The sequence below is a fragment of the Grus americana genome, chromosome 1 (genome assembly GCF_028858705.1).
Source record: "Grus americana isolate bGruAme1 chromosome 1, bGruAme1.mat, whole genome shotgun sequence".
NCBI lineage: Eukaryota > Metazoa > Chordata > Aves > Gruiformes > Gruidae > Grus > Grus americana.
This window is the reverse complement of record NC_072852.1, coordinates 89,363,915-89,493,006: the sequence shown is the minus strand read 5'-3', so window position 1 is coordinate 89,493,006 and position 129,092 is coordinate 89,363,915. Positions and strand designations below refer to the sequence as shown.

At 49.0% G+C, this 129,092-nt stretch overlaps 3 protein-coding genes across 3 annotated transcripts in view; all 3 read right to left on the bottom strand.

Moving 5' to 3' along the window:
- GPR156 (G protein-coupled receptor 156) overlaps nt 1-11,662 on the bottom strand; it is a 25,143-nt gene extending 13,481 nt beyond the window's left edge. Inside the window, exons 1-3 of the mRNA XM_054842452.1 lie at nt 11,499-11,662; nt 2,426-2,572; nt 2,166-2,308 (exon numbers count right to left, since the gene is read on the bottom strand). Coding sequence (XP_054698427.1) covers nt 2,166-2,270 — 105 coding nt within the window. The 5' untranslated portion in view covers nt 2,271-2,308; nt 2,426-2,572; nt 11,499-11,662. The remainder of the gene's footprint in view (nt 1-2,165; nt 2,309-2,425; nt 2,573-11,498) is intronic.
- A 14,745-nt stretch (nt 11,663-26,407) lies between these two features.
- Nucleotides 26,408-43,480, bottom strand: LRRC58 (leucine rich repeat containing 58). The gene is made up of 4 exons (XM_054850068.1): nt 42,901-43,480; nt 33,773-33,901; nt 32,207-32,484; nt 26,408-30,751 (listed from the first exon to the last, which is right to left on the bottom strand). The coding sequence occupies exons 1-4, from the start codon at nt 43,428-43,430 to the stop codon at nt 30,543-30,545; spliced, it is 1,146 nt and encodes a 381-aa protein (XP_054706043.1). The 5' UTR covers nt 43,431-43,480; the 3' UTR covers nt 26,408-30,542.
- Nucleotides 43,481-48,007: 4,527 nt separating this feature from the next.
- FSTL1 (follistatin like 1) lies at nt 48,008-103,829 on the bottom strand. Its single transcript, XM_054805541.1, has 11 exons — nt 103,697-103,829; nt 103,518-103,577; nt 62,859-62,963; nt 61,474-61,603; nt 60,274-60,306; nt 58,458-58,588; nt 55,556-55,674; nt 54,652-54,764; nt 53,328-53,438; nt 51,516-51,613; nt 48,008-51,253 (listed from the first exon to the last, which is right to left on the bottom strand). The coding sequence occupies exons 1-11, from the start codon at nt 103,697-103,699 to the stop codon at nt 51,209-51,211; spliced, it is 948 nt and encodes a 315-aa protein (XP_054661516.1). The 5' UTR covers nt 103,700-103,829; the 3' UTR covers nt 48,008-51,208.
- Nucleotides 103,830-129,092: the final 25,263 nt, after the last annotated feature.

Here is a 129,092-nt window from a genome sequence, read left to right as displayed (position 1 = left end):
CTGGCTGACGTGACTGGGAGCCAGCAGCAGAGCTGCCAGTCGGTGCAGAAAACACAGAAAAGGGAGTGGGACAGCGTTTTTCAGATGTGTTACGCAGTGACGCACCGAGCTGGGCTCCACCCGTCTCCCAGCTGGCTGGAAACTAACTTGGTCCTGGGTAGATGTCAGCTGAGAACTGGCTTTTGAGGGACACTCCCAAAGCGAGCATGATGGAGGCACCTCTCTCCTTGCACACAAGTGACCTTATGGTTTTAAATCTCCCTTTAAAAATATTCTCTGCTATCTCCCTATTAACATAGGATGGATAAAATGATCCTATGTGAAACAAGAAACCTATTTCCGCTGCAGATCTAGAATACTCCAGCATTTTTACCAGGGTGTGCATGCGTGGGTTCGTTCACACATACTATGTGTGCATATTACTGACAAAAAATTACTTTTATTTAACTGCTGGCACATCCCCTTTAAGGGGAAGGAGAAAGGCAGGGACTGAGCTGGGATCCCACACCTCCTCGCTAACTTCTCTGGTGCTAAGTACTTTCTCAGGTATTCCAGTTCACCTGCACTCAATTTCTACGGTAGAACACTATTTTCCCAACAGCTGCCACTGCCTCAAACTCCCAATTCTTCCTTCAAGATCTGAGCTGTTTCTGCTTCCAGCATTGCTAGAAATAAATCTGCAGGGAGAAGTAAGGCAGCATTTTTGAGCTGGTGCCTCATCTCCCTCTTGCCCAGCTGGGCTCCATCTCCTCTGGACGAACAAAAACAAGGCACAGCTTAGAGAATTAAAGCCAACGTGTAATTCTCAAAAATGTGTCACCGCCACGTGAGCACGGCTGATCTGCAGGCTCCTGGCAGCTCACACGCTGGTGCCACGCTGGTCGCAGGGCTGCTGGGAAAGGCAAACCCTGGCTGGGAGAGACAGCCAAGCCGAGAGCCGATGCTGCCGCGTTACGCTGGGATACAGCTACATGCACAGCTCAGCCCCGCTCTGCAGCAGCGTGGAAGGATCCCTGGGGGGATATTCATTTCCCTCCTGCAAATTGCTCCCCACCTCCTCTTGCCTCTCCCCATCCCCTGGGCTGGGTGGAAGGGCTCTTGAGGCTCTCTGGGAAATGAAGACCGCAGCAGACAGTCACGCAGGTTGGTCCCCCTCCTCTTACACCAGGACTTGCTGTGCAAAAACCCCATCAGAGGGGCTGACAGTGCTGCTTGGGGCCGGTACGAGGCTGGAATGCCATCCCATTTCTGCAGCCTGCCTGGTCGAGCCCAAGGGTAACACCTGGCTTTTGCCAGTAAGGAAGTGTGGGAGCCCCAGGACGCTGAATCCACCCTGCTTTCACTTCCAGCAGCACCCACCAACAATATCTTTCCACCTCTGGCTGTTGCTGACAGCATTACTGTACCCTCTTCCCAGCAACCACCCAGGGATGAGAAAGACCCCTATGTTCTCCACCTTTCTTTTCCCAACACACACCCCTCCACCCTGACTGCTGCTTCCCTGGATGTTGATGATACTTGAAGTTGATGGAGCGCTTCATTTGCCGCTGAGTGGAGTAAATCCTGGCCCTAGCAGGGGGAATATTAATTGTAAGGCAGCTGCCAGAGCCAGAGGAGCCAAGCAGCTTACGGTCTTCTAATTAAAGGCCCGTGGTCGTGCAGGACACGGTGGAGAACCGAGCGGGCCAAGCCTCACTGGTCCATCCAGCGGCCTCATGCAGAGCCAACTGCAACTCAGTGCATCCCAGTGTCATTTCTACTGGCTTAGTGGTGGGGGGCAGGTACCATTTATTACAGATGATGACTTTTAATTAAATCCTGCTCTATTCATATTTGAGAACCACTTTGAAGTTCCAGGGGATGGGAAAGGTCAAGGGCAGAGGAAGCCATTCCAGGCCACTCCTAAGCGGCTGTCACACCAGCCGACACGTGGGAGGGCTGCTTGACACGACTTGGCTGTCGTGGCTGCTTCCTCACCTTCTGCCTAACTACTGGGTGTCATCTAGACAGGGCTTGTCTTGGAGGCCGTCCCCGGAGGTGACAGCGTGCAGCCTCCTGCTAGACAGGACTGTGTGGCAGCTATGCCCCTGTGCCCCCCTCTCCATCCCTCCACCCAAATCCACCTCTGCGGAGCAAACCTCGCGCTCCCCCGCCTCCATACGTACCACCGTGACGGTGCAGAGCTCCTCCAGCGCCCGCTGCTGCTGCTCCTGGCTGCCAAAACTGGAGCTGCCATCGCAGAGCTCAGAGCAGTTGAATCCCGGCTCCATAGCACATCCTCAGCCGTCATCCAGCCGTACCTTCGCCCCTGCCAGAAGGACGAGGGTCGGCTTTCTCCAGCGAGAAGCAGCCCTTGGCGTACACCGTATCTCCCCCCATCAGCAGGGCGTAGGGAAGGGGTCCGGCAGCCCGGGGCTGAGCTTACCCAAAGCGATGCAGTGCACATCCAGAGCCAGGATGGGGAGCGCCCACCTCCCGGCGTCCCTTGGGGTGTCCTCTGCGGCGAGGTGAGTCAGCGCGGGGTGTGGGTCCCTGTGGAGCCCTGTGGCATCCCGAGCCCTGCTATGCCACCCTGCAAACCAACACATACCATGGTCACAGTGGCCCCCGGCTCCTACACCCCAGTTACGGAGCCAAAACCAGGTGCCGTGCTGGTCCAAGGTGGGTCACGGCACCCCAGCACCCCGAGCTTGCCACAGCTTTCCTCTGCCAATGCATTTTCCCACACCAGTGCAATTTCAGGGCCTATCTTTGCAGGGCCCCCTCACTCCGGCAGCCGCTGCTGGTTTCCTGGCACGGTCCCTTCTTCCAGCGAAGAACCAGCAAGCGAAGACAACAACAAACAGCAACAAGTGTTGCCATCGCTTAATGGAACCTAAACCCAGGCCTGGGCGAGCAGGGGAGGAACAGGCTTGAATGGCACACGTACCAAAGCATTTTGGCTGGCTTGGCCCAAGCGGCAGCCTGGCTAGCTGAGGAGCAGCTTGTTCATTAAGGAGATTTAAGAAGCCCAGCACCTCCGTGCTCCCCATCCCTCCTGGCGCTCTGGCTGCCAGGTATTGTGCCCGCCTGCACCCACTCCCTTTGCACCACCTTTGCCTCTGTTCCCTCTTTCATTTCTCTTTTTGGTGGAGATTTTAATAGGCCTCATTACCATTTTAGACATGAGGTCATACTTAACCTCCAGCATCCTTACTCAATTACCATTGTCACAGGTTTTAATTAGCTTCCAGTGCACGACTGTAAGCAAGTCTCCCGTCGTTAGCAGCTGGGGAGGAAGCGCAATAGCTCACTCCCTATTTGCTTCATACAACAGGTGGAAGGAAAAAAAATTATCCACATCGTGCTCCTCGGGGCTGGTCCCCAGCCGAGCATCCCCTGTGCTCGTACCCTGCGCCAGGCTGGTGCTCCGTCCTTCCCCACCACTGCTCCCGACACTTTGATCCCCTGTCCTCAGAAGTCCTTCCTTAGGAAAGACTCCTGTAATTATGTGAACAAAGAAAGAGTAAACTAAAACAAAGCGTGGGCGCCAGGACCTGGCCTGAAACTTACTGTTCTTCATGGGGGATAACCAGGGTTCAAATGCCAGAAAAGCTATGGGCATCATTCTCAGCTCATGTAAACCAATTTTCAACTTTAGCAAAGTCACTTACAAGTCCCAGCCCAAAACCATCTGGGCCAGCAGGCCACTCATCCAAAATTAGCAGAGCCACCTCTGAAGCAACAATAGCAACTCTCCTGCTGGCAGAAGCCCCGACATACCGCCAGGACTGTCCCCAGCACGAGATCAGCTCGCCACGTCCTACAAACACAGTATCACGCGTTAGCTAGACTTACGATTTTGCACGTGCGATAGATGCTTTTTTCAAGAGCGCTGGTGCAAGCCGGCTCCATCAAGCCTCTGTCTCTCTCTAGCTTGTAGCAAACCGTGGTGGCATTTCCTCCACAGCAGGACCACGCTCTGGAGGTTTCCATGCCCTTCGTTGCTCAGGCTGAGCAATCGGACAAGGGGTACGGCTGCAGGAGATACCCAGCTGCTGCAGCCAACGCCGGGTATTGCGACAACGGTAAAAGGGCAGCAGAGAGGACGAGACAGGCTGAGACAGGAGACAGCGGTTCAGGGATAACGCTGGTAAATGCGAGAGCACGTGGAGGGGCCGCACGCACTGCCCAGGCATGGGGGGTAGGAAAGGGGCACTGAAGCTTTGACGCTGAGACCACCTGCGAGGCAAGCGCTGCCCAGCCTCCCAAAGCGCTCGGCTCCTCCCCAGCTGTGTTTATGGACAAGGGGTCTCCCTGTAACTCCCCACAACCTCCTGCCATGTCCGAGGGGGAGCCCACCTGCCAGGTGGACCACTACCAAGGCTGGCACGAGGCCAGCAGGCACAACCCTCCCGTGGCTTACAAACGGAGATGTTTCCACAAGGAGCATCAGTTCAGCCCCTCTCCCCACCCCGGGAAGCCACCCCTCGGCAGAGGGCAGGAGCCCCTTGGGGTCTCCCCAGCCCCCAACCCACTATTCAGCAAATGGCTCCTGCGCAAGTTTGGTAACAAGCCGAGGCCAATTAGCGCTCATTAGTATGCAACAAAGCAAGCACCAGTGTGGTTGTTGCCGAAAGGCAACAGGCATTTCCAGCCCAGATCCTGCTTCTCGTGAGGGCTGGCAGGAATGGTGCTCCATGGCCTGGAGAGCATCCAAGGGGGATCAGTGCTGTGGGGGGGGTGTCACTGCCCCTCAGGGTGAGGTTGGGCGACGGTCAGGGAGACAGACAGCAACACGGGTAAGAAAGCATGTCCTTAAAATGCAAGGGTCTCTTGAGGGCAGAGACTTGAGGGGTTTTTTAGGGTTGTTATGGTTTTGGGTTTTTTTTAACACTTTCTTGTACTCCTGTTCACCTGAACATCATTGAGGGAAAAGAGAAGCCAGGAAGAGTGATGCCAGCTGTAACTGGAATTGACTGTCATTTGACTATTAAACAAGAGATGTGAGGGAACATCACCAGAGCAGTTTCCGACAGCCCGCACACACCATGGAAGCAGTCACAGCATCGGGTGAAGTAAAGCCCTTGCTCAGCATGCCGGCTGTGCTTGCCTTGTTCTCCTTGGTCCCCCTTGCTGCCCTCAGTCTCTGCAGTATTACATCCACCACTGGTTGGGTCATAGCGCCTAGTATTTGGCCATGGCTGAGCATCGGCGTGCATGTGGACATGATCCAACACACCTGAAGGTGATAGGAAATGAGTGACTGGAACACATGAAAAAAATTAGCACCATCATCTTCTAATGTAAAAAGGAAGCACTGACTGCTAAAAATAATATTCGGATAAAAGCAATTTGTGGTCATCTCAAAGGTTGATCTTCAGGTCTGGAAAACCTGTTTCTCTAGATCCTTCAAGACCCAAGATTACTTATCTACCAATGCTGAGCAACTGTAGACTAATGCATAAATATCCTGCAAAAAAAGATGCAGTTGATGACATCTAAATGCACATCTTGACTCTGTCAAAGTTCCTTCCTGCCTTCAAAACCTTTTTTTTTTTTTTTTTTGGAAAAGCAGAGGGGAGGAAAAAAAAAAACCCTGAAAGAAGCTGAAAAATTGATGCAGCATATATGGGCCCAGAGTAGGCAGAATGAACGTTTCACCCCAAACAGTTCCTTTTGATCTAGCATTGAAAGAGAGACTTCTTCCCGAAGAACAAGGCGATGTCATGGCTCGGTGAATCAAAAGGTAGAAAACTGAAGACATCAAATCGCAGACAACAGAACAATTGCATTCAGAAATGTGCCAGTTTTCATGAGCCCTGCAAGCCTGTCTGGTCATATCATCCTCAACAGAGAAATCATAGAATCATAGAATGGTTTGGGTTGGAAGGGACCTCAAAGCCCATCTAGTTCCAACCCCCCTGCCATGGGCAGGGACACCCTCCACTAGACCAGGTTGCCCAAAGCCCCAGCCAACCTGGCCTTGAACACTTCCAGGGAGGGTGCATCCACAGCTTCTCTGGGCAACCTGTTCCAGTGCCTCACCACCCTCACAGTGAAGAATTTCTTCCTAACATCTAATCTAAATCTACCCTCCTTCAGCTTAAACCCGTTACCCCTTGTCCTGTCACTACACTCCCTGATAAACAGTCCCTCTCCAGCTTTCTTGTAGGCCCCTTTAGGTACTGGAAGGCTGCTACAAGGTCTCCCTGGAGCCTTCTCTTCTCCAGGCCGAACAATCCCAACTCTCTCAGCTTGTCCTCATAGGAGAGGTGCTCCAGCCCTCTGATCAGCTTCATGGCCTCCTCTGGACTCGCTCCAACAGCTCCATGTCTCTCCTGTACTGGGGCCCCCAGAGCTGGACGCAGTACTCCAGGTGGGGTCTCACCAGAGTGGAGTAGAGGGGCAGGATCCCCTCCCTTGCCCTGCTGGTCACAGGTCGCAGGTCCATCTCTGCAAGGGAAGAGCAGAGCACATTTGGAGAAGCACATCTGTTGGAAGAACCATTGGGAAGATGGCTGTGTCGCCAGCTCCGACCCGCGGCTTTGCTGCATGCCAGGGAGACAGAGAAGAGCAACGGGGGGGAAGGAGCGATGTGCAGGGAGCAGAGCCACTCCTGTCGCCTCGGGAGGGGAGCAGGAGGACCTCAGCTCACCCGTTGCTAGTCTGTGCTGCTACCACCACTGCTGATGGGAGGTGGAGGTTTGCTGGTGGGGACCAGCCCCAGCTAGACAGGACTCCAGGCCACACAATTAAAACGGCAAGTTGTCTGGATAACTGTTCCGGTGAGATGAATGACATGGGAAGGGGTTTTGCAATTCAGAAAACATTGGTGCTTCTGAGACAGGCTCCTGCTTTCCCCTTCTGCTCTTCTTGTCCAACAAGATCACTTCTTGTTTGACCTGAGAAACCTGCAATATTGCCAACCCCAAGGCGATCAAAAAAAAAAAAAAAAAAAAAATCACAAGTTGACTTACTGTAACCCCCCCCCCCAGTGTAGCTATTTAAAAATTGTGAGTTAAAATGCACGGCATATCTGAAGCTTATATTTCATTTATATTTAAAAATTCAGCACCTAAGTTTTCACACTTTCCTCTGTAAACACAAAAGGAAAAAGAAAGAAAACCAAGAAACTCTGCTTATCATGTAACCTTAAAACCCGGGTTACAAAGCCCCAGTCCCCAGGAACACCGGGGAGCAGCAAAGCTGTCACCCTGCTTCTCAGGGACCATGCCGCATCCACTCTGCTCTTGTCCCTGGGATTTCCAAAGCCACCGCCAGGCCTTTTGGATATCTTCACCCCTGGCAGACAGACAGCTGGCTCACCACACAGCCAGACGATGGATCACGTCGCAGGGCCCAAATAGTGTCATCTTCCCACCCCACAGGCAGTGTCCCTGGCTATGCTCCCACTCTGTGACCCACGCTCAGGGTACGGGTGATAACCACCAGGAGCTGCGGGACCTTGCTGCATGCAAAGGTAGCAGATGCAGGACAAGGTGCTTCTGTCTCCTAACCATTTCTGATAGCATCTTCCAAGATCATGAAGGCAATACTTTCTGAATGCCGATCTTACCCTTCACCCCAGCGCTGCGCGTCTGTCCACTGTAGGTCCCTCAGCTCGGGAGGATGGCACCAGGCTGGCACATTTAGCTCTGTGTCTCGTGTTTTAAGCTGTTTAAATGCAAGTTAAACATCTGCCCAGCTCTTCTCAGTTCTGTGGTTTATATGTTTTGAATTTGAAGAAAACTCCATGCAAAAAAAGCCATGACTTTTTTGAACCACCACGCGGTCCTGCCGGGAGCTGACTCACCAATCTCCCACTAAGGAGCTGATAAGGCTTTCAACTCTCTAACCTTAATTGCTGTACAATGATAGGCGTGCAAGAAATAGAGACGGACTAGACTGGAGATGCTCGAAGGAAGGAAAACTAGGAGGAAATATTACGAGCCCAGGGGAAGTGTGCCGCAGATGAGACCAACACGACCAGAGCCGATGGGGAGGTGAGCTGAATCCCTGGAGCTGCCGCTGAGCAACTCTGTGTCACCCAAAGACCAGAGCCCTCCCACCTGCCCAGCTGCAGCGGCAACCCAGCAGCACACGGATGAAAGGAGTGTAAACCTCCAGGTTTCTGCCTCCCCAAAGTGGCTAGGAGCCCAGGGGTTGGGACCCCACCGCTCATCGTGCTGAGCTGGTCCCCGCTGGCACTGGGCGGCTCGGCAGGGCTCCCCGCTGCAGTGCCCGGCCGCAGCGGGAAACAGCCAGAAACTCCACAGAAAGCTCCTTCCTGCTCAATTTGACACCGTTGGTACCCCCAGGTGGAAGCCTTTCTGCAGTGAATGAGAGTGCCGGCGGGATCTCTGCTGCAAGACAGCACTTGGGGCGAAGGCGGGATGCAGGTCCTCCACCAGAAACAGGGCAGGGGATGTGCCCCAAGCATAGCTCTGAGAAGATGCGGTGCTGCTCCTCAGCCCTTTCCCATGCCCAAGCCTCTGCCCCCCGGCTGGAGGTTGCAATGCGTAACGCTCCAGCAGCCGCACTGCATAAACAATGAGGCCAAGCAGAGTTTTTTTCACCACTTTGGGCAAAATCTTGGGTTTTCATTATTCCATAACGACTTCATCAATCATTTCATTCATTAGTGGGAGACCACACCCATAGGTGCTGTTCTGCCTCCATGGAGCAACCTCCCTGTTTGTCCCCAAGCCCCAGGCCAGGCGGGTCCCCATCCCAAGTGCCAGGCGCATGGTGGATGACCCAGAAGTGGGGTGGCAGGGGCTGCCTCTCCAGCAACACATGGCCATTTCCCCGCTGAACCGCAATTTAATCACAAAGAGATGGAAACAGCCCCGGCTGGTGGCAGGGCCAGACTGTGCGGCCACCGTGCCGGGTGCCCACAGAAACACGGCTCCTGCCCGCCAGGCTGCCTGGCGCACACAAGGAGAGGAAACGTTGGAGGTCTGCAAAAATCCCCAAGCATCTGTTTCGACTTTTGCTGTCCCGGCATCCTGGGTAGACACTGTGGGGCAAGCAGTGAGCCCCCGACTGCAGGGCTGGTCAATCCTGGGTCCCTGTCAGGGGTCACTCCCTCATGGCTGTCCCAGGGAGGCTGGCGCCTTGTCACAGGACAAGGATGCTGCAGGACACCCCGCTGACTGTGGGACGCTCGCACTTGCTGACTGGGACACTGATCCAAGGCACCGCGACAGCGTCCCAGCGCCTCAGCGACAGGTCTCAGTGCTCAGAGCCTGGGGTCTCTGCCCATCCACGTCGCCTGTTTTGCCTACACGGTCCTCTCCCGCTTCTGTCCACCCACAGACGCAACCTCCTTCAAAACCCTGCCTTTTCCCAGGCCATTCCCATCAAATGCTGCTACTTCCTGCTTTGTCCGCGTGCCCCGATACGCTGCTCTGAGGCAGGGCTTGGCCCCGAGCACCGCTGCTGGCAGCTCCAGCATCCCTCGCACGGCAGCTCCCTCTGCCTTCGGGGCGTTTGCACCAGCCTGACGAACTGCAACGGGCTAAATAGCTTTACGGGAAGGTGCAGCCTGCAATTTTTTCTTCTCTTAACTGTACCATCTTTAGAGAGCCACCATGAATAAGAGGTAAAAAAGCCTGATGATTTAGTACCTTGATTTACAAGAGAGATCTACCTTGTGGTTGAGGTGTGTATGACTTAATTAAAAAGCAGAGGCTCACCCCCTGCTGAAGCTGTTCCTCCTCTGCGTGTGATAGCTCAGCAGCCAAGAGGCCACAGAAGGGATATTTTCATAAAGTTACATTTCAGATTGAGCCTGTGCCCTCAAGAGCTCTCCCTTTCCAAAGCTGGCAGAAAGCTACAGCTGCTCCTTCATGCAATCAGACACCAGCCCCTCGCAGCCTTCGCAGCACCAGCACACCTGTGTTTTCACAAGCAGGGCTGGGATGGCCAGGCTGCAAAGCCGGACAGCCGCAAGCATGGGGACAGCTGCTAACCGTAACTAACATCTTATTTTTTTCTTTTAAATCAGGCAGGATTTTGGAAATCAAGATACATATTGCATCCCAAAAAGAGGAGGTAGAACAGAGCGTTGCAGCTCTTTCACCTTGCCTCTGCTGACCAAGCAGCAGGGAATATTCCCCCCTAGGAGTCAGATTTAATTCAAGGCTCTGAAAGCCGGAGATGTCCACGGCTTGTCTATCTCACCTCCCAGGTACGACAGGGTACCAAACTGCACCCAGTGGTTCCCCACTCTGACTTCTCATCGCTTTGCTGGGCAAAGCGGCGACCGCATCAAGGGACAGGGCCACTTCAAAGTTTCCACGAGGTCTGCCAGCTGGGGCTCCCTGCAGATGGTGGCGAGGCTCACTCAGGGGTTGAGAGGTACGGCTCCAGAACTGGAGGTGAGACCGAATCTGGGTGGGAAACACTAATTGTAAACTGTGCAAGCACAGGGGTCTGCAACAAGAGATGTGTACGCAATGCCCCAGCACCAGGCGGGTGAGGCAACATGGCAGGTACATCAAGGATGCATAAGAAACGCCAACTGCAACTCAACACTGACAGCTCCCGGTTACCAGGGATCTGGTTTCCTCAGCCTCCTCCCTGCCCCTCTCAGGCTGCAGAGCACCTGTGGGGCAGCGGAAAATCCAGGTCTGGGTGAGGGCTCCATGTGCTGCCCTACCTGAGCCCCAGGGTGCTGTGTGATGCTCAACTCTGGCAGCCAAGGTCCCGGACTGCTCCCAGGGGGACTCTCACCCCTAGCAAGTCGGGGCAGCACTGCGGACCCAGCACCGAAGGGGCGCACAGGTCCCTCTCTCCCTCTCCCCCAAGGGGGTAGGTTGTAACCTTTCTTCCCCCCAAACTAAACTCGGCAATGCATGCAGCTTGCTCAAGTAGCAGCAGTTTCGTTGGAACAAACTAACCAGCACTGCAACTTCAGATCTTTGCATCCTGCAAGACGGCCCTTGTCTATCGCAAAGTGCTGGCAGGCTCCCGCTCCCACAGCCGCCTTCTGTGGTGCCACTTAGACTGTTTGGGACGGTGTTTTCTAGACAACTACCAACACCAGCATTAGCCCACCACCATTTCCAGCTCGGGGGTGTACTCTGGGCACCGCCAAGCCAGCAAACAGCAAGCAAGGAGTGCTCCATCCCCAAAATGTGACCCCAAACCTGGCCCACCAGCCACCACCGACCCCCTGCCACAGAGCTGGGAGCGCTCAGGGTGCTGCCACGTTTTCCCTCCAGCAACTGCCAACCCAGCCCCACGGCCTCGCAGCTTGGGGGACTCGCAGGGCTGCACCCACGGCACCCCACTTACCGCGGGGAAGGGGGCACGGGGAGCAAAAACACTCCAAAGCAAAGCGCAGAAAAGCAACTCGGGAGATAAACGGCACCGTTCGTCTCAGCCACCCCGCTCTGCTACCGGCGCGGCAGGGCACCGCAGGACCGGCTGGAGCGGGGCAGCCCCATCCACCGCTGCCGGCCTCCCTCTCCCCAACCCGCCCCCCCCCGGCCCCGGAGCTCCCGACCCACCTGCGGGGAAGGCACCCGGGCCCGGGGTGCAAACCTGCGGCTGGCTGGCTGGCTGGCTGGCTGGCAGCGGCGCGGGCGGCTGGGTGCGCCCTCACCGGCCGGGCTGGGGCGGGACGGGGCGGGATGGGGAGCAGCCCCCGCCGCCGGGGGACCGGGAGCTCCGCGCCGGCTGCCGCCCCGCAGCGCCCCGGCCCGGCGGAGGCGGGCGGCGGGGAGGGGCCGGGGAGGCCGCGCTCCTCCCGCCCGGGCGGTGGCTCCGGCGGGGCTCCCCCTTTCCTTTCGAGCCGGGACAAAACTTTTCAGCAGCGGGGAAAAAAAAACCAAACCCGGGGGCCGGGGCTGTCCCGGCGGGGTTGAACCCCGCTTCAGCGTTGCCCCTTCCCCGAAGAAACCCCCATGCCCGGAGCCGGGGCAAGTGGTGACCCCACCAGCACAGCCCACCACCCCTCTGGCCCCGTCTGACCTGACCCCAAGGCTGCTGCGTCCCGTTAGCCCCACGGCCCGTCCGGCTGCCCCAGGGCAATGCCCATCTCCTGTCCCTGCACCGCTGCTGCAGGTGGGGACGCGGCCCGGCCGGTAAGAAAGCGTCTCGCTCAGGCGCTGCCTACAGCTGAGGCAGCACAAAAACCCCACGTCTGTGGCAAAACCGGCCAGAGAAGGTGAGTAAACGCGAGGGCGGCCAGCCCTGCGCTCCATGACCTGCTTGTGCAGCCCCATGGCTAGTGGTAGCCAAGGTGACTACTGCAATAGGTATGTCTGCGTGAGCAACAGTCGGTGTCGTGTGGACAGACCCACCACTTCTCTCAGCATCCCCGTGCGCTTGTTTTCCTCTCCTGCCTCCCATAGCCCTGACACCCTCATTAACTTCTTTCTCTCTCCCTGCAAGGCATCCATTCAATTTTACTGGATTTTCTTCCCCAGCTCCAAAAGCCAAAAGCTTTTCTCTCCTGCAAGCACCAAAGTTTCTCTCCCAGCCTGCAGCAAAGTGCCAGGCCCTACTGGAAAGAGTTGTTTGGAGAAAGGTGTACGGCCGTGCATGTTTTCTCTCTTTATACGCTTCTGTTTACCTCATTATCTGACTCTGCCAGGCCTCGGCATGAGCCGTGCTCATTTTTCACTCCTACCCATTCCCAAACCTGCAGTGCCGTGGACCAGATGCAGCCTTGGTCTGAACAGGGACAGAAAGGTTTGCGCAGCCCCGTTAGGCGTGCTGTGCCACGCAGAGCTGTTGTGAATACACGGACCCATTAGTTCCCCAGCCCAGTAAAAGCTGTGTCTGATCCCCAACATCCAGTTTGGGGCCATCTGTTCTGGCAGCAGCTCCCAACCCCCTTACCCTAGATCTGACTGACATCCCAAGTAATAAAGTGGGGAAGCCACTCCACCCCCTTTTCCCATCTTCTTTAGAAGGAAAACAGAGGGATGCGCCCTTCCCCAGGGAGTCTAACGCACCACCCTCCAGAAAGCATTTTCCAGCCTGGGCACCAAAAGCAGATGTATTGGGGGGTCAGTCCTGGACCTGGACCTGCTGGTGGGGTGGAGGGTCATGTCTGGAGCAGGTGAAGGAGCTAGGAGCCTTCAAAGGAGAATGAACCCCCCCCTTTGGAAAGCCTTGAGAGCCCTGGTGGCTGGTGGTCTGAAAGCTGGACGCCCTAACATGGATTAATTCTGTATTTTGGCATTAAAAACAGCACCCTGATTTGCAGAGGCACAGAGCATCTGCAACTCACAGTGGCTGTGATGAAGGTCTTCCATATCTAAATATCCCTGGAAATCTAATCTCTTTTAGAACATGCAGGTTTACCGATCTGGTCTCTGCCTCTGTAAAACCAGGATCATAAACTGAAACATCTCGAAGGGGGGAAGAAGGGGAGAGGAGTGGGAACCTCACTGTTCACACAGAAATAGGAGCTAGGTGCCTTATTTCTGGTTCCTCCCAATGCTAACAGAAAGCGCTTGTGTTGCCCCACTGACTCATGCTTATTACTAAGCTCCTCGTAAACAGCGATAACAAGAAATCACCGCTTTGTGTGTGCTTCGGTTTTGCTCCTGGCTTTAGCTCTCAAAAAGAAAAAAAAAAAAAATCAAAGCTCTGGGAGTATTGACATTTCTGCAGCAACTGCTGCAGATGCGTGCACGTGCGTCACCTCTTACTCCTCACCCAGCAGAAGCAGGACTGCGACCTCGTCCCAGCAAGCTCTGCAGCCCTCCGAGGGCTGGGGTGTCTGTCCGGTTGTCACTTGATGTTGTCAAACAGCACGCAGCTGCAGCCAGGATGTTAGGGACACCGGGAAAACACCCGGGTGTTTTGGCTGGAGGAAGGAAAGCGTGTGCTGTGCTACGGGTACTCACCAAGGAAGGATTTGTGCTGCCAGGCAGGCAGGAACCGGGGTCCAGAGAGGCGCAGGTGAGGGCAGAAAGCCCATAGTTAAGGTAAGTTGTGTTACTTTCTCTGCAGCAACAAAAGGCCCCTTTCACTCCAAAGGACCCCGCTGTGCCTAGAGAGCAGTCAGTAACCCCGTGTTGGGAACCCGTCACCCCACGCCAGGTGTAACTGGAGCCCAGCAGCGGCGTGGCTCCAGCCTGAGGATGGGTCCTACGAAGGGAAAGCAGAAGTTGAACTTGGCTGGAATTGCTGGGGGAGGCAGGATGCAGTTTTCTCCAGCTGTTTTCCACGGCTCAGCTTGGCTCAGTCCACGCTCTTTTGAAACATCTTGTTGAAAAGCTAGACTGCAGAGCTACCTGGGGGGGGTGAGGTCCGTTTCCATCCCAACACTGCCCAACGTGAAGGATAAACCACCTGCTCACAGCCCTTCACCGCTCCTCTGGCTCTTCATCCCCAGCACTGGGTGCATCCTATATAGACCTATTTATGCGTTACACCCGCTGGACCCTTCTTGGGAGTCGTGGCCACCCGAGACACAGCACCGCCATTTGGAGGTATGACCCACGTCATTTGCTGCATTCCACAGTTTTACATTTACTTCAAGTTTACTGTTGAAAATAGTGGGCCTCGAGCTGATTTTTGTGGAACAAGATTCCCTGCTTGCTGACTGTTAGTGGTAACACCTCTCTTCCAGGGTCGGGCGAGTAGCAGGATTTCGGCCCATTTAACAAATCTGCGTTGTCCATCCTCAAGAGTTCACATTCAACCAGAGTGTCGTGCAAAGCAACATCAAAACCAGCCTCTATTTTACCTGTGGGTTTCAGTCATCTGCTAAACTCTTCTTAAGCAACTCACTTTTCAGTCAAATTTCACTGCCTAAGGTTTCTTCAAGACAAACTGCTATTTTTATTTTTTTCAGTTTGGGGAAAATTAGTGTCTTTGAAAATCCAAATTCATATATGACTACCTAAAATCATCCTGGCTTTGCTCACGTTGATTGTAATGAGGCAACTAACTGCTGGTAGCTCAGCAATGAATTCTTCTTTACCCATCACCGTGAAATCTGAAAGGGAGACAGCACGTGCTGGCTGGATGCATCCTCTGCTGGGAAATTATCATCCAGCACACTTAGAAACTCTTATGAGACTTGGCTGTGTCCTGCAGGCAATCTCCACAGATGTGTCCTAGAATTAAATTCTCTATGCAAATACAGTTTTCTTTTCACACGTTGCAAATAAGCCTGTAAAGAGACATCCATCCTGGGCCTCGTTTGATGAGGCTGTCAGTTATACACACAGGCATGCACAGAGTACTCCCTCCTGGGCTTTACTAATTAGCGTGTTGATCTACATACAGTCTGCTCCCAGTTACCCCTCGTTCTAAAACAGGTAATGTTGCCGTTAGCATAAAGCACCACCCTTATCTCTTTCACTCGCTATGTCCTTTCTCTGCATGCGGTAGCCAGTGGTTGTAACTTCTCTGTTGAAGAAAGCATTTGGCCAGACTTAGACAACACCAGTTCTGTCCAATTCATTCTTAGAAGTGAAACTTTTTCACTTTTTCCTTTTATTGATGAAGTTTCTTACTCTGGAATACAACTGATCATTTTCCTCTTTTCACATACTCGCTTAGTCCATGGCCCCTTGAGTTTAAATTGTTGAAGCTTTTGCCCATTTGAAGATTCTCTTTGCAGGGTTTGTTGAAAACATCTTGCCTTTTCCAGCCCGATTCCAGGCCATGAGGCTGGGCACTGGACAGGCAGGCCATCCCGTAGCACCAGTCCGTCCCCACGGACCAGGGCTTGGTGCCCCACACAACGCAGCCTCTTAGCAAACACCAGCCACTGCTTTGACCTCCAGGAGCTTCTATCCTCTCCTCCAGCTTGCAGGAACAGGACCTTTGAGATGACCACTTGAACTTCTGCTTTTCCAAGGTTCCTGAAGTCTTGAATAATCTCTTGCTATTCCCACACCATCCTGTTGGCTTTGTGACCCTTCCTAAGTGGTTTCTTCTTAACTCCTCTTCATTCTCCCTAACGGAAGCTGCCCATTATAATTGCGTGCCTTGTTAAGGCAAGTGAGGACATGTGTGGGCTACTCGTGCAAACTGAGCCAGAGAGCTGCGCTCAGGGAGGTTCCCACTGCTTGCTCCGTTCCTCCCAATACATCCTGGAAGACTGTCCATTCAGATGGTGAAACCTCTGCCAGAAGTTAGGTGCAGCTGAGGACAGCAGTATGGACCAGGTCACATTCCCTTTTAAGCCTGTTTTCTCTGCTTCCATGAACTGCTTTAGGATGACTTTGTAACTCACAAATTATTAGGCCAGCTGGTGCCACTCCATCCAGAGCAAGGAAAAAAAACCCGCTTTCTTTGTAACACATGGCCCTGCATCTTCCCAGATTTGAAATAATCTCTCAGAAAGATGATCTTACAATTTTTGCATGGTTGATGTGGACCCCACTATTGCTAGGTGGACAAGCCAAGATCTTAGGAGTGACCCAGGTGAGGACAGGAATAGAAAAAAGTGGGGAGAACCAGAGGAATCCAAGGAAATGGATTTAATTTAAAAAAATTTAATTTAAAGAAATTTAATTTTAAGCATACAGTGGAAGAAAAGCACCTACTAGCAGCATGAGACCCACATCCCCTTGTAAGCAAAAGCTATGGCACTTAGAACACATCTAGGGCAGGAACATCAGCTCCAGTGTGGTTTCCACCATGCTTAGAACTGAAGCTCACTCCCACCGATGAAAACAGGTTTGCTAGCAACGCCCTACTCATCCTGCCTGTCTCTTATGCAAAATAAGGCTAATCCGAGATTCACCTGACGGGGGGTCAGGTCAGAAAGGCACAGCAGGCTTGGGCCTGAGACATGACCCCCTTCCAGCCACTCTTTGGCTAGTTCCCTCTAAGAAAGGGGCTGGTGCTTGCTGCAGGTGGAAAGGTTGGTCTGCTTCAACTCTGCCTGATCCTTTCTGCTCCACACGTTAAGCAGATCCACAGGGTGTTAAAAACTCTCCGTGAAGACTTTCTGCACCCCACCAGTGGCAACGCTGGATGGGGATCAGCCCACCCACAGATGGGCTGGATCTGCCGTGAGAGCAGGGCAGCTGGATGGAGCAAATCCGCTGTCGGATGTGGGAGAGAGGTGGCCAACCTTCTGTAAGTTGGTTTCCCACACGCTTTCTAATTATTATTTTTTTGGGATGCCATCAAGAGGAAAACATGAGGTTATGAATTAGGTACTGCGTCAAAGAAAAGGGAGCCGGAGCAGGGTTTCTGAGAGAGCAGCAGACTGACCCTACACCGTGATGTATAGCCAGCGCGTAAGGGAATCGAGGGAGGCTGCGACCAAGCTTTCTGGCAGAGGCTGCACCAAGCACCTATCTGGCTCTGGCAAACAAGGATGTTCATATAGATTTGGTCCCAGCACTGAAACGATTGCCTCATCTTTGATGACATCCTCTCCAACCAGTTAGGACCATTCCCATTTTTAGAGTGATATCCTAAGGGAATCTCTTAGGCTTATCAGTGCAGATGTCTGTCTGGCCAGCATCCCCTCTTCACCAACAATTTTTAAACCACCTGACAAATTGCAACAAATTTAACAGTGGGCTGGGAGTCTCAAAGCTATTAAGTTTCTACAAGTTCCAGTGGCTGGTCGGGCGAGAGAGAAACCTGGTGAATCATTCCCTCTCCCACTCCCACGCGGGGAAGGAGCATGTGCACAGCTTTTATTAGACATCAGCGAATCCCTCTCGCAGGGATGGGATCAGGCAGAATCACACCTTATGGAAAACCAGAGGGTCTGCTGATGGGAAGACAGGGCATCCTCAGTTGAGCTCCCCACAGAATGATGTGTTTACCGTAATATAGAAAATGGGGAGAAAACAAAGAATCACTGTTTTCTGCTCATTCCTTTTTCTACTTGTTTTTTCCGTTGGAAACTTAGTTTTCATTGGTCCCCATTTTTGATGAATGAATGACTAATGTCATTCAAGGTTATTAGATAGTTATTCTGGGCTTACTAGGAGGAAGAAGAGGAGGCAAGAAGAAGTAAGGACAGAAGGAAGAAAGGCCACCAACCACTTGCATAGTGAAAGACCATGCCTGGGTGCCACACCAACACTTCGGAGTGACTGCAGAGACGGGGTTTGCCCAAGCCCAAATGCATGCTGACACAGGATACCAGGAGTTTAGCTAATTTTAGGTAAGTGACTGGTCATGCCCAACGCAGCCAATAAGCCTGCCCGCTCTTTCCTTTCATACCAAGTCTCAGTGGAGGATTTTTATTAAAGGCTTAGCATGACCTGGAACCCAGGGGAAGCATTCAGCCTCTTTGATGCTAATCTGAACCACCAAACCTTTCAAGGTTCACTTAGTGCTGCCAGCAACACCCAACCCCAGCAGTGATTAGTGGTCTCCTGGGAGGTATCTCAGCCTCATAGGATTTGACAGGGAAACAATAAAGTCTCCAGTAGAGCTGAGTTTCAGCTGTGCCCGTCTGCTAAATAACAGGTGGTAAATGATAGTTTCCTTCAATTGTAGCAGTTCGTGACTACTCATGAAGTCATATAATGATCTCACCTCAGTTATTCACCATGTTCTTTCTTCTACCTGGCACTGGGAAGATGTTTTTCTTTCTAACAATAGGGAATAAAAACAAAAACAAACCCCTTTCTATTAATGCAGATCTAATGCACAAGAAAAGCATCCCTGGTTTCTGGCTCTAGCTGCCACATCTGAAGCATTCTCCTTATAAGAGTTGGAAAGACCAGCCATCCCCTTCCTTTTAAGATGGTCTATTGTCACGGGTGGGGTCTGGGACTTCTCTCCCTGGCTGCTAAGCACTCTGCTGTCAGGCAAGGACTGCACATCCCTTTTCCCAGATCCTACAGTCAAGGAAAACCCTTGCTCATGGCAGTCCTTAGAGACAAAGGCCAAGACTACGGTCTGAACCTGAAGCTGGCAACCATGTGGAGCAGAGCGTGTTGGTGGGAGATGTTCACTGCTCAATGTCTGCTCCTGAGGCTGGTGGGAGAGTGTCAAGCAAGAAGGTTCCCGCATCCATCAGAGCTGGCTCTTGGGTGAATGGGACATCCTGGAGCAGAGACCAGCAGGCTGTGTCCTTACCCATCCCCGTGGGGACGTGCTGGGGGTCAATGGTGGAAGAAGGTGTTTCTGGGCTTAGCAGGAGGAACAAGAGGAGGCAAGAAGAAGTAAGGACAGAAGGAAGAAAGGCCACCAGCCACTTGCACAAGCACTGTGGAAAAGCAGGTCCATGCGAGTGGGGATCCATTCTGGCAGAATGGACGTATGTGCTGGCTGCCAGAGAAGGGACTGCAACATGAGGAATGGAAGGGAAATGGAGTACGATGGGGTCATGGAAAAATCCTCATGCAAAAGAGAGAATGAGAGAAGAAAGGGGTGTTGTGTGGAGGCAAATGGGTGTAAAGATAGGCTGAAAAGCTGAATCAATCTGCTCAATCAGTGCAAAGGCTCGACTTCCACAAGGACAGTGTTGTTGACTTCAGAGACAAAGGCAGAATGGGTTATGAGTGACAGGGTCAGGAAATGGAAATTCCCACCATCCATGGTTTGATATCTGTAATATCAAGAATAATTTAGTAAACTTGAGTTCAAGGAAGGAACCGGGGCAGGTGGGAAGGTAAAAAGGGGACTAGTATCTCTGAAGGAACTGACACATGTGCCTGGCAGCAAATACCTCTAAGAAATCCACCAAAAGTCAGGAGAAGACCAGTATGTCCAAAGAGCAGCAAATGCAGAGGTGATGAGTAGCATGGAGAGGGAGAGGCAGCTGAAGGGAGGGTTGCTGTGGAGTTCCTCCATGCCCAGCCATGTTCATTTATGGCATCCACACAAGATATTGGACGATGAACTTACATGGTGGAGGGGACAAGCATTTCCTGCATATCCTGCAGAAAGAATAGGTTGAGCTTCTTACTCTTTGTAAAAGCTGGCACAAATAAATTTTAAAATTTTAAATTTTCAAAGAAGCAGAACTATTGTTTCAAACATGGCTTTGCAGCAACTTTCTGTGGATGCACAACACCCAATTTAACAACTGCTGAAGTACATCTTATCCTTGATGTGGACATATTTAGATCAGTGCCTATCTTACACCTAAAATACAAGTCATATGATAGATTTTTCCATGGTCTTTAAAGTTATTTTGAGTCAAGGATGTGCACCTCCAAAATCACAGATCTCTAGAACAGAAATTTTAACTAAGCTTTGAAGCACTTTGTAAAATAAGTTCACCACTGTTGCCACTGAGAAATTCAAAGCAGCAACTGCACATTGCTTTACCCCAACATTTAGAAACTGAGATGGGAAAATATTTTACAAATAACCCACAACAGTTTTTGCTTGCTGTCATTTAAAAGCATCATAATCACAGACTTCATAGAGCAACATGCACCAGCCCTGACGTTGTGAACTCCTCAGTCTTTCTGAAGATTTCTGAAAGCCATTTATCATAGGCTGCTTTAAAAATAAACACACCTTTCTTTTCTTAAAAAAAAAAAAAAAAGAAAAAAGGATGCCTTTGAAAAAGTTTATGACTAGATGTTTACCAATGACATTTGCATAGAGAAGATACTTATTACTGAATAAAAGATCATGAAGACATTTGTCAGCTTTTTTCACCCTGGAGAATTATGAAAAAAGTTCACGACAAAAGCAACAGGACTTTCAAGTTTGAAAAGGTTGTTCCTGTAAAAGGAAAGGGGAGAGGAGAAGAGAAAGTCATTGCTGAAATGGTTGGGCTGCCACGTGAAATTCAACAATCAGGTGGAAACCTCTCAGATCTGGGATGTTCAGGCATGTTACGACGAGGAGAAAACATAGGCAACAGAGGATTTTTTTTTTTTTTTATCACTCTAACCAGGAGTGCCAGCATCGCTGTCTTCTTGTAAAACACCAACTCGGCTTCTGCAATGGTTAGTTAAACCCAAGGGAGCATCAGGTTTCTGGGAAGTACACTTGGGAAAATACATTATCCTGGCACCTGGAGCAGTAGCAAAAGATGACTGGAACAGTCGTTTCAAATGCCATTTCAGCCTTTCTGTTGCCAGGCTATTACTTTGGACTTCAGGAATTAATGCGCTGTATGAACAAAGTTACCATGGACCCAGGCCCACCTCGTGTGGTTGCCTGGACCAGGACTACAAGCGTTACAGTTGTCTGGAGAGCCTTTGGAAGGATGAAAAGGTTTTCCATTGGTGAGGAACCAGCCGTCATCTTAAGGATTTGCTGGGACATGATAGCCATGAATATCCTCATTAACCCAGATATTACCGGAGGATTAATCTGTCAGTGCATTAGTATGATCAATGTGAAATAACTATTTGTGAGGCATGTTTCCATATTTCTAACTTGCTACATCCCCATACATGGAAAAAGCAACATCTGTCACCTTTACATGTGATGAAGTATGTTCTGCCTCTATCCACAGGCCCTCTGTCATGCTGCCATTGGTATTTAAGTAACGTCAGACCAGAGCAGATATGCCTCATTTTGTCCTGTCAAAATATCATTAGGCTTCACCTCTGTCCCCAGAAAGCTGGGGACAACACTACAATGGTTTAAAAAAAAGCATCAGGTGAGACTTACCCTTGCTAGACACTTGTGATGTATGGGATGGTATAGAAGGCATATTCCATAGATTTGTTGAAAAGCTACAGCTTGTCTGAAGAGGGACTGGACTTCAGAAAAATCCCACTAAAGAGGATGTTGCCTCCTCACTCACCTGTTACAGAAGCCACCTTCAAACCCCATGACGAATGGCACAGATCACCACCTTGCATTGTACTTTTGCCAGGAGGCCACAAAGGATGTTGGAAGGTGTCCTCTGGTGGAAGACCTTTGGTTCGGAAGCTGGTATTGGGTTTGAGGAATTATCCTGGGGTCTATGTTCCTACAACCGTAAGAGGAACCCCCACAAAACTTGGGTAACTTGTAGCACGACACAGCAGTGACACTTTTGCCACACATTTTCAATACACTTATTCAAGGCACTCAGTGACCTTGGAGGGGCAGCTCTGTGAGTGTGTGACAACCCAGGGCAGAGGGATCCAGCCACCAGTGAACCTCTTTCTTCAAGAGAAATGACCTTTTGGATGCCAGAGCTCAACTGCATAAAGGCAAAGACACCGGCCATTTCCTAAGCCTAGGAGGCACCTCACATAGGCCCCTCTTCTTCTCACGTGCCCCGCTCAGCCAGGGCCGTGCTTCCCCTGGACTGCTATAGGGATGTGTGCTTTTAACATCCTCGCTAGCCGCCCAGCCAGCTCTCGGGAGAGTTTGTTTTTGGGACAACCACCCACACCATCAGCAGTAATTACAGTAACTCCCCCTCCCCTTGCACATTGCACATGCATTTTTCCACGCTTTTGATGGAAGACAAATGCCGCTAATCCCCTACTGTGCAAACGGCATTGCATAGGGCATTTACGTGCAACTGGGACGGGTAAACAAGCACAAGTTCAGGCTCCTCCTTGCCACGGGAACAAGCTGGCCCTGGGAGACGCCCTGCATGCCTTTGCCCTCTTTCCTGGGGGGAATTCTCTAGCCACAATCCCCTGCTTGAAGTGGGGAACACAGGAGCATACACCCCATCAGCGCTTTGCCAGCCACTATTAATGCAGGCCAAATTTATAGCAATAAACCAGAGCAGACACATACTTTTAAGCTCCACATGAATAGGGTAAGATGCCTACAGCCCTTTATCAAGGGATGGAAAAGTGAACGAGATGCTCCTGGACATAGTCCACAGCAGTTTTCTTCCTCGTGGCCTACAGCTGTAGAGAGCTCAGAGCGCAGGGATGAAAATACCCGCCACCGTGACAAGCCTGGACTATGCCAGCATTCGGTCAAGCAAAGTTTTTGCCTCCTAAGGCCATACTTCTCCCCTCCACATATGCACCAAAGAAAATTTGCTTTCCTAAAAGCACTACGAAGTGTTTCTAGGCAGGATGCTTGGAGGGCTGTGCTCGGGACCAGGGACGAGCTGTGGCCTGGTGCCCAGGCTTTTCGGGGTGGGCTTTTCCTACAAACCATGGCAAAGGGTCATCTCTGAACAGGTTTTCAGAGTGCAAGTCTGCCAGATGGGGTTGCAAGTTGTGAAAGACCAACATAAAGTTTCAGACATTCTTGGACCGTTTCAAAACGTGTTTCGACGAGCCCAGTCACATGGGGGTTTTTTTGCAAGGCCTTTTATGATTATATCTCTCAGTAGAAGACTCAAAACTGCTTTAAAGAAAGAAAGAAAAACAAACAAAAAGATGCAATTTAACTCCAAATATCTGAAGAGAGTAACTAGGGAAGCCAACTTTGGAAAACACGCTGCAGTTTATTTGAAGATAAAAACCACTGCTGCAAACCACTCAGGTCTGATTTAGATTATAAAGGGTGTTTGGTTATATAAATGCAAGTGATGTTTTAAAATCTTCCAGCAAGTCCATTTCAGCAGTGCTACGCACAACAGAAATGAAGCGCCGGGTTCAGCCAGTGCTTTCACCAGCCCCCTCCACGTGTGGGGAGGTTTTAGGAGCAAGGGGTTGAGTTCAGGGAGCCCCGCGGGCCCTCCGACCGAGAGCAGGGCAATACATGGGGAAACAAAGCACTGCCCTGAGTGGCTCAGAGGGATCCTCTGCCAAGGTACGAGACTTGCAGTGACCCGTTTACCTGATGCAAAGGACGTTCTCCCAAGGTCAGGCTTCTCCCACCTCCAAAAAAAATACCTAGCATGTTTGAAGCAGAGGGCTATTGTTAAGGGAAATAAAAGGTCCCTTACTTCTAGTGTCCAGCTCTGCATCCACACTCCTCTCATTCCCATGGTCTGCCTCCTTGGTGAAGATTTGTTCAGTGTCATCCAGCTCACAAGCAGAATCCATTAAGTCATCTACACCAACCATGTGGCTGTTGCTCCTGAAGAACAACGGGGCTGCCCTCCCCGAGTTGATAAAACAGCATTTGCAAAGCAAGACTGTGGAGAGCAACCACATAACATCGTCTGGCACAAAGGACAACATTTGCTCAGTATTACTCACGTTTGTTATAAAGTCACTTTTACTACCCCCAGGAATTATGAAAAAACATTTTTCCACAATGGCATTTTCCTTTCCTATCCATTTTCAAAGCCCTAAGGCTGAAATTTACTCTTTCGGGGACAACTCCCAAAAAAATCAATCCCATGCCTTTCATACAGGTCCTTTCACCAGCAGTAGATGTTTGTGGCCTTGCTGATGTAAAGGGTGACATGCTGACCTGCTGGGCTTCAGCTTGTGGCCCCCTGCCCCCACCCAAACTGTCATCCAGATGAAGGGTTTAATTTGCCCTCCCAACTTACCAGTTCATCAGTGTCCATGTCACAGCACAGGCAAGGACCTTGTAATACTCCTGGTCTGTCACGTTCCCTCACACAAGCAACGATGCAGCTTGGTGAAATCATTCATTTACCAACACACCAGCAATGATCTTTGGAGATGTGTAAATGGCAAGCAGCCTTGCAGGGCTTTGACAGTCTGATTAAAGCGTAATATTTAGGATAAATATACAACTTGTTAGTCAGCGCTGACTTCAGGTCCTGCTTTTTCCACAGAGTCAAGAAGCGGACAACACTCTGAATCCTTTGCCAGTCTGACAGCAAGCTTTGAGCTGCCACCAGTTAAGTCCCAGGCCAGGACCAACAGAAGAGTCCTGGGTGTTCCCTGGTGACCAGTTCTTGAACTGGCACCAGATAAGCTGTACCCTCACCTCGCCTCACCAAAGACCAGTTAGAAGCAGGACTTGGGCTCTGCTATGCGTTACCTTCCCTTCCATCCTAAAAAGACCTTGGCTGCTGTTAAACCTCCTTGTCAGAACTCTCCACTTTGCTGACTGGTGAGACAGAAGACCGCAGCAAGCTGTAGTACAAGAACACAAGATCTCAACCCTTCTCTGATAAGTCACCATAGAACAGCAGCTATTGGAAAGGGAAGAGACACTCAGACATGGCATGCCATCTCCAGACTGTGACTAAGGGTGCAGATGGCCCTCGTCGTCTTCAGTGAAGCACTAGGACAAACTTTCTTCCAATATTTTTTTTTAAATGGTTGGCAACTGCAATTCACAACCTTAGTGCAGAGGAAAAGGTGCATACATTCAGCTCTAGCTGTCTTGATCAGCTAAGGCAGCCCATCAGTGTAGGAAACATACAGCTCTACTTCATGAAGACCACTTCCAAAGGATCAACGTAACGCTACCTTTTAGATCTGTGCAACTCCGCGTGAGCCTGGAATGTCAATGTGACATTCTGAGCATCGGCTTCAGGCATCTACGTAACTCGTGTTTCATTTACACTCTTCTCATTGCATTAATGCTAAAAGCAGAGAAGAAAGTTTGAGAGTCAAAAAATTTGCTCCTTGAGATTAGAAGACGGGCAACTAATGTCAGGAAGACATTGGATATTTGGAGAGACTTCTGCCCTTGGAGGAGATTATACCACCAGAGGCAGAGAGGTTGTGGACTCTTCATCCTTGGAGGTTTCTAAGACTCAGCTAGACAAACCCACAGCAACCTAACCTAGTGCTGGCAGTAGTCCTGCTTAGATTAAGAGGCTAGACTAGAGACCACCAGAGGTTCCTTTGAACCAGCACTTCTATGATTTTGTGTATGAATATAAGAAAGGTATTAAGAAGGCACAGAAAAGGGTATCTTTAAATTAGATAATGAAAAGAGGCAAGAATATTCTCAGGCCAGTTATTACAGGCATGGTCACTGCATTCCTCGGTATTTTATGTTATTTGAAATGGGGCTGCTGCATAATTTGAGGGTGTTTTTCATTACATATGAAGTTGAACCATCTCTGAAATAGTTCCTGCTGACGTTAATATCAAGTAATTCTTGTTTCCCACTGTCCCATTTTCCAATACACCACATTTCTGCACTGACAACTGGTAATTGCACTGCAGGATCTGAAACATTTTGGCAATAGATCACAAAAACTCTTCAGGATGTAAGAGGAAACATGGAATTATACAAGAAATGGGAACACATTAGGCAGTTAACATGATCAGAAAATTAACATTCAAAAAGTCATTTACAGTTTTCAGTGTTAGCATATTAAGAGGGAAACAATTCAAGAAGTTTAGAACTATTGTTTCATATTGCTGGAAAACACCACCACAACACCGCTTTCTCTTGTTCATGTATTTATCTTGCCCATGAGTTACTTCTACCTTTAAACTGTGAAGCAAATTTCTGCAACAGTATATCAGAAGTAAAACAGGGTCTGGTCTGTAACACACGCTAGTCTGTCACAAGTGGGCCCCAAAAGCCAAGAGTTTCAGCAGTCCCTTTGGAAGTCTCACCTACTCTTGGTTTTACACAGCACAGGTCGAATCTCATCTGTTCCCCAACCATGTATAGCTCCATTTTTAATGTTTACAATTCTGCAAGGGTTCTGCCTGCAGCAAAACCAGAATCGAGATGCCAGCAAATAATGGACAGACAACTGTAGAAATAACATTTTTGGTTTAGTGTTTGCAATTTGTTTTACAGCTCATAATGAAATACTGTTATTCTACACTCATACATTTGTAGCAAAATACACTTAAAAACATAAGGCACTTCAAGATTTCCTAAAACAAATGCTCATGATAAAAACTCAACAAGAGGGCTGGATGAGAAACCTTTCTACCCTTAATGTTCAGGTCAGTAAAAGATCAATCCTCTAGTCAGGCAGGCAAATGAAATAATCAATGGAAAGGTTTCCAAGATAGAGTTACTGCTGTATTAGTGTGCATTCTGAAGTAGTCTATTTGAAGTATCTTCAGCTGGGGAGGGAGTGCATGGTGTGAATAAGATGCATGAAAATAGTTCTTTGAACTGGGTAACAAAGACACATTGCAGGGATTAAGTTTCATTACTTTCATTGGATTAAATTCCTTCCATTCATTATTGCCAACAAGAGCAAGGAACAAAAAGAAGCTGGTTCTCCCCTCCCTCCCCCCCAACTCCCATTACAATTCAACACAAGATTTCAAAGACTGAAAATGACCAGGACAGAAGCCCATGAAAAACTGCATCTGGCCACTTCAGAGTATGTTTAAATATTCATTACTGACTTCCTCAAGTCTCACCTCTTATTAAAGAAGGAGAAACATAAAAGAATTGGCAACTGTCTAAGTTGCTTCCAGTCAAATTGGTATTTTGCTTCTTTTTAACACGACCCCACTGTTCACGCGAAGTACCTGCATTCAGAAATGCGCCAGCATCTCCCGTTGGCAGAGAGATGGCGGGGCAGAAGATGAATGCGGGCAGGGCCCCAGGCCCCGCGGGGAAGGGGGAATGAGCAACTTCGCTTCACAACGCTTGTGTCTCGGCTTAGGAACAGTTTCAAAAGCCGGACGTGCTGGGCTGCTGTAGCAACAAGGGGACTGATACCAAAACACTGACTGAAGACTTCACTCGGAGACGCATCTGTAGGAACCGAAATCCACTATTTAAAACTGACAAAAAGAGCTATAGTGCTGGCAAAAACACTGCCTGCTTCTCAGGGCCCCTGAGGAGGGGACAGTACGAGCTAGTCCCTACCATCCATCAGTATATTTTCAAGTTGTCTCTTACCTATTTTATTTTATTGCCCAGTACATTTTCTGGTCTTGAGGGGCTAAAAATTGCTGAAAAACTTGACTCCCGGGGGCTCAGTACGTTAGGCACTACAGTACAAACCTGCATCCCTAGTCCTCTCAAATCCACCTCCAAGGGGAAAAAAACCCCACCAACCAACAAACCATTTGTTTTTCTTGTCCTTGATTGTTTTAAATTCTGACTTACTTGAATTGCACTTTAAAGCCCAGCAGCAAAAAGAAAACTTGGTAGCTATATTCAGGAATATGTATTTTTAAGAGACGAGACATTTTATCAAGTCTAAAAATGCACAGATATCAACTGCATAAGCTGTCAAGTTTTGACCTGGCTACAGTGAAGAAGCTGTAAAAAAAATTAGCCTATTAGCCCTAATGGAATCGAGGCAGAAATGGGATGCCTGTTCAGTTAGGAAAGAAAATGCAGTTAAGGATGGAGCTAAATCAGAACCAGCCACCGCTGGTCTTAGCCCGTCACACACAGAGGTGCTACCGTGCAAACAGGAACCATGGTGAAATCTAACTTTGTGAAGTGAAAAAATGCATGACTTCAAGACAACTGCTGCTAAAGAGAAGAAAGGAAGGTAAGTACCTCATGGCCCTGAGCTCAAAAGATCTTGAGATCTCAACTGCTGTGGCTCACTTTCACTGGCAGAAGAGCGAAGCTCTAGATCACTCAGTTGCTCACTACTGTTATACTAGCCACCAATTTAAAATTGTGGCTCTTCAATCAGTTTACTGTCCTTTAGCACTAGTACAACGATATTCACTTGGGACAGGAAGAAGCGTCTGAAAGAGAAGATGAAGAACAAAACACAGGCCGCTCACTGATCCCAATTTAAGTAACAGCATACAGTTGGTTTCTCTCAAGATCTGCAGGTTCTTCTTCCCAAGCAAACCTCACAGAATTTCCTAAAGTGACATTCAGTTACTTTGCACATCTGCCTTATTGTTTCTTAAAAATATACTTTAAAAAATTATTTGAAAAGGCACAGAGCACGTGCAATTTAGTTCCTTGTCAATCTGTGCGTGTGGGGAATCTTCAGATTAAGTTGCAATGATTGATAATGGACGGGGTGCTATTTTAAAACCAGATCATTTCTTTCAAATTCCAGTTCTCTCCAAAGGAAACCAGGGAAATGAGCAGTGCTGTCAAGGAGATGCAAGGAAAGAAGTTCAAGCTGCACACCGAGACAGACTGGAATGCACAAAGTTTCACAGACCTTATTCTTCAGGTCACATTAAAAGAAAAATTGTAGTCCAATAACAAAAAAAAAAAATCACTAAAGCTAGTTACAAAGAGTAGAATTATCAAAGTGCTTTAATATATAAAGTGTCAAATATAATTAAACAGGACCATTAACACAGAACTGCCATAAGATATTCAAATAGGTACATGTGTTTTCTGAATGCAGGAGAGGAGCACAGGGTTTTAATTTCCCCCTTAGGACCAAAGTGGGTTAAGAAAAGTTTTTCTTGTTCATTTAGCTTCTTAACACAATGTATTTGTTCTGCTCATGCATTCGAAGGCACAGTTGGATTTGCTCTGAAACTGCATCAAAAGGACTGACTGCCATTAAATATTAATAAAGGGGCAGTTATCACTGAGCAAAACACACAACAGCCCCATAAAGCAGATTTATAGATACCTGTCAATTCATAAAATTAATTTTTATAAGCTATTTCTTGATACTTAAAAATTCTGAGCTATTTTCTGCAGCTTTCCTTTAAACATAGTTTAAGATAACCGAATGTGTTGTTTGAACAATCCAACAGGCTGCCAAAGCTGTTATAAGAAAAGCAAATGCAAACAAATAAATAAGGAAGAGGTTCCAAAACCAGCTCATGCAAGATGCTCAGACAACGCACCTTCACCTTGCTACCAGCTTTTCCTCTCATGTTATTCATAAGAAAAAAAAAACCACAAAACCAACATTCTCCACGGCACTTCTCTCAGTACTTCCAATTCAGTAAGCTGCTGCCTACTTTAAGCAAATGACCTTAAAGATGGAAGGTAACTCTGTACGAAGCATAGCAGAGCTAGCTGCAGCAGGGGGACGTGGTTGTTTAGAAACAAGAAATGTCAATCAAGACCTTTCCTGCAATTCACAGATATAAAGGCAGATTTGCTCCAGTAAGCTGAGACTCAAAAACATGATACAGAGCATCACATCTGGTCCCTTGCGCAGGCACATACGGCCACAAGTCTGAAGTAATACCAAGTCTCAAAAGAACAACTCGTCTGTTTTCTGAAGGCACCATAAAGACAGCAACACTCCAGGTGGAATGGGAAGAGGCAGAGGGAGGAAAAATAACAAATACAGTTAGGAGGAAACACTAAGAGCAGCTTGGTATAACAAGGGAGAAAAAAAGGTGACTCAGTTCTATGACGGCTGCAATGTCTGTAACAGCACAGAGAACCTACACCTCTAGGTAAAGGAAGAATAACCAGAGTTTGGAAGAACCTACTCCCGAACAAAAAAACCCCACCTCCCATTTTTTGTGGACGGGTGTAAGATCTGCAACTGAAATCAAAGGAGAGAGCAAAGAATCAAAATGCTATATAAAACATTGGGGTCCAGACATACTCACACGGCATCATTAGCCTGTTTCTGATTTACCACAGTGTTAAAAGATCTGGACAGTCTCCTTTGCTCTGCAGGAAGACTGAAATCCAGTGAAGTGTCATATATTAAAACCCTTCTCAATCCGCCAGTGAGAACAGATCCCCCTCCCCAGCCCGTATGAGGGAGGGGAGGTGTCTCCCAGACAGCAGAGGTTTCTAACAACCCCAGGCCCCCCTACAGGCAGTACGCCACTGAGTTAGTTTGCCTAAGTAGCAGTAGCACTGCACCAAGCAAGTCTAGGCTTGCTAAGATGTTCTGCCCCTTACGTGGACTTGAGGACAGTTTCTCATGAGCCCTTCAGGCCAGAGGCTCATGCTTTGCTGTTCCATTATTGCTTTTCAAATACGTTTTCCTTCCAGTCTTCCCCTCTTGCTCCCTGTTATCCCAGAAGGACTTTCTGCATCCTGCGCGCGGCGACACTGGCTTCGTCCTCAGAGTCAGACTCGCTCTGGGAAGTAGAGCTCTGGGAGGCAGAGCTGCAGGGAGAGGAGCACTCTGGGGAGCACAGGTAGTGCATCAGCGGGAGGCGATACTTCCCACAGAAGTCAACGAACTTGATTTGTCTGACGCAGCTGTCAAAGTAGACACCTGTAAGGGCAGAGGGGACAGTAACAACATGTGAGACCCCTGCGCAGAGAAATCTGTAAGCTCTGCAAGGTTGTTGCAGCTGGTGCAAATGCCTCAAATTAGGATTAAATTGACACAGCATCGGACACAGAAGGACAAGGGATACTGGAGGAAGAGCAGGGACCAGGGCACCCATGGAAACATGAAATTTCTTTTCTTAGTAAAAAAACCCTGATAATCTTGTAAAACTGTATTTGGTAGGTGATTCAGAATGGCACACTCTACATGAAAAGACACAGGGCAGCTGCTTCTAAAGAATTTGGCAATTTCTTCTAACCATTAGGGAGAAATCTCAGGCTGGGAATTTGCAAACTTCTTAAATGTCAAATTAATTCATCCACTCTATTTTCAAACTTGTAAAACCTCTTCTACCAGCTAGCAAAAATGCGTTCACAAATAGACCTTCATAGCTCTACTTTTCTTCTGCTTGAGCAAAGTCACCATGCTGGGTTTGGATGCTACTTTCCATGGTAACAGCATTGCTGTAACACACAATTAGGTTCTCTTCCTGTCACAGCAAGTGATTTCAGACACTGACATTTTCAGAAGTTTCCAGCAGTGCTTTAAGTCTTAGCTGGTCTGGAGTAAGCTTTTCTCCTGCAGTGCTAGAGCAACGCTGCAGTACTGTGCTAGTTCATAAGGCAAAGTGAAAAAGAGCAAAACCCATCCACTGTTATCCAAGCTGTGCAAGAGTCTAAACCAGGAAACGTTTCTTTCCCTCCAACACAAGTTCCAGCCCTTCCTTCTTTACTTTCAGAGCATGCTTTGATATTGTCCTGTAAGGAGATAAGATAACAGCCTGCATTATGACTGCAGGGTAGATACTAATTAATGATTTTTTTTCCTTAATCTTCTAAAGGCTAAATGCACAGATCATTTACTCTGGATAAAGATTAAGCATTAAGCCAAATTAAGCCCAAGCATTCCAGGCTTTTCTATGAAGTCCTCTCCTTCCAGGAACTACATGCTAGTAGTCCCTTGTTTAGCTCTTGCTTACTCCCTTACTCTTTAGCTCTTACCTCCTCTTTTCCATCCAGAAATGAAGCTTGCTGTTCAGCACGAATGCTTGCAAAAGTTCTCCTGTCCATTACTTAGTCTGAGCTATTTCAGGGCAGATGGATCAGAAACTTCAGACCATAAAAGAATACTGGAGTGCTGGCATGAGCTGCAAAGACTCCGACAGAAACACTGTCTTACATTCCCACGCAAATACAGTAAACCAGCACTACAACTTTGAACATCATTCCTAAGTGAACAAGGTTCCTTAAAGACAAGTTTGCAGGAGATCTGGAGCCAGTGAAATACAGCTAAAATTTGGAACAACATATCTAACCTGACTGAGCTACTAAAGTCATGGTGAGTCAGAGGGAAAGAAAACCCATCCGGTAAAAAAAAGCAGGAAGCAGGTGACCTTACCTCCGCATTTAGGATTGGGACAGTTGCTGGCCAAGCTCAGATACCGGACAAGATTCTCCGGGAGATCGCTGGGAGCGTAGGGAACATTGCGAGTTTTAATTGTGCGTCCAGCCAGTTCCTGAAGGCTTGGGGGATTGTAGGTCAGGTCACGGACAAACCGAACCACCAGTGGGTTCCCACGCAAGCTCAGCTCTTCCAGGTGAACCAGGTTAAGGATCTCTCGAGGAAGGTAAGTCAGCAGGTTATTGTGCAGGCTAAGGGAACGCAGGGAATGCAGCCTGAGGATGGAGATTGAAACCAAATCAAGGTGTGCAAGCAAAATCATTCCACAATTGCATTACTCTTCCCCTCTCCCACCAATTTCTTTCCTTTGGCTTTTCCTCCTTTTAAAGCATAAATCCATGCTAAAAGAGCTGCTGTTACTCCAGCACACACAATGCCCTAGAAAACTTGGCTCAGCTCTGGAATGCCTGTTAAAGAAACACAGTCTTAAATATGCTGCTGTCCCTCTCAGTATTGCCCCCATACATAGCCCAAAAAAGGTAACACAAAACAAAAGTACAGAAAGGGGGAGATAATGTTCCCTTGTACCCAGTGCATGCATGAAGAATAGTTCCATGCAATACTTTGAATAAGTCACCTGCTTTCACTCATGCATTAAAGATGATTGCTGGTAGGCAGCCAGCCCTGGAAAACCCCATGTTTTCATTGCTTGCGGCTGCATCACCTTGCGCTGTGATACTACCAGATCTCAAAAGCTAAGCAAGGTCAGGCCAGGCTAGCATCGGCACGGGTGACAAGCAGATTCTTGGCTTTTGGAGGAGGCATGCTCCTCTCTCAGGATGCACAAAGCAATGCTCCAGCACAGCGTCCAGGGATGCTCTCAAATCAGTACAAGACAACTGGAGTCATTAAACATTGCATATCAAGAATAATCCCACTGCACCATCAAATTCCAACTCTGAAAACACCGTGCTGCCATCCAATTGCTTTTGGGGTTATAGCTACACACTGAATTCTTCACCTCCCACCTTAGGCTACCCATACAGAGTGTGCAGTATCCTCTTCCCCCCCCCCCATTATGAAGCGGATAAAAAGAGTAACTCATCCTTTAGAGCTGTGCTGCAGGATTTAACGAACGCTAAAATATTCTGAGATCCTAGAATGAGAAATGCCAAGGGAACACAGGGGATGGTAAAGCACAAATAGGCTTTGGGTGAATGACAAAACAGACTAAGCATTCATCGCTAAGAAAGCAGCAGCACAGCAGATTATTCTTCCCGAGTTGTCCAGGTACTTCTCAGGGCTTCCTGTAAAAATCTATGAATTTACCTTAAAGCGTACACTTGATGACATTTTGTTTCCATAACCCTTCAATTGAGATTTCTGTATTATATATTCGTGGTTGCCTGCAGTGCACCATGTTAAGGATCTTCTTGTTCAAGTTTAGTCACATAAACAAACTGAAGGACAAATAGGTCCTCCCTGGTGATTTAATCCACACATGCAGAAGAAAGAGTTCAAAGAGTTAATTATGGCTAGTGGCTGATGACAGTAAATACTCACTGTGCCAGCTGAGGTGGAATGCTCTGGATCTTGTTGTCACACAGAACTAGATAGCTTAGAGAAGGCAGGTTTGCTAATTCAGGTGGAATTGAAGTAATGAAATTCCCTCCAAGGTATAGAAACTCTAAACTGAAAGAGAGAAGAGAAAACACTGTGTTATTTCATTAAGGTCATTTCCAGTTTCATTTAACACTAGGTTTTCTCATCTCCTGCATTTCTTAAAGAAAACTTACAGATGACTATGTATGAGTTAATTTGCTGAAGGGAAAAAAAAAGCTGAGCTGCCCATCAAAATTACAACAGAGCTGCTGTTTTACAACAGATAATGTTGAGATTTACCTCCGGCTTCCTGCGGTCATCATTACATCTGTAGGTAGGCACGGGACAACTAAGCATTGCTACACCAACCCCACATGCAAAGCTCCTGCTTGTATTTCCAAGGAAGAGCAGCCTGCACACGCAGAGTCTGCAGCACTGACACAGCTCCTGCTGCAGCCCGTGGGAGTTTTCAGTTTCAATAGCAGCAAAGCAAGGGAGCAGTGGCTCTCCCTAAAAATCCCGTGGATCTCAGCCCTGCACAAGCACTAGCTGCTCTTAATGGTATCATTTGAGTCCTAGGTGACTAACTGCAACCTTTCAGCAAAAGTCAGAAGCTGCTTTGATACAATTCACATACTGACAACACCATAGCTGCAACAGCACAGAGAGCATCTAAGTCACACATCTGAGGAGACACCTTCATCTCACCCCAGCAACTATGGAGGGACATGGTGCTCAACCCAGAGAAGGTCTAAACTCTGCAACTGTGTCACAGCACGCATGGAGCACCAGAAAAACTCCTCCCTGAGGCCTCCCCTGAGACAGAGCAGAAGAACGGTAGAAAAGAGAATATTTTGTTCAGTTCTTGCAAGAAACTTGAAACCCAAAGATCCAATGACAGCATCTAGGGGCCACTAACACAGCACAAAGGTCGATCTGCCCGACAGCCAAGAACAGAATGACAGACCTCTGCCACACATTAGGGGACACTCATGGAGCTTAACTCCCCCTCAGATTCACTTACCTCTTTGAGGTATGTCAGAGGCAAGCTAAATACCTGAGACTTGACACAAAATTAAGCCATTCCTAAGCCTTAGATTTAAATTGAATTTGTCTATATGAAAGGAGGTAACTATACTTGCTTCAGCTGAGAGATCAAGTGGGACAGCACATTTGGAGGTTGCTCTGAACACACAAGAAGGTACACAAGAAACAAAAGCACTGCTCAAAAGTAGCCTCTCTTCTATGTAGACAACCTGTAGAATAGAACAGACTATTTCGGTTGGAAGGGACCTACAACAATCATCTAGTCCAACTGCCCGACCGCTTCAGGGCTGACCAAGTTAAAGCATGTTATTAAGGGCATTGTTGCCTCTTCAACACTGACAGCTTTGGGACATTGACCACCTCTCTAGGAAGCCTGTCCCAGTGTTTGAACACCCTCTCGGTAAAGAAATGGTTCCTAATGTCCAGTCTGAACCTCCCCTGGTGCAGCTTTGAACCAGTCCCTTGTGCCCTGTCACTGGATCCCAGGGAGAAGAGCTCAGCACCTCCCTCTCCACTTCCCCTCCTCAGGAAGCTGCAGAGAGCACCAAGGTCGCCCCTCAGCCTCCTTCTCTCCAAACTAGACAAGCCCAAAGCCCTCAGCCGCTCCTCACAGGACATGCCTTCCAGCCCTTGAACCAGCTTTGCTGCTCCCTGGATGCATTCAAGGACCTTGACATTCTTCTTAAACCATGGGGCCCAGAACTGCACACAGCAGGTAAGGAGTGGGGGTAGGAGGAAGGTTGCTGTACAGAGACCACGTCAAGGGGAGATTAATTTTAATTAAATTTTGATCCCCTAACAAAGCCCAGAGTTTTAACCAAAATTCCTCCTTCAATCTCCACTGTTTCCCAAGGTGGATTTAGGCTGCTTGGCTCTCATTAGGAACTTTACTGCTGACCATACAATTCCTAGGCATATTTTAACTCCATGCCATTGCTGGAGCCCGCACTGAAAACTGTTGGGCAAGGGAATTCTAGTAATGTGGATTTCAATGTTTAAACAAGGTTTATATGTGTACAAGTCTCTACTTCCTAGGAAAAATGAATAATTAACTCTTTATCCTCTGTGTTTGAAGACAATGATGCCCGTAAAGCCACATTGCGCAAAACCACGTACTACCAGGGAAGGGGAAGAGGGGTGCAAAATATATAGTCAGTAATGGTTTTGAAATTAATTTCAAGGTGCGAAATATTAAGTTTCAAGAGCAGCTTACTGCACAAACTAAGCAAGCAAAAACACTGCCTATGAACTACTTACAGCTTTCAAACCATTTTTTGTGAAATCTGTGTAATGAGAACACTCAGTTATACTAGTTAGGATATAAAGCCCCGACATCAGACTACAAACTGTCTCTAACAAAATCCGCTAAATAAGTTAATTCCTTCACTGACAAGAAAGAACTTTTAAGAATTATTTTCTTTTTACGTATCTTTGAAAGCACCTTTCTGAGGTTAGCTGACAAGTCACTGGGCCCAGTCTAGTACAATAAATTCAGAATTTCCAGCATCAACTTAAGAAATGAATTAGACTGTATATCTAAAAAAAAAAATCACAGGGAGGAGATTTTGAGAGTATAAAGAAACTTATTTAAAATGAAGCAAAGACTATCATAACTTCCAATGAAACACTGCCCAGTGGGCAAAAGAAATCCATAACCGCTGTTCCCTGAAATACAATTTGCTAGAAAGAAGGATCTAGCCTACCTAGTCTTGGCTGAGCAAAATGCAGGAATTAATAACAGCCATTTCTGCATCAAATTAAAATGTTACGAATTGTTTGAGCAAAACTAATAATGACACAGGCAAGGACTTCCAAGAGACACAACCCTTTTGTAACGAGCGCTGACCATGCCACTGGGACGACAGATCGTTCCTGGCTCATCTACTCCTGGCCTGACTTCCATGTCGTACTAAGCCCGTACCTAGAGGCCTAGGCAAAGCCAGCTCTCGAGCTGTCCTACTTGGGGGACAGTTTGCTGCTCGGTAAGACGAGCAAGAGCACTGCTGAGCTCTGCCCTCCTCACAAAACAGCCCTTCTAAGGAGGCAATCCACAATGTTTACCATAGTTTTTCACAGGAGGACCATAACAGAGACAGGACTGAGCTTAGTGAATACTTCTAACTAACCTTTCACACTAAAGCCTAGTTTTTCTGACAATCATTAATCTGTATAGTCATTTGGACCAGCCAACTAAGGTCTCCTGTATCGCTGTGTACACAGAGGGAGAGCTGGAATTTTTCTGTACTTTCAAAAGTCAGTCCAGGAACTTAGAAAAGCCAGAGAGCAACCAGCCTCAAACAAACGTAAGGTCAGTTCCTATTTTTGAAGCTAGAATTTAGAATTCGATGTACTTCCAACCTGCCACACAGGATGTGGCTGTTTCAAGAAGGGAACAAACACTCGCAAAATCCATCTTAACGAAAACCGGAAAAAACCCCAAACCCATTTGACAGAGTAACTAATGGGGGCTGACACTTTCTCTCCTGCCTTTTAGCAATGTTTACAAATACACTAATAAAAGGCCAGAGTTCCTTTCAGCCTCGTATCCAGCAGGCCCCTCGCTCAGCACAGCCAGTACTAATTGCTGCCAAGTAGCAACCGGCACGCCAAGCCCATCACCGTGTGTGACTCCTCTCTAGCAGGGGATTTCACACCACCGGGTGGTAGAGCGGCAGTGAAAATCCTTTTACATACAGGTAAAAGGGAGTGGGGAAATGCTCAAGCAACCATGAATCAATTCAGGTGGTGGCAGCAAAGTTTAACATGCCAAGAGAGTGTCCGTTCTTGCTTGAGTATGTCCTGGAGGTTTACAGGTCATCATATGAGAAAAAAAAAAAAAAAAAAAAAAAAAAAGGAGCCCCCAAACACTCAGTAAATAAGAGGAGCCCACTCTGAGCACTGGAGGTATTTTTTTATACCCTATCAATTACCCCAACACTTTCATAGTCATGTTTCAAGAGGAGAATGTCTTCTGGCATAGAAGATACTCAGATACTCAAATTTTCAATCCATCCTGTTTCCCCACAGATGGTTCTTTGGATAAAATTTAACAGCTGACATCAAACAGATGCATCTAAATAGGTAATCTAAAAAAGAAACAATAAGCCTGAAATAGCTCCAGGTCTTTTTAAGATAAACTTTTTAGCAAGAAATTTCCAGGGCAGTTTTGAGGCTCATGCAAGGAAGGAATTTAAAAGCAGCCCACAATACACTCCTGTTAACCCTGTTCTACGATTTGCTAATTCCTGAGAGAAATGCATAGCCTTTGCTGACACGCAAATTTAAGATCAAACGGTTGTCTGAAAACTATTTGCAAAACGTTTGAAGAGGGGAAGAAAAAGGGAGGCAGCAAGCAGATTTCCTAATGCTGTATCTTTATCAAAGCTTCACTTGCTGTTTTTCCCACACTGTTAACAGCCGTTCTTAAGTGTATGCTTGTCTAACATGCTTAATTCTACCCACGAATAAAAGCAAATACTCTGGTTTTCGTTGCATCTAAGCCGTCGCACAAAACTTGGATGAATCCAGTTAGGCGTTTGAGGCCTTTGATCCCAACCCTTGCACAACTGGGCTTGACTAGAGGAATCCAAGCAAGAAGGAAAGGAGCACGCACGGCGGATGCCTGGAAAGAGCCTGGCTCTTTTCCAAGCTCTTTCCACCTGCTCGTGGTGCTCTACCAAAGGCAGGAGTACGAACTAGAAGAGCAAGGCTAAATTCAAAATTCACATCAGGAGATTCAAGGTATCAATTGCATTTTGCTAAGCTCTTCAGAATTTTTCCCTTTAAGGGACACTTGCAAGACACTTCCCCAGGCGTGCACATTGATGAGGGCAATCCATGCATCCTTAAGCTAAAAGCTACAGTTCAATGGTGAAGATTCAGAGCTGCACTTTACCAGACTTGCCAAACAAATTTTGTCCAGAATGGGTACAAGTAGATGCCCACATTTCTAGCTCACCAGCTGTAATACACGATGCTCCCTTAGTGCATTCCCCAGCAGAGGAAGGATACACACAACCAATGCAGCGGTGGGATATCTATGCAGATCACAGTTCAGGAGCTGCTGGGGGCCGTGAATCGAGTCTGAGAGTGACTGACTGTTAACGTGTCACACTGAAAACACAGCAAGGTCAGTGTTGGTGGGAGAACCACAGAAAAGATTACACTTACGTCTACCTATGCTAAGCTCATCTTTTATCTGGCAACAAACAGGAAAGCAATGCAAAGAAGGCTGCACTCACTCATCTGGTGCATTTTATACTCCAAATTCACAGCAAGAGCCAGTGCTGCAATTCAGGTCTTGCACTGTGCTGACACTGCTAGCTAACAGTGACTGGGGGAGGTGGGCATACAGAAGGAGCTGGCACAGCCTCAACATGATTAAAAAAAGCCCTCAGCAGGGCTCACACCTTTCTGAGAAAGGAAAGAGGCTGCTGCAGGTCACCATAGACACTTATGGCAGAATTAGGTGGAAAGCGCATTGCATTTTCCTAATGGAAAGCATGAAGCAAAGGCTATTCATCCTTGGTGCTGGCATGCTATGATAAGCATCATCCTGTTGCCACCACCAGAACAACCATGATCATTCACTTATGAAGCCATTTGAAGGAAGGTTTAAGCATCAGGACATCTATAGGTGGTCCTTCTACAATGGCCTAGGAGGTAACTGATAACCAGGTGAAAGGCACTCGCTTTCCATGCAGGATTTTGCACGGCACACAAAAGATTCGTGCAGGCAAGAATGGGGCAGATGGCTGAAGCTGGAAGGAGTAAGACAAGACAACAGCAAGACCAGCTGCAGTTCTTATTGCTGCTCATTAACTTGCCAAATCACTGGGAGCATGCTAAGGAAAAGTTTTTGCACAAAATGCCTGACCCTAGCTTGCTGCAAAGCTGTGGATTTATTATCTCCATGTGAGTAACAACACATGGCACACATCTCTCACTCCAGGGCCTTTGTGTTTGTAGTTGCTGGCATGTTTCTTCTCCTTCAGCAGATCAGACACCAAACAGCTTTTTATTCTTTCAACTTCGCCACATAAACTCCTTACCTGCTGTATTCCTGGCCTTCACTAAAACTGACACGCTGCCCTTTCAAAAACTACAGCAGGAAACTGTATGGGGTGCAAAGACATGAGGTTTAGTTATCAAGAATTTTAATTTTTTTTTTTTTTTTAAATCTCATCAGACCTCCAACATTCCCTGGAAACATAAAAAGTATTTCTAGATCTCTGCAACTCTGCTCAGCTCTATAATCAGTAATTGGAGCAAATGGGAAGCTGCCAGGGTCACGGGAAGAGGAGAACTGCTGGCCTCAGGAACTCGAGTACCAGCAGGAGGAACGTGTCCGGTCAAAGTGCTGCCTGCATTCCTCTGTGGTCTCAGAGACCATGAGACATGAGAAAAATTTCTTTTATAGGAAGTTGCATATGGAAAAAGGCTCAAAGTCCTGCTTGCCAGCAACAGCGAGATGGACACTTGTGGCTTGAGCTGCGAGGTTAACAGAAGCCCCAACACCTACACCAGGTCCCACCATTCATCCCAGAGTTCAGAAACTAACAGATGCCTCCGTGTTGCCCTGCCACAACAGCTGGCTCTGCTCTGTCCTTGCTCAGGCTTATTTTACCCACTTGAACACTATGCACGCTCACGCTGTGGAAACCTCTCTGGTTGGCAGGTGGGAGGAGGGTCTGGCAGCAGTTTCTCTCCATTACATATTTACTACCTTTTTGGCAAGGGTGTCAGGTCACTGGCTATCTGGCTCCCAGTGAGTAGATTCAGGATTCCCTCTGGAGGAATATTAGATTATGAAGTTTCCTCCCAGCTCTGGCAAACAAGTGTGCCTCTCCCTTTAGTTACTTAAGCTGGCCCAGATACAGAAGAGTCACTGATGGCATAGCGGTAAAGAAGCTGACAATCCTGGTGGAGCATGGATTCACTATCTTGAGCTAAAGTTCAATTATATTATGGTGATACATTAGCAGAAGTTCAATGAGTTAGTAGTGATTACACAGGCAGCAGACACAAGCTGGGTCTAGTTGAGTTCTTCTACCTGACACATCACTTTGTAATGATAAACAGACAGTTCAATAGCCTTGTCCGCGTTTGCCCTCTCAGAATTGTCATGCTGGGGTTTGAGCATGACCAGCCCAAGAAAAGCTGCATGACAGGACAAACAGGAGCCCTGCTTCAGGGCAGGCCAGAGGAACAAAGCAGAGCAATCATGCAGCAGCGGTTTGACATCAGTGCAGCACGGAGCACGGCACACAGCCCATTGGAGCGCCACGTGCAGTGCTACACAGCCTGGTACCTTCCCAGGGCCTGCAGTGTAACAAAAAGCAGGGCTGAAGTTTGTTTTCCTGGGGTAAAAAAAAAAAAAAAAAAAAAGGAGAGAGAGAGAAATCACAATCACAGACAAGAGCACGTAAGTAGCAGCAGAGAGCCTCTGCCTGAGAGGTGGGCACGACAATCAGATCCCAACCACATCCTGGATGCTCCCAGGTATGCTATGGAGGCAATATGGATCATCTCTCACGCGCAACTTCCCTCCTTCATTGGCCTCCTCTCCCATGAAGTTGGTGCCACTGTCCTCATTTCCTTCATTGTCCCTGAAGCAGCTGCTCCTGAACAGAAAGAAAGCTGAGGTTCCTCCTCCTCATGACAGCCTCAATGTGGGGGGCACTGCCCAACTGTGCTGAGAAGGGCATGGGCATTCTCTAGCACTCAAAATGCCTCGTAGCATCTCTCAAACTTAACCCAGCATTGCTCCAGATTCTTAACAAGTGCACGCTGGGCCATCTGGGCAAAAGCTGAATACCAAATTCTATTACATTCCAGTGGACAAAACCATTTCCTGTCAGCACTCAAGCAGTTCTGGTACCTCCAACCTAGGACCGCAGCAGGCAGCACTCCACATACAAAATCCTGTGCTTCTACTGGATGCAGGTCTGCTGAGCCATTGGGGCAAATCCAGCTACTTAGGGTCAAGGTTGCTAGAATTTGCATAAGAGCTGCCTCTGGCAAGCCCCCTGGGCAAAGAGCTGGGGTGAAGGAAGTTCAGACCCAAAGTCTTAGCACAGAGCCACACAGGGACTAGTCTGAGGCTTGAGAAACCTGCAGAACACACCGAGGTGTCCGCGTGTAATATGCGAGTCAGAACACGGTCCCTTGCCTGCCCAGGAGGACGGCAGGCTTCAGAAATACCTATCCCAGGTCAATGCGGGCAGTCAATACCCAGTCCTACCTAAGATCTGTTCCCACCCCACCAATGTTCCCAACTGCTGTGATTCAGGCAGAGGTTTCTATGTCATCAGCCTGTGGTGGTTTGATCCAGCCCCAAAGCCAGACGTACCACTGCACCTGAGCACAGCCTAGGGCCCTATGCTTCAGAAGATCCGTCAGCTGATCTGTCACATCTACATGAGCTGGATGGGTGGAGAAATACAACAAAAACCCAACCATGCCAGCAAGCACCCTGATGAGAGTGGAGCTGTATTGGCAGAAAGGCCCTATTGTTTACATAAGCCACAACCAGATCTTTATTCTCCTGCGCGGTCCATCACACAGCCGCGAGCTGCACGAGATGAGGGGTTTTACTTTGCTCTCGCCTAGAGATCTGTATTAAAGCACAGCCACGGAGTGCCTTCTGCATGTCAACGCTCATACCAACCGCACTGTCATTAGGAGAGCCTCCCCTGCACCTAGGCAGCCCAAGGACTAGTAAATCCTGAAAGAGTCACCCATGTGGCGAGCGCAGAAGGCCCACAGTCGGCCTGAAGAGTGGCTCTGAGTTTTGGTGACTCGACCTGACGAAGGGGAAGAGACACATTAGCAGCAGCGGTGTTTAGAGACATCTGAGGCTGGACAAAACTTACTCCCCGAGCGGGAGCTGCCGGCGGCGCCCGGCTTCGCGGCGAGAAAATCCGGTTGGGTTTGCCTGGCAGCCGCCGGGGCTTTTCTTGTCCCCCCGGGCAAAGGCCCGTCCCGAAGGCGGGGTGGGGGGGGAGGGGGGAGGCCCGTCCCGCCCGGCGCCCTGCCCTCACCTGCGGAGCTCCTGGATGTCGGGCGGGATGCCGTGGAGGCGGTTGCCGCCGAGGCTGAGGCTCTGCAGCCCGCGGAGCCCCAGCAGGGCGGGCGGCACCTCGGAGAAGCGGTTCCCGCTGAGGTTGAGGACGCGGAGGGAGCGGCCGAGCGGGGCCTGCCCCAGCCCCTTGGGCAGCGAGCCGGGCCCGCCCAGCCGGTTGTTCTTGGCCAGGAGCGTGTGGAGGCGCGGCAGGGCCAACAGCTCGGCGCCCAGCTCCGCCAGCCCCGTCCCGCTCACGTCCAGCACCTCCAGCGCCGGGAACCACTGCGACAGCCCGGCAGGCAGCGGGCCCGACAGCCGCCGCGGAGACAGCACCAGCCGCCGCGCCTCCGCGCTACGCCTCGCCGCCAGCTCTGCCGCCAGCTCCGCCTCCGCTGCCGCCTCATCCTCGCCCTCCGCCGCCGGGCCGCGCCGCGGTGGCTCCGGCTCCGGCTCCAGTTCCAGCTCCAGCTCCAGCTCCGGCTCCGGGGCCGCGCCGCCGGCCGCCATCCCGCTCGCACCGACCGACGTCCCCGCGCGCCGCCGCCGCCCTTGCGTCACCCCGGGGGCTCCCACGCCTCGCCCCGCCCCGTCCCGCCCCGGAATCTGCATAGCCCCACCGCCCCCCACCCTCCCCCCGCAGCCCCACGGCCCCATGCTCGATCCCGGGCTCGCCACCCGCCGAGGCGAGAGCAGCCCCCGCGGCCGGAGAGGGGCGATCGCTCTTATGCAGGTTGCGGGGCGCCCGCGGGCTGGCGGCGGGGAGAGAGCGAGTCCCGCCGCGGCCCCGGAACGAGCATAAGAGAGAGGTTCGGCCGCTGGGGTCAGCGGCTGTGGAGGGGAGGGTGGCACCCCGCAGCCGGTGAGGAGGTTACCGGTACTGCTCCTGTGGGACCGTTACTCACCCCCGGGTCCCGCTACACCCCCGGGTTACCGTTACAGCCCGCTCCCGGCGGGCCTGGCCAGCAGGGCTGCTGGAGAACCGCTGGGCACCCGCGGCGGGCCTGGCAATGCCACCTGCTCCCTTCACGGTCGTTTACACCAGGCTCACTGGAGTCGGGCGACGCTACAGCTCTGAGTCTCTCTAACTGAAAAATCAGCAAATAACCTTCCTCCCGTCCTTTTCACTCATCCTCAGACCCCGAGGGAAAGGCGCGCTCTGTCCCGCCTGTGCCCAAGGCCTCTCGCTGCTGCAGCTGCTGGCGGCGGAGCCTGGCCTGTGGCGTCCCGGGCTTTGCAGGGTGTCCCCGGTATTTTGTTCAGGGTTTCTCTGCTTTGGTCCTTGCAGACCTGAGGCTGGTGGGTCACCAAAACAGAGGTGCCTCTCCAGAAGTACCTTGGTGTATCTCCTTGCCTGGATGTGAAAAGGCAGCTTTAATCTTGAGCTAGGGCACTGGCAGGAGTTCATCCACAACACGTCAGGCGAAGAGGCCTGATGCAGGTTACAGACTGATACGGAGCCAACCCTGGTTGTACCACACACAAATAGGCAGCTCTAGATTTGTGATTTCAATTCATCACCCTTTAGACACAGGTTAACAGTGGTGTAATCAGTAATCGCCCATTGGAAGAAGCAGCAGTAATGTGTGATGACAACGAGAAGATTCACAGCCCGAGGGAACTTTTGCCCTGACAGAGTTCGGGCTTAAGAAGCAGACTTGCCTCCTTGTGATGCATAAAGAAACCAAAAAGAAGGGAGCAACGATCTCCCACCTGCTTAGAACACTTCATATACACGAAAGTGCCCATCATCTTAGAGTGGAAGAAACGCAAACAAACCACGGTTGGCTTGTTCCAGCCAAGAGTTTAAAAACAATGCATGAAACAGCAAAGATGCTGAGTTTGAAGGTGTCCAGAATACTGCAGACGAAACCCATGGTCCACTTGTCCTTCCTTTGGCACTCCAATGAACTCTGGATTTTACCACTACAAATATTTAGAAGTGACAGCTCCTGTTCCCGTTGTCAGGGCTGTGCCCAGCCGTCAAGAAAGGGTGTGCCATAGCAGGTGGGGATGCACAGGTCACCTTGCGTTGGGCTTGTTTAATTTGTTTTATAATTCTCTATGGATTTACAGATGCAACCCCTGATATGAACCCAGGGACAGCTGTATAAGAGCAGACACTGTATCGGTGTAGTTATTTCTTTTCAATAGTTTTGCCCACTCTGTAAAGGTTGTGCTGTATCAGCTGGATCATGATAGTTTGTGGGAGGTTTTATGTAAGCACAGGAGTAAGGTCATCTGGATTTTGCTCTTGTCTCCTGCAGTGCTTTAAGCCTTTGCTCTCCCAAAGCTGTGTCCTGTGAACTGATTCAGTCTTTTCAGGAACTGAGTCTTAGGAAAGATTAAATTGTTCCCATCTTCAGAATTAAAGTTAATAAATACCTTACAAATGCAGTTCATAGTCTTGATCAACCACTTAATTTTTTCAGTTTGAAGCTTAACGGTGCTGGAGAACTGTGAAGTGATTTAGTGGATGTAGCTACATGGTGCAGCAACTCAATACTCAGATGTGCTTAACTCCATAAACAGGTCAGAGTTTTTGCCAGGCTGCTGCTTGAGGTGGGCAACAGCCTTCCTGCTTTTCCTTTCTCCCACCCCAAAATCATTTCACTTCAGTGAGTATGCATGATGCACAAGGCAAAGTATTTATAGTGCCATCTAGCTAAATTTGTAGCTGACACTTCCTTTCATTCCTTCTTAAAATCCTGGGAAATTCTAGCAGTAGAAATTAAAGTAATAAAGCAGACCCACTTTACAGTTGAGCAGTGAATGGGCAGGGAATGCCACAGTTAAGACTGCTTATGCAGCAGCTGGTACATGCTGAAGAGGCCATTTGGTGTGACAAGTAATGTGTAAGAAGCAGTGTTTGTTTTTTTAAACAGCTTTGGAAGGAGCATACCAAGTAAAAGCCTGTCATTTGCACAGAAGAGCTCACAGTGGAGAGTCCGTTACAGCTTTGGGGGAGATGAATGGCAAGATATTATCCTCTTGTTATATGACACCATTAAAGGCTATTTCGGCATTCAGTTCAGCAAAGGTGACATTAGCCATTCAGCAGTGTCTTCATAAGGTCATATCAGAAGTGGAAGGGACCTCAGGAGGGTCACCAGCCTGTTCTCCCATCTTAGGGCAGGATCAGCTATACTTGGTCTATTCCTGGTAGCTGTTACTCTTGTCTGTTCTTAAAATCATACAGGGAGGAACTCTGTGAAGTATCAAGGAAGTGTCTTCCAGTTCTTTGCTAACCTTGGCATTAAAAAGCATTCCCTGATGCCTCAATGTATTAGGTTTGCATGGCAAGGTTTTGGTAGCGGGGTGGTCACAATGTTGGCTTCTGTGAGAAGCTGCTAGAAGCTTCCCCCATGTCCAACAGAGCCGATGCCAGCCGGCTCCAAGACAGACCTGCTGTTGGCCAAGGCTGAGCCCATCAGTGATGGTGGTAGCACCTCTGGGATAACAGAGTTAAGAAGGGGGAAAATAAACCACCATGAGCAATTGCAGCCGGAGACAGGAGTGAGAAGATGTGAGAGGAAAACTCTGCAGACACCAAGGTCAGTGCAGAAGGAGGGGGAGGAGGTGCTCCAGGCGCCGGAGCAGAGATCCCCCTGCAGCCCCTGGAGAAGACCATGGTGAGGCAGGCTGTCCCCCTGCAGCCCATGGAGGAAGGATGTGGGGGTGTAGAGATTCCACCTGCAGCCCATGGAGGACCCCATGCTGGAGCAGGTGGAGACACCCGAAGGAGGCTGTGACCCCATGGGAAGCCCACGCTGCAGCAGGCTCCTGGCAGGACCTGTGACCCCATGGAGAGAGGAGCCCACACTGGAGCAGGTTTGCTGGCAGGACTTGTGACCCCGTGGGGGACCCATGCTGGAGCAGTCTGCTCCTGAAGGTCTGCACCCCATGGAAGGGACCCACGCTGGAGCAGTTTGTGAAGAACTGCAGCCTGTGGGAAAGACTGATGTTGGAGAAGTTGGTGGAGGACTGTCTCCCGTGGGAGGGACCCCACGCTGGAGCAGGGGCAGAGTGTGACGAGTCCTTCCCCTGAGGAGGAAGGAGCAGCAGAGACAAAGTGAGAGGAACTGACCGCAACCCCTGTTCCCTGTGCTGCTGGGGGAGGAGGAAGTAGAGAAATTGGGAGTGAAGTAGAGTCCCGGAAGAAGGGAGGGGTGGGGGGAAGGCGTTTTAAGATTTGGGTTTATTTACTCTAATTTGATTGGTTATGAATTAAATTTATTTTCTCAAGTTGAGTCTGTTTTGCCTGTGACAGTATTTGGTGAGTGATCTCTCCCTGTCCTTATCTCCACCCATGAGCCTTTTGTTTTTTCTCTCCTCTGTGCAGCTGAGGTGGCACCTGGCCTCCAGCCTGGGTCAACCCACCACACTCACCTAGATCTGCCCTGACTACCACAACTGAAGTGTGTCCCATCCACCACAGCGAGATGGGTATGTTCATCTTAGTAGCAGTCTCCACCTGAAGACAAACATTTAGAGCTTTTCTTAACTGTGCCTAAGGCTTCTGATCTGTCCTGGTAAGTTACATTTTCAAGGCCTTTAGTTATTTTTACTTGCTTCTGGGTTCCTTCCACCAGCTCCCTGTTTCGTGAAAGGCACTGCCCAAACCAGAAGGTACTGCAGCTCCCCCAGCGCCACAGAGGACAGAGCTATTGCCCTGCATCCCTCTGCGTTCTTCCCATTCTACAATCGTTTGCCTTTCTATCGACAGCATGACCCTAACACACATTCGTGATTGCATCACACACATGGACAGCTGCTAGCTTTTTCTTTCCCAACGACACAGGTGGAGCGAACGGGGAACACCAAAAGGACTGTGGAAGCAACCAGGAGTCGTGGCTGCAGGCTGCATCTTTGCCACTGGCTCGCCACGTGATTGCAACTTCCCACTTCTCTCTGCTGTACCTCAGTTTCCCCAGCTGTAAAACAGAGACAGTCGTGTCTTGTGTTTGTCAAATGCATTGAGATTTGTGTATAAATGCCATCATGGGATGTGCAGACAAGACAGGTTTTTGTGGTGGTTTTTTTGAAAATGAGGAATGTGGCTTGTGAGAAATGAAACAAAACACATGTTATTTTTAAAATTTTATTTGGTAGTAATATCCAAACCCCCCTGCTTCAAAAAAATTACAAAAATCAAGTAAAATAAGTGCACTAAGGAAACCTACAGAATACTGATAAATTTCACACACATACAGGAGGGAATATAGAGGGAGGAATGGGACTTGTTTGTTGCTTAAATTTGGCTTTTTTGGGAAAAAAAAATTAAAATAAAAAAATGCCTTCCCTGCCCCTTGCAGCCTGTACAGCAACTGTCCCAGAGGGCAACGGCTGGAACTCATCGCTCCCTTCCCAACAGCCAAGTCACCCTGCAGAAGTTAGCGACCAGCCAGCCTGCTGCAGGGTACAGTCTGGGCATCACTCACCCTTCCCCTTGGCGTGGGGGAGGTGAGATGTTTGTGTCCCCTTTGGGTACCATAGCCCTTAGAACCGGCATCGCACTCCACAGTTGCATTTTCCCTTTGAGGGCCCAAGGAGGAAAAGGCTCCACAGCGGCAGCCCTTTCCGGGGAGGCATGTTCACTGCACTCCCACCCCACTGTCCCAGGCTATCCTAGGATACGTTGTATGGCTTGTTGGAGAGCTCAGCTTGCCTTGCCCGAGGCATCAGCCCATCCCTCTGCCTTCAGCGCAAGCTCTGTAAACCTCAACTGCCAGCGGCCACCTTTCTGGCTGTCCCCAGCAGCCATCCTCGCAGACCACACATCCACTGGAGACAGGAAGGGGACTAGAGAACGTATGGTGTAATGCAGCCTACAGAAGCCCTTCGGCCATGGATTAGCCTCCTCTTCCTGCCCATGCTTTGCTTCTCCCAGTTGGAGATATTCCTGACTGGACAATAAGATGTTATCCCCATCCAGGGAAAGCCTTTAAGGCAAGCTGTTGTGTTTTCTCTAAGGCACTTTAATGATGCAAGCTGGAAGGAAGCGAGGTGGGAGGCACAAACTACCTTTCAGAGCAGGGTTGGAATAAAGCAAAACATATATTAACAATGTTCCTGTGACTCCAGGTCCAGCACGTGAAACTGTTTAGCTCATACTGTTGGGGAGGAGCGAGGGTATGTCTAATGCATGCTCCTAATTCCAACAACTGCTTCCTCCAGTGCCACCAGAACACAAACAATAACGGTGTAGCGATGTCCACGTTACCCTCAGCTTCTCTGGACTCATTCCTCTCACCTTCATAGGTGACAGCTTCTCAAATCCAGACCTTTATGGGAGAAGAACTATGTATTATGCCAAAACCTCCAAGCATGGCAGGGTAGAGTGTGATTCTCACTGGAAGTGTGTCACTGTGCCAAAGCCAATGGAAGTCCTCTGGGTTTACATCAGGAAAACAGCTCAAAGACCAGAGAGCCTTCAACAAATCTGGCTCATGGGCGAGACCACAGGACAGACTGAGCTTTCTTCTCTGCCTACACTTGCCAGGTGCCAGCTCATTCTTCCTCTCCAAGGAAAGCACTGTGCAAAACCCGGAAGGTTGGGACAGAAGTCCTGCTGCGCTTCACTCAAGCAGAACATGCTTTTGCAGATGCAAGTGGAGTTTCGCTTGAGTAAGCACTAGGGACTGCAAGACATCTGGCAACAACTGCTGAAGTTGCTCACAAACAGGAAGATGGAAGCCACAAGCAGTGATCTCTGCTCAGGGTATGTGCAACTGCTTGGGATGCACAGCAGAGGCATGAAGGGAACGCGGAAACAGGATGTTCAGGTGCGTTGAGTGTATGAAGTATGTTAGACAACTGCAGGAGAAAATCAGCTGGGCTTGAGGCTACAGAGGTGATTGTCAACGAACACCATTTCATTTATATCTAGGCCCAATGCTCTGAGAAACAGGTCAGATGAATATGGCCCATGAAGGGATGTGAGGGTGTAAAGGATGGTCTGATCAGAGACACTGTGAAATGCTTGTCAGTAATGCGGCTTCCAGCCCTGACTCCAAACCCAGACATGGAATCAAAGAATAATGCTGCTACCTCACCCCAGAGGGAGATGGAAAGCCCAAGATGATGGCTAACAGCCCAGACTTCATTGTAGTTAAGTCTTTTAAAATAACCTACTGATGGGATTGCCTAGTACCTCTGTCTCTAGACTACTTGGCATTTCCCTCTGGGCAATTTAGAGAGGCATGACCATGGACTTTGAGCACATGGTCTCTGCTAGCTAAGGGAGCAAGAGCTAGAGAGCTGCAGTGCCAATCTGCGCCTGGTGAAACTAATTACATCCAGCCCTGTCTGTTCTTCCCACAGGGGACATTGCTATCCCCACTTGAGAAATACCCTGTAATGCAGGGCTCACAAGTTGCTTGTGGTGTTTGCGGTGGTTGAGTGCAGTGCGATACAAACTGTACATGGGCATTACAGCACTGTCAATAACAAAAACCCCGAGGCTGGGTTTTCTTGAAAGGTCTAGAGCTACGAAACATACAAAAACTGAATTACTACCATAGGAAATAAAGTAATAAAAAAAACCAAACCAAAAGGGGGAGTCAGCATGTGAATGTGATAAGAAAAAAAATATGATAGCACCTCTAAGGAGGGGGCAGGGAGAGTAAGAGTGAGATGAGGTCTAAAGGAACTATGTTGTGTTGGAGCCCACAATGTACTGGAGGAACTGCTGGGGACAGGCCGGTGGAAAGCAAGGAGGGACGTGCTGGACTCATGCCAGCAGCATGGCACCACGACTTCCAGGTGTCACACCAGGCTGACCAGCTTCAAGGAGCTCAGACCAAAGGGGAGGGTAAGCAGGGCAAGGTCCTTGGCTAATGATGCCCTGCGGCACACGTGCTCAGCCACAAAACTGCCGGGCCTGTATTTCCGCAGCCCTGGCCGGTGCTGACAATTGTATCGATTGAAGACCCCCTTTTCTATCCAGCACTGACCTCCGTCCTTTCCCCAGATCCAGGGGAACAAGAAATCCCTGTCAGCTCTTGGAGGGAGCAGCTGTCTGCTCTGGGAAAGGGTCCCAGAGGCTGCTCTAAGTCCCTCCCAGCCTTCCAAGGCCCCAGCAATGAAGCTCCCTGAACAGGTGGGCTCTGCTCCCCTTTCCTGGCCCCATTCTCTGTGTATTACAAAACAAATAACCCATCGCTATACATTGTAAATATCTGTGACTGGGCAACTGTAGCAGACACTTGTGCATACTGAGATCAGCACTGGAGGACAGGACGGCAGGATGGGCCCATCCTCCTGGGCTCCTCTGGTGTGGAGGCCCCTTACATCTCCTTAGTGCTCATTCTCTTGGTCTTCTCAGCCGTCTCCTAGAGAAAGATGGCACAAAAGTGAAGCTCTGCACTGACACGGGAGCTGGCAGTGCCCCGAAGCCTTTGGTCCATCCACAAGCAGTGCCAACACTGGCTTATACATCAAAGCCCCACACCTGTATTCGTCCCCACAGGCAGCAGTGATCCCCCTTTACTGTGCTCCCCCTTCTACCAGAAATCTCCAAGTGACAGAAGCAGAGGGAACTGATCTAGCAAGGAGAGACTTAGTGCAAGTAGACCTTCCCAGTCTCATGCTAACCTGATGCTTCTGCAGTTCCTGAACGTATCTAGCCAGCTCCTCCTCAGTCAAGTCTTGATCAGGTCGCTGTCTCTGAGCCAGCACCTTCTCATTCTTCCCTGCAAACAGAAATGGAGTTATCATAAATGGGGGATGCAAATTTCAGAGGCTGAACCAGTGAGAACAAAAAGAGGCAGGTTGGCCACAGCATGGCTCAAGCTTTGGAAAGATTTGCTGGAGGAAGGTATGGGCTGACGTCTTAAAAACAGAGTGGGCCTTGTAGCTGCCTGGGACTTCAGAACCTGGGTATCCAGTCTGTCCCTGTCTCTCCCTCCCACATGATAAATAATAAAACAACAAGGAAGAGGCTGCATATTATTTAAAAGAAGCACCTATAGTCAGTTCAAACATCTTGGCCTCTTGGAGGGAACAAAACTATCCAAGTACAATAACTGATGCTTAATGAAGAGGTAATTTCACTCAGTGGAGATGCAACTTGCTGATCTATCTGATCTGATTCTTTGGTTTCATTATCCCTCTAACAATAGCCTCTAACCCCTCTGGTGCTCTGACATGGGCAGAAAGTCAAGGAATTGTTGTCCCATTGCATGCTTCTGCCATGGATGCAGGGAACAAAGTAGGCAGCAAGACCGGGTGTTGCGTAGCAACTTTGAAGGTTGTTTCTGGGGACGCAGCAAAAAGAGTCTCTCATTTGGTCACTTAACCTCCGAGACCTACCCACAGCTCCTCTGGCAGCTCTATTACTATTACAGTTACCTCTTCTGAGGTGAGCTCCTGCTGCCACAGCCAAATCTGGGCTGCGGTGATCCCAAAGCCTCTGCTGCAGAAGGCCAGATAAATGTGAAAGAAATTCAATAGATACTTGTTGCTGTTCCCCTCTCTACTTTGTCTGCCCAAGCTACAGGCTATAGATCTGAACTAACGTACTGCTGACAGCTCCTGCACAGCACTGAAAACTAAACTCATGCAAAGGTCTGGTTTCTAGGGAAGATGGCCGGAAAAATGCAGTGCAGTGCTGAGAGAGCGGACGTGGCTCCTCAAAACGACTCGTACATTCCCCAAGGCAGGGGAAAGCTGGCTTTTCACTGGCCCTGGACCGTCTGTGAGAAGACAAAACAGAGAGCTGTTGTTCACAACCCCACCATGATGTCCCACAATTGTAACATGGCTGTGAAAGTTTAAAAAAGACCTTCCAGAGAAAGAACAGACAGACCAACAACCCTGCCTCACTGTGAACACCACCTCCCTTCATCTCCATCACCATTATTTCCTTTTTACTTCTACAGTTCTTATGGCAAGAAGCTAAAGTGCTTTCTTGACATCGCTAGATGAAGTCTCCTATCTCCTCTCTGAGGCAAGACAAGATCCTAGCTCCTGCTTTACAAATACTGTAAACACAGATACAGTGAGGATACTGACACACATGCAGGAAAGCTGACTTGCTCACACCTACACATATGGTTGCAGACAGTGACCTATTTGGTCTGTGCATGTCCCAAGCCAGCTGGATGCAGGGTACCTCTGGTTTGGATGGTTTGGTACTGAACTTTCCATGACACCAAATGCAAACTGCAAACCCCAAAAGCATCACCCCAACCCAGTTACACACTTTCTGACCAGCTTGGTTTTGGCCGACATGGAGAATGGGGGGGGGGGGGGGAGGTGTGTGTGATGCAGAAGCCACCCATAGAGAAGCTGAGAAAGAGCTGGAGAGAGAAGAAATCTGGATAGCTGGTGCCCTCAGAAAGATAGAAAGCAAAAACTCCTTTTGTACAAAACCAAATACAGTAATTGTCTGGAAAGCATACAGACCCTCGCATGTCATTGCGGTGCACACCCAGTTCCCACAGGCACAGACGCAGCGGTTGCACTCCACCTGGGTCTCTGCTCCATCCTCATAGGTTTCGTCTTCCAGGGCACACTCTAGAGAGGCACAAAACAAGGGCAGTGGTTGTGAGATAGCCAGCAGGCTAAAGACAACGCACTTGACAAACGCCTTGAGAGAGAAGAGGTACATGGTTTTGGAGGAGGCCTTCTTTCCCCTAACCATCAAAAGTTTCATAACGACTAATACATTCACACTGAATTTGGTGTGTGAAATCAGCCAAAACATAATTTGGGAAAGTCAAACACTTCAGTTTGCTTCCTCAAAAGAACATTTCAATTCCTCAATTCCAAATGAAATCTCAATATTGGATTTGTTTGAATTTCCTAATCTGTTATACATAGAAGAGAACCCTCAAAGTGAAAGTTTTGGTTGCTCCGAAACAATTCCTGTTCCGGGTGGGGAGAAGTTGGGGAAATAATTTGTGTATTTGCTGTTGCCCTGAGAAAAAAAAGGGCGGTGGGGGGGGGAAGGGTTCTCATTTCAGCTCACAATTCTTCTCATGGCTCTATAATATATTAAAGTCGAGGCCCCTCAAAGAACTAGAGGGCCTATATGGTGTCACGTGAAAACCAGCTGATTGTGTTTTCTGGGGGAGGCGCAGCATCCCTAGCTTCTCACTGAAAAAGGCAACAGAGAGTTCAACTTAATATTCCCCAAGAAGCATAGCCTCTGTCTGCTCCTCGGTGCCACCGCAGTGGGACGTAAATCCGGCACCTTTGGACCAGCACCCCCTGAGGAGACAATTAGATGAATAGCTAGGCATGCCTGGTCAGCAGAACACTAAGCTGCTTCCACGTGAACTGTAGCACTAAGCAGGATTTGGAAGGATAGTGAACTTTGAGATGTTCATCAGGGAGGCTCTCTGTGTGAAAGGCAGAGCACAGCAGGACTTTGGTCTGGTCTGACTTTCTTAAGTTATCCAGACATGAACTCCTCACGTGATTTATCTCTGCATGGTTAAATACATGCCTTGACCTTCCAAGCATACCATATCCATTTGACCTACGCCCTTGCTTCTAAAATCCAAACTTTTTTCATCACGAGAGCTGTGGGAGCTCTAGGACAGAAAAAGCAGTACTTTTGACAATGCAGGGACAAGGGGTGCTGTCAGATGGGAGGTAGGCATGTATCAACATTATCTCTGGGAGCGGAGTTACAGCATCTGATGTCTGGCCCAAAGCTGGTCTCTCTTCTTTCCACCATTCCCAGGACCCCTCTGGTTCCCCAATCTAAGTGATGAGTTCTTACTTTTCTCTGGTGGGTTGAAGGATGGGCTGAGGCACTTGAGAAATTCATTGAAGCTGAGCTTCCAGTCAGCATTTTCATCTGACAGCTCGATGAGGGCATCTACGCAGAGTCCCCTGAAAGGAAACACAGAGGCATGTTCTGCACAGGGCTCTACCAGGCAGGTCCCTGCTCTACTGGCTTCACAGTACAGATGAGTAAACTTGCTAATAAGTAGGAAGGCTCTGAGATGCCTGGCAGAAGTGGCTTCTCTGAGGAAACCTCACTGCATACAGATAAAAGAAAAACAGACACAAAATACTCCCTTGGCTGGCAAAGGGCTAGGAAGTGAGGAGATATTCAGAACAACAGGAATAGGACCCTGTTGACATCTACATGCTGTCACACGAGTACAGATGCAAGCACAGCCTAACCACAAGCAGCCTGTTCTCCTCATTGTCCCACACATAGTGGCAAACACACAGAAACCTGGCGACCTCTCAAGCTACATTTTCATGCGATGCTTGCACCAGCTCTAACTGCAGGCTGCCCATGAGCTGTGTTTTCCCACCATCTTCCTTGCACTGGACCTAGCTACCAGGCAAAAGGTGAGTAAAGTCCACTGGAAAGCTAATTTATTAGGAAATAAAAAAGACAACAATTTTTCTGTCACCCAACTCACCTTCTGGCTTCACACCTACTAGATTTAAGGCAAAAGAGGGTTGGAATACATGCCTAACACGAAGGGTAGGGGTGGGACTGCTCCTTTTGGTGGTATTCACACCTAATTAAGTGAGGAACCACTTCATGCACAGTTATCTTTGTTAGTGCAAGCCCTAACTGGTATTTTCCTTGAGAGGATTTTCATGTCCCCTTCTATCACGTCTGGCCCCCTGGCCCTCCTTCTGGCCTCCTGTCCACTGCCCACCTGAGCAGCTTGTTGGTCTCCTGGTCCATGTAGGTGGTGATGTTGACAGCAGTCTCATTCTGCTCCACAAACTTCAGGAATTCAGTGGAGTCCAAGCGAGAATCACCATCGTCAAAGCTCTGTAGGGAAAGATGGGAAGATGTGAGAGGGTCTGATTTATCAGTTCAGGGTACCTCTTCGTTCCCCCTCTTCCATATGTACTTAGCATTTTAGAAGCTTTAGTGAAACAGGTTGCATCATGCCTGTTTTGCACAAAGAACAGAGGCTCAGAAAAAAGCAGCAACATATCCATACTAGCATCAGAACTGGGAGATATGATCCTAGCCTTGTTCTCACCAATAAGCTACACTGCCTCTCATTCACCTCCTGCTGCTTGATTTATGGCTCTAACCCTATTTCTTCTCTTTGTTCCAGCCAGCTCCTAGCCTTCTTATACACCTCCTGCCTTTAAAGCAGACCAGTTGCATTCAAGGAGGTGTCAGCTTTCCCGTAAGTGTAAATCCAAAGCTGTGCCTGTGACAGTGAAAAAGGGGAAAATCAAAAGAAGCAATTTTCTGCTGATCCCAAAGAAGGAACAATTTAATGCAACAGCACAACGCCTCACCACCAACTTCTTAAGGTCTTGACAGGACTCCTGGCACTGAAGAGCAGGATTTTTAGCCCCAAAATCCTGGCCGTACTCCCAAAGAAGTAATTGCATTTTGCCTTCCTGTTTGGAGATGTCATATTACAGTGCTGGGCACTCAGCGGGAACTGCTGGGCCCCCTCAGAGACAGCTGCATTGCAGTGAGGGGAAAATAAATTCTGCACACAGGCTGCTGCCGGCTAATATTTGCTGTGTGACTTGGGGCAGGTCACTGTGTCTCCTTGTGCAGTGCTTCCAGGAATGCTGGAAGAGACACTGCCTGCTGTTACCTCTATGTGGTTCAGGAGAAACCTGCAGGGCTAAGAAAATTACTCTGCGCGCTGTAGCCTGCATAACTGCTCCACTAACATGTCAACTTCTACTAGACTTTAAAGCCTCTGATCCTGCTATTTCTTGTGAAAGTGGCTGCAGTTCTCTTAATGACCCAGACTTAGTTAAGCTGGTTTTCTTGCCTTTCAATGGTATGGTCTGCATTTGTGTGTTCCCCTAGAGACCCTCCAGAACAGAGCAGCTTCCCACTACTGGCCTCACTTCTCTTGAAATAATGTCCTTCAAGGTCATGGCCTGCCTGACAACCCACTGATCCCAGTGATCCACACAAGTCAGGCTTCCAGGAGGGCAACAGCTTAATGCCACATCTATAAACCTCCCTATCAAGGAGAAAAGGGAAAAGCTTTGTGCCACCTTTGTCTCCAGTGTTTATTACCTGCAGAGCAGGAGTCAGGCCATTTGCAGAGCCCTGTGGGCTGGGCATGGCAGAATTCTTCCAGCAACAGCAGACCCTCATGGGTGACACAAATTTGCGTGTGTTTGCACCCATTTAGTTTGCTTTGCTTGGATTTGTCCCAAGCTCTGAATTCTGCTTTGAAAGTATTTCAAAGCTTTAAGGGTTGTTGATAAGGTGGATTACCACCTGACAGAGAAGGAAATTCCTGCTTTGGTCCAAAAAAAGGCATGGTTTGTCGTGGAAACTTTCACCCACTTGTGCCTGGGATCAGTGCTCTGGAAAAAGGGGTAAGTAAGGAGAACAGGAGGCTGGCTGCCCCTGAGCTGCGGCCACGGGATTTCACCAGCACACCAACAGGCACAGGGCCGGCTGTGTGGCGGCAGTGGAGCGAGCCTGTGGCTGGCTCATGCATTTCAGCAAAGCCTATGGCCTGGGGACACTCTGCAAAGACGGCTGGGGACAGCACCGTTTGCAGGGGGAGGGACTGAGCAGCTCCGGTCTGCAGGACGCTGCAGCTTTTGGGTGCTGGCAGGCACCGGTGGGGGTGCCCAAGGCAACGGGCCACAAGCAGGTTTCCACAGACAGAGCAGCATTAATGGCTACAAAGGCGAAGATGCTCTCTGGAGCTCCGGGACCAGCTCCTCTGTCTCACCAGGGGGTGCCATTGCCATGGCAAATTTGTTTGCAGTGCTAACTCCTGTCAGGCACCATTAATCTCTTGCTGTCAACAGCTTATGATTTAAACACTCTCCCCCTTTCCCCACCTGCTCCTTCAGCTCCATCCTGAATGCTTTGAAGTCTTTATCAGGAGCCAGGCGTGAGGGGGAGGGACTAAGCAGTGCATGTGGCGGGAGCATGGGAGCAGCGTGTGATCTGCTGGTTACAAAAGGGGGTGGGGATGGGCTGAAGGACAGACTGACAGGGAGGAGGGAACAGGAACGGGATTATTGCAGGGCCTGAGACTCACAGATGACTCCTCTCTCTCTCCCTGCAGAGCACTAGGGAACCGCCAACTCTCAGCCACAACTGGGCCATACTCCTTGCAAGCAAATACTCCCCTTGAAGCCCCTAAGCGTCCCCTATCCCCATCTCAACATGTCCTTCGGACTGTCTGGAACAAAGGACGGACAGTCCCTGCCCCAGCTTCCTGCTCCTTCTACCTGCATTTCCAGCACTTTCGCTCACCTTTTCTCCCCTGGCTATCTTTGGTCCCCTGAGATCAGTTCTTCTCTCCCCTGCCACAGGCACACCTGGCCTGCCCTCCTCCTTTTCCCCAGGGCAGGTCAGACACCAGGAGCCAGGGATGCTCCAGGTCTGGGTTGTCACGTAGCCATGTCAGTGGCTCCATCAGCAGCTGCTGCAAGCAATGCGTAACACATCATGCTGTAGGACATACCAGACCTCTCTGGCCCCCAGCTCAACAGGCACATCACACACTGGAGCCTCTTGGGTGGGGGCATGGCAGCTGTTTTGCAGTGACGGGGCAAGAAATGTTCTCTGGCCTCTAAGGCAGGTGCTGCTCTACTTGCCTTGAAATACTTGTCCAGGACTTCGCTGTAGTTGCTGCCCTTGGAAAACCAGCCGTCTGGGATAATCTCAGCTTCCAGCCACTGGATGACGCGGCGACGAAGCTCATCCCTGTCAGACTGGTAGCAGACAACTGTAACGGGAGAAGGTGCAGCAGAAGAAAAAGCAAGGATGAGAGAAATTAAGTTGGCAGGAAGACCACAGAGACACGACTGGAAATAAAAGCCAGCCAGCCCTGATGGCAGTTTGCAAGCCCCTCCATCCTTGGAAACGCGCCACTGCCAGATCAAAGCAGAGGTGCCATGTGCTGAACGGCGGATGGGTTGTGGGTGACACCGTGTGGCAAGGCCAGAAAACGACACTCCTGCTAAAGCTCTTTTCTGCCTTCCCATCCGTGAAGCCTGTGGAAGAATAACCCAGAGCTGACTCATCTTGGTGTGAAGAGTCCCCAGACTGAGGGACGAAGGCGACTGACAGTGTCCTCAGGCTTCCCGATGCCGTGCAGAACAGGCATTTGGCCATCAACCCTCAAGTACCAAAACCTTTATCCTCTGCAAGGGTGAAGGCTAGACTGAGCAAGCCTTTCCACCACGCTGTCCAAGACTTGAATTTTAGGGCCTACTATCTCAGGAGATTTTGTTTCTTCAAAGCCCTGACTTGTCCACTCTGACTGAAAATGAAAGGTGGTCAAGTTGGGCTTGTTCACAGTGCTCTCCACAGTCACAGGTTTCTCTAGGTGGATATCACTTTGTGTGCTAGTACCAAACCATGCATTTAGAAGCAAAACTGAAAGCCTAGATCTTCTGGCTTCTGTGAGTTGTCACACCCGCCCAGAGGTCAATGGAGCCAGAAGGGGAATCAGTGTGCATTCATGTCACTTACACACACTAAGGATCTCCTTCTGAATCCAGTGACTACAATCACAACCAGGCAGACAGATGAAAAAAAACAAAACAACTAAAAACCCCCATAGAGATTCTGCATGTTTTATTTTGAACTTCCTTAAAACTACTTTAAGGTGGTGGCCAGGCTGACATGGTCCTTTCCCTTAAGCTTGTACAAGGGTTTGCTCTCATGTGTCCTAGGAAGTTGAAGTTGATGATTATACAGCTCCAGCACTTCGAGGCCATGGATGGGAAAAGGGTTCCCTGATGAAGCACAGGCCACGGCCCTAAAATCCATAGCCTAAGTACACACGGCAATGCATAAGGGGAGAAACCAGGCACAGGGAATCAAAGAGACTTATCATAGAATCATTTAGGTTGGAAAAGACCTCTAAGATCATCTTGCTGGCCGATGGGAGAGGCAGTTCAGCTGTACCTCCTGACTCCCCTGACAATGCCCCATTCATTACATAGCGCTGCCTCTCTGCCTCTGCACCCAGCTTCATCGCTCCTGAAGCAAAGTCTCCTTTTAGAAGAGTGCTCCTGCAGTTGGGGACAACCGCTGCACAGTTATCGTGCCTTAGATCCCCAATGAACTAGGTAAAAGAGTGCTTCTTCCCTCAGTCTGGGTGAGGAACACAGCTTGTGTCCCTCGGGGCAAACTGGGTTTCACTGCACCTTGTCTATGCTGAGTCCCTGAGACATCCCAGCACAGTGAAGAGCCCAGGAGATGTATGAGTTCTGACAGGTTACCCAGGAGTAAAGAGCTGGGTAACCCTACTTCAGCTGATTTATCAACTCAGACTCTGCTACAACCAGTGCAGAGGTAGGACTTCCACAGAGAGCTGTGCAGCTCCCCCAGCACACCTTCCCTCACCATCTCTTTTCCCAAATGCATACAGAGGCCCCAGCCAGAAAGGAGATGGCTTCTTACCTGGACTTGCAGCTGGATTCTCAGACTTCTTCTCTGTTAATGGAAAGACAGAAGAGGACATTTCTGATGCAACATGAAGCAATATGAACCTCTTCCCACCCCGGGTGCCTCTTGGGCAAGAGCAGAGGAACCTGGGAGTCTTTGGAAACATGAGGGCAACATGTACGATTAAGGGACTGGAACATCTGTCACCCTGAGGGGACACTGAGGACTGTTTAGCCTGAAGAAGAGAAGGTTCAGGGGCAATCCCATCAATGTTTATAAATCTGATGGCAGGGAATGAAGAAGACTGAGCCAGACTCTTCTCCATGGTGTCCAGTGACAGAGCAAGAGGCAGAGGGCACATATTTAAACACATGAAATTCTGTCTGAACAGAAGGAAACACTTTCTTACTGTGTGGCTGGTGTGGGGCTGAGTTAAACAGCCCCACCATTGAGGCAAAATCCTTGTTCCTAAAGTTCTTGAGGTCCCTCATCAACATGGATGGTACTATGGACTTTGGGGGATTATCCTGAGAGTCTGACCTTTCCTCAGCAGGTAGACTGAGACACCCACCTGGCTGAGTCCACAAGCTCAGTGAGAGGCAAGCCCTGCTCTCCTGAGTGTCCCCCGCCCAGCAACCCAGGGAGACAACAGCTCCAAGATCCCACCACAGCCAAGGCATCAGGGTTCCGAGTGCACTAAAGAGGACCTTAATGGCCCTGCCAACCTCACCTAGGGCCTCCCTCCACACTCTCTACCCATGATCCCAGGGGCTCCATTTCAGCTGATGTCTCAGTCCCTAGACTTGCCTGGGATTGTGTTGTAGGAATGCCTGTCTCCAGCTCTGCTGCAACCATTCCTAAACCTCCCATAGACCCTGTTGATCTAGGCCCTGACCTGGTGACTGTCTTCCCACCTTGATCACGCACCTGCTACAGACTGCACCGCTACAGACTTGTCTGGCAATTACTGGCCTGTGCCTGATTCTGCTTACCACCACCAGACCTGATGGCTGGACTTCAGAACTACTTCATCACCACACACTTGCCTGGTGACCTGGACTCTTGGTTGAACCTGGCTATCGTGCCCAGTTTAGCCTGCTCAGCAACTGTGGGACAAGGTCCTGGCTGGTGAGGCCTCTGCCTTGCCTTATTATCATGCTTGGCTTCCGACTCTCCCTCCCTTAGAGGGCAGCTAGCCCCCATCGCCGGTGTTACCTTTACAGTGGCCATCATAATCCACCTGGATCTTGGAGCCAGTAAGGCAGGCATCACGGTGCAACTCACAGTGGTTCAGATACGTCTTGCCATTGCTACCACACACAGGCCTCTTGTGAGGTTTGCATTGCTGTGAGAGAGCCAGAGAAGACAGCATTTTACCTTGCCTCTTTGGGACAGCTCGAGGGAGGCAGGTGAGTCCCGGCCCAACTCAACAGAAGCCCTTGGAACAGCCCCCCTTGGCTCGAAAGGTGTTCGGAAGAGGCTGAACCCACCCATCATCACCCCCCCAGAAAAACCTGCACAGGGAAGTCTGTGGGTGTGGGTTCAAAGGCTTCACTTCATCCCAGCCTCCATCACCACCACCATGACAGGAGCCTTCCTGAAAGCAGAGCCCAGCAGAGAAATCAGTGCCCAGCCTAAATACTGAGCGTAATCCTGCAACTGCTGCTCTGTCTGCCATGGACATGCCTGCCCGGAGGTGTTTCTGTAAATCTGTTCTGTGCATCTCTGCTTGCTCAGCTCTGTCACATCTCTTGTAGACTGTGCTCCACCTTTCTGCAACCGAACACGGAATAAGCCATCAGCCACGAGCAAACAGCACGGCCTACAGCAGAGGGAGAGCTCGCCAGTGCCACTGTTCAGGCTGTGGGCTTCCTTCTCCCGTCCTTTTCAGTCTGGCCAAGCCTACCCAGAGTGACAGGCTCTCTTCCTGTGAGCGGGGCATTTTACTCTCCAGTGCCCAGGCTGGCTGCATCAGAGCTGCAGGCTCCAAGGGAAGGAAAGGGGAACAAAGAACCACATGGCCATTCCCAGGAGCCAGGCAGGAATGGTTTGAAAGCACAGGGCAGAGCACAGTAGGGAGACGCTGTGTCTCTACAGCTGGGAAAGACTTCTAATCATCTCCGGCTCCCTGCTGGATGAAGCTATTCATCCTCACAGCACTCTACCACAATTATTTCCATTTTACAAAAGCTGATTTTTTTAGTAGGGTACTTGTAGCCTCCTCAAACAAGATGCCAGTGAGGGCAGGCTGTCTTGGAGCTTGCAGACCACCTAGAGTGCCCTCCAAAGCCAGCTGCACATCAATACCCTACTGGGCTTTCTCAACAGAAGACCTCTAGCCAAGTCTCCTGTGCATATAAAGACCCTAGGCAGTTGTGCGAGCAGCACAGCTGCAAGCCCCAGACAACACCCTGCAGGGGTCTTCCCCCACACCACACTGGGAAAGGCCCTGCTGTTTGAAGAGCCACTATGAATTTCCAGCTGCTCCAAAACAGCCGTAGCCTCATCCCCATGATGGGATCCTTCCAACGACTGAAACCCAGCCAGGGGTGATGGTGGTGACACTTGTCCCAAACGCAGAACCTGTGCTGCCCCCGTACCTCAATGCAGAGGCAGGTCGGCTCTCCCTTCTCAGTCACTGCACACTCCCGCCCAGCTCCACAGAAAACATTGGCACAGATCTTGGATTTGCTCCTTGGCTCTTCCTGCAAGATACAAAGTAAGAGACACAAAATACATCAAGTTATGTGGAAGAGCAGCTGCACAGCGTTAAAAAAATAACACATTTAACTTGCAGACTGGAACAAAGAGCACCAGGGTGGTAAGGCACAGATTACAGAACAAGAGAGACATGACTGCAATAGATGGACAGCTCAGACAATAACCAGGAGCAGACAAAAGAGCTAGGGCGACAGCCCCCGCAATAGAGGGCTTCCTTGAGGTCATTCCCAGAAAATCACCTAGGACAACTGGAGCAAACATGAGCAAGAGAAAGTCTAGAACAAATGGTAAGAAAAAATCGCTCATGTCAAGGACTGCTGTCTTCAAAATTTTTTTTTCATGGAAGGTAGGGAGCAGAAATGTCTTTGCTTGAGACATTTAAGAAGGTGGTGAACATAACCCTGGAGAAAGGTGTGATACCAAACAGGTGGAAGAAATAGCCATCAGGCACCAGATAATGCCCGTCACAAAAAAAAAACTTCACAAAACTACCTGACACATTATCTTGCCTCCACTGGTCAAGACTAAACACTTCAAAGGAAGAAACACTGTCATAGATAATTATAAAGTAACCTTCTCACAGAGAAAATATCTTCCTGGTCCCTGAGAGCCAACAGTTGACTTACGCCCTGCAGCACAATTTATACGCTTTACGGTTTTCTCCTAGCCAAAGTTATCACAAGTATTCTTGTTGTTCACGTAACTGTCAAATCCTTTTTTCTTTTTTTTTTTTTTTTGAGTCCCACTGCATTCCCAAACTGGTGACACCTAGCAGGGAAGATTTCCATGATTAATCATGTTTTCAGTTAAAAAGACTATTTACTTTTATCAGTTTAATGCCTTTTTTTCTTAGACTTTTAAAGGAGATGACGGTTCCAGGGGTTCAGGCTCTGGAGACCCTGGTTTAATTCTCTGCTGTGTCATTAATTTCCTTTGTGACTCTCACTTCATCTAACATTTTCCATCTGTACTTTAAGTAGCTGGTTCAGGCTAGCTAACTGGCTTGCTCAACTCTTCTCCCTAATACATGAAGGTTTTTTACCTTCTCATCTGAGTATTATTCTTAACCTCTGTCCATTTGTGGTATCTTTCTACCTCCATCATATACTTTGAAAGTAGGTGATCAAAAAGGAGCAGAATTGGCCTGAGGAGCAAGCATTATTGATATATATAACAACAAATGCTGAGCACATTTTTTCTCCTGTTGCTTCTTTATCCTGATTTTCTTTTTTCTTCTTTTACTTTGTTTTGCTTTTAAACCACAATTTCACAGTGAGTTGCTGTCTTTACTGAACTGCCCACAGTGACAGCCAGATCATTTTCTGAATGACCTTGCCCTGGTCTTCAGCATATTGTCTGCTGGCCTACCTGAACCAGCTAGTTAACGTACAGGTGGAAAATGTTAGATGAAATGAGAGTCACAAAGGAAATTAATGACAAAGCAGAGAATTAAACCAGAGTCTCCAAAGTCTGAACTCCCAGAACTGTCATCTCTTTTCAAAGCACTGCAGGATTCCCCCCAGGTTCGCATAGCGACAAACAACTTTCCTGCTCTCTGCAAACATTCCTATCTTGCTGCTTATCCTGTAAGATAAAAATATAGTATTCAGACACACCAGTTTTAGCTCAGAAACACACACTGTGTCCCAGGCCTGCTCACCCCATGAAGACAGCCTGTTATCCTCCCTCTGACCCCTCGTCCTCCTTTCACATACCATTTCTGAGCTATGAAAGACACTCTGCCCCTTCTGCTGCATCCACCTCTCTTTAGTTGCCTTCTGGCAGAGGGCTGGGGTAAATGATCTAGGCGCTTCTGGGGTGGGATGCAGCAACACGGGTACTTCACTGCACAAAGCAATCTCATACAACTTAGGGCAGGAAAGGAAGAATAACTCATTTTGTAAAAAGCACAAAGAAAAAACAATTTTTCCCAGGCTGGAGTCTGATTAGGGCACTCCCACGCCTAAAATGCACTGTAGACACTGAAGTGCTGATCCATTTAAAGTGTTTCAAACAACGTGCACATCCCTTCACCGAGCCAAAGACCAGAAATAAAAGAGGTAGACACGGCTTTGAACTGCCACCACTGAGGTCTGTAATCCAGGTGCCCAGCAATAGATGGCAGTGCTCTGCCTCTCCTTACCCGTGGCCAAGCAGGACTGCCAGCAGTAAGCTCCCAGCTGTGCCCACTGATGCCAAACCTGGCTCTTGCCTCCTGGCCTGAGACTTACGGCACTGCTACAACTGCAGCCGGCTTCGGCAGGCATCTGCAGGGACCGAGCTCAGGTTGCAAGACTCCACTCCCCTGGACAGCTTGCTGGAAACCAGGCCTGTGATGCAGACATCCTGGCCACAGCTCTCTTCCTGTACTGCCGGAGCCCAGGAGCCATCCTGCAGCTCTCCCACTGGCACCCCACTGGGTGGGGATGCTGGCAGGGTGGCACCGCCAGAACAGCCTCCTGCCAAGCTAAAGCACCATCTTACTCTGATTTTTCTTATTAATCAAAGCAATATGGTTTGCCAGTTACTTCTTTTTGTTGTTTTAAGCTGTCCTAGGCTGGCAGTGGGTCGGAGCTGGTTGCCACGTCCCGGCATGGCTGTCTCCACCCCAGGGGTTTGCCAGAGAAAGGAAGGAAACAAGCTGCTCTGCCTGCCTGCCCTCTCACTCTGGCACAGGATTTCTCAGACTCAGCTTGCTCATCCTCCCTCCCGGCAGGAGCAGCAAGAGTGATCAGGCTGGGTGCTGGCTCCACCTTTAGTGAAAGCAGCTCTCAGCTCCCAGGCCAATTCCCAGAGCAATAACTCAGCCCCCTGTGCCCCCCATCCTTGCAATACTCACCCCACAAACCATACTTTCTTCAACTACAACCAACAAAACCATAGCCCCTTCTACTCGTATGCCCCCCTCCCAAAATCCCCAAGAGCCTCACCTCTGCTACCCTACATCTACCCCACCTTGCGCACAGATGAAGTTAGCAGTTGCCACCGCTACCGCTTGGTACGGCCGCACAGCTCTAAGGTGGTTCTGGGCGTATTGCAGGGCGGGAGCTCTCTCTAGCAGCTACCAGCTGTATTCCCAGCAAATGTCCGAGTCTCCTGTGCATAACTGGGAGTCTAACGGAGACGGTGGTGGGTGAATGGACGTGTACAGTGGGGTCTGCAAATGAGGCTTTATAATCTTCACTCCTGATTCTCTGGTGACCTCCCAGATGCTACCACCAAAACCAGTTTCTTGTGACAGATGTTCTGATCTTACTTTGGACCTTGTCATGTTTGTTCTTTGTAAAGCTCCACGTGCTGGAGTCACATAAGTAAGTGGGGATGGCAGCTGCCACTTCCATATTAAATAGCTCATCCTCGCACCTACCACATAAAAGCTTGAAAATGTGAACTGCAAAGGTTTAAATGCAAGGTCACACACACAAAAAAAGATTCCACAATGTTTAAATGTCATTGCCCTTAAATTAATTTCAGGATTTGGGGGCTGGAATCACGGTTTTTACACTGCTTCCACACTGAGAGCTGCCATTGCCTTTTCAGTCACCGTGGGCTTGGGAAGCGTCACTCATCCCTGTGCACAGCACGCTCGGGCAGGCAGAAGGGAAAGTGCAGAGAGTCGTTATTAATTGCTGCACGGTGGCATTTACACCACAAACCCTGACAAGGCAATTCCCCTTTTCTGCCTTGGGTGAGATGCCCAAGCTCTCTCCATTCGGGCAATGCTTTTAATTACTCCTCTGCTGCGCAGAGAGCAAGTGGGAAGGTGTAAAAGTGGTGGGCATGAAGCCAGGGCAGGAGGCCCTGGACTCCGAGCACAGGGGCTCTCCTGACTCTTCACCCCGTGGCCTCTGCAGGGGCACAACCTCCTCAGACATCTTCTCGGGCCAAGACCGTGGAGAAAGCTGTTTGCCACAGGGTCATGGGCCAGAAACCCAGGGCAGCAGCAGCGTCATGTTCGCATAGCCCAGACTGTTTGCTGAATGGGGACAGGGACGCACGCTGCTGTCGGGGGCTTGGGAAGCATAACCTCACAGATGAAGGGTTCTTGCATGCGAATGGGCAAGCGCTCAGCAGAAGACCTGAACTGACAGTGCAGCGAGCCACATGCACTGCTTCTGCCTCAGCTGTTGCTTCCTGGGGAGCAAGGAGGAAAAAAGAGACATTTCCAAGGCACCCGCGGGCGAGAAAGCCAGCAGCAGCACCCGGTGGTGAAGAATCACCATGGCAACCGGCAATGCAGGGCCTCAAGGTAGAGCTAAAATTAGGCAGCGGGAAGGGCTGTTTCTCATCTCTAGCAGCAACCGGCGCTGAGGAGTCGGACCCCCAACACAGCATAAGCACCGATGTCGGGAGCATTTCCGAGCCCCCACCTGCGCCCGGATGTCCGGGACTGAGCGCGGCTCGACGTGCCGGCACATGGTGCCACGTGTGGGGCAGCCCAGGTCTGCGTGGGAGCCCAAGGTCCTGCAAGCGGCTGTGCCTGCTCCACGCTGGTGAGGCTGCACCAAAACACAGTGCAGAGCGCCTTCACCAGCATGTCTGTGCAGGAGCGCTCTGTATGTCCACCCACGACAGCCTCCAAACACGGAGTGCCCGGCAGAGATCATCTGCACGCCCTTGTGCCCCAGTGCTTGCACAAACACACATCTGCATGTGTGTCTGAGAGCCCATCTGCGTCTTCAGCAAGATATACGAGCGATCACACGTGCAAGGAAGAGGGGCATCGTGGCTCCTTGGCTTTGCAAGGGAGCCTGCGCACTGCAGCTCTCCCTCGGCCGCTCCATCCCCTGGCCCACACCGAGCCACAAACTGCCTGGCCTCACTTGGTGGAAACGGGGACTTTCCCAACCAGCCTGTGAAAGCTGAAACCATTAACAGTTCAGTGACAAAACACCTCTGTAAGGAAGAACAAGCTTCCACCTGCAGAGAAGAGCTGAGCAAATGTCCACAGTGCCCCACCGCCCGAAGGCAGCAGCAAGGATTTCTGCCATTATGCATGCTCTGGGAAACAAGCAGGGAGACCGTCTTGCTATGAGGTGGGGAGTTAACATGCTGGAAAATAGCCTCTCAGATTGCTTTTTGTGTCGTGCACATCCTTCCACAAAAAAATCTCCTCTTGGAGATCTCAAAAGTATTTTTCTCAGCAGCCCACGCTGCACTGGAGAAATACTACCTGCTGTCCTGCTCCTACTGACACAAGTAAAAAGCTTTTCTGCTATCAACAAAAAGACTGCAGGTCTTTTTGCTCTTTTAGCATCAGTTTGTGGAAATCCATAAAATGACTTCACCCCTCCTATAATGCTCTGTGCAGTTTTCTGTAAAATCAAGGCTTTGCATTTTTGCCCTGCCTGATATGCAAGGAAATGAAAGTGCTCTAGAGCTGTAGCAATGAAAGCTCCACTAGGAAGCAATCCCATGTGTTATACAAACTTGAGTACCACACGGGTAAGGCAAAAATAAAGGGCACCAAAATGATATCTGGGGTTGCAGGATTTGCACAGATACTCACACCTCAGGGAAGGCAGCAACAAAAGCTGAGAGGAAGTTTTCAGATATAACCAGTACAATTCACAATAGAGACCCTCCACACAGACAGGGAGAAATGAGCTTTGCAGCTATATATTTTCAGCCAGTCCTCCCTACGTCTTCCCATCCACATCCCTTTTTCCTGTTCCCTGCCACGACTGACGCAGGAGTAGGGGATATAAGGGGTCTCCAAACACGCCAAGGTGCCACCTGTAAACAGCGCTGCCCGCACAATTTCTAAACCAACTCAACATCCAGCCATAAAACCTAGCGCTTCATTCATCTGTTGTCAATGTTTTCTTCTCAATAGAGAAAGATTTGGAGACACAAAGTGCTAGGTCAATGATGCAGAAAGCTAAGATGAGAAGCCACATCTCCTAACTCCTAAACCTCCCTTCTCCCCTGTTGCGGGGTTGGTTGAGAGAAACACTGCATTGTGCTGCAATATCCAAAAAGAGAGGGCCAGGCAGCAGAGCAGCTTGGGGGGGGGTGTCAGGAAAACTTAGCAACTCCTGTACAATGATGGCAATGAGAAAGCATTTGGCTCACACATTTCATCCCATTACCCAAATGTGCCTCTGGGCAAAACAGCTCTTTTGGCAGCGGTTCCCTCCTGCAGAGGTCCAGGGAGAGCAGATCCCACGTTTGCTGGAGGGCACGCACGGGCAGGCAGCCTGTCACCTCTGGCCATTTGTGTCACCGACCCTGGCCCTGGCGGAACATTTGTCCCATTGTTCTGGTTTGTGACCAACAAGCAATGTGCTCGTCCCTCCCCGCAAACCTGACCTAATTCCTGTGGCAGCTCCCTGGATCCTCTAACGTGCTGGTGTGACGGGGCAGAAATTTGGCAGCAGTGTGAACTGAGCAGATTAGCATGAAACAAGCAGGCACCCCTGATGCTGGGTTTGCCATAAATAGATAGGTAAGGCGAGCACTGCAATTTCTCTTCCTTAGGGCTATTGCCTCAGGACATCTGCAGACTCTGGAAGAAACCCCACACAAATTACCTTTAAGTCTGACTTGGAAGGTATGATTTTCAGTTGTCAAAGATAAGATGGAGATAAGCCCAGCATGTGGGGATTGAACCACATCTGATTCTCAGTTCAGCTCTCCAATACAACCTACCTACCAGGACATCGTGACTGTTAGGATGGTACAGTGGGCTGTGGAATGATTCTCTACTCTGGAATGAAACCCACTGCCAGAGGTTGCTGAACACACTGGTGCAGGGTCATCATCTGCACCCTTCCTCAGGTCTGGTGTTACCCGGTCCCAAAGTGGCACCCTCTGGAGCTACCCCCTGGGCCCCTGCCTCTGGGAGGCACATGGTACATGTCCTGTGACTCAGACCAGCAAAGGTATCGATGGGCAGCTCAGAAGGCTCGAAAATAGGCTGTCCCCAAGCTAGTTAGTTAAAAAGGAAAAGAAAAGATGCTTGGTGAAGTCTGAACCAGTGCTGGATTCCCCAGGGGACTGTGACCAGATGCATTTGACAATGTTCCCAATGCTAACAATATCCTATTTGAAGGGTGTCAGCATGAGGTCTGCGCTGGATGCAAATGGGTCCAGCGCCATTAAAACTTCAGGATTCCTTCTCCCCCAAATCCTAAAGCCATCCTGCAAGCAGCAGAACTAATGAAGCCCAGTTTCCAACAGCTCTCTCTGCACGGCTTGTCTGTCAGCTAGTTACAGGGCAGCATATGGACTCCTTCCTCAGGAGGGGTCTTTGCAGGCCCCTCTCATTAAGCCAGTCACCCAGAGTCACAAAACCAGCTGGATCCCATTATCTCAGAGGCCTCCACCGCTTTATCAGCTGTGGCAGAAACAGGCTGATAGATTCAAGACTCGCTGGAGGCCAGAGACAGGCAGGCAGGCAGGCACAGACAGCCTGCTGACATAGCTTTGCTTCCTTAGGGAACCAGGCTGCAGCTCCTTTGCAGAGCCCCACGAAACACCTCTCCGGCTCAGCCTCTCATCTCAGCAGACTCAACACCACTGCTGCTTGCAGCTCCGGGGGCAGGTCCTCACTCCAGGCCTCACTTCAGCCTCTCCCACGCTGATCCTTGTGCTCCCTCCTCAACGTTTTCCTTGTGTTGGAGGACAGATCCCCATCTCTCTTCTGCTTTCAACGCTAAGGTATTTCAGCCAGCTGCAATCCAGGGCTGCAAACACAGTACCGGGAGCTGCTGCGCTCCCTGTGGGACACCTGCCACGGAGGAGCATGTGCCCCAATCCACACGCCCAGTCACCACCACCACCCCCACTTCCCAAATCTTTCCCTGTGTCTCTTCCTATTCTCAGCTGACACCCCGAACTAGCTTGCTATATATATCACACAACGAAACATAACCCCTTAAAGGCTTTTGAATGCTTAATAGATGAATATTTAATGTCAGCTGACTTTTGCTAATGGGAAACAAGCCAGACCATATGTCTCTTGCCCATGCTGGGAATCAGGATGTGTTCCCAGAAAACCTGGATGCAGAGACAAGCAGGCAAGAGACCTGCAACTCCCAGAGCTCAGAGGAGGTTCCCTCCCTGCAAAACCCGTACCTCACCCATTTGTATGTGACCCTTCCTGCCTTGCTAGCTGCTCAGTCCCACGATCCAAGAACCGGCCCTGTCCATCATACCAGAGCATTGAGCAGGAGAGCAGCTCAGGCTCTAATTGACCTCTGTGATACAGGGGGCCTGTCAGGTCAGTGACCTCTGCATGGGGCCATAGAAGAACAACATTGCTCACGGAAGCCTGCTTGTGGGAATTCATCCATGGCTTTATCAGGGAGATGAAGATGTCTGATGCTACTATTGCTGCAAAACCAGACTGCCTGGGCAGTTCTGCCTTGCAGAGATTGGTAGGGTGGATAGAGAGAGCTCTACCTCCCCACCGACCCCAGCGGGTACATGGCCTGGCCGCCTGATGGGGACTGCAGCCCTAACACACCAGCCATGGCTTTCTCATGTCCCACAGCAAGCAGGCTGGTGCCTGAAAGGAAAGGGAAGCAGGAATTGGGAGGAAGGAGGCTTTTCTCCCCACAACCTAATCAAGAGGAGAAAGGCATCTGCCAAACAGTCGATTTCTCTTACAGCACGATGCTGCTAACAGTTACGGAGCCAGGCACACCCCTCTCGGGGACTCCACTGTGTGAGGACTCTGTTTTCCCTTTTAACCTAGAAGGAATGTCTGTGCTCTGGCCTCTACAACCTCATATTTTCCACCACAAGGCAATGACCGGTGAGGCCCCAGAAGGGGAACAATGACATGAGAGTCTGGGGAAGAGGAAATCTCTACTGCAAACAAGTCTGGAAAATGGCTGCTAGAAGGAACGGAGCTCTGCGTCTGGCAGCGCCCTCCTTGCTGCAGCCTCGCTCTGCCGCTCACCCTAAAAGCCCCCTCGCGCTCACAGCCTGAAAAATGTAATGGCCCAAAACTGCACTGTCTCTTAGCACTCTTCCCTCCGCACATCCCCGCAGCGCTTCTGGAAGAAGGGGCTGGATTCTCTCCTGCTGCATCATGCGGTGAAACTGCCAGCTCCTTCGCGGCCACCAGGAACTTTCTTGCTAGCGCTGGCTCCTGGCAAGGCACGGAGGCAGGAGATCAGAGAGAGATTTGCGCATGCCAAGCCAGCTGGAGAGGCTTCAGCTGCGAGCAGGGCAGAGTCAGTCCCATGGGAAGAGAGGAGATGCTGCTGCTGCTACACCACGGTTCTCTGGGGAAGGAATCCAGTTAATCACTTTGTATTTGGATAAGAAAATAACCCTCGCGCACAGGGAAGGATCTCAGTACACGTGAAATGTCCTAAATGAAATTAGTCCCACAGGACCTGCGGGATGAGATTGGTATCATCCTCCTCACGTGACAGACTGGAAAAGAAAGGCCCAAGGGAGGGGACTTGCTCAAGAACAACCAGAAGGCAGCAGCTCAGCTCCCTTTGCTCCCTGGTCTGGGGCCAGGACCACTTTGCAATCTGACACAAAAGTCATACCCCCAGTTGGGGTACAACCGTCCTTCCCAGACCCCGAATGCCCTGGGCCAGGCTCCGTTTTGCCATGGCTGGGCTTCTGGGAACCACAATTCTCCATCCTGTTTTAAAACATAAAAACAAGACCAGCATTGACTCCTGAATTTCAACAGGAGGGGGCCGTTCTGTAGGTGGGTAGCACGAGACAAGTCACAGCACCTTAGGAGTGGTCAGAGGAAGCCCCTTCTGACAGGAGGGTGTGAAGGAGGAGGAGTGCTCCTCCTCAGGGCAGGCAGAGGTGGAGCACTGTCCCAGCCTCCAGACCTGAGCAGAGCTGTGGATCACAGATTCCTCCTAGCTATTAAAAACAGACCCCATCACCCCTCTCCTTCTCCAAGCATGCCCAGGCTCAGCAGTAAAAGGAAGGTTTCTCTGCCAGCCAGCACTTTCCCAAAGGCATGCTCCTTCCCTGCAGGACAGAAGAAGTCCAAGTCCACAGAGCCCAGCACCAGCACCCTGAGATCATCTGCCCCATTTTGGGGTGCACTTGCTCAGCAGTTTTTCCCTCACTACCCAATCTGAGGCGGTTTTTATGCCATATACAACCTCAAATGTTCCCTTTCAACCCCTAAATCTGTGGTGACCCACAGCTCTTTCTGTGTCGTGTCAGTCCCTCTTTTTCCATCCTTTGTCCCCCCTCTTTCTCGCACTCAGAAGTCCTGCAGATTTTACTGTTCCTGCCAGTAAGTTTTGTTGCCTCTTTTTCTGGCCAGCTAGGATGATTTATTTCTAAATGGGATCCAAATCTGGCACATTTTTCAGCCATTACCTGGCTCCAAAGGAGGGAAGGGAAGAGCGAGCTGAGCAGTTGGAGGCAAGTTAGAATTTACAACCCTATGGCATCTCCTCACCTCTTCCAGTAACTGGATACACAAGAGGAATGTGGAGGGCAGGAAGTGCTGAGGTTTACCAGCAGACTCCAGCTTCTTGCGCAAGAGACCTCGGTAGTTTTGTTCCCATCACTAATGCAATGGATACGATGATCCCTCTTCCCAGCTCTGTGCCTTGGTCCTTCTTTACCCCCTTTCTACCACAGCACGTTGCAAAAAAGCAATGGAAATTGCTGTGCGATTGGAGGGAGGGAAGCACTGAGTCAGCCTCAGTGTGGGAGCAAGAGTGAGAACAGAATTGGAAATAAGCCAGTTTTGCACTTCCCATCTTCTAGCCTTGGTCAAGGACTTGCTCAGCTCCTTGTTAACACAGAGCAGCTTCAGGGCTGCTCCACTCAACCGCTCTGCTGAAACTGGCTCTGCAAGAGCAAATCCCCAGGGGACAGTGCTCTCTACCACAGGCATTTCTCTCCTTTGAAGCTTCTTTACCACATGAAAAATCATGAGCTCCCCCTTACTCAATGGGAACAGTGAGGAAGGGTCAGAATAAACTCTGTTACTAGGCATTAGTTTGTCTAGATAATTTTTCTTGGCCCATGGTCTCCACAGAGCATCCCCTTCCTGAAACCATAGTCAGGAATAGTTATCAGACTAATGGGAAAATCTGAAAATACAAGCTGGGTAAAACAAACCTGCAAGAGGGGAGAAGTTTGGGAAGGCTGAGGAACTAACCTGGACTCTACTTATCAGTGGTACATCTGCCAAAAAGGCACAGCTCCATCAAAGGTTAAACCATGTCTGCGTAGCCAGAGGGAGCTGAAGGCAAGTCTGCCAAAGCTTTGTCGCATTACAACCTTCGACATGCAAACTAGGATTTCAGGAGGTGGGCAAACCCAAAGAAAGCTCTTTAGGTTCTGGTAACCTCAGCTTTTACTACTGAAGACCTGACAACGGGCAGAAGGGGGTGTGCGCCTACCCATTTGTATTGGAAAGAGGAGAGGAAAAATACTGCTGTAAAAACTAAGTGAAAATCCTTGCTGCGAGAAGAACATGGGGAGGGCTGCGCAAACATACAAAGTATGCATAGATATTGGGATGTGCATGTGTGTTTCCCTGCTCTCAGAAACATGACATCAGCAACAAGCAAATCCCATTAAACTGCAAAGGCAGTTACCCCGTAGCCCCGCACCGGGACCAGAGAGTAGCAGTGTTGGGCCATCTGGGACCCACTGCAAGGGGAACTGTGACCCCTGAGTTATGACCAGCTACTTCTTTTCAACTCCTGCTGCCCCTATTATCCCCCAGAAAGCCTCCACCCCAGGCACCAGCACCTGAAACAGTCCCTGTGCAGAGCTAACACCATTTCACACCTAACCCGAAGAGGCTTCCCTCTGCAATAGGTAAAGTGCTTTAAGTCTCTCTGACTTGTGCTTAACGGCTGACCTTTTTACAGAGACAGCCAAGAGGAAGGTCTGATAAGGCGAGAAAGCCATGAGAAAACTGGTAACATCGCTATGAAATACACTATAAAATCCAGTCACTATGGTAACTGTCACAGCTGGGAGGAAAGAAGAAAACTTCCAAAGTCTGAGGTTTTCCAGCCTTCCCGTGGATGCCCAAGGATGGGTATCGCACCGGGCTATCGGCACCACACCTGCCTGCAGCCTCTTTGCCCCGCACTGCTCCCTGCAGCTCACACTGAACCCGGTCTTGCTCAAGATGCTTTGCCAAACACCGGGGCTTTTTCTTAGGCGAGCTGCTTGTGCTTACACTGGTGTGTCCTCATGGGTCCCCCATCTCATTCCTGAATTAACCCAGCATAAACAGAAGGGGAACAGGAGATAAACTATGCTGTGTGGGCTATCAGTGAAGAAGATGGATGGTATTTCCCCAATACCCCCCCGACCTGTTAGCTTACAATCTGTTGCTCTCACAATATACCTGCTAAAACTACGTTCCCTCTCAGAGCAGCAGAGCAGTATATAAAACGAAGGGTAAACGTAATTGAGCAGCAAATAACCTCTGCTGTGCCCGCTGGAAGTGGCACGCCCCACACCCACACGTGCAGTCCCAGGGAAGCAGACTCAGTCACCCCCACTTCTCCCAGAGCGCAGCTCCCCTGATCCCACCCCACGGCCTCTGTGCCAAGCTCATAGCACGGGCTCACCAGCATTTACAGCACGAAGGCAATTCTGTGATTAAGAAACAAGAGAAGTGATTATTGATTTCCCATAATTCCTAAACAAGGCTGGGTAACATTTTTCAGACAGAGAGCTAATTCACTGGAAAATGCAATCTGAGGTTGACCAAAACTATGTGGAAATTTGTGCCTAGTTTGGGGAACAGCTTTGATTCCAAAATTATTTCTAAGATGAGTGAACTATTTTCCCTTTTTTATTTTGAAATATATTTCATGAAGTGTTGCATGTAAACTTAAAGGTTAAAGAGAACAAAATAAAACCATGTTTTGATAAGCTTAGCAACTTTTTGTATGGTCAGTTCTTTTTTTCTGTTGAGAATAAAAAAATGAATTTCAGCTGACCTGAAATGAAATTTTTGGTTGGATTCTCCAATTCAGCTAGGGAATAAAAAAAATAAAATAAATTATTCCCATGGCTTTATTCCTGAAACATTGTTGTTTGGTGTCTAAAGCAACCTATTCTTCGCATTCTTTCATCTCCTTCCATCTGGCTCTTTGTGACTGTGTCTGGAAATAACAAAGAACTGTTGCAGACATCTCTCCCCCTCTCTTCGCAATCATGGAATTTTTTTTCTGTCTAGTTGGGAAGACTGTTGATGCTGACTCCCATGGCTTGACTTTAAAAACCAAACAAACAGAAAAATAAAGCTGCGGCTCCATTTGGTGGTTATGATAACCCAGACAGATGTTGCTTCAGGGAAAGCATCCTCTCCTCTGGGTCATTCCAGCAACACAAACAGGAGGGATTTAATGAGGCAGCTCCCAGCCTGAATTGTACCGGGGCTGCAAATACCCTTCTCCATCCCTGCTCTGCTCCGGTCCCCTCTCAAACGCTCAGTCCTGTCCCATCGCTTCCCATCCCTCAGACCCTGAGGAGCCTGTGCCCGTCCCCCTGCTGAGATGCAGAGTTCTCAGCCGAGGAGAGTATCATTCCCCGTGCTGGCACCAGCCAAACCCAGCTGGTAAGCTAATGGGTGTCAGGGGCTTGTGTGCAGAACCTCAAATGGGAGGCTGAGATCCGCACTACGGAGCGGTACAGAGATACTGAGGCTCGCCTGGAGAAGCGGAGAGTGCCCAGGACTCACGCAGAGACAACGTGGCACTGTCTGCGGCTGGGGAGCAGGGTGCCTGGGTCCTCTTCCCAACTCTCTTGTTCCCTGATGGGCAATTTCAATAGACTTGCTGTCGTTGCCTATACAGGGACCCAGAGGTGACTCAACTTACAGAGACGTAAAGGACCTGAGTGCATCACTGCAGTCACTTAAAAATGGAGTTTTTGAACTTCAGTAGCCTATCTGGCCCCAAACCAGTAAGGGCAGGCAACCAGTGCCAGGCAGATGCAACGATGACAACCCAAGCGCTTGCCTGTCTCTCTTTTCTCACTGCTCTGGAGACAGCAAGGAGGTGTTATGGACTTGCTATGAACTTAGGTACTGCCCTGGGCTAGAGGGAGCGGGCTCCGAGCCCTGCTAGTGACCCTGAGGCTCTCCACGCCTCCCACAGCCCAAGTTCCTAGAAGAGGGATCACTGCTTGAATCACCTCCAAAAGCACAAACTATTCTCTAACACTTCTTGAAGTCTTCCCAGGATGTTTTGCTTTCTGCCCTGTGGCCTGGCTGGGCTGCATTTCAGAGATGAAAGGCCATGAGCGCGCACAGACGCCGGCATCCTTACACATTCCTGGCTTGCAGGCTTTCCTCGAAGCAGCTGCGGGCACACTGCCGGGGAGGAGGAGCTGCCTCCCAGCCCAGAGAGAGGGCTGCCACTCTGCTGGCTGGCAAACACGTGCTCACCAGGTATGCTGCAAGGTCCGGGCACAAACCCCTTTGCTTTGGGGCCAGCAGTGACCCCCCTAGGACTCCCAACCAGCCCAGCAGAAAACAAGGCAGCTCCCCTGCTTCCCGAGAGCTACGATGGCCTTAAGGAGACACGGTTAAAAATGTAGAGGGCACGATGCTATCAGTGCATAAACCTGCTTAATAACAACATATGTTTCTCATCTCTGTTGTCCCCATGGATCCCAGAGCATGTCACAGATCGAGCGCGTGAAGCATCATTGCCCACCTCTGTGTGACATGTGCTACAGGGAGGAAACCCAAAGAGCACTTGAGGTCTTGGGCAGAAACTTCAGGATTTGGGCAACACCAGAGCAGCCAGTGGGAGCTTGGGGGGCTGCAATGCAGACACCTGCATGCACCCCATCTTCCCTGCCCAGCTCTACAACAAGCCAAACCAGATTCCCAAACCCCAAACACTGGAGGGAAGCTCACTCTTGGTCTTGGCATGCAGCTCAGCCCCATCGTGGTGTTAAAAGGAGAGTCTGCCAGTGGTCTGGCAGGATTTCAGCCTAACATACTCTCCCCACCAGTGGTTCCCACTTAAATTCTGGCACTGGTGCAGGAGCTCAGCCTCAACCCTCGCAACCAGCAAGAAAAGGGGCCTCCCTGCACACCTCCAAACCCACCCCTTCCCTCTGGCAGGGCGAAGCTGGCACAGCTCAGGAGACCCGAAGGCCGCTCTCGAGGACCACACCAGCCTGCGGCACAGGCTGCTGGCAGAGATAAGCTCAGAGTCTGGCCAGCAGCTGCAGCCCTCACTCCCTCACACACCAAGATGAGGAATTATAAACACTTACCCATCCAAAAAAAAAAAAAATCGAACAAAACCACCGGAAAGTGTGGAAGAGAAACCACCAAACCAGCTGGATCTAAGGGGAAAAAAAACCCTCAGTCTCACTGAAGTGAGAGGTGAAACTCCCCATCTTGGGGGGATCTTGGTGCCCTCATGCCAGCAAACCAGAGGCATGCCAACAGACTCAGGGTGGGGACCACTTCAAAAACCATGGGACTCCCTTAGTGGGCCACTATGCCCGCTTCTTTGTGCAAGGGAGCCCCTGTTGCTGGGGCTGGCCGGCTCCTCTTGTGAATGCTCTGAAAAGCAATGTCCTTGCAGTTGGCGCGTAACACATGGTTTGAAGCAAGTACTCAAACCTATTTCCCTCCACTGCTGTGACTCAGAGGTGGGCTGAATTAACGGCATGTGCTTTCCTGCAAGCATATAAACTGTACCACTGCCATATGCACACAAGACAGATCACAGCCAGCAAAGGAAGATGGAGTAAAGAAGCGGCTCTTTTGGGGTTTCCTCTTTAGATGGTCCTTTCCCCCATGCCTCCCTGAGACAATTATCATTCTTGTTTCACACCACATGGACAGTCAAACAGCCCCCTTCCACATCGTCTCACAGAAACCACAGTGCAAGAAAAGGTGGCTTTGTGTCACCCGCCTGATCACCAACACAACTCATGGCAGCTGTAGGAGCTGTGGCTGGCAGAGCTCTGTCCCTGCATCCCAGCACTGCTGAGCCTTGGGTCCCTCCCCGGAAGGCATCCCTCCTTCCCACCTCCAGCCTTGGCCTGGACGAGGGAGCCCCAAGCAGAAGCAGCAAATGCACCAGCCCAGATGGGAAATTTGTTGCGTTCCCTTCACACCAGCACTGTGGCACAGCATTTTCAGCGAAGATGCTCCTGGTAATAAACTGGAGAGTCTCTCTGCTACGCCACCTTTCCTGCTGTCCACTGGCTGTTTAATTTCTCTCTTGAGTGCCAGACCTTCTGTTCACTAGCACTCAACTTCCAGCTGCTGGCAGCTCTCCTTACTCTGTGCTATCAAACTGAAGACTGCTTTTTTTCCCTCACTTGATTGATTTTTACTCCTGTAACTTTGTATTGGTGGAGCCTTCAGTTTTCTCAAGAGCGTTTGGTCAGTCATGGTCTTTGAATCCTTTTTAATGCTTTGGAGTAAGAATTTAGGTTTTGGCTCTTTTGGCCAGAAGGAAAGTTAAACTGGATCTCTCCCTGCCCCCCCCCCTTTTTTTTTTAAACAACAATCACTTGGACATCATGACTGCATTCTCTCAAGAGAGGTCAGAAGCTTTAATCTTGTTTGCTGCTCAGGAGTCTCCGTGGAGACTAAGAAAACATCTTCAGAGGACCCGAGCGGCAGGACTCACCGGTGAAACACAAGCCACAGAGACAGGTCTCATCGTGTCCTGCCTCCCCACCAAGCTCTGGCTCCCTGCTCCCCGCCTGTCCAGGTGACTTTCCATGCCCCTTTTCCCAAGACTCCAGCAATACTCTCGACCACAAACGCCTGCCTTTGAGTGACAGACTCACTGCAAAGCTCCCAATGGGATGATGCACATGTACCAAGTGCAGAGGGCTGGGAGGCACCTCCTGAGGCACCAAGTCCTTCCCCATGCTACCAGTGCCCCCTCTGCGTACAGCTCCGTTTACATGACACTGATTAAAGGATGTTATTTCTTGCCTGTCTCATATCCATTGAAAGCCTAGTCTCAAAACCCTCTTACATTTATGACCCTTCCCCTAATGTCAAGACTGACTGTATTCATGGCCAACTCATACCTATTTATTCATACTGGCATATGAATTCTATGCTTTAACTTAATTTAAAGCACATGAATTCTATACTTAAACAGCACATTTCCCTCCCTGGCTTTTCACTCCCTCGTCCTGCCCAGCATAAGGGAGGAAAATACATAGCAATAACAGATGTCTGTCTTCATAAATAATGCTCTATTATAAAAGTAATCTCTATTTTGATTGTTACGAATACCATTTTTAAAGAAGCATGGGATCAAAAAATCTTCCACTGCAGTAGAAATCTGGGGGACAGGCCAAATCAGGGGTGAAAATCATAGAATCCTAGAATGGTTTGGGTTGGAAGGGACCTCAAAGATCATCTAGTTCCAACCCCCCTGCCATGGGCAGGGACACCCTCCACTAGACCACGTTGCCCAAAGCCCCAGCCAACCTGGCCTTAAACACTTCCAGGGATGGGGCATCCACAACTTCTCTGGGCAACCTGTTCCAGTGCCTCACCACCCTCACAGGGAAGAATTTCTTCGTCATATCTGATCTAGAACTACCCGATGCAGTTTAACACCAATTTATGACTGGAAGAGGGCAAAGAAAAGTTTGAATTTAATCTGAATTTAATATTTTTGCTACAGTGCAAGCTTAGCCAAGATTATAATCAGGACAATAAGTCACGACCGCCAAATTCCTGTTCCTTCCAGGGAAAACAAATCCTCCGTACAACAAGACGTGACATGCAAGATTAGGGATGGAGACAGAAAGTAGAAGGGATTTGCTCTTGATTGCATTAGCCTAGGAACAAACAGAACACCAGCTCTTAACGTGAAGCAGCGTTAGGGAGCAGCCCTCTCCAGAACTAAGTCCCCTGTTGTTTTGGAGCTGATATCCATTATTAGCCATGCTGTTATCTCAATGGGCAGTTGAAAGACAAAAGGCAGCATTTTCCCCCCATTGTAAACCCTCTCCGAGAAACCAGGGCTACTTATCCTATAATTAAAAACACCATGCTACAGGCAACAATTACAGCAGAGGCTTGGGATCTCTTCAGGTATCTAAGTGCCTTTGCCCCCACAGATGGAGCATGTGGAGGGCTCAGGAACAATTCCTGAGAGGGAGGAGGGGTAGGGATGCTCCCACAGACCAGCTCACATCTGGCTCTCCAGCGTTGTTCCCTTAGCTCTAACTCCCATGGAAAGAAACAATTCTTTTTGTGCAGCCTTTCGCAAAAATCTCTTCAGTGGGACCACACATTCATCCATCCTCCTCCCTGTTCCTCAAACAGCCCTTGTGACCCTGCTTCCCAAAAGGCTGGTTAAGCACAGACGGGTTCAGACACCCACGCCAGCCCTTCGCCTGCCGCAGTCCAGGTAGGCGTCCCACGCTCCTCCCCAGTGTGGGGACCTGACCTTGAAGAACTGGAGGCCTCCAGCAAATCCTCTGCTGGCATCTCCAACAGAAGGCAGCAGACCACACAGACTTAGTTGTCCTCTCCCTGATGAAGAATGACCCCTTCAGGACAAATTTGAGGCTCGTTTTGGGAATGCAGGAGGGATGCAGAGGATGGGGTAGAGAGAAAGGGAGGGAGGCAGGCTGCATTGCTGTGTCTCCACTCTTGGCTGCTCTTTGGGTAAATAATGGGCTTCTGTCTCCAGGGCTGCTAACCAGCTCTAAATGCCCTCAGAGAAAGCAAACAACAGCACAATAGGAAAGCCCAGAAATAAATCCATTTCATTATAAATTCATTTTGTTTTCATTCCATTTTTCTTGCTGGTAAAAAATTTAGGTTAAGCTAAGCACTTTCTTTTCCCAGCAATCTCTGCTAGCTGTCAGCTAATGCAACAGAAAGTTAAGCGTTTGACAGTATAATGGCTTTGTTATGAAAAAAATACAATTATATTATTTCCCAAGACAAATTCTACGGTATTAAATGTCTGAGCAATGCAGCATTGTCCTTGAACCTGATGGTGAAGGAATTTTACATGGAGAGATAGGAGGACAAAAGCAGCTTTCACGGGAGATGTATTTTACTGTATAGATCTCAATTACTCAGAAATACAGAAGAGATTTTGTAGCGGGACACAACCCGTATGCTGGATAACTGAGTTACACAAGCTTTTGCCTCTATGCCATTTGCAGTTGTGTCACCTGTAACTAGAAATCATAACCGTCCAAAGGCTCTTCCGTGGCATGCATCAAACTACATCAATTCATCAACCTCAGTTCATCTCCATACTGGTGTTTCTAACAAACTCATTAGCAACAGCTAAGACTACTAATCCAGGAGTAAGCAGAAAGATTTTAGAATACTAAATGGGGTGAATTCATAACAGATATCACAGATATTTCAGTAATCCTCCACATCTAGGCTAATGCCAGCAAAGTTGCCTGAAGTTCAGTCATTGACAGGCATACCCCAGGCAGCAGGAGATGCCACGAACAGCTGATCGAGAGCAACTCCCCTCCCAAACATCACGCAGAAAGGGAAAATTGAGGGAACTGGGTGGTTCTGGGATGGGCAGAGAGTGCTGAGGCTCGGAGCCTGCACTGACCCTCAGAAGTTCAAGAGGGCCAGGCACTAGCAGGAAAATACTAGGCACCCAAGCTCAAATATCCAGGCATCAGAGCAGGAGCAGGGCCACTGGTGTGGTCTCCAAGTTCTTAGACGTGGTTTAGGAGTTAGCACAGACCACCTGTAACCAAGAAGTAGTTCACACACAGCCACGCTAATTAGGAGGCAAGACAGTTTAACAGCATAGCTCTGGGCCATTCTGTCTCACTTGGCCTCACAGTTAGCAAACAACCCCATGCATGTTTGACTTAGTAATGCAGACATTGCCAAAGCCATGGCAGAATGGCTGCGAGGAGTCAAGCCCCGTGATGGGAAATCTAGTAACGGCCAAGGCAAAGGCATTGTTTTCCATACATCTTGTGTTTGCAAGACAGCCTTGTGGCTGGAAAAGACCAAGGCATGCCAAGCTGTGTATCTGAAACAGCAGCTCTGATCCACCTCCAAATTCACTTGGGTTTGCACCTCATGGTTTGACCTCCTCTGAAGGTCCTCAGAGACATGGAGAGCAGTCGAGCCGGCTGATTCACAGAAGTCAAGGTGTCACCCCAAGTTATGGGTGGAATAGGTAGTATCCCAACACTTAAAAGCACTCTGACACTTCCCCTTATGAAACCATCTTTTCTGTTGCTGGGAACTTTGCCAGCACTGAACTGTTCAGGTTGAAATTTTCCATACCAGGTGTTAGCCTCAGGCTGACTTTTCCTTTTTGAAGTGTCAACAGAAAAAGGTCAGCGGTTTCTGAGAACAAGATTAAGTTGTTTTGTCTGTGTTCGAGGAATTGTTAAAGTTGGTGTGCTTAGAGCACAGAACAGTCTTCAGTGCCTCTGCAAGAGCCTGAATTTGGTGGGAGAGTCACCCTGGGGCCTCTTGCTTGTGGGGAGCTAGCCACATCTCTTTAAAACTATAGCAAGTGTGTGTGAGCATGTGTTTGTGGAAATCACCAGTTCACAAGCAGTCAGTGACCCTTTTAGCATCTGATTACTTCTGAAACTTCAGTCCCTGCTAAGAACAATCCTTCCCCTTAGGGCTCACAGATCCTGATTACATTGCCCAAGAAGTAGTTGAACATGATGACCAAACAAGCTCTCTTCTGGGATTGCAGGATTTCACAGGCAGCTGCTGCTTGGGGTACAGATCACAGAGTGATGAAATGAAAGGCAGGGGACTACATCTCCTTAGCAGGTCATCAGTCATTACAGCCAGCAGGGCTGATGCCAGAAGAAAACAGTAATTTAGGACAAATAGTACAAGGATGGAGAACTGAATCAGCAGATGTTTTGCATAGAACAGGCAGGCTCAGGACATGACAGACTAGAGAGAAGAGGGCAGGGCAAGTAGGACATGATTATCTCCCAGAGCTAGAGCCCTATGTGGGACCTGGATCCTGTGGCAGCAGGTCCCAGTGTATGCTTTACATTCCCTCTTCAAGCCAGCTGCGTGGTGGGATCCAGATCAGAGCCTGCACGAGTACCAGCACCAGCCTGAATGCGCAGGTACTACAATCCCTTGGCCTGTGAAGGTGGCTGAGCTACTGCTGCTCCACTGATGAAACCTCTCAGTCACTTGGTAAGCAAGCACTGTGGACCCAAGAGCCAAGCACATAGGCAGCTTACACCTCATCTCTGACCTTCAACTGTTTTTTTCTTTATATTTTCTCGAAAGAGAAGCATAGCTCTGTGCTCTTCGCAGTATGGAGTCAATGGTTGCCACCACAACTCTAGAAAGAGCATGAAGACCACCTGAGGTGATGGCTTCATTTGCTTGTTTTTGTCTGCAGTAAGAGAGATGTAGTAACAGCCTACCTTAGGTTCGATGGCAGCTCAAGTAATTAACCAGCAAATGCTCTAATGGACTGAGATAGACGATGCAGCAGACAGCAAAATATAATTACAAATGCTCTGTACCACAGAGGCAAACAACACTGAGGAGTGCCAAACCAACTGCAGCCAGAGTTCAGCACTACAGGTCCAAGGTCTCTTCCTCACCAACAAGAGAGCAGCACCCCCCTACAGCACTCGCTCCTAGAAGGGCCAGGGTCCTTTGGGCAGACGGGTCTTGCCAACGCAAGGCTTTGCCTCCAAGTGCCATTTGCCCTGATCACCCAAGCAGCAGCCACCCAAGCAGCACACAGCTCCCAACGGAAATTAATTTTTCATGGCAGCTGGAGCTGCAGCTCAGCAGATTTATGCCCTGGAGCTCAGGAACAGAGGATAGGAGACATCCAAGGCAAAACAAAGGTGGTGGAGCAGGATAAATGACAAGACAGTGGCTCACACAGAAGTAAACGGTACCTGTGCAGCAGCCATTCCTCCCCGAGCAATAAAGGTGATTGTGCCAGACCTTGGGAAATCTCCCAGAAACCCGAAAGTTTATAGCGGCAGCGAAAGCCAAGATCTCTGCGCAGACAACAGATCTCCAATTACCAAAGCCAGCTCAGTTGGCTTAGGGACAGGTTATTTCCATGGGGTTTTTCTGCTTGCTCATTTAATGATTACGTTTTGTGTGTGTATCTGTTTTCCCATATAATAGCACGAAGCCAGATTTCAGGAATTTTTGCTAGGCCTTCCTAATCAGAGGGAGTATCTGATGCAACTTGCAAACACAACCCTACCGATGCTTTCAACCACTGGGGTATCCATCTGCCTTGAATCGGAGGTGACCTCACTGATCATCTGAGCTTGGCTTCGGGTCCTCCTGGGAACCATGCTACAGAAGACTGATGTTCTCCTATTTACCTTTTGTATCCACCCCTATGTGCCTCCCTCTAACCTCCTCCCTTAAAGAGAAAATAACCCGATTTGCTTTGGTTCTTCTGCCAGGGCAGAATGTTACCCCAAACAGCCTGACGTTCACAGATGCTGGAAATGCCTACCGATGCGGAAGGGAAACAAAAGCCTTCAGCCTCGCTGGAAACTCAACCCACAGCACCAGCCTAACACTGCCTGAAAATTATCCTCTCTGATCTGGGGCGCTCAGATTCACAAAGTGAGGGCAGCCACCATGCTCTCCCTTTGCTAGTAATGACACAGAAATGGCTGAGTTAATGGTTTCTCTACAAATCTCCTTGTTTGTGGAACTGCACGGATGTCCCAGAGACACCTGTGGCAGGCTGAAACTTGGTGTTTTACATGCTTTATGTCAAAAATCAAATCAAAGATGGGGAGCACACTGAGTTTGGACGTATTTTAAGTTAAACAAGCATAAAATATTTGGCAAATTTCCCTCACTTAATGCAGTATAAACAGTTTTGGTACTCAACAGAGAAAGTTCCCTGTTTAATGAATGTGGCAAGTAACTGAAAAGAAGGTCACACTATTTTTGCAGTTTCAGTTAAGCACAGGACAGCCCCAGCTTCTACTGCACCATTAGCAAAGTCCATGTGCAAAGTTAAGTGGCTCTTTTGCAGCCACGGCTGCACTGGGGAGGTGAGAGGAGATACTCCTGTGGGACAGTAGGCTCTCCTGCAGCACCCAGCAAAGACAAGCGGATTTTTGCCATTGCTTTCAGAAGGGAAAAAAATTAACTCCAATAGACATAAAACTGAGGCAGACTAAGGGTTTCAGAAGGCAGCCTCTGGCAAATCCAACTGCAGCAGTTTAAGACATTAGCTTGCACAGCTGTCGGCCAGCCTTGGCTGTCCACCTTGTCGGCCAGCCAGAATTTACTGCTCCTCTAATAAAGTCAGCAGAAAGAAATACATGCTTGTGCCTCAGCCACTACAGTTCGCAGCCCAGTGTATTAGACTGAACTGCTGACGATCACTGGTTTTCAGTAAGATCGCAGACTCGTGGCTGTATATCCAAGGAGGGAGAGAGCAGACAAGAACAGAACAAAATGTCTACCTCGCTGTGAAAGGCTTAGAAAACACTTGAAGGAAAATGGGTAAATAAGCGGGATAAAGAACTTATGAGAGATGTTTATTCTACAGAAATTGCTGCAGCGCCTCTCTCAGCATCCTTTGCTGTTGGAAAGGCTGGTTTGGCTATCTACTGCTCTTCCTGGGGGAAGGGAGCTGTGGGTGCAAAAGATAAGCCAGGTCTGCAGGAGTTACACCGCTGCTCATATCCCTGCTAGCCCAGAGCCCACTGTTTAAGAGCAGGAGCATCCTCCATCGCCTCCAGCTAGAACCAGGTATGACGATGCCAAGAGATCTCCTGACCTTAAGGCCTGCACTTCTGACACTGCCCTCCAGGGCTCAGCTCCAGGAATGACATCACCTGAATGTATAAGCAGTCTATTTTTACAATTTCTAATGTATCCAGACCCTCTTCTCCTATGCGGAAGAGAGATTTCAGTGGTAAAATGGTATGTGTCTAAAGAAATTAGGATAGGAAACTTAGAAGGGACAGTATGTTTTCTTTTTCAACAAAGACTTAAGAAAACCCAGGAAATTCGCACACCCAAAGCATTTATTAAAATGTGTTCCTAGAGCTGGCTTTGACTCAAGCACACCAGGAAATCAGTGGTAGCCTTTTGAATACTGAGAACAAATTGCTTAAGCATGTATCATTGTGTATGTGCAGACATTATTCTCATGTACTGGATGTCACGCTTGCCTTGCTGAACAAAGCTACACTAGATGCTGCCTGTACAAATGTGCAGGCTGTAGGAAATAAATATAACACAATCTGTTTCACCCCACATGCTTTTATAAGCAGCATGTGTTATTATAACAATGTATTGAGCCACAGTAAACAGATGTAGGGTGCTGCAGGCCACCTTGAGGTTTTGCAATTATTTAAAGTCTAATATCGTGCACTGAAAGGTTTGGTAACACAACACTGAACTTCTGTTTTTGAGTAAAACCTCTTGGTTTGTTTTTTAAAGAAAACAAACCTTACTTTTCAGCTTCCCAATAATTTGAGTTAGCTCAGTTTGAAATATTTTTCTGAAAACAGACACACACCCCCCCCACACCTCCCAAAAAAACCAACCCACTACCCAAAGCAGCCCCAAAAGCTCCTTGTTGGAGGTCTGATAGCCCTCCTAGGATAAAATTTGCAAAACTTGCCCCAGTACTTCCCTGCCAAATGCCCGGACCCTGTTTGGGTGTTGAGACTTCGGGTCAGACGCACATGTAAGATACCAGCTCTAAAAAGTTATCTCACTGAGCTGAAGGAATGGTATGCCTGCACTCCTTTAGCCTATGGCAAAAGCAAGATAAGGTAAATAATCTTAGCCTGCAATGAAAGATTTACTGGAATCACAAGATCTAACATCTTTATCACAGCCTACACAAATCCAGCTGCTGGCTCTATGTCCCTCTTTGCATTTTAAGGGCGTGCTCTAGCACTCACAAGATCCGAGTCACTTCAGTGTGCTAACTCAAAAGCCAACAGCCCTGACCAGAGAGAGACTAAGCATCTTACAGTGAACATGAGTGTCACATCTGTACTGATCTGTGAGAGCCTGTCACTCATGGGGCCCTGACACCAATCCTCAGTTACTGTGCGAGCCACAAAACCCTTACCCATGCAAGTATTACTTGCTCTTGCACTTGGTACCCTTGACTCTGCTGCTGGGACTAGGCTGTGTTTATGTACAGGTTTCACAATCATTTATACAAGAAGCCTTTAATATTGCAGTCAGCAACATCAAGTCCAGGGTGCAGATGAAAATCAAGTGTCTACAAGGGACATGGCTTGGAATGAGTACTCCCTCTCAGCAAACATATCCAAACTGTTGTGAATCAGTTCCTGACAGGTTGAAGCTTACTGCTTCATCCACCATAGCAAAGCTGACTCAAGTTCAGCTGTCAGTGCATGCCGTGCCACAAGCAATTCATGACACGCTTTGTGACCTGTCCAGTCACCCCAGCTGCGTGATGGCAATTTCAGCCAAAGGGTAGAGCAGATCAGCTGCCCAAGTTTAATCCTCCAAGTTCTTTCTTACAGCACAACACAATTGACTTTCATGAGCCTCATATCCTCCAAAACACCAGGTCAACACAGCCCTGCCATAGGGACCCTGTTCCTTCAATCACATCAACGTCCCATTAAATCTTGTAACTTCTTCTCATATATCTTCCCCTCATATGTCAACAAACACACTAAGCAACAGTTTGTTGACTTCTGCATGCTCCATGCATGGATTTCACTGTGTTTCTTTATCTTACCTGAGTTTTTTATCTTCACCTGAGCCAAGATATTGTAATTTCCCCCCTCCTCCCTTCCCTGTTGGAAACCATGCAACTGCAGAGAGATCAGACTACACTAATACTGGGAAAGCAGCCAGCAGTACGTGGCATGCCTGGCTTTTAACAGCTAAATCCTATAAAAAATAATGATGCAAATACAGGCACTCCTCCCCGAGACATCCTAATACTTTCAACAACCTCTTAGGAACACATAATGCTGCTGGATGCGACAGAGGCTGAAAGGGAACAAATTTGGGACTCCCGGTACTTACTGTAACACCCTAGGTGTGAAAACTGAGATAGCTGTAGGCACATTTGCTGCCGCCGTATGAGATCGCTGTTTCCTGAGGGTAGGCATGAACTGCACCATATTATCAACTAAATGCAGTCATGGGGTGGAAAGCTCACCTTTAGGAATCTCACACACTGATGCAGGACCAGGACAACCCTTGGGTTCCACCAAAACATCCACCTTGAAGTACTTCGACACAGACCCCTATCACCATTTAGGATATTAACTCCTCTGTTCTCCATGAACCTTAGATATATTATCTGTCTTCAGCACCCTGGGTTTCAGTGGCTTATCCAATACCACGTCAGAAGTCTGTGGGAAGCAAAACCAGGCCTTGCAAGTCCTGCCAGGTAAGCCCATCCCCACCCCTCTGCCAACAACTGCAGTCAGTCCATGACGCTACCCTGCCCATGCACTGCATGGGTACGAGCAAGGACACAAAGCCCCCGTCACGCAGAATTAATCTGATGGATGGAAAAGCATCCATCCTTCAGTTGTGTTACCCTGTGTCTGTGAGTACATCACCTAGTGCCCTCTGGAGTCCATCTCTGCAGTAAATGAGCGCTTGACAACTGCCCCGTCCCGGCAGGGGAGGTGGAAATGGCCCCTCTGCAGCTGTATGCTGCTGGAGGCTGTGAAGGAGAGCTCTGCAGCCCCAACCCTGGCAGCCTCTCACTCTGCTGACCGCGGGGAAGCGCGGCAGGGACGGGCGAGCGATCCCTGGGCCACGTCCAGCACAAGCTGCGGCACGGCTCCAGGCCACGCCAGCCACGCTCCTTGCCTCCCCCAACAGACCCAGCACCCGCTGGCCAGGCCCTGTCCTCAGAGCTGCCAAAGCCACTGGAACCTTCCCAGATCCATTTTCCCGAGCCCACTGCACTCCCCCCAGCAGGGTGGGTGCTGGAGGAGAAGCCCATCTGGCCACGCTCCTCTGTCCCAGCAACGCACAGTGATTCCCACAGGTTTTATACGAGAGGAACGATGGGGACAGACCATAGCTTCCCTGAGAAAGCGTCAATGCTCTCTTGCATCCAAAAAACAGCAGCCAGCGAAGGGGCCTCTCTTGTGGGGGCTGTGGTCAGCAGCAGCGGATGGGGCAGAGGGAGGGCATCTCCTTTCCCTTCCCCACGCTCTGCTTTCCCACATTTTCTCTCATGCCTGTGCAAAGACAAAAAATGAAAAGCTATGTACCCCCTCTTCCCCATCAACTGGAGTTGTTTTGTGGCAGAGTTCAGTTTTCAGCTACACAGGGATAGAGGAGTAGGAAGAGGGAGCAGGCAGGGAAAGTGGTAAGGAAGGCGCTCACCATTCTCCATGGCAGCTCACAGGCAGAGCGGCTGGCACCTGCTGCGACACCGCTCCTTTACACATAGGTTGCAAGGAAGTTTGGCTCCAAGTTCAAAAACATCACAGCCACGAGGAACACAGGGCTTTGTTGCCACTTGCCAGCCTTTTATTAAAAACCAGGTTTTGAGCTTGCAGCAGAACACAGGGTAAAAACATCGCCTCAGGAGAGGGAACCACCTCCTTTCACCTCCCATCAATGACCGAAAAAAAAGGACTTCCAACTAGCTTGCCCAGAGAAAAAGTGCATGAGCTTTCTTTATTTTAATGCCTCTGCTACCTAGTTAAGACTGCCTTACAGGAAGATGCCTTAAAGCTACGAAAGCACAGACCTCCAAGGCTAGCCCACTCGAACTTCCCAAGGTGTGAACTGGAAGGGACCGGAGAACGAGAAATGCGGAGAGCTTTCTTCTTTCTCTGAGAGAAGGGAAAACACCCAGACACCCATATTCAAAGACAAAGTTGCAAATGGAAAGAAAAACAAAACAGGGGTATTTTAGTAACCCCTGAATCTCTATTATGCATTTTTAGTATAGAAGCATCCCAAGGTCCAAGTCAAGATCCAGCCCAGTCCGTGCCAAGCTCTGTACAAATGCATCTCAGAAGAGAGTTCATGCCTCTGGGACAGCAAGCAAGATTTGCTCTTGGAAGAAATTCTTGTATTGTTACTTGGTTAGAAATGGATTGTTTGAAAAGGGTGGAGTGAACAGCAAGAAATCTGGCTCTGCCTGCACCTTTCTAGCTGTATCCAACGTGGGTCAGACTCACGAGTGATGGCTTGAGTTGGCTAGAGGGGGGGCAGCCCATCTGCTCTTCATGCGCCTCTCAGACCCAGGACTGACGCCTGCGTGTAAAACAAACCAAGTCACGCCTAGAGATAGAGCTAGCCTCCAGCATGAGAGAGCACTCTCCCTCCCATTAAAGCCTAGTTCATGCACCAGTCTCTGCCATGAGAAAAGGAATACAAATCAGAGTAACAGGAGTATGCGCTGGTGTTCACATGGGACCTCATAGTGCACGGAGACATGCTCACTGATGTCAGTGGTGCAGCCTTTAACAGCTCTCAGGCCCCAGTTCTGCAAACCATCACTGCTTGGTTTAGATCCTTTAAGTGCAAGCATGCAAGAGACCACGCATTTCCTCGCTACCGTGCGTATCGCATTAGCAGACTCCGTTAGCTGCTCTCCCCGCCCCGCAAGCCTGTGCACTCAAACTGGCCCACAAGCCTGGCAGCCGGCCGGTCTGCAACGGCAGAGACACCACACTCAGGGCACTGGTTGGGGAGCGTACAAGCTCTAGCAGGGCTCAGCTGAAGCTGCCTGCCAAAGGACAAGCTCCAGCTGGCCACAGTGCTGCGACACGGCCCTTTGCCTACTACAGGGCATGAGCTGTGCTGCCCCCCTAGCCCACAGCCCAGCCAAATCTCACCTGTGGGGTCAAGAGGGTCGAGAAGCCTCTAGATATTGGGCTTCAGCTTGAGTGTGTTATTATAGGAAATTCAAAACCAAGGCTTTAGTTGGCAATGACAGCAGCACGTTTGTGTACTGTGGGAAGACTCCTATTATGAAAACCTCACCAGTTATGCTTCCTGATGGTGTGTGGGTTAATGTATGTAACTCCCTAGTATTAAATTAAGGCTCATACTATTTTTGTCTTTGTTTTACAACTTATATTGCCCAAAGCTGTATGGATTCCCAGTAAGAGCACATGGAGATGCCCTGTCATCACGTGGTGAGAGAGCCCTAACAGACTGGGAAAGGGGATGCAATGCACGGAGACCCAGCACTGAGCAAGGGATTAGGAGACATACCTTACCAAGGGACGGCTTGTGAACCTCGGACTGTTTAGTTTGCCAAGACAAGACTGGGAGCAGTCCCTGTCGCAGACCACAGTTATAATGGTGGGGAATAGCCGCGCGGTACTAAAGGCCTCTTCTGTTTAGCGGATTAAACACAAGATTCAGTATCTGGAGATCAAAACTAGACAAATGCAAGCCAGAAGTGAGGTGTAACAGCATGTGGGTAATTAACCAGTACAGCAAGATACCAAGTGCAGTGGTATTTTCCATTTATGGTAATTACTTAATCAAGACTAGATGTTTTTTAAGACACACTTTAGAGTTCAGAGGAAATGGAATTAATCAAGGAGCTGCACCTATGGGCTGTTTGGTGCAAGAGGGCAGAAGTAGTAAAGCTCAATAGCTCTATCCTCACCATCTACTAAACCATGGGGAAAATTGCCCCTTTTATTGTCAGTAGAGTTGGCAGACAGCCATATTTTTAGTGACAAGATATGCTGATGTTTACGTGAAATAGTAATAACAATACGTTGTGTTTCCCCCACACCTCTGATCTGAAATTCTCCAAGCTCTTTACCATCACTATGTCAGTAAGCCTGACAACTCACTGCCTGATAAATCGGCATTATCATCCCCCTTTCATCCAGCTTGAACTTTTCCAGAGTAGCTAATCATCTGCTTACTATTTACATGGGCAACAGGCTACCTGTGATCTTGGGCACCTACTTTTAGGCCTCTTGGAGGGAACACCTTCACATGCGCACCTTGCAGAAGGTCTCGGGGCAGGAAGCAGCTCAGCACACAGAACCGCCCAGCAGCTGCCTACTCCAGACACTGCTCATCCCCAGTATACACTTTACAGCACTCAAAAACTCTGTATAACCTCCCCAGAAAAATTCTGGTAACAATGTACTTTTAAAGACCATAAGTCAGCAGTTAAAATGTTTAAAAAAAAAAATAAAACAGGAAGAAGAGAGAGAGAATGTTTCCTAGCTGTTTTAACAAACATCTTCATATACGACAGACAGACCAAAAGAAAGTAATTTCCATTAGTTACCATGACAACCAATGGAAATCTCTAACCCATCTTCTCTCCCTTGTCAACCTTTGGCAGACCTGTCAGGGAAAGCAAGCAACTATGCCCCGTGTAAGATTCTCTTAACTACAACATATAGCTCACAGGGAAACCTGCATCGCCACAATGTCAAGTGCTCCCCTTACAGCACATCTCCAGTTTGTCTCCTCTGAGCTACAAATGGCTGGAGAGATGCTTGCTGCTCCCCTCCCAGAGCAAACACGCTCCAGAAATGCAATCTCCCCTGCGAGACACTCCAGTTCTCCCACCTTACACCCTTCCTCTCTCTGGCTCCACAAAAACATTCAACCGTCTCATCCTTCCCATCTTAAATGTGTCCTGTACAAGCCCTTTCTGCACATCTTTACTGCCTGGCAAGAAATTGCTGTATCACACAGCAATTCTGGTTCACATTTTATCTCCATTTTCCTCACTACTGTTATCATTGTTGATAAGGATAATGACGCTCTGCAGTGCTTGCTGCACCTTCTACATGAGAGCTTTTAAACTTTTTTTTTTTTTTACAGGAACGCAGCCAGCTTCATAAACCCTTCTGAGAGGCACAGCACCATCATTACTCTTATTTTACAGATGTGAACACCACAACTTAGAGGAATTAGGTGCCTTGCCCAAAACCTAGATACAAATCATAGCATGATGCTAAGAGTGAGAACAAATAGGTCTGGAGAGAAGAGTCTGTTTGCATTTTCCTGATGCCTACAGGCTCTGAAGTTGTTTGAACCACAGATGCTCAGAGTCCCCTTTAGTCCCTCCACCCTGCCAAAACCACACAGCAAATAAATATAAACCTGGGGGGGGGGGAACCACAACCCCAACAGTTGTCTGTGTTTAATGCTGGTTTACTGTTGACCTTGCATCTGCAGCCAGGACGGCCTAACTCACCCCAGCGTCTGGATGTGCGCTGCTGCACTGCAGAAGAGCTTGGCAGTGATTTGTGAGGAGGTATTAAGGCCCAGCTGTTCTCCCGTCTCTTTCAGTTTTCACGTGCACAAAGTTAGGAGTCGCCCAGGCACTGCACTGACACCGTGCGGTTTCAGGCTATTCATATACCACAGTGAGATTCACCACTCACCCAGTAGGATCCAAAATCCCCAAATAATTCACATCGATTGCAAATTTTGCTGCGTTCTCCTCCACTCCCCCATGCCAGGTCTGGGTTGCAGGAGTTACCGGCAAATTACTCCCTAACGGCTGAGAAGGTGGCTCTGTGTGCGTGTGTCTGTACGTGCACACAAAGTGTAACAAACCACATTTTGTGCCCTGTGATTAACCATGCTTTGGCTCAGTTTCCTCCATGACTCCCTCCTGGGCGACTGCACACAGCTCCGAGCACCAAGGAGGGAAGGACAAACCATAAAGTGCGAAGCTGAGCAACAATAAGGTGTTCTACAAGCTGTTTTCCCACAGATCCCTGTCTCCAGGCTGACGCGATTCGGTGGCGACGAAGGTACAAACTACGATCAAAGGGGCATACTCACAGAACGCTTCTCTGGTCTGTAGTAAAAGCTGATCTCGTGCTGGAGCTTTTCCCTCAGGTAGGGGAGTAAAAGAGTCTTTCTACTGTGCCACAGTGTCTACTTTTACAAAACTTAGAGGAACATAGTATCTTGTAGGAAATTAATATACTTCATTAAACATGGCTGAAACTAGCTGTTGGGTTGAAAAGTTATTTGAGGAGGTTCAAAGGTATCAACAGAGAATAAGATCACATAAAGCTCTGTTTCTTTAAGAAGCCAGGGGAAAAACCTTCTGCTTTGACTAGAGGAAGGGAGCTAGAAGGAGATTAAAAGAGGTGGGCTAAGCACAGATCTGAGGGGCCCCATAAGCCATCTATGTGTACAAGGTAGAGATAACTGCATGGGAGAGGCACTGATTATCATTGAACACGGGGGCGTAATTAGGACCATTGGGACAGAGTAAGAAGATTAATGGCCTACGTGCTCATAGAAGAGGACCATGAAGATAAACTTACTGACTTTGAGATACTCCAGAGCACAGTGTCATTTTTCACAGAACAGGAAAGGGGCATCACTTATCGGGGATGTGTAAAAGTGGATTTGACAAGACACTAATAGCTACAGTTTGTACAAGCAGCTACTAATCCCAGGGCACGCAGCAATACCTTGTAGAAGAAACAGTCTGTTTTGCTAAAGGGGGATGCTTTGAACGATCTTGAAAATTGTGCCCTGAAAGCATCACCCTATTCGTCACTAGCCCCTCTGAAAAAAGCTTGGCAAAACACATGGGCTGCAGGGAATCATCCTGCAAGTGTGCGCATGTCTTCCCACGTACGCTTCTCAGGTGAACAAAGGCCTGAGGACATGCCTCTCACCCTCCCGAAAATGCTCCCTTCAGCTAGGCAGGGCTGGTCGCACCGCCCCATCCGTAGCTTGGCAGGTGATGTGACCGTGGACGCACTGCGAGCAGCTGCTGATGTGTGCCACCGGCCACACTGCGGCCCCAAAATCCTGCAGCAGGTTAAATGTGGGAACACTCCTTGCCAGGGACAGCACAGGCCAGCTGCCCAGTGCTAGTGATGGGAAGGGCGATGCGCCGCTTGCTGAGCAAAGTTCAGCACATGAGCAAGCCCAGGCACTGAGGCTTGCTCTTTAACTGCGGACTGGGTATAAATCAGGCAGTTAAAACAAAAAAATTAAAAAAGTACTCCCTCCTTACCCTTACACGTTCTCTACCAACGGGTCCAGGCCCCAGTCCTGGAGACATGAGAAATGGAGCCTCTGTCGCAACCTGACTTCGCTGCCATCCACTTGCAAGGCAACTGGAGAAGGGGAGCACCGCCTGAAGAAGATTAAGCCAATACTACTTGCGTGGCATTCAGCGTCTAGGGGCTGGAATACCCCAGAGCTTGCATCACGCAGAGCAACGATGCTGTCCTCAGACAGGAATACCATGGCTTTTCTGCCAAGTTGAAGGCAATGTGAATGCTTGGTCCCCTGCCACCTTAATCTTCCAGAGCCCTGGGTTTGAATGCGCGAACTGCAGACCAGAGCTGGGTCACAACCTTTTCGGTTATCCCTGAGGAATTTTACTCACCCAGACAATGAAATGATCCAGACATAGCAAAAATTCCCTAAGGAAATCTTTTCCTCCTACATATAGGAAACGAGACAACAATTCCAATCCCTCATACTTAAGCTTCCTCAAACATAAACACAAAATAGTGGCCAAAACGCAGGAGGGGGAAGAAAGTCCCAGAGCAGCAAGGAGTACATATGTGAAGAGTTACGTCATGCAGAAGGAAAGCTCTTGGCTTTGGGCTACAATTACCAGCACTTAAATGGCAGGGGCCTGCTCTAGCAGAGAGGGCCACTTCCCCCACCCGGCACCATCCTCCAGATCGATTCATCATCGGGAAAACGGCAACAGACTCTGCCGTCAAAGCCATCCCGGACAGTGCAGCGCTGGAGGCCAACCTGGCAACTGGCCAGCACCTGCTGAACGCTTCCTCTTCCATCCGTCCCAGTAGATGGATGGAAACTCTTGGTTCTGCCCCTCTGATGCTCAAGCCCCAGAATGCCTCGCCCTGGCAGCAAGAAGACAAGGAAAGAGTGGCCGAGGGCAGCTATTCTGATGGCAGGAGGCACACCCAGCCCACAGACTCCTGCGTTAGGACAAGGTTCACTGGTACATCTCTCCATCGGAGGCAGGTACCTTTGCCAGCCCACTCCTGTCATCTCACTCTTGCTTTCCTCTTATCCAAGATTTTAAGATCCTCTTCTCCCCTCCCCTGACTCGGAAGGCTTAAGAAGACCATTTCAGGCTTGAGCCTTACTCCTGCCACAGGTACCTCTGCAGCAAGTCCTTCCACTACCTCCCTAGGTCTCTTCTCAGATGAAGAAACAAAAAAGTTGTTTCTAGCTACAGACAATCTTTGAAGCTATCACTATTTCTTGAAAACATTAATTGTGAGGAAAAAGCTGATTAAGCATGGAAAGCTCCATCAGCATCCATATTCCCAAAGCCTCTTGATCCTGTCTCAGGACTCTTGAGTGAAGAGCAGGGATGGGATCAGGAGGAACATGTACTGGCTAGGGACAACCAGCACTAGGTGACAAACAGCCATTCAACTAGTCCGTCTATGCTTGGAGCACAAGGTATGCAAATACTCTCCTCCTATCAAGAAAACCCAACTGCTTTGGCTTGGTGTTTTCATCTGTTTCTCTCCACTGTTCCTTCAACCTGATTTGTTGCTCTTTGAATTGCAAGACCCTCTAAAGAGATATAATCATGAGGAAAAAAAACCCCAAAATTCGTATTTTTACAGCTTTACTACTGTGTAACAGAGCTGCAGAATGAAACAAGGGAAGGATAAAGGAGAAAGAACAAGAGAAGCCGGTTACTATGGGGTCCATTACATAGCATTACAGTATTTGGAAAAAGTGCTTAGAGGTCCATCTCTGAGATGCAGTTGACAGGGTACAGCCAAAGGAAACACTGTACCGAGAGCCATCCTGCAATGCCCATACAGACTTGAATGAGATGGGTTCTAACAAGTCTTTCAACCTCCTGGTTTTCCTGGTGCATTGGATATTTTCCTCAGAAGCACAGGAGAACTGGCACCTTCTCCCCAGCAAGACAAAAAAGAGACTCCAGCCTTCAAGTAGTGTTTAGTTTCTTCTGCCAAAATATTTGCTTAGCTGTCAAACAGTGGAAATGTGGGATCCACCTACAGTTGAGCTAATGAGATACAAAATCCCTCCCCAATTATCCACCCGAAACCCCTTTTCGTTTCTTGTTGGTCCAAGAGGAGCCTCCAAGTTGTTTCCAGGTTACGCACCCCTTGACACGCTCCAAACAAGGTGTGGGCGTCTCCAGAAATTCCACAAATGCAGACCGGAGCCTAAGCTCACTTTTCTTCATCATCTCTCACAGGCAGCCTACATCTAATTCGCTGCCCCAAGCATCCACAGGCCTAATGTCAAAACCAAGAGGTACAGCGTAACAAGTGAGAAAGCTAAGGCATATAGCAGGTAGTAAGATTTCATAGAACTTCAACGAACTTTACTTCTGGGTAGCTGGTTTGCATGGCAGAGAAGGGACACAGTCACTCATTACTGCTGGCTGGCGTCTTCAGCCCAAATCAGAAACGGAGCATGCTGGAGAGCAAGTAGTAAGAAAATGCCATGCAGACACTGCTTGTACTACAGTTACCTGTGCTTTAATATAGCACCAAAGCCTCCAGGCCTCCTTATCTGCCATTTGTTTATTTACTGCTGCAATGCCTAGGAATTACAATCAGAGCCTCAAAGTCGAGAGCAACTAAGCCCCTGCTCTAACCAGCTCACGTCTAACTTAGAACACTACCTGTGGCAAAATCTACAACCTCTGGGAAACTCGAAATGTATAAAACTCCATGTCTGCCACCCAGACGCAGCTCTGGAAGGAAGCATGCTTCACAGAATAACAGCAGCCTGCTCTTTTCTTTTGCTAAACTCAGAGACAATGCTGTGAGGGATAAATCTCTTCCAAGAGATACTGGTTATTCACAGATTAGCTTAATACAGCAGAGGCCAACCCCCATGCAAAGACAGATGCAACCCAGCATTTCTGGGAACCGATCTCAGCTAGCTCACAGGATATGTGGCAAAAACACAGCCTGGTTAATAGGAGTCTCATGAGCCTGGAAAGACACATCTGGCTAAGATTTGTGACAAACTCTCTTCTGTACAAAGAGAGACATTCCCCAGCTCATGTAACGCCACACAAGAAAGATCAAAGGTGTCCCCATGCCTCCTGATGGGTAAGCAGCTGTACCAATAACAGCAGCTGGAAAATGCAGCAGGAGACTCTCAGCCAGTCCTTTCCTCCTTTGCTGGGAGCAGAGCTGCCTCCCAGGCAGCCCCCAGCAGCAGCCCCCTGTTAATTACCGGCAAGGAATTTGCACTCTGGCAGATCAAGTCATTCGCTCAACTACAGTACATTTGCACAAAGCAGCTCGGATCTGACAGCAGCTCCACCTTAGAAGCAGCATCAGGGTGCCACGCACACATATGCGCTACGCAACGTTGCTTCTGCTTCAGAGCTTGTGCCATGCACGCTGCTGCTCAGAGGTTACAGTCCCCTCAAACCAGCTGAGGAGGTTGTTTAAACACTCATACACGGGGCATTTGGCCAGCAACTTCAGCACAAGAGGTGCCTTAGAACTGCCTGGTTCGCCTCCCAGACTCTGATCCCTGGGACCATCCGCAGCACAGCAGCTGTCTGACACGACGGCATGCACCTTAAAAACCAGGCTTTGCACAGATGAGCCTTTGCTGTGCGTCCAGGGTAGAATCACTCTTTCCCTGCCTCTCCATTTAAAATATGCTTCTTGCCTTGAGGCACAACTCTAGCAACACCTGGTCTGGCACTCAAGGACAGGATTTTAAGGAGGAAGATGCCCATCACTCCAAAAACAGCTCAAGGAGAAAAATGGATGCAATTTTTCCTTCCACTGAAGAGTAAAGATGTGCCCGCTAGACTAGACCTGGGAAACTAGTTTTATTACATTAGTGCATTACATGTGACTGCTGGGTTTTATTGCACAAAGCCAGTGCATATTAAAAACAGCTTGAGTTACCCACGTGATTGGCACCACGGTGTCTTTTCTTTCCATTGCCACGGACAGGCCAGCAGCGCAAGGAGGACTGAACTATCCACAAAGCCTCTATCACTACGTTTCAAAGGCAATTGGACCCCTCTTAAAACGATGGCTTCAGGGCCAAATACAGATATGCAATTAGATCAGGATCCCAACTTTAATTTATTCAGTTTCATTTATTAAGACAGCAGGTTTTAGTTTTCACCATTGCAAAGACATGGGAAAAGTTTAACCAAAGCAAGCTGCCAATGCTGGCCAGACTGTGTGAACAGCCCAATGGGAGGAAGTACACCAGGCTTTATGAAGACCAGCTGAACTCCCAGCTCCATTTCCCCCTGGGCATGCAAGCACACTGCTGGCAAAAGGGGCACAGGACTTAGAAGAGGTCGAGTGTTGCCCTCCCTACGTGCAAAAGCAGGCAAGTCGGATCGAGAGGAAGTGCTCAGGTGAGTTAAGCAAATAGAACTTAGCTGAAACCTTTGTGTTTTCTCCCCCCTTGACATCCCTTTTTGGCTTTTGACATGGCAAAGTTACACTGAGGGAAAAGGAGGTGGGGTGAAAAAAAATTAATCCCAGGGTTACAACAGATGTAGACACTGCAAACAGTGTGCTATTAGAAAAGGTTGTAAATCTGCCTCCAGATGCTTGTCATCGCTGTGTTGCTCGGGGGAATAGCCCCCTCAGATCTGTCAGTAAATCTCCTTGCAAGAGGAGAGCCTCTAGCCCTCCTCCTCTAGCCCTTTTTAGCCAAAATAAGACAAGTTAGATTAAACTGTTTACATAACTCTTTCCAAAGGCAGGTTCATTTGGCAAGAAATGGGTTAAGGATAGTTCAAGAGAACAGCTACAGGTCCCAGGGATTAATCTGAACAGTCAGAAAACTGGTAAGAAGCAGAGGGCAGGCCAGGGCAGTGACCTCTCCTCTTGGCAAGGATGGATTCAGGAAAAGACTTCCATCCACAGCCCACACCAATATACTGATGCTGGCGTAAACCTCTTTGCTAACATCTAAAATTCATGCTGAAAATAGTTGTCTTGATGATTCTGCATCAGGTTTAAGCCAAAATGGAAGAAAAAAAAAAAAAAGAAAAAAGAAAAACCCCTCACTCTTATTTTGGAGTAAGTATCCTGGTGGGACATATAATGGTGCTGGTATAATTACAGTGGTACCACCAGTGGAAGTGCTCCTGCATACCACCCTTCAGACCTCATGGACAGACTCCTCTCCAGTGTTAACCAGGTAACTTACTCCAGCAGGATATGAATGACTGATTAACTTTTAATACATTCATCCAGATATTTTGAGCCTCTCCCTTTTCCTCTATCGCGATGGATGCTTCCCAAAAATCACTCCCTCTGCTTCAGAAAGCCGCAGCAGAGAACACAAGCAACTTCACCTCTGTAGCATCCCAGTTAATACTAGCAAACGGCCGCCTCATTGAGACTCTGACCCAGGAAGAAAGGGATAAAAAGGGCTGTCTGAAGCTGGTCGCTGGCTTCCGTCCGAGGAGTACAGTTCACCGTCTATTGCTCTTGTTACTATTACTAAATCGGGCCAAGAAAAGCTCCCAAGTTTTGGCACGTCTCAGATTTTCCAGTCTGCACAAAATCATGCCAGGAACATTTACTGAAGCAATTTCTTTCTTTCTTTAAAGACTCTAATTATGCACCTAACAATGTTAGAGAAATGAGTGTTGCACAAAAACCCCAGTACAGTTCAGATATAGCTTTGCCGACAAAAGGATTATAAGCTTAAGGCTTGGTGTTAATATTCCAAACATACTGAAAGGCACAAAGTGCAAGCCACAGCAGAAACGGAAGAAATAGAGAGGTTATCACTTCCAAAATCTGGAAGAAGGAAAACCACACAGGAAAACGCCTTACAAATCTTACTAAATGCCAGTGATGGAGGAGAGTAGTAATAAGAAACACTTAGAAGGGGGCAACCGTCAAAGCTGTCTCTGAAATGCAAGCAGCTCATCTGCAAGCACAGCCCACTCCCTAGAAAACGAGAAAGTCTAGACATCCCAGAGGGTGGGATACTACCTGTAAGTGAACTGATGTTCACCACTCGGCAGCCACCAGCAACAAGGAATTGAACTGAACCCCAAAACAAGAGTTGTCTGAGGCATCAATTTTCCCTGAAACCAGACCCAAACCTCACTTATCACTCTCAAGTTTTGCTGAACTTAGACTGGAATTGAACCAAAACATTCACTGGTTTGACACCCGGACCACTACCCTGGAAACAGTCAAATCATTCATTTATCCACTCAAGCATGAGCTGGCCTTTAAAACCAAGTTTTGAACACCATGGCTGTACATTGTTTTTCCTTTCAGTTCGCAGATGAGGCACGGAGACATGACAGCACTTACGCTTGGGAAGCCATCCAGGTACTCCAAATTAGAGTATGTTAGGCAAAAACCAGGATTTAGCACTTTGACCGCGTCAACATAATGTTAGCAGCACCAGTGAAATCAGAAATCAAGAGCCAAACACATCTTGGCTACGTTTCTCCTGGTTACTGACGCCAAGAGGCTTTACACAGACCACCACCACTATTTAGTTGTTACTACATTCATCTTATGGACGCACTGCCATGCACTTCCTTCCTACAGAGGTTTCGCCGTACATTGACCAGAACTGGCTAAGGTTTGCTTAGGGTTCCTAAGAAAAATGAATAAAACCGATCTGGCTTTTTCAGGACAGTGTCGGAGAGGATGCATGGAAATGCCAACTACATAACTATGTCACGCCTTAGGAAGAAATTGTATTACAATATTATCGTGTGCAGGCAGATGTGAAGCGCTAGCTAAGTCCCGCTCCCCTTGGTTTTGACGAACGTGCCCCAGCATTTGCATTGTTCATCCCTTCAGCAAGCGGCTCGCAGTTGCGGGGAGTTCACCAAAGAGCTTTGCTGACGGGGACAGAGCAGCAGCAATGGGCTTCACCCTAAAGCCCCCTCTTCGCCATAACCCAGGCTGGATGGTCCATGGGTGGGAGGCAGAAAAAAAAGGAACCGTTTGTAGGAAATCAGATGTGGTTTTGCATTTTTTTGTGCGGAGCCAAACTGCGATGCTCTAGGGTGGGGCTCGCCATCTGGGAGAAATATGTAGGGAGAAAAAATGCAGGCGGGGAGGACGAGCCGCCCCCCGAGCGGGACTGCTTCCCTCCGAAAGCAGGCTCGGCCTCCCTCTCCAGCCCAGCTTGAGTTCATTTTCCTCAAATCACTTCCACATTTCCCCTGCCGTAATTATCAAATATTTTGTTTCTGACCTCACTTTTACGGAGGCCGCTGCAACCGGGAATTCAGGCACCGTTTATTTTCTGTCAACAGAGCTAGGGGGGTTGCGAGTTGGGGGCTTTCAATGTCATTGCAGTAAAAGAAGCGAAGAAAGAAAAAAAGAGAGAGAGAAAGAGCGGGAGAGGAAGGGGGCTGCCCAGGGGAGGCCAGCCCGCCGGCAGGCTGGGGGCGGCCGGCCCGGCCCGGGCGAGGACGCGGCCCCCTCACCCCCCACGGAGGGGTCCGGCGGCCCCGCAACTTCCCTCCCGCCCCGGCTGCTACTTTCCCCCGTCCCGGCAGCTCCCCCTCTCCGGTCCGGGTGCCGCCCGCGATCCGGCGGCGCCAGGAAAGGGGACGCTGTGGAAAACGCCAGAAAGAGACCCCCCGCTCCCACTCTCCCTCCCACCCCGGCCCCCCGCCCCGCCACCGGGGCCCCGCGCCTACCTCGGCTCGCAGGCGGGCGACGGCCAGCAGGGCGCAGAGCAGCGGGAGAGTTTTCCAGATCTGCAAGAGAGGGAGCGGGGGGGAGGGAGAGGGGGGGAGGCGGTGAGCGCGGGCCGGGGCGAGCGGAGCCGGAGCCGCCGCTACCGCCGCCAAACTTCCCACCGGGCGGCCCCGCTCACCATGCTGCTGGCGGCACCGGCGGGGCAGGAGGAGTTGCGGAGGCGCCTTCCCCGACTCCGGCTCGCTCAGGAAGGGAAGGGGAGGGCTCCCCCTCACCCCGACCCGCCAGCCCGCGGCTCCACCCCCGGCCCGACCCCCGCCGCCTACCCCCGCCCTGGGGCCGGCTCCTCCCCGGCCCGCCGTGAGGGGGCCGCCCCCTCCCGGAGCCCGCCACCCCTCGGCGGTGCCCCCGGCCCTACCGCCGCTGGGCCCCTCGGCGCCCCACGGAGGACCTCGGCGGCCTTAGAAGGCCGCTGAAGGCTTGAGGGGCGCCCGGGGGACTCGGCCGCATACCCGAGGAGGGGGCTGCCACTCCACTCCGCCCGGCCTCGCCCCCTCCGCCGGGCAGAAGAAGGGTCCGGGGAGGCCCCCCGAGCCCAGCGCTGGTGGGGGGCCAGGAGGAGCGGGTGCTGCCATGCAGGGTGCAGCTGCCCGCCAGCCCGGCCGAGAGCGCTCCGAGGGGGTCACAGCCACCCCCCACATTGTCGCAGAAAGGGGAAACTGAGGCACGAGGTGGCCTCTCCACAGGTGGGGGACGGTAGAAGCCTGCTGCCACTGTGCTCCAGACCGGAGGCCACACCAAAATCCTGGCCACAGCTACAGGTGCCATTCGTTTCAGGATGCAGGGAGGTTTAAAAATAAGCGTTTAAGCCTGTACGTGTTAGGATCCAAATGGTGTTGGCTGAGTGGAACAGGCAGACTGGGGGTTGTGCCAGGCACAGGAGGCCAGAATCCCACCTGAAATGCCCAGTGGTGCTCATTTACATTTAAATACCTGTGATCCTCTTGTTTAATCGCTTCATCTCTGAATTTCAGAAGCCTCTGGCAGCTAGAAGACAGGATCTGACAACTCAAGAGATTGATCGTCCTGGGCACATACAAAAATCTCTGTTGCAGCAAGCAACACCATGACACCAGTTGTTAAGGGCTTTTCCTCAAGTTTTGAGGTTGGTTGTAACCAAAAATGATACCGCTGGCTTTGAAATCCCATCTCATGCCATAACCAAGCATGCCCGTAAGCTGTTTGTCATCTTGCCCTGCTTTATTCTGTGCCCTCAATGCAAGCAGGCACTGTGGGAAATGCTGGTGTGTCTCCTCATCATTCACCAAGACCAAAGATTATATCCTGCTGGAAGGAGAAAAATCTGGGAAAGAGTTACCCTGCATCAGCCCACATCTGGTCTGTTCACAGCAGCTGTGCCATTTTTTTGTGCCTCCTCAGGCTCTGCTTCCTCAATCCGTTTTGGTTTTAGGACTACTGTTGCTAATTTTGCATTTATAAAGCATCCTCCCCAGCAAGTTCTGCTTCTGTCTGTGAGGGGTACTAGCCTATAAATCTGTCCTGAAGAGATGTCTAATTATTTCACTGCTAATGCTGAGTGATGTGGTTTTCATTGTCTTTTTTTAAAAAAAAAAAAAAAAAAAAAAAGCTCAACCTTTCACAATGTACCTCTTTGGTTTGGAGTCATCGATCGCCTTGCCTCATGACACAGTGCAGGCAGAGCTATGGCTGAACTCAGCTGGCCTCTAGTTTGCAGAAGCATCATAGGATCAGGCTCACCCCGAGTCACCCTGATGCGAGTGCCATGATAAGAAAAAACCCAAGTTGCAAATGATAAATACGTTTTAAAAGATTCATCAATTTCTGCCCTCTTGACGCCCAGCTCTGCGCAAGCAGTGCTACACGAGGAGGCTCTCTGTTTTCAGAGGGTAAAAGTAACTCGTACCACTCTTGGAACAGAGTGCTAGCAGGGGTCTCCCAGCTCCCGCGCTCCCTCCCCAATACCATGGGCCGTCACCTCATGTAAGTTTGATTAGCTGCTGTGCTGGATTATATAGGTCACTATGAGTATGGGGTTTTTTCTGTGTAATCAAAGGACTAAATACAAAACTCAAGGTAAAGGATTAATCCTCTATTCCACGCTGGCATTCAGGTACATGACAGTGTCTTTTTTCAAGTTAGTTTTTATGACATGGAAATGGGTAGAGGCAAAAACCAAAAAGCATCTCTCATGCTACCACAGAAGGACAAGTGCCCACGAGGGGAGAGAGGCATTTATAGAGCTACCCCCTTAAATCAGATAAAACTTGTGTGTGCAGAAGAGGCCTGAGTATCTCTGGGAGACTGGGGGGAACTGTCTTTAGCCCTTTGCTGGAAAGATGACGATGGTGATAGTAGAGATATTTGGCTAAGCTCTTACAAGTGTTTTGCAGTAGCCTAATTTGATACCACAGTATCTCTGTTGTGATGTGTCGGAAAACTTATCAAGGCAGGGAAAAGGTGCGCTATCTCTTCGGTCACAGGCAGCACAAAACGATCTCAGCACAGACACCAGAGCCTTAACACTCTGTATAAAGGCACACATTTTATAACCAAATACATGATATCTGACAAACTCTTCACTTTTATTCCAAACTTTCACCATTTAAAACTGTAAAAGAGCAGTTTGTACTACCTGAGGGCATAAGAAATAAATCTCCCAGGAATCTTTGCTCTTTTGTGATGGACCCATAACAGGGAGCTGGAACCAGAAGCACTAGAATAAGGGGAAAGCAAATGCATTTGCAGTTGTGGTTTCAAGCTGTGGCCATAATGGATATGGTAATTCATCACTGCTGGCTACACAACCAGAGTGGTATCATAAAAATGCTTTCAGCTAAAAGCTTCATTATGAGGGTGAACGATGCTTGCCTGGAATTTTGAAGGTTGCAATGCTCTGGTGGGCCAAAGAAATTGGGAATCATTGCTCTACAGGGAAGATGTTATTCCATTACATACATCAATATTTAATTTCTGCTGATGCTTACTTTACAGTCACTGGTACTTCAAAAACAAACATTTTGTTACATGTAGGGGATCACAAATTTTGAGCTACACGCACACATATGTCCAAAATTCAGTCGTTGCCTGAGAAGCAGAGCAAATGAAGCCTGGACTCATGCACGTCTCATGGGTGGATACATCCTCCTGCATTTAATAAAGTGCAGGCTCCAACTGAAGCTTTCTCCATTCTTCGGGCACTGTCAACATCACTCCCCTGGACTATGGTGTCTCATGAGGGTTACTCTGAAATCACCGCCTCTCCCTTATTACAGCATGTGCATGCATATACATCCAAAGTGATTGTGTAAGCCTCATTTCCTAGGGAAACGAGGCTAAATATGTGCCAATAAATTACTTCTTAAGCCATCACCCAGCCCTTGTGGCTATACCATGATATCACCCTCTCCATATTACCTCACTCCCATCCACCACCCATATCCTTCACGTCTCCTCCTTTCCCCCCTGCCGTACGAAACACCAGCCCTGAGGGATGGGGTTGTGCTTGCAGTGCTGTGCTGAAGTCAATGACCGCCTTGCCTGCCCTGCATTTTAGGTGACTTCAAGAAACCAAGTTTTTTTGGCAAGTGGCCTTTGTGACGGGGCAGTAACCTATCCTGCTGAAGAGAAAGAAATTTGCAGCAGCATTATTTGGTGGAATTAGGAAGCAGGGTACTGTTTTTGAATAGCAGGTCCGTCAGGTTGTAGCTGAGAAGGCTCAGCTCGTGCTGGATGGAGGCATCTGTGTCATCTTGAGCTACGTGAGCAGTGCCTCCCCACCGACCAAACTGCAGCCCTGCACCGGCGCCTGAGGAAGGGCCAAGGGACAGAAACAGGCCAGGACTGCGAGCCGTGAGGGGGAAGCCCAGAGCAGGGTTACACGTGCAGAGGTGCGGGTGTCAGACCCAAATGAATGGGTCTGGGATGAGCATGAGGTTGGTGTGAGTCCCCAGGACTGTCAGGCGTGGATCATTGCAGACACCTCGCCGCCTCAGTTAAGAACTTAAGCCTGCAGCAACCTTCTCCAGGGGCCCGTCCCCCTGAGGTGGCGGTGCTGACTTCATATCGCCCAGAGCCTGCCGTGTCCTGACTCCCCGGCGGAGCTTTACCAGGACGTTGCTCTCAGCCTGCGAGCGGGGAGTAGCGGGTTGGTAGGAGGGAACCCTCAAAAGTGTACTGGTAGGTGAATAGCATGTAAGGAAGGAGGCAGCTTCTTATCCTGAATTTTGGGAAGATGCTGGATGACTCTCATTATCCCAGCTTCCGAGCTGCAACGCACCACCCAAACTCAGGTTGAAATAGGATGGGCTTCTAGTGAACGTACTCAGGTCTGAGGCTTCTCTGGTTCAGGGAGAGTAACTCATGGAGATGATGATACTTTTCTAACCAAAATTCAAACTCAGGTAAGAGGTAAGTATGGTTAACCATGATGTGAGCATGCACACATGACACACAGATAGGTTAATTCCCCTTTTTTTACAGCACAGTTATTTCTCATGTCCATGTCACTTTCCTGTACTTTGGTCACCTTCCTGCACTTTGTTAAATACAGCTATTTTTTTCTATTCTTCCAGCTTTGCTTTTTGCTTCATTTCCTTGCTCTTGTAATTTTCTTTCTCACTGTGGTGTCCCCATTCCTTGCTCCTGCTCCAGCATTTCTACTGATGATTGCTTAAAGCTCTATTTCAGATGACGTAGTAGAGTGCTGTACCTTCCCCCTTTTGCCCCCCTGGCAGAGGTCTTTATTTTGCAGGTTTTACCGGGGACATTGCTAACCAAAAAGGCACACAAGTCTGGCACTAGCAGGCTATGTGGCTTGTATAAAATGCATTCTTTAATGGTTAATGCATTTGATGGGCTTTTGGATATTCCATTAGCTAGAGCAGTAAAATGCCTAAATACTTTTGACAGCCTGGCCCTTAAATTTTACCCTTGGTATCCCTTATTCAAGGTGAGGTTTTCTAACCTCAGACAAGCTCCCAAGGTGTCATTTACTCACAGACTTGATCCAGCACCCAGATGCGATAACCCGGGTAAGCCATGCCCACCAGGAGCGGGCACAGAACTGCACCTGTGTCCAGCCTGCGTAACTGCATCCACTTTGCATTTGCCACAGCCTGGCCAAGGGTCACTTGATGTTCACAGGGCCTTGTAGACTTGAACTACTCTCACATCCAAGTCATGCTGCTCCACCTGGAGCAATAGCTGGCATGAAGAAAACAGGGTTCCTGGGCAGTCCCATGGCCCCTACTGGCACCTACAAGGCCATGTGGAATAAGAGCTATCCCAGCTGCCAGAAGTGTGCCTCCACCATTGTGTAGACGCTGCTTGGTCACGGAGATTCGTCCATAGATACTGCCCAGGACATCTACCCTGGTGCAGAGGAGATGTGGCTTATCTGCTTAGGCAAGCAAGAACTTTATTCCATCCTAAATGAGGCAGTAACTAACGAGACATCTGTACCCACAGTTTTTTGTGGGGTCCTAGCCTATGTGCCACTGCCACTTGTTGGACTTGACTCTGACGCCAGAAAGCCCCTCAGAGAGGTCTGGTAACACAACAGGCAACTGCAGAGACTGACAAAATAAGCCTTGGGACTGGCATCAAGGTAAGGTGAGTTGTCCATTGTACAGGCAGCTGAATAGGCCCATATGATTCATAAGACGGATTTCCTAGTGTGTAACACTACATCACAAACCAGCATGCGGGTACATACTGCCATGGAGATACACTTCAAGGCAGAGTCCTGACTTGGCTCCGTACCTCCTAATGTCACATGCACTTCGCAGCGCATACTGTTAAACATGACATTATTCTCCCTAAGCAAGGAAAGAATCATCACTGCTTTCCACTTCCTTCCCCATTACCTCCCTCATTTTGCAAACAGATTCACCGAGAAGTTGCTAAGGTCGCTTCTGGCGGAGCAGAAAGTCACACCCAGGACTCTTCTGCGGCAGGATGAAATCTCAGCTACTTTGTCTTTCTGCATCATTGAGCTACAAAGATGGACTTGGCTCTGCCATGTTCCGTGCAACGAGCTCAGGCACCCCATCCCCAACATGCTATAGCTGCGGAGCAAGCGGTTGTCCGCCACCGGCAAATCCCGTTTCACACAATTAAGAGGTCTTTCTCCATTAGCTGAAACAGTAGGGGATTTGTGCTTATGAATGTAGCAGGAAATCAACCCAGGATGTCTTGAGCTCAGGCACAGGCCATTACAATCTATCAATTATATCGCAACAAAACACAAGTGCTCTGCATGCCACTCACTTGTCTCACCTCTCAATCACTGCTATCACACAGGGGCAAGCTTAACGTTTGAATGAAATATCCAGCCAAATTTCCCAGAGGCATACTAAGTCCTGCCATCCTGCTGTAAAGAAGCAGATGCTCTCTCTTCACCAACCAAAGGTCATCACTTGTGGCTTGGCTGTGGGACCCACAGCTCTTGACTACCAAGTCAGAGTGCCAAGTGCCAGAAGAGCCAGAGGGCATTTCAAGGGCACGTGTCATTTAGTCCCCTTTCCCATGCTCTCTCAGCTGTGCCCTTCTCTTCCCCCCGCAGCATTTGAACCCCCCTCAAGCACTGCTGGGAGCCAAAGCTGAAGAGTTATTCCAGCGTGCGGCAGAGGAGGTGCAGTAGAAGAGCCCCTGGAGAAGGATGCTTCAGAGCACGTTGAAAAAGTGTCTGCTGGTGGGAGCAGATTGGCCGGGGAAATCAGCTTCTTCAAATGAAGGAAGCTGGCAAGAAAGGTCTATCAGATCTCCCACAGCTGAGGCAATAAGGCTGGGTTGCACCTGGACCAATACGAGCATCACAGGAGATCCTGGGGGATGCAGAGCCAGCCCCTTTTCGGGAGGGGAGGGCATGGACACAGAGCTAATGAACCTGGTGAGATGTGGGGGGATTTCGTGTCGAGGCTTTGTGTGCAATCCATCTGTGACAGACAGGAGCTCAGAGACCTCTGAGGTGACCCTCTGCAGAGCAGCTCTGTCTGGGGATGTCTCCTAACCTGCACAATCCCTCCACAGCTGTGTGATGACGGAAACGGAATGCACCTCAAGATGCCACCGATCCATTCAAACTGCCACAGCAGATCCTGGCTCTCAGCACTGTTATAGGACTGTCAGAGTGCACCTCGAACTCATGTCCCACAGCTACCTACTCCTTACTCTTACATTATACGTATACAAAAACCTCTCATGGGCTGTGCAGGTCAGGCACATAGTTCGGAGGACAGAAGTGCCTGGCTTCTGCTTCTCCTACCCGCACTCCAAATAATTTTGCTGGCTATTTCTCATTCTCCAAGGATGGGCAACCCGCTAGCATAGAACATGCTCAAACACACTTAGCTATTTGTCCCAGCCCTTGGAAGAGCCTGGGATGCTTGCTTGAAGGCGTTCAGGAACTTTGCTGCCCAAAATGTGTTTGAGTTGTGTGAGTCGGGCCTGAGTCAGTGGGGGCTGGGTGTGGAACTGCAGCTCTGTGAGTCACCAGGGGTCTGTGAGACTAGGAGGAGAGGTCCACACAGCCTTATTTAACTGACTGTTGCAATGTTCAGTACACAAATTTGGGATGGCTGTTCTGGTGGTCTATGAGAAAGCTTGGGAGTTGGCAATGTAAGTCTGGACAGCTGATCTAGGACACAAACATTAGCTCAGGGACTCTTATAAAATGAGAAACTGTGCTGTTAAGCAAGAAAATGTGCAATGTATTAGTAAACACAGCTCACCCTAGAGACTAGCTCTTGTCATTGCTTAGCAATGCTATGAAATCATAGGTTCCCCTCCCAGCCCCAGGCTAGGTGGTGGAAACCAAGGGCTTTTAGTTTTCCCCCACACAGAGGTGCAATGCCTGTTTTCAGCCAGGAGCTCTCATGCCCTAGGAAATGCTCAGCACCCTCAGCTCCACCACAGGGTCTGGCAAGTGCAGTTGCTGAGCACCTGCCAATCAGGCTGTAGCATTAGGTTCTAAGTATGGCAAAAACATCTGACCTTAGACATCCCTATTGTAACATGTTGGCCTTTAATTGCTGCAGCCAAGCTGCCCCAGTGGGTCAGGATTTACGCCAGACCTTTTACATGTGAGAAGAGGATAAATAGTAAACAAAGTCAATCCAAAGGAAAAGGTCACTGCTTTCAACCTGTGTGAGAGAAAGCAAGCTTTTGGATTGGAAATGTTAGCGACAGGAGGCAAAGTGGCTAAGAAACTGTGATTGCAAACTGGATGAGTTGTCCCAGGAGAATGGAAATTGGAAGAGTGGGGCAGGTGAGCTTGGATGTTATACTCACTATTCTGGGCCAGTGCAGTGCAGCCGAGAGGACTGAACTACCTTAGACGGCACGGCAAGGGATGAGAGACACCTTTCTGGCAGCACAACAGACTGGAAGAGATGAGCAAAGCAAGCCATGAGCAAAAGGAAAGGATGAAAGCACCATCAGAGGACTTGGAAAGGGGGACAGGCAGGTTCCAGCTGAATGGCATGGATTTGGAGGGGCCTGCCCAGCGCTGGGAGGCTGAGGGAGGGGACAGATTCACGGTGGAAGTGTGGCATCTCCTTCTCAAATCTCAGAGCAGTCCCACCTTTAGAAATGGAGTCTGTTCACTGGATCTGAACCTTTGACTCCATTTAAATGTCTATGTCTGTGAGTTCCCATAGCAAGAGGTGCAGCCATTTAGCAATAGCTCTGTTAGAGACCAAAATGCCGAATAAAATCTCTCCACTGAACCCAGACGTCCAATATCTTTCATGAGTTTGCATCTATCTCCATTTAGCCAGGTATAAGGTCATCTGCTTCAGACAAAACACTTGGCTTGGCAGTTTTGGCTCCTGTTGGTACCTCTCCTTGTTCTGAGTCCCATTTTGGTGGCAGACGCTTGACAGGCAGGTGACACAGGAGGTCTGGATGGAGCCATGCTTTGTAACTGCCCCCACGCAAAGCTGTGCACAATGTACACAAGATTTGGCCAGAAGCTCTGGGACAAGGGTGTTAGAGGCCTCTCCCTCCATCCCACTCCCCAGGAAATGCAAACCTGGCAATGGCCTGGCTCTGAGTTAGTGTCGAGCCTGGAAATGACAAATTAACATAAATTGTCAATTTACATACTTTTTGGCCTTTTATGGCCTTGTCTGAGCCTAAATAAAAGCCATGGTCCCTGGAAAATTTGGGCCTGATTGTCAGTGAGGCATTCCAGAGAAAACATCACAAGCTCGTTTCATGAAGTGAAATAAGATCTTTGTTCTGCATGCTTTTTTCCCCCCTCCTTTTTCTGAATGAGGCAGTTTTGTCCGGGGATTACAAGCCAATGTTCCAATCCCTCACAGACGTTTCCCATTATCAGAGCTGCCTCTTGTCCTCCCAATCATTTTCCACAGGACTCCTGTAACTTAGGCTGGGAAATGAAGCCAAGAGCTCAGAAGAAAGAACCCTATTCCAGGCTGCTGACAAGACTGAAAAATGCTGCGGGATGTTGCTGGGACCACCCAGCCTAAAGCATCCTCAGCAGGGGAGCAGCTGAAAAGGATGCTAGCGGTGGGAGGAGGCTCACTCTACTGTACAGCCATTTAAACAGCTTGGTAAATTAACTTTGATGAGATATAATCACACTGTGTGGAATTGGCTGTAGAGACTGGTGGTAGACAACTGTGACGATTAACTCTGCAGAGTACAGCACAAAGGGCCTTTGTGCTGCACCCATAAGACCTACTCATATTTTGGGAGAACTGCCTGTCTGGGGATCAAATTGCCCCTGCAGTAGAAAACTACCAAAGGGAAGGAAAACTCACGTTAGGCTTTCTGTTTGGATTCCTCTTTCCCTCCTCCTCCAAAGCATCATCCGCTGCTGGGGGGAACCACATGTATGGGGCTTGGAACTGGACCACCTAGTTACTGCACAGACCCGAGCAACTCCCTTCCTGGAAACAGAAGCCAGCTACTGGAATGGCATTAGCCTCTGCTCTGTAGACTCCCTGTCCCATCAAGCTCAGCTGAAGAGGAAGTTACCAAGCTGGGAGGGCCCATCTGAAGAAGCCACAAAGCCCCTTTCTGCATCCTCACATAACTTTGCCATTCGGGTCCTTGGAGTCTTCTGCTGAAGTTTCTCCAAACATCATGATCTCATCTGCCTTGAGAGGGAAAGTCTGCAAAGCCTTATTTCATGTTTGAAAAAAAGTTAAGGAGCCACTAGATGACAACCATGCAGAAATGAAATTAGGTTCCCTACAGCAAATACTTAGGGCCCCTTCCAGCCAACTCAGCTCTAGGAACTGAAATAAAGCTACAGCAGAGATGTAAAACAGATACTCACAACCACATCTTATATTGCTGCAGGAAGATTTGCCAGGACTCCTCTGTCAGCATCCTACCCAGGAAGGAATGTGGCTCTGTCATTCCATGAGCAAGGGCTGCCCTAGGACAAGGGAGGTCTGGGCAGAGGTATGCTATTCCCAATGCTGTATTTTGCATTTTCTCAGGCTATTCTGGGAAGCAAGAGGCATAGGCAGGCCTGGTTTCCAGGATCAGAGTTCATGACCCCTACCTTCTGGACCAGACCTCATTTTAACTGGCTTGATGAGCTCAACTTATTCTCACTCGCAAGCCCCATGATTTCAACAAAAGTGTTGGACAATTCCTCTCCTCTCCCTTTTCACCATCCTAAGCCTAGCAGCATGTCTCACCAGCTCTGGGTAGACGCTCTCAGCACCTGGCTAGATGGCGGAAGATGGAGACCAACTGCTTCCATGGCAGCAGTTTGCAGAGCTGAACTGACTATCAAAGTGAAGGGGATGTGATCTGAGCACCTCTGCCAGGCTGGGCCTCCATGGGGGTTAGGGTAGTCCTGCAGAATCACAGAAATGCTGGCTTGGAAGGGACCTCAGTGGTCGTGTAGTTCAGGCTCCTACCTGAAGCAGGGCTATCGCCAACATGCATTTGGTTGACCACGCCTGTGTCTAGCCAAATCTTGAAAATCTCTGCAGATGGACGCTGCGCCACCTCCCTGGGCACCTGTTCCAGTTGCCGCACCACTGTCCCAGTGAAGCCTTTAGTGTTTCCCTGTCCTCCCTAAACTTGCCCTCACCCCCTCCTATGTCCCCAGATGTAGGGATCCCTCAACATCTGTAGGGGTCTCTATATGTTGGAGATCAGTGATCTGAAATGGAGCTGTCGACCGATCTGAGAAATTTCCTGGACTTGGATGGATCTTGGCCACAGGTGACCTGAGTCACTGCCAGAAACTCTGACACTGCAGTCTACTCAACATCGGGAAGGAGCTTGAATTTAGGCTATGGCTCCAAATTAGGAGCTATGGTCATTATATAGTTTTGTATTCAGGCATTCATAGTGTAAACTTGCTACAAACCTAAAAATAACCTAAAATGCTGACTGGAAATATATAACTAACTACATTAATTCTTTTCTACAAGTTCCTCCACTTGCATTTCTTTCATTAATAGTGGGTAAATATGCACTTGACTGCACTGAGCCACCTCCTGCTCCTGTTCATCTGATCAGGCATAAGGTTGTCTAAAGGCCTCTCTTAAAGGCCTTTTTTTTGAGTATGGATACAGCAACAGTAGGAAAACCTGGCAAATTCAGTTAAGACTAATGGTATGCTGCTTCACCTAGCTGAATCACTCTCCCCTTTGGGGTTCGTATCTTGTTCTTCCTTTTCTTGCAAACATAATACTGCAACGGTAAGGTAAATGAAATTAAAAACAACTTAGTTATATCGCTCGGTCAGAGAAAAGATCAGACATTTTCCCCAAAGCAACGGTGATTTTTCCTTGGCTGCCAAGAAATGCTGCCCGAGTGAAATCTGTTCTGAACAGATGAGACACTCTGGTAAGAAGGCGATAGATCATTTGTCACTTCACACATGTTTAAGGAGAGATACGGAATGTCCAAGCAGAGATATCAGCTTTTGCAACTGAGGAGCAATAACAGGCAATAGGGAAAAAGGGGGACAATCAAAAGGAAATACTGATGTTTAAAAAAAACCCCAACAAAACCCCACAACAGAACTCAGACAGATAAACTGGGAGAATTCAGATCTGGAAGGATGCATCAGAGAGAACAAAGACAGGACAGGTGGTAAAAGCCAGAGAAAGGAAAGAACTAAAAAAAAATAATCTGTCCTTCAGTGGGAAGGTGATATCTAGTAAAGTAGGAGGGTAGTTAACAGAACTAGATTACATGACCCACCTGCACGGGATGTTTTCCTTTTTTAAAAAATGTGTTTCTTTACATTTCAATGTCTTTTAATCACCGGTCCGTGTACAAACATTCAGGGCTGGGGTCTTGCCAATCCTTTCAGGTTGCACAGTGCATACGCAGGAGAGCCACGCTGGTATCGACTGAGGTCCGTAAGGCGCAGCCTGCAGGTACAGCCCTTGCAGAGCTGTTTGCAGAGCACCTTCCACCGCAGCTCGGGGCTAGGAACCGCCTCCCTCATTTCGGGACAACACAGTGCTGAGGCGGTACGAATGCAGGGGGTCACAGATGCTTTTGCTTCTGGGCAGAGGCTCGGTTTCTGTAAATCTCAGAAACACCAGACTACGTGGATAGCAAGACAGCAGAGGGCACACTGCAATCGCTGCAGGTACGGGTTGGCTCCGGAGCACCCGCGGTCAGACCACACAGTAAGCACACGCAGATGCCTCCTGATGTACCTGTCCCAGGAGGAAGGCGAGCGTGTCACCCAGAGGAGACAGACATCAGCCCACAAAAAAGGGGAGGGAATAGCAAGGGACGTGGGGAGCAGGGGTGTTCTAGCTGAGGTGACAGCACACGAGGTAGCAGAGGCCGTGTAAGGCACTCCTGAAGAGCAACTGATGTGAGGGGGTCACTTGGAGTTGCACTGCAATTGAAGGGACAATCTGAAATAACCTTCCGTGTCCTGATGTTTCACAGCATTTCAACTTGGCAAGACTCTCATCTGTCCCATCTTCCAAAAAGAAGATACTCTGTAGCGGAAATGCCTAATTTTAGTGTTTGTGTATGGAAACATAATAAAGCAAAGCCCTGGTAAGACAACCAGCTTTGTATCCTTGGGAAATGCAATAGATGATCTGTGGAGAAATGCACATGCTCAGGCCATTTCCTGATGGGAGATAGGAAAGGCTGTGAAACCTGGTGGCCGCAGTCCTGCGTTCCTAATGATGGTGCTTAACAACAACTGACCTTCCTGACGGACAGGTAAGGTTGCACCAAAGCTTCCCATCATTTCACAGCCCCGTAGAGTGCAGAAAACGCAGGCTAAAGCCATTCGTTTTCCCTTCCACGCTGCTGGCAAGGCTGATCTCAGTAAAATAAAGGCAGAAGGAAGTGGGCTGGAGCTAGGAAGGCTGAATACAGCAGGAGGAAGAAAAAAGTTGTGGCTAAAGAGTTCGGCCAAGGCTGGGACAAGGGAAAGGAAGAGAAGGAGGGGACAGAAATTTTTTGGGAACATGCTGGGCTCTATCTGACAAAATAACTGCTACTCTCCACCGTAAGAGCCTTTTGGAGCATTTTCTGCAGAAGAAATAACATTCCAACAGGCACATTTTTTTCTTTCCTTGGAAATCTGACTGTTGGTAGAGCCAACAAGACAACCCCTCTCTTACAGTATATTACAAAACCCTGTCAGCTCCCAGCTGCCAAACATTCACCGTTTGTTTGTACTGAAATTTTCCATTCTTGCTCTCCGTCTCAGACATGTATTTCCTTTTAAGTTCTTACAGAAATAGCATCCTTGCTTTCTGAAAAGGAGCTTGGGAAAAGAATAGTTTTAACAGTGCAGACTTGTTTTTCCAACCATTCCAGAAAGGAGTAGAAATTCAGGGAGCCAATGCAAGAACTTTAGATGTGAGAGAGGAGCCATCCCTTTCATTTTTGGTTTTGGTTTTTTTTTCAGATCCTCAGCTGACCGTATCACACCCCTCAGGAAATTGTGTCTGGATTTATCAGCACAAATACCAGTCTTTCTGGGCTACAGCTAACTGGTTGCTGTGGCCAACTGGTAGAAATAATCAGTGAACTCTGGCTGAAAACTGGATCCTGATTCCTTTGATTTTACAGAGGAGTTCACACTCCTAAATCTTGGCAGCCTGGCACATTCCTTAAGATAAAATAAAAAAGCTCCTCCCCCACTTTTTTGTGTCTTTCCTTCTTCTTACGATACTTGCATGGTTGCTGCAAGATTATGAAATTTGGCAGGGTACCTAAGTCACGGAGAGAAAGATAACTTTTTTTTTAAGTGTAGTTTCATACAAATCTGCTCAGATTTTGGGTTGAAGTACAAAATGTCACAAATTTCCATTTCCCATCTGTGACTGGCATAGCACAGCTTGTGGTTCTGGCCACTTGCCATCACTCCCTGACAGTTTTACTGCCACGTGCAAGTTCTGGCCCTGTGTCCCGCTCTACCACTTTCCAGGGTGCTTTGGTCCAGCTGATCTGTTGCCAGCAGAGAAGATGTGGCCAAATGTGATATAGGAAAACTCTTTGATGGCTGATGTCTAGGTGCATGCGTATTTTTCCTCCACCAAAATGAAGTGCCGGATTACTAGAACATTGGACCATAGTATCCTTGTAGCCAACACGGGGTGGTATGGACTGGATGAGGGGACTACAAAGTGAGTGAAAAACAAGCTGAACAGGTGATCTCAAAGTGTAGAGGTCAACATTCCAAAGTCTAATAGGAAGCCAGTTATGAGTAACATTCCTCAAGGGGTCAATACTGGGACCAATACCATTAAACATCCTCATCTACAGGAGGGAAAGGAGGCAAAGAACACCTTAAAGAGTTCACAGATGATATGAAACTCGGACAAGTGGAGGGTATGGTGGAGGGCAGCACTGCCACTGAGAAGGACCTAAATAAGCTGGAGAAGTGGGCTGGCAGAAACCTCATGAAGTTCAACAATGACAAATGCAAAGTTTTGCACTGCTTGCAAAGCCCTCATTCCCAGTGCAGGCTGGCTGCTGACTGTCTAGAGAACACCTTTGCAGAAAAAGGCCTTAGGCTCCCAGAAGACTACCAGTTGAACAAGACTCAGAAGTGCACCTCAGCAGCCATGTAGGCCAAAGGCATACTGAACTGCAGAAGCAAGACAGCAAGCCAAGGGAAGAGATTATTTCCCTTTATTCAATGCTCATAAGGCTGCATCTGGAGCACTGTTTCTAGTCTTCCCAGGGCATGAGTGATATTGATATACTGAATAGGGTCCACCAAGAAGATCAGGGATCTGGAGCACATAACATATAACAAGAAGCTGAGGTGCCTGGGATTGTTCATCCTGGAGGTAAAACTAGTACCTGAGACATCTGAGCACTCCCAGTTAAGTAACCCCACTCTCTGGGAGCTCAGCCTCTAGATACCTGTTGGCTAAACCCTTCAAAGGCAGTGCAGCAGGACTGAAAGCAACACAAGTTTCACAAAGGAATTCCTTAATCTCACTAAACAGCTTACATTCTCCAATGTCCTAAAATGCCAAATTACAGACCTTTGAAAACAACAAGAGCACCATGAGGTGCTGATATTTTTGGTGAGGCACTTTGGGATGGGCCAGGACTGACTTGTCTTTGCAAATGCATATTGGATGTGATGTTGGCTAGCCCACCTTTAAAATAAGCTCTCTTTTATTCTCCCTGCATGCTCAGGTTGGAGACTGAGATTGCACAGTGCTGCTGGCCATCTCCCTCCCCTTGCAAAACTGTTGCATTTCTGTTGAGATGGGCCAAAAAGCAGATCACAGCTGGGACTGATGCAAAAAGAGATAAAACTCTTACCCCTTTCTTCTGATACCTGTTGCAGATGAAGAGCCATTCTTGCTTCAGTGCTTGTTTGTCCGCTCGTGGAGGTGTGAGAAATTTGCGGGCTTCATGTTGGTCTTTTAGAGAAATTGACGAAGTTTTTCTTTTGTCTTTTAGTCTTTTGTTTTGGCTGGGTCACATTATCCATTTTTTGGCCTGAAACCACAGCCGCCTTCTTTGAATTAAGGAATGTCAAAATTCATAGAATCATAGAATCATTTAGGTTGGAAAAGACCTTTAAGATCATCGAGTACAACCGTAAACGCAACACTGCCAAGTCCAACCACTAAACCATGTCCTTAAATTGCAGGAGTCAGTCTCTGGCACTTTTGATATCGTATCAAACACCCAAAGTCTTGCACTGTCTTAGCTGCAATTGCCCTCAGCAAACAGTGATCAGCATTGAGTTAAGTCAACAGTTCAGGCCTCCCTCCCACCCCGCGGCTCGGTTCATCTCCACACACACGTGTACACAAACAAGAGGAAACGAGACCCCAGAATCACTTGCTGAGTGCCTCTTAACATCCACCTCCCCATCTTTACATCCCATCTACAATTGGAAAAAAGCTCAGAGCATGACACATGCTGCCATTTGATTGAATTAAGGGGCAGCTGGAGGAGGTAGTGGACAGAAGAGGAAGAGCTTGCCATTGCATTTGAACTCTACTGTGTCATTTAGTGAGCACATCCCTTGTGGTGTAAATGGCCTCCCTGCTCGTGACAGCGTTTCTAGGGCTGGCTCAGAAACTGTAGATGATAACAAGAATTAATGGTACAACAACTCTGCGCATGTCTCCGTCGATAGCTGGCTCCCAGCTCCCCACGGCCCCCACACACGACACATTAATCACACAGACAGCACTTGACATCCCAGGGACTTCTCCTGAACTATCTCACCTCACCGTCTTTATCTGAAGAAGCGCAGGCATCATTGTATACTGAGTGAATATTGCCTACATGGGATTCGACAGCGCCGGAAAAATTGTTAGCTAATGGCGTAACTAAACAAAATCTATCTTCTAGCAACAATTTGCGATAAGTAGGCTGTGGTATCTCTTCTACTGAGTGCATCAATTGCCAGTTCCTGCCAATAACACAAACCATGATTCATCTCGTGCAATGCTCTTTCTGTTTGAGCAACAATGTCCGATACTTCCTTCTACCTGGGCTTTTTCACACCATGTCAAAAAATCATGTTTTCTTTTACTTTCTTTTTGTAAAGCACCACAGAGAAATGCCCTTTATCCATTGTTTTTCAGGTCCTCTGCATCCATTTTGCCAGGAATCACTGTCTCTCCTTACCTTTCAGACTTAGTCTTTTCTCTGCAGACAATGTTTCTCTCATTCCAAAAGTCTGCGATAGCCAAGGGAGCTTGTTGTTCCTGTGCAGGTCAGTCTGCTCTCTTTGCTTCTTTTTAAAATCCAGCACATCCCACACTCTGCTTCTCTTGCTATTTCTGATAACTTCTTTGTAGACACTGCTAAGTGTTGGACTATCACTACGGATTCCCTCCTCGAACACTTCCTCCTCTTTTTTTCCTGTTCTGTAAGAAATTTCAAGAAGATATGCTATAAGAACTTGTCTTCGCCTGATTATATTTTCCCTTTCAATTTGAATCTTTCTAGTTTTAGAATTACGTGCTAATGATTCGGTAGTAGAGGAGCGTGAGGCTTGTGAAGAACATCTCCTAGGGGACTGTGAATGGCTTGCAATGTTAGCCTGTGGTCCAGCATGTGCCGGAGAAAACTCTGACATCCAGACAATGGTAAATGAGTGCTTTTCTAGGAATGTAGTTTTGCAGCATTGGCTTCAGTTCATCCATACACTACCAGAGCTCTTTCCTACTACTTTAACTGTCTGACATGGTATTTTCCTTGCTTTTGCTGATTTAGCCTGATTTCAAAGTAACTGCTTTGGAGGTCTTGTTCAAGGTTTCCTTGGCACTACCCCTTCTTAGTCTTCCTCATTTATACCCTTCCCCAGTTCATAAGCCGTGCATTTATGCTGCTCATGGTATAAATCTTGATAGGTATGTCAATATTCCTTCTGCAGTTGCTGATTTGTAGAGGGAAGTTGCTGTTCATTAGCCGCTTTCTTTATTTTGAATCAAATCTGATGCCTTCTCTTTCTGCAGCATGGACAAAATAATTCAGTTCCTCTGCGTGGCTTTGCATTTTGCTGTGACTCAATTTTAGGCTGCACTCTCTGCTGCTTGTAGGTAATCCTATTAGGGTTTTTTGTCATGTTTTTCGTTGGGTCTGTCATGCATAAGAATGTCATCAAGAGTGACTCCCGCTCTTCATTGGCTTTGTGTTATTTCATGGATCTTTTGGGGCGTATCTCCAGGATAGGCTGTATTTTAAGAGGCAGCCACTTGAAATGCTGTCTTCTTAAAGTCATTACCATCCTGCTTTCTTGGCCCGGCCTGAACTGCTAGTGCTCAGATGGAGTGTTGAGTACATGGAGTATATTTGCTGCAGACAGCAGATAGGTGATCTCATCTTGGGTTTGTAAAGAACAATGTTTTCTCTTAATTGCTTTCTTTGCGTCTCAATAGTCTACGCAGCTACAGATTATAATGGTGTTTCTTTCTTTCTCCGTGATTATTGTGCAAAATCATTCCAGTGCTTCCTCCGCTCACTCAATTGTCTTTAGCTGCCGCACAGGCTCTGCTCCCCAGTCCTTTCTGAGTCTTGCCGGTGGTGGATGCCACGGTGCGTGTGCTGCTGGGGTTCATAATTTTAGGCAGCTGCTGCTCTCTTGCAGGGAGGGGTTGTGCTGGCGAGGGACTCCCAAGGGACCCTGCGATGTCATCCTCAACAATTCCTGCCGATTCAATTCCCCTGCAGCAGAGAAATCGTCCGTCATCCCCTGCCACAGCACAGCTCCCTTGCTGGATAAGTGCCCCTGCCCCAGTCTGGCAGCTGCAATAAAACCAAAGCAGGGGGCAGCAACGCCCGAAGTGATGAGGCAAGACCGAGGTTCAGCCGGGAAGTCGGGACCCCAAGGCAGGGTCAGGGCTCCCATCAGCAGGGTGCCAGCCTGGTGTGAACACGGCTCAGGCGGGGGGCCAGGCGTGAGAGAGCCATGACTTAAAAGCAGTTCCCAGACTAAGGAGGGGGGACCCCCCACGAAAGCCTCTCAGCAGAGCTGTGCAGGGAATTGTCCACAAAAGCTTCTTCCAGCTCTTTTTTCCTCACCAGCTCTGACCAGCCAGCTGGTTTGGAGATGCCTGACAAAATCCTAGAAAGGGGAGAGTGCACTCAGGGTCCTGACAAACTGTTCACGAGGTGTGTGTTTGCCACTCCATCCCGTGCTTTCAAAATCCAGGAAAGCATTGGATTTTCTCTACTGCGAGGAAGGCTTTAAGATTTTTTTTAATCAGATTTCAGGGACTGAAGGCTTTGCTGGCATTTCTATAGCACAGAACTGGAGACATTTGACACTAATGTGTATCTGCATGAACCACTGCATTTCCCTGCTGTGCCAAACGCAGGTCTTTGCATCCTGCCAGTCTCACAGAGTGGCTTGGGCTGTGCTTCTCCTTTACTCTGTCCCAGCATGGTGGCTTGCCTGTGTCTCTGTGAGAAGATCCAATGTCACCAGAGTGTCTCCTAGGCCCTGTTACCAGAATTAGAGATGCCTGACCGTTTTTTCTCCTGCTCTGTGCCATGTCAGGAAGAATGCAATGTCACTGCCGCTGAATTGCGGTCCTCAGAGGTGTTCTGCAGTCACACGTGTGGGGAGGGATGGGTACCTTTCCCTCTGCTCGAATGACAAGCTCTCACCTGGCCTCCTGAGAGCCAGGTCCGCTTGTTGCTTTGCGCAGTGCAATGCGTCCTGCTGATGTACCTGTGCTGCACGCTTTGCTTTAATTGCTGGGTGTAGTTCAGGCCCTCCAGTTCCTCCCTCCTCCTTCAGCAATGCCTATGGCACTCTGCTGACCTTGGCTCTCTGTTTTATGAGGTACCACCACCCCACGTTCTTTTTCTAGATGCCTGTGCACTCTAAGCCCTCTCTGTTCAAGTGCTAAATGGCTTTTCATCACTAATTTTCTTTGTGCCCCTTTCTGGTTTGACCCTGTTAAGACTTTCTCCTTCAGCACACCATTCCTGCCTGTCAAAGCAGAGTTTTCCTTATAGCCTCAGCTCTATATCCACTCACCACTGGGCTCATCCTGCCCAGTTATTTTTTTTTCCCCTGGATAATTTATGTTTGTACAGAAATGTTTTACTTCAGAGAGCTATATGCTATGTGTGCTGTTCCCCTCCAGACCCCTGGTCACACTCTGCTCCCCCCAGGACCCTGCTCTCACCCTCTGCCATTGCAGACACCCCCTGTTTGTGCTCCCCCCCTCTTCAGGAGCGCCCATCCGAGCTCTCCTCCGCTCCAGCCTTGTTCACTCTGTGGCAGGGAGCGGCGAGGGCAGCCGGGGAGGGGAGTCAGCAAGTCAGGGTCAGGATCAGGTCTGGGGGAGGTAGTGTCCATTCCCCTCTGCATCCCCCTGTTACGCTCCAGACGCCTTCTTTTGCTCTTTTCCCCCACCAGACCCCTCCATTTATGCTTTGCCCCTTTCCAGTCCCTGCCCCTTGAGCTCACTTTGTCTCCCATCCGCTTGCCCTTAGTTCCTCACCAGTCCCCACCATCTGCAAAACGTTCAGCTCCAGCCCACCTCTTTTGCTGTCTTTCCAGAAATTACCCGTGCCCCTGCTCTTCTCCCCTCTGCTCCTTCCCCTCACGTCCTGCTCCCCTCTCACACGATGCCGCATTTCTGCCCACATCAAGGAGGGAGCAAACATCTTACTAATACTTCGAGGATGTTTAAGTGTGGGTCACCAGCGACCGGAGCCATCCTGCTCCTGCACCTCTCCTCAGCATTGCACAGCCAGGCAGCCACTCAGACCAGCACACTCACCCCACATTTTCCTGGATTAATTTCCAGCTGAATAAGTGAGCTGATCTGATTCACCCTGCAGCCTATTGTGCCAGGTCCACGTGGGGGAAAAAGGGGTAGCAAGAAGCCCCCAGGGGAGCAGGAGAAGTGGGACAGCCCCTTTTGTCAGCACTGCGGCATCAGGGTAGCTAAACGGGACCATGCACCGCACCCTGGGACAAATCAGTGACAAGAGGATGGTACTTGGCTTCTCTGAGCAGCCCAATGACTATCACAGGTCTTCTGCCTTGCAGGGAGAGGTTCGGACATCTTTCTTTTGAGTAACACAATCAGGGGACTGGCAAATGATGCAGTTTAGAGGTAATTATGCTCAAAAGCACAATCAGAAGAAAAAATGTGCCCTCTGGCTCCTTAGGCACGAAGTCCAGTGTCAGGAACAGTAAATACGGGCCCTGAGCCACAATACAAATAATGAATAACAGCACTAATGAGGTCTGGTTTTCTTTTGTTAATCTAGGGAAACTCTGCTGAGACATGGCCTTGGTAGGGGTATAAAATGGGTGTAAAGTGAGAGCAGAAGGAAGCTGTAGGAGTATGGCTCTTACTTCATGCAGGAAAGGCTGTTCAAGAAGAACTCGCTGAAATCAGAGGAAAGTCATTGTATTGCTTGGCACCTGCCCAAAGTGATTTCATTTTCTGTTCAGGATTAAGATGCATTAATAGCCTGAGGCCAGCAGTTTCCTTGCCAAAAAATGCCTTTCTTCCCCTACCACCCCCCAGCTTGTTTTAAATATGAGGGCTTGCAGGTCAGGAGTGAACACCCAGAGAGTATTACTTGAATTATCAAATGAAAGTGCAGCAATATAATTTTCTTTCGAGCAAACACTGAGTTAATTGAAATGTGCACTCTGAACTTGGCAAATTTCACATTATTCACGAGAAAGGTACGGGTATGTCTATTGCAAAGGCAAACTAAAAATAACCAGAGATATAGCACCAGAACGGCAGCTGTTAAGACTAAGCTACACTAAAAGTTTTTCTGGCAAAGCGCTATCTTGAAGAGTGTCATTTACCCTCATCCTGCTCTCTACCCATGACCAATATAGCAAAGCTGGCAAAAACCTTCATGTAAATGTGATTATGCTGGCCAGAAAATCCTTTTGGCCAGAGAGCTGTGCTCTCTTTGGGGAAACAGCATAACCTGCATGGGCCAAAGCACTCCTGCAGACCGAATTGTGCCCCAGGAGGAAGCAAGGCTAGACAGAGGTGGCTTTCGAAGGCTGCAGTGAGAAGGGTTCCCAGCACTTGGAGCCCTGGTCCAGCAGAGAAGGGGTACCATGCTTCTGCCACCAGCTCATGGCCTCCTGTTCTTCCACTGAGTAGCTTTTCCCATAGCAGGTCCATGATAGCAGGAGGCTCATCTACTATCACCTACATCTCTGTATCACCGTGGGTACCTGCGCAGGTCTCCCTTTGGGTCTCAACAGAGAATCGAGGACCCAGACAGCCAGCATGTGCAGTGGGACTGGACAGACTTGGGGCAAGAAACCTGCAGTGCCCAGTGCCACCAGAGCTGACGCTGAGCAAAAGTAGCAGCAATTTCCATGTTGACAGAGCCAAAGCAATTTTTCCTTAAGGTTTTGTGCAAAGGACACTGCAAAGGGAGGGGGAGAATAGCACTTCTCTTGAATACCACATTAATAAATTTTTGTACACAGACCAAAGAGATGACTTACTTACCCTTTCTCCCCCTTCCCAAACTCCTTTCTATTGCTTTGCTCTTATGATCTAAGTTTGGTTGATTTGTGTAGTTACATCCCAGTATGAAATTTGCTTTCTCTGCACTGCACCTGTCACTTTCCGGCAGATTGATCTGAAAACACCAAGTCACTTTAGTCCTCTGAAAATCCCAAGCAAGGTGTTTTCATTCCTACCTGTGTAAATTTGGGACAATATCTCATCTGCTTCAATACATTCATTTGATAGCTGATGGAAGCCAAATACCTATCTGAAAAGTATACAGGCTGTGAAGGTTGGCCAGCTTGCTGTACATTCAAACCAGTTCAAGAGCAAAGGCTTTTTTGTGAGATGACGTGGTCTGCTTGCTTAAATTCAGCACTCATCCCTAGCTTGGAGGAACTGGAATAATACTTATAAAAGATGCTTAGAGAGGATCTAGTAGGTGGACATGGGGTGTTCTTGCAGTAGGTTGTGGCAGAGGCATAGCAAATCTTTTATCAACTATTTTGTCCAGGTTTATGTTAAAGAATAAAATGTCTACCCACCAGTAACTCTGGGAATGGTACTTATTCCTAACTAGGAAAACAGGCTGGTTTACCAACATATACATTTCCCAGTCCTCCAGGCAAGTAGAGTAGAAGGTTAGAAATCTCCTGGCAGTACAGGAAAACTCTCCCGAGTGGAGGCAGGATGGCCAGCAGCACACCGCGTCCATCCCAGAGGCGCTGCCAAAAGACGCTGGGGCTGTAGCAGCCACGAGGGTGGGGGGCAGGGGAACTGTTGCTGCACGTATCCTGCACTGCAGATACTGGCTGGGGCTGCAGAAAGTATCTCTGACCTAGGGCTGAGTATAAGAGCGTGGACAGGTATTGACAGCTGGTCTACACCAGGAGACAGGCAGGAATCCCTTCCTCGTCTTTCAGAGCAGGAGCTCCAGGAGATGGCTTCTGCAATATGGGCTGGGTACCATACAGGTACTGTGCAGCCTAGCTACACCATCCTGGTCTGCTGGGAAGCGTCTGTTCACCCCCAAAGAGTTGTTCTCTTGCATCTGCCCTTGCCTGCACAAAGGGAACAGGAGCGTGTGGGGAATTTGCTGCATCTATTCTGTGTTGAGTGAGTAACAGAGGAGTGTTTGCCTCTCATCTGAAGGCATCATCTGCAATGGATGTCACTCTCACAGAAACTAAGACTTTAAGAGGTGTATTGGAAGAAGTGTGGGCATTAAGCAGAATAAAGCGTTTTCATTGTAAGGAAGATTTCAACAAAAAGGAAGGTGAACCAACATCCAGCTACAAAAGAAAAACAAGACAAAATATGACTAAGAAAGGAGACATTTTTTATCTCTAAAGACATCCAGAAGGAGAGGAATTCAGGTTGTGCACTGAAATCCCCAAAGGCTCATACCGGCAGCAGACTGATATGGGTACCCTTATAAAATGAAAACAAAACATCTCTTCAAGAGCTTGCCGAAACAACAGGCAGATAATAGCTGTCTTGGGGCACTCAGGTTTTAAGACGATGCTTAGCTTGATTGAGGAGGCACCTGGAGGTATGAATGGGCAGAATGCCATGCCCCTGTGGAGGACACCACATCTGATCCAGACAACCTGGAACAGCTGGAGGCAAGGGAGATAACAGTGTGGTTGTAGCTACAACCTTGAAACACATGGCAAAGCTATGTGCATCTGTGTTTCTATTGCGCAGGTGGAGATCAGACCACTGGACCATGCCATGGGCAGGATGTCAGAGAAGAAGACAGTAATGCTTGTTTTAGGTGGCAAGGAGTCTTTGAAACACCTCATTTCGTAGAAGACAGAGATAAAGGAAGCTCTGGTTGTATCTCAGAAAACCAATTGAGAACCAGGATCCTGTTGGGCTGGATGCTGCTGAGAGGACATAATGCCTGCTATGGGTTTCTGCAGGGAGCAGAGAGCTGACTGCATCTACTCTGTGTCAAGGAAGCCTATGGCCAATGTGTCCATATGTCATGGATGCGTAGCAATCCCACCCCATTTCTTGGCAGCTTTGTACAACTGTTTGAGGTGGGACTCTCCTTTCAGCAGCTGTCCTTTTTGAGGGCCAATTTTGTGAAGCAATATCAGGCTGCCATAGCTGGATTTGCTTCTGAAAACTCTGCGAAGAACAAACGGGACCAGAACAAACACCATCTCTGCTCAACCAACAGTGAGTCCAAAAAAGACAGCAGCAGGAGAAAGAGAGAGCAATCTTACAGCACCAGCTCAGCCCTGGCTCCACTCCTGCCTGCCTTCCTACTGCAGCTGGAGACATCCAACTTTGGCACTGGGGCTGCCACGCTACCGACTATGGCACCTGGCTCTGCTCCTTGTCACCAGCCTCTTCGCCAGATGTAGGAGAGCTGGGGTCAGTTGATAGCAAGAACATTTGCTACGCTCGAACCCTCTGCCATCCTCGCAGGCTTGCCCAGCTTTATTTTTCCAGCTGGGTGAAGCAGAGTTGTTTTCTTAACCTGATCTTCTTCATTTTCCCATTTTTTTTTTCCTTTTTCTTATTGAGAGGCTCAGCAGCCTCTGTTGCCTTCAGGGTAAATGCTAATCCTATAACCTCCCGCAGATTTTGTTTGTGTTAAAATCTCACCTGTGTAAACTTACTTCCATCCAGGCTATGCAGAGTCTGGTTTGTGGAGACTTGCATCTATACTGGGGAGGCCAAATGGGAACTGAAGAAGAAGTATCTTCCAAAAACCATCACAAAAGTTGCCAACCTGGCACTACAGAGGGAAATGAGACTTGCTGAAAGCTGCTGCCAGCAGGCAAATGAGTCCCCTGCATTGGCCCCAGCGTGTTGGTGACCAAAGGTCATCACCATCCCTCCGTGCATCAGAGGGTTGTACCTCTGGCAGCAGCAGGACTATCTGCGAGGCGTTGTCCTCACCACTGCTGTAGCCAAGCGATGGCCCGCTCCATGTCTGGTTGCGCCTATGTTATTAAATAGAACAGGATGAGAGGTCCAAGGGCTGAGGAGCATGGCATGAATCATGTCGAGCCACCTAAATTCTCCACCAAAACAAGACGGCTGTGTCCAAACCCCTCTTGCCTGCTGATATGTCTGTAGACCTAGAGA

What these genes read in the sequence shown, in the direction of transcription:
- LRRC58 (XM_054850068.1), bottom strand. Translation starts at nt 43,430, where the DNA reads ATGGCGGCCGGCGGCGCGGCCCCGGAGCCGGAGCTGGAGCTGGAGCTG. An exon ending in GACATCCAGGAGCTCCGCAG is followed by an intron (nt 33,902 to 42,900) that starts GTGAGGGCAGGG and finishes TCTCTCTTTCAG; the next exon opens with TTTAGAGTTTCTATACCTTG. An exon ending in TCCCAATCCTAAATGCGGAG is followed by an intron (nt 30,752 to 32,206) that starts GTAAGGTCACCT and finishes CTGCCCTTACAG; the next exon opens with GTGTCTACTTTGACAGCTGC.
- FSTL1 (XM_054805541.1), bottom strand. An exon ending in TCGCCCGCCTGCGAGCCGAG is followed by an intron (nt 62,964 to 103,517) that starts GTAGGCGCGGGG and finishes TGTATCTTGCAG; the next exon opens with GAAGAGCCAAGGAGCAAATC. An exon ending in CACCGCAATGACATGCGAGG is followed by an intron (nt 51,614 to 53,327) that starts GTCTGTATGCTT and finishes TTCTGTTTGCAG; the next exon opens with GGAAGAATGAGAAGGTGCTG.